Source organism: Scyliorhinus torazame, chromosome 24 (assembly GCF_047496885.1).
Source record: "Scyliorhinus torazame isolate Kashiwa2021f chromosome 24, sScyTor2.1, whole genome shotgun sequence".
In the NCBI taxonomy this organism is placed as follows: Eukaryota; Metazoa; Chordata; class Chondrichthyes; order Carcharhiniformes; family Scyliorhinidae; genus Scyliorhinus; species Scyliorhinus torazame.
The window spans coordinates 53,345,903-53,490,081 of NC_092730.1; the positions used below are offsets into that span (position 1 = coordinate 53,345,903).

General features: G+C 45.5%; 2 protein-coding genes, 1 long non-coding RNA gene and 12 other non-coding genes across 15 annotated transcripts; 10 read left to right on the forward strand and 5 right to left on the reverse strand.

Moving 5' to 3' along the window:
• The first annotated feature begins 24,741 nt into the window (after positions 1-24,741).
• LOC140400159 (histone H2B-like) lies at positions 24,742-25,469 on the forward strand. The gene has a single exon (XM_072489625.1). It carries the CDS (start codon positions 25,009-25,011, stop codon positions 25,393-25,395), a length of 387 nt encoding a protein of 128 aa, XP_072345726.1. The 5' UTR covers positions 24,742-25,008; the 3' UTR covers positions 25,396-25,469.
• A 1,704-nt stretch (positions 25,470-27,173) lies between these two features.
• LOC140400067 (histone H2B-like) lies at positions 27,174-41,791 on the forward strand. The gene is made up of 3 exons (XM_072489547.1): positions 27,174-27,297; positions 31,303-31,379; positions 40,224-41,791. Exon 3 carries the CDS (start codon positions 40,296-40,298, stop codon positions 40,680-40,682), a length of 387 nt encoding a protein of 128 aa, XP_072345648.1. The 5' UTR covers positions 27,174-27,297; positions 31,303-31,379; positions 40,224-40,295; the 3' UTR covers positions 40,683-41,791.
• Positions 41,792-45,107: 3,316 nt separating this feature from the next.
• On the reverse strand, positions 45,108-45,179 carry trnam-cau (transfer RNA methionine (anticodon CAU)). The gene has a single exon. It is a non-coding gene; the product is annotated as a tRNA-Met (tRNA).
• Positions 45,180-50,382: 5,203 nt separating this feature from the next.
• Positions 50,383-50,454, forward strand: trnaw-cca (transfer RNA tryptophan (anticodon CCA)). The gene has a single exon. It is a non-coding gene; the product is annotated as a tRNA-Trp (tRNA).
• Positions 50,455-70,681: 20,227 nt separating this feature from the next.
• LOC140400160 (uncharacterized) lies at positions 70,682-71,091 on the forward strand. Its single transcript, XR_011938072.1, has 2 exons — positions 70,682-70,726; positions 70,904-71,091. It is a non-coding gene; the product is annotated as an uncharacterized lncRNA (long non-coding RNA).
• Positions 71,092-73,559: 2,468 nt separating this feature from the next.
• On the forward strand, positions 73,560-73,631 carry trnar-ucu (transfer RNA arginine (anticodon UCU)). Its single transcript has one exon. It is a non-coding gene; the product is annotated as a tRNA-Arg (tRNA).
• A 690-nt stretch (positions 73,632-74,321) lies between these two features.
• On the forward strand, positions 74,322-74,393 carry trnaw-cca (transfer RNA tryptophan (anticodon CCA)). The gene has a single exon. It is a non-coding gene; the product is annotated as a tRNA-Trp (tRNA).
• Positions 74,394-84,550: 10,157 nt separating this feature from the next.
• On the forward strand, positions 84,551-84,633 carry trnal-cag (transfer RNA leucine (anticodon CAG)). Its single transcript has one exon. It is a non-coding gene; the product is annotated as a tRNA-Leu (tRNA).
• A 1,090-nt stretch (positions 84,634-85,723) lies between these two features.
• trnam-cau (transfer RNA methionine (anticodon CAU)) lies at positions 85,724-85,795 on the forward strand. The gene has a single exon. It is a non-coding gene; the product is annotated as a tRNA-Met (tRNA).
• A 2,414-nt stretch (positions 85,796-88,209) lies between these two features.
• On the forward strand, positions 88,210-88,292 carry trnal-cag (transfer RNA leucine (anticodon CAG)). The gene has a single exon. It is a non-coding gene; the product is annotated as a tRNA-Leu (tRNA).
• Positions 88,293-103,112: 14,820 nt separating this feature from the next.
• trnas-gcu (transfer RNA serine (anticodon GCU)) lies at positions 103,113-103,194 on the reverse strand. The gene has a single exon. It is a non-coding gene; the product is annotated as a tRNA-Ser (tRNA).
• Positions 103,195-106,641: 3,447 nt separating this feature from the next.
• On the reverse strand, positions 106,642-106,723 carry trnas-gcu (transfer RNA serine (anticodon GCU)). The gene has a single exon. It is a non-coding gene; the product is annotated as a tRNA-Ser (tRNA).
• Positions 106,724-115,940: 9,217 nt separating this feature from the next.
• Positions 115,941-116,022, reverse strand: trnas-uga (transfer RNA serine (anticodon UGA)). The gene has a single exon. It is a non-coding gene; the product is annotated as a tRNA-Ser (tRNA).
• Positions 116,023-116,736: 714 nt separating this feature from the next.
• Positions 116,737-116,809, forward strand: trnak-cuu (transfer RNA lysine (anticodon CUU)). Its single transcript has one exon. It is a non-coding gene; the product is annotated as a tRNA-Lys (tRNA).
• A 22,872-nt stretch (positions 116,810-139,681) lies between these two features.
• Positions 139,682-139,773, reverse strand: trnar-ucu (transfer RNA arginine (anticodon UCU)). Its single transcript is given in 2 exon segments — positions 139,682-139,717; positions 139,737-139,773. It is a non-coding gene; the product is annotated as a tRNA-Arg (tRNA).
• Between the last annotated feature and the right edge of the window lie 4,406 nt (positions 139,774-144,179).

The following is a 144,179-nucleotide window of genomic DNA, read 5'->3' on the forward strand; positions in this document are numbered from 1 at the left end:
ATATCACAGATACATAGTGAGGGTAAAACACACACACCTGTCAGAGTAAAATATGTGTTATATAATGACAGATACATAGTGAGGGTAAAACACACACACACACCTGTAAGAGTAAAATATGTGTTATATATCACAGATACATAGTGAGGGTAAAACACACACACACCTGTAAGAGTAAAATATGTGTTATATAATCACAGATACATAGTGAGGGTAAAACACACACACACACCTGTAAGAGTAAAATATGTGTTATATATCACAGATACATAGTGAGGGTAAAACACACACACACACCTGTAAGAGTAAATTTTGTGTTATATATCACAGATACATAGTGAGGGTAAAACACACACACACACCTGTAAGAGTAAAATATGTGTTATATATCACAGATACATAGTGAGGGTAAAACACACACACACACCTGTAAGAGTAAAATATGTGTTATATATCACAGATACACAGTGAGGGTAAAACTCACACACACCTGTAAGAGTAAAATATGTGTTATATATCCCAGATACATAGTGAGGGTAAAACACACACACACCTGTAAGAGTAAAATATGTTTTATATATCACAGATACATAGTGAGGGTAAAACACACACACACCTGTAAGAGTAAAATATGTGTTATATATCACAGATACATAGTGAGCATTAAACACACACACACACCTGTAAGAGTAAAATATGTGTTATATATCACAGATAAATAGTGAGGGTAAAACACACACACACCTTTAAGAGTAAAATATGTGTTATATATCACAGATACATAGTGAGGGTAAAACACTATCACACCTGTAAGAGTAAAATATGTGTTATATGTCACAGATACACAGTGAGGGTAAAACACACACAGACTCCTGTAAGTGTAAAATATGTGTTATATATCACAGATACATAGTGAGGGTAAAACACACACACCTGTCAGAGTAAAATATGTGTTATATAATGACAGATACATAGTGAGGGTAAAACACACACACACACCTGTAAGAGTAAAATATGTGTTATATATCACAGATACATAGTGAGGGTAAAACACACACACACCTGTAAGAGTAAAATATGTGTTATATAATCACAGATACATAGTGAGGGTAAAACACACACACACACCTGTAAGAGTAAAATATGTGTTATATATCAAAGATACATAGTGAGGGTAAAACACACACACACACCTGTAAGAGTAAAATTTGTGTTATATATCACAGATACATAGTGAGGGTAAAACACACACACACACACCTGTAAGAGTAAAATATGTGTTATATATCACAGATACATAGTGAGGGTAAAACACACACACACACCTGTAAGAGTAAAATATGTGTTATATATCACAGATACATAGTGAGCATTAAACACACACACACACCTGTAAGAGTAAAATATGTGTTATATATCACAGATAAATAGTGAGGGTAAAACACACACACACCTTTAAGAGTAAAATATGTGTTATATATCACAGATACATAGTGAGGGTAAAACACTATCACACCTGTAAGAGTAAAATATGTGTTATATATCACAGATACATAGTGAGGGTAAAACACACACACACACCTGTAAGAGTAAATTATGTGTTATATATCACAGATACACAGTGAGGGTAAAACACACACACACCTGTAAGAGTAAAATATGTGTTATATATCACAGATACATAGTGAGGATAAAACACACAGACTCCTGTAAGAGAAAAATATGTGTTATATATCACAGATACATAGTAAGGGTAAAACTCACACACACCTGTAAGAGTAAAATATGTGTTATATATCACAGATACATAGTGAGGGTAAAACACACACACCTGTAAGAGTAAAATATGTGTTATATATCCCAGATACATAGTGAGGGTAAAACACACACACCTGGAAGAGTAAAATATGTGTTATATATCGCAGATACAGAGTGAGGGTAAAACACACTCACACCTGTAAGAGTAAAATATGTGTTATATATCACAGATACATAGTGAGGGTAAAACTCACACACACCTGTAAGAGTAAAATATGTGTTATATATCACAGATACATTGTGAGGGTAAAACTCACACACACACTCCCAAACACACTGTCTCATTCACACACACACACCAAAACACACTGTCTCACTCACACACACTCCCAAACACACTGTCTCACTCACACACACACTCCCAAACACACTGTCTCACTCACACACACACTCCCAAACACATTGTCTCACTCACACACACACTCCCAAACACACTGTCTCACTCACACACACACTCCCAAACACACTGTCTCACTCACACACACTCCCAAACACACTGTCTCACTCACACAAACACTCCCAAAAACACTGTCTCACTCACACACACACTCCCAAACACACTGTCTCACTCACACACACACTCCCAAAACACACTGTCTCACTCACACACACTCCCAAACACACTGTCTCACTCACACACACACTCCCAAACACACTGTCTCATTCACACACTCACTCCCAAACACACTGTCTCACTCACACACACTCCCAAACACACTGTCTCACTCACAATCACACAGTCTCACTCACACACACACTGCCAAACACACTGTCTCACTCACACACACACTCCCAAACACACTGTCTCACTCACAAACACACTGTATCACTCACACACACACTCCCAAACACTGTCTCACTCACACACACACTCCCAAACACACTGTCTCACTCACACACACACTCCCAAACATACTGTCTCACTCACACACACACTCCCAAACACTATCTCACTCACACACACACTCCCAAACACACTGTCTCACACACACACACATTCCCAAACACACTGTCTCACTCACACACACACTCCCAAACACACTGTCTCACTCACACACACACTCCCAAACACACTGTCTCACTCACACACACACTCCCAAACACACACAGACTCCTGTAAGTGTAAAATATGTGTTATATATCACAGATACATATTGAGGGTAAAACACACACACCTGTCAGAGTAAAATATGTGTTATATAATGACAGATACATAGTGAGGGTAAAACACACACACACACCTGTACGAGTAAAATATGTGTTATATATCACAGATACATAGTGAGGGTAAAACACACACACACCTGTAAGAGTAAAATATGTGTTATATAATCACAGATACATAGTGAGGGTAAAACACACACACACACCTGTAAGAGTAAAATATGTGTTATATATCACAGATACATAGTGAGGGTAAAACACACACACACACCTGTAAGAGTAAAATATGTGTTATATATCACAGATACACAGTGAGGGTAAAACTCACACACACCTGTAAGAGTAAAATATGTGTTATATATCCCAGATACATAGTGAGGGTAAAACACACACACACCTGTAAGAGTAAAATATGTGTTATATATCACAGATACATAGTGAGGGTAAAACACACACACACCTGTAAGAGTAAAATATGTGTTATATATCACAGATACATAGTGAGCATTAAACACACACACACACCTGTAAGAGTAAAATATGTGTTATATATCACAGATAAATAGTGAGGGTAAAACACACACACACCTTTAAGAGTAAAATATGTGTTATATATCACAGATACATAGTGAGGGTAAAACACTATCACACCTGTAAGAGTAAAATATGTGTTATATATCACAGATACATAGTGAGGGTAAAACACACACACACACCTGTAAGAGTAAATTATGTGTTATATATCACAGATACACAGTGAGGGTAAAACACACACACACCTGTAAGAGTAAAATATGTGTTATATATCACAGATACATAGTGAGGATAAAACACACAGACTCCTGTAAGAGAAAAATATGTGTTATATATCACAGATACATAGTAAGGGTAAAACTCACACACACCTGTAAGAGTAAAATATGTGTTATATATCACAGATACATAGTGAGGGTAAAACACACACACCTGTAAGAGTAAAATATGTGTTATATATCCCAGATACATAGTGAGGGTAAAACACACACACCTGTAAGAGTAAAATATGTGTTATATATCGCAGATACAGAGTGAGGGTAAAACACACACAGACACCTGTAAGAGTAAAATATGTGTTATATATCACAGATACATAGTGAGGGTAAAACACACACACACACCTGTAAGAGTAAAATATGTGTTATATATCACAGATACACAGTGAGGGTAAAACTCACACACACCTGTAAGAGTACAATATGTGTTATATATCCCAGATACATAGTGAGGGTAAAACACACACACACCTGTAAGAGTAAAATATGTGTTATATATCACAGATACATAGTGAGGGTAAAACACACACACACCTGTAAGAGTAAAATATGTGTTATATATCACAGATACATAGTGAGCATTAAACACACACACACACCTGTAAGAGTAAAATATGTGTTATATATCACAGATAAATAGTGAGGGTAAAACACACACACACCTTTAAGAGTAAAATATGTGTTATATATCACAGATACATAGTGAGGGTAAAACACTATCACACCTGTAAGAGTAAAATATGTGTTATATATCACAGATACATAGTGAGGGTAAAACACACACACACACCTGTAAGAGTAAATTATGTGTTATATATCACAGATACACAGTGAGGGTAAAACACACACACACCTGTAAGAGTAAAATATGTGTTATATATCACAGATACATAGTGAGGATAAAACACACAGACTCCTGTAAGAGTAAAATATGTGTTATATATCACAGATACATAGTAAGGGTAAAACTCACACACACCTGTAAGAGTAAAATATGTGTTATATATCACAGATACATAGTGAGGGTAAAACACACACACCTGTAAGAGTAAAATATGTGTTATATATCCCAGATACATAGTGAGGGTAAAACACACACACCTGTAAGAGTAAAATATGTGTTATATATCGCAGATACAGAGTGAGGGTAAAACACACTCACACCTGTAAGAGTAAAATATGTGTTATATATCACAGATACATAGTGAGGGTAAAACTCACACACACCTGTAAGAGTAAAATATGTGTTATATATCACAGACACATTGTGAGGGTAAAACTCACACACACACTCCCAAACACACTGTCTCATTCACACACACACACCAAAACACACTGTCTCACTCACACACACTCCCAAACACACTGTCTCACTCACACACACACTCACAAACACACTGTCTCACTCACACACACACTCCCAAACACATTGTCTCACTCACACACACACTCCCAAACACACTGTCTCACTCACACACACTCCCAAACACACTGTCTCACTCACACAAACACTCCCAAAAACACTGTCTCACTCACACACACACTCCCAAACACACTGTCTCACTCACACACACACTCCCAAAACACACTGTCTCACTCACACACACTCCCAAACACACTGTCTCACTCATACACACACTCCCAAACACACTGTCTCATTCACACACTCACTCCCAAACACACTGTCTCACTCACACACACTCCCAAACACACTGTCTCACTCACAAACATACTGTCTCACTCACACACACACTGCCAAACACACTGTCTCACTCACACACACACTCCCAAACACACTGTCTCACTCACAAACACACTGTATCACTCACACACACACTCCCAAACACTGTCTCACTCACACACACACTCCCAAACACACTGTCTCACTCACACACACACTCCCAAACATACTGTCTCACTCACACACACACACTCCCAAACACTATCTCACTCACACACACACTCCCAAACACACTGTCTCACACACACACACATTCCCAAACACACTGTCTCACTCACACACACACTCCCAAACACACTGTCTCACTCACACACACACTCCCAAACACACTGTCTCACTCACACACACACTCCCAAACACACACAGACTCCTGTAAGTGTAAAATATGTGTTATATATCACAGATACATAGTGAGGGTAAAACACACACACCTGTCAGAGTAAAATATGTGTTATATAATGACAGATACATAGTGAGGGTAAAACACACACACACACCTGTAAGAGTAAAATATGTGTTATATATCACAGATACATAGTGAGGGTAAAACACACACACACCTGTAAGAGTAAAATATGTGTTATATAATCACAGATACATAGTGAGGGTAAAACACACACACACACCTGTAAGAGTAAAATATGTGTTATATATCACAGATACATAGTGAGGGTAAAACACACACACACACCTGTAAGAGTAAATTTTGTGTTATATATCACAGATACATAGTGAGGGTAAAACACACACACACACCTGTAAGAGTAAAATATGTGTTATATATCACAGATACATAGTGAGGGTAAAACACACACACACACCTGTAAGAGTAAAATATGTGTTATATATCACAGATACATAGTGAGGGTAAAACACACACACACCTGTAAGAGTAAAATATGTGTTATATATCACAGATACATAGTGAGCATTAAACACACACACACACCTGTAAGAGTAAAATATGTGTTATATATCACAGATACATAGTGAGGGTAAAACACTATCACACCTGTAAGAGTAAAATATGTGTTATATATCACAGATACATAGTGAGGGTAAAACACACACGCACACCTGTAAGAGTAAATTATGTGTTATATATCACAGATACACAGTGAGGGTAAAACACACACACACCTGTAAGAGTAAAATATGTGTTATATATCACAGATACATAGTGAGGATAAAACACACAGACTCCTGTAAGAGTAAAATATGTGTTATATATCACAGATACATAGTAAGGGTAAAACTCACACACACCTGTAAGAGTAAAATATGTGTTATATATCACAGATACATAGTGAGGGTAAAACACACACACCTGTAAGAGTAAAATATGTGTTATATATCCCAGATACATAGTGAGGGTAAAACACATACACCTGTAAGAGTAAAATATGTGTTATATATCGCAGATACAGAGTGAGGGTAAAACACACTCACACCTGTAAGAGTAAAATATGTGTTATATATCACAGATACATAGTGAGGGTAAAACTCACACACACCTGTAAGAGTAAAATATGTGTTATATATCACAGATACATTGTGAGGGTAAAAGTCACACACACACTCCCAAACACACTGTCTGATTCACACACACACACCAAAACACACTGTCTCACTCACACACACTCCCAAACACACTGTCTCACTCTCACACACACTCCCAAACACACTGTCTCACTCACACACACACTCCCAAACACACTGTCTCACTCACACACACACTCCCAAACACACTGTCTCACTCACACACACTCCCAAACACACTGTCTCACTCACACAAACACTCCCAAAAACACTGTCTCACTCACACACACACTCCCAAACACACTGTCTCACTCACACACACACTCCCAAAACACACTGTCTCACTCACACACACTCCCAAACACACTGTCTCACTCACACACACACTCCCAAACACACTGTCTCATTCACACACTCACTCCCAAACACACTGTCTCACTCACACACACTCCCAAACACACTGTCTCACTCACAAACACACTGTCTCACTCACAAACACACTGCCAAACACACTGTCTCACTCACACACACACTCCCAAACACACTGTCTCACTCACAAGCACACTGTCTCACTCACACACACACTGCCAAACACACTGTCTCACTCACACACACACTCCCAAAACACACTGTCTCACTCACACACACTCCCAAACACACTGTCTCACTCACACACACACTCCCAAACACACTGTATCATTCACACACACACTCCCAAACACTGTCTCACTCACACACACACTCACAAACACACTGTCTCACTCACACACACACTCCCAAACATACTGTCTCACTCACACACACACACCCCCAAACACTATCTCACTCACACACACACTCCCAAACACACTGTCTCACACACAGACACATTCCCAAACACACTGTCTCACTCACACACACACTCCCAAACACACTGTCTCACTCACACACACACTCCCAAACACACTGTCTCACTCACACACACACTCCCAAACACACTGTCTCACTCACACACACACTCCCAAACACACTGTCTCACTCACACACACTCCCAAACACACTGTCTCACTCACACAAACACTCCCAAACACACTGTCTCACTCACAAACACACTCCCAAACACACTGTCTCACTCACAAACACACTGTCTCACTCACACACACACTCCCAAACACACTGTCTCACTCACAAACCCACTCCCAAACACACTGTCTCACTCACAAACACACTCCCAAGCACACTGTCTCACTCACACAAACACTCCCAAACACACTGTCTCACTCACACACACACTCCCAAACACACTGTCTCACTCACAAACACACTCCCAAACACACTGTCTCACTCACAAACACACTGTCTCACTCACACACACACTCCCAAACACACTGTCTCACTAACACACACTCTCCCAAAGACACTGTCTCACTCACAAACCCACTCCCAAACACACTGTCTCACTCACAAACACACTCCCAAACACACTGTCTCACTCCCAAACACTGTCTCACTCTCACACACACTCCCAAACACACTGTCTCACTAACTAACACACTCCCAAACACACTGTCTCACTCACACACACACTCCCAAACACACTGTCTCACTCACACACACACTCCCAAACACACTGTCTCACTCACACACGCACTCCCAAACACACTGTCTCACTCACAAACACACTGTCTCACTCACACACACACTCCCAAACACACTGTCTCACTCACACACACTCTCCCAAAGACATTATCTCACTCACAAACACACTCCCAAACACACTATCTCACTCACACACACACTCCCAAACAAACTGTCTCACTCACACACACACTCCCAAACACACTGTCTGACTCACACACACACTCCCAAACACACTGTCTCACTCACAAACACACTCCCAAACACACTGTCTCACTTACACACACTCCCAAACACAGTCTCACTCCCAAACACACTCCCAAACACACTGTCTCACTCCCAAACACTGTCTCACTCTCACACACACTCCCAAACACACTGTCTCACTCACACACTCCAAAACACACTGTCTCACTCACGCACACACTCCCAAACACACTGACTCACTCACAAACACACTCCCAAACACACTGTCTCACTCACACACACACTCCCAAACACACTGTCTCACTCACACACACACTCCCAAACACACTGTTTCACTCCCAAACACACTCCCAAACACACTGTCTCACTCCCAAACACACTCCAAAACACACTGTCTCACTCACACACACACTCCCAAACACACTGTCTCACTCGCACACACACTCCCAAACACACTGACTCACTCGCACACACACTCCCAAACACACTGTCTCACTCGCACACACACTCCCAAACACACTGTCTCACTCGCACACACACTGCCAAACACACTGTCTCACTCACACACACACTCCCAAACACACTGTCTCACTCCCAAACACACTCCCAAACACACTGTCTCACTCACACACACACTCCCAAACATACTGACTCACTCACGCACACACTCCCAAACACACTGTCTCACTCGCGCACACACTCCCAAACACACTGTCTCACTCACATACACACTCCCAAACACACTGTCTCACTCACACACACACTCCCAAACACACTGTCTCACTCACACACACATTCACAAACACACTGTCTCACTCCCAAACACTGTCTCACTCACACACACTCCCAAACACACTGTCTCACTCACAAACACACTCCCAAACACGCTGTCTCACTCACACACACACTCCCAAACACACTGTCTCACTCACACACACATTCCCAAACACACTGTCTCACTCCCAAACACTGTCTCACTCACACACACTCCCAAACACACTGTCTCACTCACACACACACTCCCAAACACACTGTCTCACTCACACACACACTCCCAAAACACACTGTCTCACTCACACACACTCCCAAACACACTGTCTCACTCACACACACACTCCCAAACACACTGTCTCATTCACACACTCACTCCCAAACACACTGTCTCACTCACAAACACACTCCCAAACACACTGTCTCACTCCCAAACACACTGTCTCACTCACACACACACTCCCAAAACACACTGTCTCACTCACACACACTCCCAAACACACTGTCTCACTCACACACACTCCCAAACACACTGTCTCACTCACAAACACACTGTCTCACTCACACACACACTCCCAAACACACTGTCTCATTCACACACTCACTCCCAAACACACTGTCTCACTCACACACACTCCCAAACACACTGTCTCACTCACACACTCACTCCCAAACACACTGTCTCACTCACAAACACACTCCCAAACACACTGTCTCACTCCCAAACACACTGTCTCACTCACACACTCACTCCCAAACACACTGTCTCACTCACAAACACACTCCCAAACACACTGTCTCACTCCCAAACACACTGTCTCACTCACACACACACTCCCAAACACACTGTCTCATTCACACACTCACTCCCAAACACACTGTCTCACTCACACACACTCCCAAACACACTGTCTCACTCACAAACACACTGTCTCACTCACACACACACTGCCAAACACACTGTCTCACTCACACACACACTCCCAAACACACTGTCTCACTCACACACACTCCCAAACACACTGTCTCACTCACACACTCACTCCCAAACACACTGTCTCACTCACAAACACACTCCCAAACACACTGCCTCACTCCCAAACACACTGTCTCACTCACACACTCACTCCCAAACACACTGTCTCACTCACAAACACACTCCCAAACACACTGTCTCACTCCCAAACACACTGTCTCACTCACACACACACTCCCAAACACACTGTCTCATTCACACACTCACTCCCAAACACACTGTCTCACTCACACACACTCCCAAACACACTGTCTCACTCACAAACACACTGTCTCACTCACACACACACTGCCAAACACACTGTCTCACTCACACACACACTCCCAAACACACTGTCTCACTCACAAACACACTGTATCACTCACACACACACTCCCAAACACTGTCTCACTCACACACACACTCCCAAACACACTGTCTCACTCACACACACACTCCCAAACATACTGTCTCACTCACACACACACACCCCCAAACACTATCTCACTCACACACACACTCCCAAACACACTGTCTCACACACACACACATTCCCAAACACACTGTCTCACTCACACACACACTCCCAAACACACTGTCTCACTCACACACACACTCCAAAACACACTGTCTCACTCACACACACACTCCCAAACACATTGTCTCACTCACACACACACTCCCAAACACACTGTCTCACTCACACACACTCCCAAACACACTGTCTCACTCACACAAACACTCCCAAACACACTGTCTCACTCACACACACACTCCCAAACACACTGTCTCACTCACAAACACACTCCCAAACACACTGTCTCACTCACAAACACACTGTCTCACTCACACACACACTCCCAAACACACTGTCTCACTCACACACACTCTCCCAAAGACACTGTCTCACTCACAAACCCACTCCCAAACACACTGTCTCACTCACACACACACTCCCAAACACACTGTCTCACTCACAAACACACTGTCTCACTCACACACACACTCCCAAACACACTGTCTCACTCACAAACACACTCCCAAACACACTGTCTCACTCACAAACACACTGTCTCACTCACACACACACTGCCAAACACACTGTCTCACTCACAAACACACTCCCAAACACACGGTATCACTCCCAAACACACTGTATCACTCACACACACACTCCCAAACACACTGTCTCACTCACACACACACTCCCAAACACACTGTCTCACTCACACACACACTCCCAAACATACTGTCTCACTCACACACACACACTCCCAAACACTATCTCACTCACACACACACTCCCAAACACAGTCTCACACACACACACATTCCCAAACACACTGTCTCACTCACACACACACTCCCAAACACACTGTCTCACTCACACAGACACTCCCAAACACACTGTCTCACTCACACACACACTCCCAAACACACTGTCTCACTCACACACACACTCCCAAACACACTGTCTCACTCACACACACACTGCCAAACACACTGTCTCACTCACAAACACACTCCCAAACACACTGTCTCACTCACACACACACTCCCAAACACACTGTCTCACTCACACACACTCCCAAACACACTGTCTCACTCACAAACACACTGTCTCACTCACACACACACTGCCAAACACACTGTCTCACTCACACACACACTCCCAAACACACTGTCTCACTCACAAACACACTGTATCACTCACACACACACTCCCAAACACTGTCTCACTCACACACACACTCCCAAACACACTGTCTCACTCACACACACACTCCCAAACATACTGTCTCACTCACACACACACACCCCCAAACACTATCTCACTCACACACACACTCCCAAACACACTGTCTCACACACACACACATTCCCAAACACACTGTCTCACTCACACACACACTCCCAAACACACTGTCTCACTCACACACACACTCCAAAACACACTGTCTCACTCACACACACACTCCCAAACACACTGTCTCACTCACACACACACTCCCAAACACACTGTCTCACTCACACACACTCCCAAACACACTGTCTCACTCACACAAACACTCCCAAACACACTGTCTCACTCACACACACACTCCCAAACACACTGTCTCACTCACAAACACACTCCCAAACACACTGTCTCACTCACAAACACACTGTCTCACTCACACACACACTCCCAAACACACTGTCTCACTCACACACACTCTCCCAAAGACACTGTCTCACTCACAAACCCACTCCCAAACACACTGTCTCACTCACACACACACTCCCAAACACACTGTCTCACTCACAAACACACTGTCTCACTCACACACACACTCCCAAACACACTGTCTCACTCACAAACACCCTCCCAAACACACTGTCTCACTCACAAACACACTGTCTCACTCACACACACACTGCCAAACACACTGTCTCACTCACAAACACACTCCCAAACACACGGTATCACTCCCAAACACACTGTATCACTCACACACACACTCCCAAACACACTGTCTCACTCACACACACACTCCCAAACACACTGTCTCACTCACACACACACTCCCAAACATACTGTCTCACTCACACACACACACTCCCAAACACTATCTCACTCACACACACACTCCCAAACACACTGTCTCACACACACACACATTCCCAAACACACTGTCTCACTCACACACACACTCCCAAACACACTGTCTCACTCACACAGACACTCCCAAACACACTGTCTCACTCACACACACACTCCCAAACACACTGTCTCACTCACACACACACTCTCAAACACACTGTCTCACTCACACACACACTGCCAAACACACTGTCTCACTCACAAACACACTCCCAAACACACTGCCTCACTCACACACACACTCCCAAACACACTGTCTCACTCACACACACTCCCAAACACACTGTCTCACTCACAAACACACTGTCTCACTCACACACACACTGCCAAACACACTGTCTCACTCACACACACACTCCCAAACACACTGTCTCACTCACAAACACACTGTATCACTCACACACACACTCCCAAACACTGTCTCACTCACACACACACTCCCAAACACACTGTCTCACTCACACACACACTCCCAAACATACTGTCTCACTCACACACACAAACCCCCAAACACTATCTCACTCACACACACACTCCCAAACACACTGTCTCACACACACACACATTCCCAAACACACTGTCTCACTCACACACACACTCCCAAACACACTGTCTCACTCACACACACACTCCAAAACACACTGTCTCACTCACACACACACTCCCAAACACACTGTCTCACTCACACACACTCCCAAACACACTGTCTCACTCACACAAACACTCCCAAACACACTGTCTCACTCACACACACACTCCCAAACACACTGTCTCACTCACAAACACACTCCCAAACACACTGTCTCACTCACAAACACACTGTCTCACTCACACACACACTCCCAAACACACTGTCTCACTCACACACACTCTCCCAAAGACACTGTCTCACTCACAAACCCACTCCCAAACACACTGTCTCACTCACACACACACTCCCAAACACACTGTCTCACTCACAAACACACTGTCTCACTCACACACACACTCCCAAACACACTGTCTCACTCACAAACACACTCCCAAACACACTGTCTCACTCACAAACACACTGTCTCACTCACACACACACTGCCAAACACACTGTCTCACTCACAAACACACTCCCAAACACACGGTATCACTCCCAAACACACTGTATCACTCACACACACACTCCCAAACACACTGTCTCACTCACACACACACTCCCAAACACACTGTCTCACTCACACACACACTCCCAAACATACTGTCTCACTCACACACACACACTCCCAAACACTATCTCACTCACACACACACTCCCAAACACACTGTCTCACACACACACACATTCCCAAACACACTGTCTCACTCACACACACACTCCCAAACACACTGTCTCACTCACACAGACACTCCCAAACACACTGTCTCACTCACACACACACTCCCAAACACACTGTCTCACTCACACACACACTCTCAAACACACTGTCTCACTCACACACACACTGCCAAACACACTGTCTCACTCACAAACACACTCCCAAACACACTGTCTCACTCACACACACACTCCCAAACACACTGTCTCACTCACACACACACTCCCAAACACACTGTCTCACTCACAAACACACCCCCAAACACACTGTCTCACTCACAAACACACTGTCTCACTCACACACACACTCCCAAACACACTGTCTCACTCACACACACTCTCCCAAAGACACTGTCTCACTCACAAACCCACTCCCAAACACATTGTCTCACTCACAAACACACTCCCAAACACACTGTCTCACTTATACACACTCCCAAACACACTGTCTCACTCCCAAACACACTGCCAAAAACACTGTCTCACTCCCAAACACTGTCTCACTCACACACACACTCCCAAACACACTGTCTCACTAACTAACACACTCCCAAACACACTGTCTCACTCACACACACACTCCCAAACACACTGTCTCACTCACACACACACTCCCAAACACACTGTTTCACTCACACACACACTCCCAAACACACTGTCTCACTCCCAAACACACTGTCTCACTCACAAACACACTGTCTCACTCACACACACACTCCCAAACACACTGTCTCACTCACACACACTCTCCCAAAGACATTATCTCACTCACAAACACACTCCCAAACACACTATCTCACTCACACACACACTCCCAAACAAACTGTCTCACTTATACACACTCCCAAACACACTGTCTCACTCCCAAACACACTGCCAAAAACACTGTCTCACTCCCAAACACTGTCTCACTCTCACACACACTCCCAAACACACTGTCTCACTAACTAACACACTCCCAAACACACTGTCTCACTCACACACACACTCCCAAACACACTGTCTCACTCACACACACACTCCCAAACACACTGTCTCACTCACACACACACTCCCAAACACACTGTCTCACTCACAAACACACTGTCTCACTCACACACACACTCCCAAACACACTGTCTCACTCACACACACTCTCCCAAAGACATTATCTCACTCACAAACACACTCCCAAACACACTATCTCACTCACACACACACTCCCAAACAAACTGTCTCACTCACACACACACTCCCAAACACACTGTCTGACTCACACACACACTCCCAAACACACTGTCTCACTCACAAACACACTCCCAAACACACTGTCTCACTTACACACACTGTCTCACTCACACACACACTCCCAAACACACTGTCTCACTCACACACTCCAAAACACACTGTCTCACTCACGCACACACTCCCAAACACACTGACTCACTCACAAACACACTCACAAACACACTGTCTCACTCACACACTCACTCCCAAACACACAGTCTCACTCACACACACACTCCCAAACACACTGTCTCACTCACACACACACTCCCAAACACACTGTTTCACTCCCAAACACACTCCCAAACACACTGTCTCACTCCCAAACACACTCCAAAACACACTGTCTCACTCACACACACACTCCCAAACACACTGACTCACGCACACACTCCCAAACACACTGTCTCACTCGCACACACACTCCCAAACACACTGACTCACTCACACACACACTCCCAAACACACTGTCTCACTCGCACACACACTCCCAAACACACTGTCTCACTCGCACACACACTGCCAAACACACTGTCTCACTCACACACACACTCCCAAACACACTGTCTCACTCCCAAACACACTCCCAAACACACTGTCTCACTCACACACACACTCCCAAACATACTGACTCACTCACGCACACACTCCCAAACACACTGTCTCACTCGCACACACACTCCCAAACACACTGTCTCACTCACATACACACTCCCAAACACACTGTCTCACTCACACACACACTCCCAAACACACTGTCTCACTCACACACACATTCCCAAACACACTGTCTCACTCCCAAACACTGTCTCACTCACACACACTCCCAAACACACTGTCTCACTCACAAACACACTCCCAAAAACACTGTCTCACTCACGCACACACTCCCAAACACAATGTCTCACTCACACACACACTCCCAAACACACTGTCTCACTCACACACACACTCCCAAAACACACTGTCTCACTCACACACACTCCCAAACACACTGTCTCACTCACACACACACTCCCAAACACACTGTCTCATTCACACACTCACTCCCAAACACACTGTCTCACTCACAAACACACTCCCAAAACACACTGTCTCACTCACACACACTCCCAAACACACTGTCTCACTCACACACACTCCCAAACACACTGTCTCACTCACAAACACACTGTCTCACTCACACACACACTCCCAAACACACTGTCTCATTCACACACTCACTCCCAAACACACTGTCTCACTCACACACACTCCCAAACACACTGTCTCACTCACACACTCACTCCCAAACACACTGTCTCACTCACAAACACACTCCCAAACACACTGTCTCACTCCCAAACACACTGTCTCACTCACACACTCACTCCCAAACACACTGTCTCACTCACAAACACACTCCCAAACACACTGTCTCACTCCCAAAAACACTGTCTCACTCACACACACACTCCCAAACACACTGTCTCATTCACACACTCACTCCCAAACACACTGTCTCACTCACACACACTCCCAAACACACTGTCTCACTCACAAACACACTATCTCACTCACACACACACTGCCAAACACACTGTCTCACTCACACACACACTCCCAAACACACTGTCTCACTCACACACACTCCCAAACACACTGTCTCACTCACACACTCACTCCCAAACACACTGTCTCACTCACAAACACACTCCCAAACACACTGTCTCACTCCCAAACACACTGTCTCACTCACACACTCACTCCCAAACACACTGTCTCACTCACAAACACACTCCCAAACACACTGTCTCACTCCCAAACACACTGTCTCACTCACACACACACTCCCAAACACACTGTCTCATTCACACACTCACTCCCAAACACACGGTATCACTCCCAAACACACTGTATCACTCACACACACACTCCCAAACACACTGTCTCACTCACACACACACTCCCAAACACACTGTCTCACTCACACACACACTCCCAAACATACTGTCTCACTCACACACACACACTCCCAAACACTATCTCACTCACACACACACTCCCAAACACACTGTCTCACACACACACACATTCCCAAACACACTGTCTCACTCACACACACACTCCCAAACACACTGTCTCACTCACACAGACACTCCCAAACACACTGTCTCACTCACACACACACTCCCAAACACACTGTCTCACTCACACACACACTCCCAAACACACTGTCTCACTCACACACACACTGCCAAACACACTGTCTCACTCACAAACACACTCCCAAACATACTGTCTCACTCACACACACACTCCCAAACACACTGTCTCACTCACAAACACACTCCCAAACACACTGTCTCACTCACAAACACACTGTCTCACTCACACACACACTCCCAAACACACTGTCTCACTAACTAACACACTCCCAAACACACTGTCTCACTCACACACACACTCCCAAACACACTGTCTCACTCACACACACACTCCCAAACACACTGTCTCACTCACACACACACTCCCAAACACACTGTCTCACTCACAAACACACTGTCTCACTCACACACACACTCCCAAACACACTGTCTCACTCACACACACTCTCCCAAAGACATTATCTCTCTCACAAACACACTCCCAAACACACTGTCTCACTCACAAACACACTCCCAAACACACTGTCTCATTTACACACACTCCCAAACACAGTCTCACTCCCAAACACACTCCCAAACACACTGTCTCACTCCCAAACACTGTCTCACTCACACACACACTCCCAAACACACTGTCTCACTCACACACTCCAAAACACACTGTCTCACTCACGCACACACTCCCAAACACACTGACTCACTCCCAAACACACTCCCAAACACACTGTCTCACTCACACACTCACTCCCAAACACACAGTCTCACTCACACACACACTCCCAAACACACTGACTCACTCCCAAACACACTCCCAAACACACTGTCTCACTCACACACTCACTCCCAAACACACAGTCTCACTCACACACACAGTCCCAAACACACTGTCTCACTCACACACACACTCCCAAACACACTGTTTCACTCCCAAACACACTCCCAAACACACTGTCTCACTCCCAAACATACTCCCAAACACACTGTCTCACTCACACACACACTCCCAAACACACTGACTCACGCACACACTCCCAAACACACTGTCTCACTCGCACACACACTCCCAAACACACTGACTCACTCACACACACACTCCCAAACACACTGTCTCACTCGCACACACACTCCCAAACACACTGTCTCACTCACACACACTCTCCCAAAGACACTGTCTCACTCCCAAACACACTCCCAAACACACAGTCTCACTCACACACACACTCCCAAACACACTGTCTCACACCCAAACACACTCCCAAACACACTGTCTCACTCACAAACACATTCCCAAACACACTGTCTCACTCACACACACACTCCCAAACACACTGTCTCACTCCCAAACACACTGTCTCACTCACACACACACTGCCAAACACACTGTCTCACTCACACACACTATCCCAAACACACTGTCTCACTCACACACACACTCCCAAACACACTGACTCACTCACGCACACACTCCCAAACACACTGTCTCACTCGCACACACTCCCAAACACACTGTCTCACTCACACACACACTCCCAAACACACTGTCTCACTCCCAAACACACTGTCTCACTCACACACACACTCCCAAACACACTGTCTCACTCACACACACACTCACAAACACACTGTCTCACTTCCAAACACACTGTCTCACTCACACACCCACACAGCAGTAAGCAGTAAAATATTCATTATATATCACAGAGAGACAGTGAAGTTAACACATACACACAGATAGAGTCATAGATAGACTATGACTCTGTCTTATAATAATCTTTATTGTCACAAGTAGGCTTACATTAACACTGCAATGAAGTTTCTGTGAAAAGCCCCAAGTCGCCACATTCTGGCGCCTGTTTGGGTACAGGGAGGGAGAATTCAGAATATCCAAATTACCTAAGAGCTCGTCTTTCGGGACAATCGACCTATGAGTGTGTGTAGTAACCTCTGTGATAGTAACCACTGTCTCTCTGCGATATATATTGAATATTCTACTGCTTATTGCTCAGTAACTGGTGTGTGAGAGAGAGAGAGAGAGTGCGTGTGTATGAGAGATCGTGTGAGAGAGAGAGTGTAAGTTTGTGTTAACCCTCACTGTCTCTGTGCTATATAACTCGTATTTCACTCTCTCTCACACATTCTCTCTCACACACACTCATACACTCTCTCTTCACACACACACACACACACACACCAGTAACTGAGTGGTAAAATATGCTTTATATATCACAGAGGGACAATGAGAGACAGTGTGACACACACTCACTATTTCTCTGGCAAACACTAACTCTCACACACACTCATTCTCTCACACTCCTAGTCCCTCTCTCTCAGACTGCATCACACATGGACACACCAGTCACTGAGCAGTAAGCAGTTAAATATGTGTTATATATCGCAGAGGGACAGTGAGGGTAAAACACACTCTCGCCACTCTCACACTGAAGTAACTGAGCAGTAAGCAGTAAAATATATTATATATGATAGCCAGATAGTGAGGATAAACACACTCGCACACCAGTAACTGAGCAGTAAAATATGTGTGAAATATCACAGAGACAATGAAGGTAAAACACACACACTCACGCAGACTATTTCTCACACTCATACACTCTTGCAGACATAGTGACACATTCCCTCGCACACACTTCCTCACACACACTCACATATTCACAAACTTTGATATTCACACACTCTTTGACACAACAGTAACTGAGCAGTAAGCAGTAAAATATGCATCATATATCACAGAGACCGTGATGGTAAAACACACTCTCTCTCTCACAGACACACACACCCCAGTAACAGAGCAGCAAGAGTAAAATATTTGTTACATATCAAAGAGTGACAATGTAAAATACAGAGGCTCACTCGCTCACACACGCACTCTCTCACACACACCCACTCTCTCACAAACACACTCACACACACATCCACTCTCTCTCTCTCACACACCAACCCTCTCGCGCACACCCACTCACACACACATCCACCCACTCTCTCTCACACACCCACTCTCTCTCTCACACAGCCACTCTCTCTCACACACACCCACTCTCTCTCACATGCACCCAGTCTCTCTCACATGCACCCAGTCTCTCTCTCACGCACCCAGTCTCTCTCTCACGCACCCAGTCTCTCTCACACGCACCCACTCTCTCACACACACACCCACTCTCTCTCACATGCACCCAGTCTCTCTCACATGCACCCAGTCTCTCTCTCACGCACCCAGTCTCTCTCTCACGCACCCAGTCTCTCTCACACGCACCCACTCTCTCACACACACACACACACTCTCTCACACACATGCACTCTCACACACACCCACTCTCTCACAAACACACTCACACACACATCCACTCTCTCACACACACCCACTCTCTCTACACACACCCACTCTCTCTCACACACACCCACTCTCTCTCACACACCCACTTCCTCTCACACACACCCACTCTCTCACACACACCCACTCTCTCTCACACACAGGCACTCTCTCTCACACACACACATCCCCTCTCTCTCTCACACATACCCACTCTCTCACAAACACACACCCACTCTCTCTCACACACGCACACACACTCTCTCACACACCCACTCTCTCTTACACACACCCACTCTCTCACACCCACCCACTCTCTCTCACACCCACCCACTCTCTCTCACACCCACCCACTCTCCACACACACCCACTCTCTCTCACACACACCCACTCTCTCACACACACCCACTCTCTCTCACACACACCCACTCTCTCTCGCACACACACCCACTCTCTTTCGCACACACACCCACTCTCTCTCACACACACACACTCTCTCTCACACCCACCCACTCTCTCTCTCACACACCCACTCTCCACACACACCCACTCTCTCTCACACACACCCACTCTCTCACACCCACACCCACTCTCTCACACCCACCCACTCTCTCTCACACCCACCCACTCTCTCTCACACCCACCCACTCTCTCTCACACCCACCCACTCTCTCACACACACCCACTCTTTCTCGCACACACACCCACTCTCTCTCACACACACCCACTCTCTCACACACACCCACTCTCTCACACACACCCACTCTCTCTCACACACACACACACTCTCTCTCACACACACACCCACTCTCTCTCACACCCACCCACTCTCTCTCACACACACCCACTCTCCACACACACCCACTCTCTCTCACACACATCCACTCTCTCACACACACCCACTCTCTCTCACACACACACACACTCTCTCTCACACACACACCCACTCTCTCTCACACCCACCCACTCTCTCTCACACACACCCACTCTCCACACCCACCCACTCTCTCTCACATGCACCCACTCTCTCTCACACACACCCACTCTCTCACACACACCCACTCTCTCTCACACACACCCACTCTCTCACACACACCCACTCTCTCACAAACACACACCCACTCTCTCTCACACACACACCCACTCTCTCTCACACCCACCCACTCTCTCTCACACACACCCACTCTCCACACACACCCACTCTCTCTCACACACACCCACTCTCTCACACCCACCCACTCTCTCTCACACGCACCCATTCTCTCACACACACCCACTCTCTCTCACTCACACCCACTCTCTCTCACTCACACCCACTCTCTCTCACACACACCCACTCTCTCTCACACACACCCACTCTCTCTCACACACACCCACTCTCTCTCACACACACCCACTCTCTCTCACACACACCCACTCTCTCTCACACACACCCACCATTTTCACTTGCCTTTAATGTGACAGGTGAGCCTGCTTGGTCCCCACGATCTCACTTGCTTTGTTATTCAATGTTACATTTCTGATAATGACTTCAGCTGATGATTGAAGATCTCACTGCATCCGTTGAAAAAAATTACAGAGCTTTGTCCTGGAACTCGCCCTGCTTAGTCTTCAAATGTCTTTGACATTTTGAGGGTTTTAAACATTCATTTGCCAGTAATTCCCTGTATGTAACACCCAGGAAATTTGACTCCTGATTGCAGTGGCACAATTTATAAACCCACCCCTCAAATACTCATCGTTGTGCTGCTTTGTTCCTGTTTTCAGCTTCTTCATGGGTTGTTCACCAGAGGCCCTGGAGTTCACTCCAGCACTGCTGGCAGCTGCAAAATGGAGGAATCTCTCTCGGGCCCAGAACACGTGATGTCAGCGTACGGGTCGTGTGACCTGCTCGCTGGCGCCGCCTCCGGCGGGAGGACTCCAGAATTTGCTGAACAAAACAGGCCCGGGACAACGCACTGACATCAGGAGGAGCCAGTCCTACTTGCTGGGCTCCAGGACTGCGCACTGCTTGATAAGAGACACATGCGCGGAATGGCCGACAATCTCAAACGTCCATCATGGTTGGCATTTGTAAACACTAGTCGTGACCGTTGGCCATTCCTTCCGCGATCTGGATCACTACCACCCTCCTGAAACCTTCCCGAGATCCACCCACAGGTCACGACCCTGAGCTTGAAAACCCCGGGCCTATGGTATCCTTGTCTCTATTCGCCGAGGCACAGAGTTTAAGAAAAGGCAGGTGATGCAGGAACTGTATAAAACATTGGTTAGGCCTTAGCTAGAGTAATACTCACACACACTGTATCAGAGAGTGAGTAAATCCCACACTTACACACTGTATCAGAGAGTGAGTAAATCCCACACTCACACACTGTATCAGAGTGAGTAAATCCCACACTCACACACTGTATCAGAGAGAGTAAATCCCACACACACACTGTATCAGAGAGTGAGTAAATCCCACACTCACACACTGTATCAGAGAGTGAGTAAACCCCACACTCACACACTGTATCAGAGAGTGAGTAAATCCCAAACTCACACACTGTATCACAGAGTGAGTAAATCCCACACTCACACTCTGTATCAGAGAGTGAGTAAATCCCACACTCACACACTGTATCAGAGAGTGAATAAATCCCACACTCACACACTGTATCACAGAATGAGTAAATCCCACACTCACACACTGTATCAGAGAGTGAGTAAATCCCACACACACAAACTGTATCAGAGAGTGAGTAAATCCCACACTCACACACTGTATCAGAGAGTGAATAAATCCCACACTCACACACTGTATCACAGAATGAGTAAATCCCACACTCACACACTGTATCAGAGAGTGAGTAAATCCCACACACACAAACTGTATCAGAGAGTGAGTAAATCCCACACTCTCACATATTACAAGACACTCACAGTTCCTGAATGAATCCCACACTCCCGCAGAGTCTCTCTGTGCTGAAGGGTCCCTCTCACCGACAGCCAGGTGACTTTTCCCGGTGGATCTTTACACATTGACAAACTGGGACTGGAGCCATTCTTTCTGAAATGTATTCCTTGTTTGCAATATGATTGCCATGATGTGGAGATGCCGGCGTTGGACTGGGGTGAGCACAGTACGAAGTCTTACAACACCAGGTTAAAGTCCAACAGGTTTGTTTCGATGTCACTAGCTTTCGGAGCGCTGCTCCTTCCTCAGGTGACTAAATCCTCACAGACTGTATCAGAGCATAAGTGTATTCCACACACACACACTGTATCAGAGAGTGAGTACACCTGAGGAAGGAGCAGCGCTCCGAAAGCTAGTGTCATCGAAACAAACCTGATGGACTTTAACCTGGTGTTGTAAGACTTCGTACTGTAATATGATTGTAATCTGAGGTTTATGATTGGTGCAAAATCCTAATTCTGATTCGTCTGTTTTTATATCCAGTCAAATAAACGGAACATAACTGGTTGTCCTCATTCTCACAATGTCCAATCACAATCATTCCTTTCCCCATTCCTCATTAGCATAGATGTGAGGCTCTGTCTATTTAATCAGCGCTCGGAAGGGGTTTGCTTTATTTCTGGGTGATATTGACGATGGCTGACGAGAAGAAACCAACATCGAAACCAGCTTCCAAGAAGGGAGCCAAGAAAGTCATTAAGAAACCGGCAGTAAAGGGCGGCAAGAAGCGGCGAAGGTCGAGGAAGGAGAGTTACTCCATCTACATCTACAAAGTGATGAAGCAGGTTCACCCCGACACCGGCATCTCCTCCAAGGCCATGAGCATCATGAACTCGTTCGTCAACGATATTTTCGAGCGCATCGCGGGTGAGGCTTCCCGCCTGGCCCATTACAACAAGCGCAGCACCATCAGCTCCCGGGAGATCCAGACCGCCGTGCGCCTGCTGCTGCCCGGGGAACTGGCCAAGCACGCCGTGTCGGAAGGGACAAAGGCGGTGACCAAGTACACCAGCTCCAAGTAAAACTGTTCTCAAACTCATCAAACCCAACGGCTCTTTTAAGAGCCACTCACAACTTCTGGAAAGCAGCCAAACCATAATTTTTAAATTACTGGTTTATTTCTATTATGAATAGCCAAACCTGTTTTAATAGCGTTTCACTAGAACAACATCCTGTGTAATGCCGAGTTATCGTCCTGTCGATCTTTGTGTCTTGTCTATAAAGTCCAATCATTTAGTGACTGCTCGGTGACGCTTTGGCCTCTGACTCGTTCATACTCGGCGTTGTAGCTGGATTTGGAGAGAATAGAACTCCAAAACCTCCCTTTGCATTTATGTTCAGGGTTACTCTCAATAATCGATCAGTTTATTTGGAGCACCCCGGTGGTGGGAAAACTCCATTTCAATACTGACACGAGCTCCAAACTGCTCACTCCACTTTTAACACTGAGGAAGCGGGAGCAGTCTACAATGGGAACAAATGTTATAGTTTGCAGATGGCTATAAATTAGACACAGCCGACGGCTGAGAGCGTTTTAAACAGCAGCCGGATTAAACCTGTGGAGTCAGTTAACGTTTCGGATCTAAATGTCCCTTCTACAGATCCTAAACGTTTCTCTCCACAGATTCTCCCAGATATGCTGAGTTTTTCCAGCATTTTCTCATTAATTCACATTTGCAGCATCCGCATTATTTTGCTTTAATTTATTTTGGGTTTGTTCTGTTAGAGAGAAAACCTGAAATCAGAAACTGACCGATAAAGGGAAACTGGACTCGGGAAAGAGAGAGAATCCAACAATCTTATACTCAAAACACAAATGATTTATCCACATATTTTACGGTCCCTGTTCAATTTTATCTTTTCGCGCTCTTTTAAGCTTTGAAATAAATATTCGGTTGGAATCTGAACATTTGGCGCCCAAACTTTCCGCCCTCAGCACCGTGGAGTCTCCTGATTGGTGCTTCAAACAGACATCTGATTGGTCAGTTTGTGGCAGGCTCCACAGTGTTGTTCAGATAACCAATCAGCAATGTGTGCACCGCCACTCCTCCTGAAGCTATAAGAGAAGTGAATGTGGGCGGGTTTCCTCATTCTGTGTGAAAGTGTTTGTGAGATTGGGACAATGTCTGGAAGAGGAAAGACCAGCGGTAAAGCTCGGGCCAAGGCCAAGTCTCGCTCCTCCCGGGCTGGACTGCAGTTCCCGGTGGGCCGTGTTCACAGGCACCTGAGAAAGGGCAACTATGCCCAGCGTGTGGGGGCCGGAGCCCCGGTCTATCTGGCTGCTGTGCTCGAGTATCTGACCGCTGAAATCCTCGAGCTGGCCGGCAACGCGGCCCGGGACAACAAGAAGACCCGCATCATCCCCAGGCACCTGCAGCTGGCCGTCCGCAACGACGAGGAGCTCAACAAGCTGCTGGGAGGGGTGACCATCGCTCAGGGCCGTGCTGCTGCCCAAGAAAAGCAGCGCTGGCGCCGGCAAGAAGTGAAGCGACCATTCTTTAATCTAATAACACAAAGGCTCTTTTCAGAGCCACTCACTTTATCTGAAAAAGGGTGACCTGTTCTCGATCTGCTTAGTGCCGTGTTTGTGAGAATTTCCCAGAGGCTTCCGGCTGGAATGAGCTTCCCCTGTATTGTTGGTATTTACCGGGGGACGGCAGTTTTTAGCCGGCAGGCTTTCCTAAACTGACCATTTATGGGCAATGGGTCTGCGGGGTTTCAGAATTCATTCCCGCTCCCATTACAATGTTCACTATGTGCGGTTACAGGTCTGACTTCGGAGAAAGCTTTTGTGATTCAGACTCTCCAGCAGATTCATGTCGCCTTGTAATGTGAAAAGAGAGATCAACGAGAGGAAATATTGGTTTATTTTGCCTCCTTACTCGTAAACCTGCTCGGTACATTATTGCTGCTGCCATTCTCAGGTCAGTGCTCTCAATGTGAGGATTTGGGCGGCTCTGAAAAGAGCCTTTGGGTTTTGTTAAATTGTCAAATGGATTTCCTCAGCCGCCGAATCCATAGAGAGTGCGGCCCTGGCGTTTGAGAGCGTAAACCACATCCATGGCGGTGACGGTCTTGCGCTTGGCGTGTTCAGTATAGGTGACCGCGTCCCTGATCACATTCTCCAGGAAAACCTTCAGCACCCCGCGAGTCTCCTCATAGATCAAACCCGAGATGCGCTTGACGCCGCCACGGCGAGCCAGGCGGCGGATTGCTGGTTTGGTGATGCCCTGGATGTTATCACGAAGCACTTTGCGGTGCCGCTTTGCTCCGCCTTTGCCCAGTCCTTTGCCTCCTTTCCCTCTACCAGACATGATGCTTCTTGAGTCAAATCGCTGCTGAATGAGACGAGCTGCTGCACTTTCCATTTTTATACAGCCCGCCCCGACCTGACTGAGAAAGAGAGGCGGGGAGCAGACTGAGTGACAGACAGAGCAGTGAAATGTCTTTGATCATCCAGCTCCTCCTCCTGCCTGCTCCAACCCACATTTTATATTCCAAACAGAAGTGAAAAGAGCGCGCTGAACAACACGTACAACTGCAACATGATGGGCTGCACAGTGGTCAGCACTGCTGCCTCACAGCGCCAGGGACCCGGGTTCACTCTGACCCTGACATTCTGTGTCTGTGTGGGTTTCCTCCCACAGTCAAAGATACGCAGGTTCGGTGGATTTGCCATGCTAAATTAGCCCTTTGTGTCTCCGTGTGTGTGTTAGGTGGAGTTGCGAGGGAGTGGGCCTGGGTAGGTTTGCTCTTTCAGAGAGTCGCTGTGGACTCGATGGACTGAATGGCCTCCTGCACTGCCGTAATTATATGGGAAGGATCTCGGTGTTGCTGGACGTGGCGCAGGTCTGGCCCATTCCCCAGTCCTGCGCGCAGCAGTCACCCGAGCCACCATCAAGTTCATCTGGAGATCACAGGGACCCATATACAAACAGAAGGGACAGCATGTACAAATCTCTGGATAATGGAGGGAGAAACATACACAAGGCTGGCCTCCCCCTGATGTCCACCTTTGTGTGTGGCTACATCAAGCTGTGCGTGGATCCCCAGTACACAAACACCAAGTGTCACTACGTACTGAGGTTCTACCTGTCCCCGGTGTTACGAACGATGGGTCTGGCCTCATTGCCGCAGGATGCTCTGGTAGTTGGACCATATCGTAACACCTGTCCCTCATGGAAACATTTGTTCAGGAAAACACCTTTGACCACAAGGCAATCAAGCAGTGGTCTGCACGTAATGTCCTCGAGGCCCTTCGGGAAAAAGAGATGGTGGATCATGTCAGATGGTTCCCCTGAGCGGACTCTCAGAGGCATCTGGCAGATCATCTCATCACCAGAACTTTCAAACAAGCACCAAGCCCCAGCTTGGCTGGTGGTGAGCAGGGCTCTCCCGGGAGATCCTTCCTGCACTCCCGAATTCTCAACGCCGTCACACGCTGCCCTCGAAGTGGCTGGGGGAGGGTGGGGGGCGCGAAATGGTCACTCGCCTCCATGTGGAATGTGCCTTTCCAAATAAGGTCTGGAGAGTGAAAGTTCATGGATGACACCAAGGTTGGTGGGAGTGGCAGAGAGTGTTGAGGATTGTCAGAGGATACAGCAGGACATACATAGGATGGAGACTTGGGCAGAGAAATGGCAAATGGAGTTTAATCTGGACAAACGGGAGGTAATGCATTTTGGTAGGTTTAACATAGAGGGGAAATATACCGTAAATGGCAAAATTCTTAGGAATACAGAAAGTCGGAGAGATCTGGGCACGCAGGTCCACAGATCTTTGAAGGCGGCAACGGAAGTGGACAAGGTTGTCAACAAAGCAGACGGAATGCCAGCTTTCATTGGACGGGGCATTAAGTATAAAAACTGGCAAGTTATGCTACAGCTGTACAGTACCTTGGTAAGGACGCACTTGGAATATTGTGCACAATTCTGGTCGCCACCTTACCAGAAGGCTGTGCAGGCTTTGGAGAGGATGCAGAGGAGGTTTATCAGGCTGTTGCCTGGTCTGGAAAGTGAGCTTTATGGAGAGGCTGAATAGACTCGGACTGTTTTCATTAGAAAGACGGAGGTGTGATCTGATAAAGGCCGACCAAATTATGAGCGGCATGGACAGAGTGAATGGGCAGGCAATCTTTCCCAGGGTGGAGGGGCCAGTCACCAGGGGGCATAGATTTAAGGTGCACAGGGTAAAGTTTACAGAGGATGTGCGAGGCAGGTTTTTTACGCAGACAGTGGGGAGAGCATTGCCAGGGGAGGTTGTGGAAGCAGCTACATTATGGCGGTCAAAAATCATCTTGACAAACACATGGATCGGATGGGTAGAGAGGGATACGGCACAAGGAAGTGCTGAGGGTTTTGGCAAAGTTTGGTATCATGACCGGTACAGGTTTGGACGGCCGAAGGTCCTGCTCCTGTGCTGTATTGTTCTTCGTTTAAGAGATGCAGTGGGATTTGTCCAGGTTCAACCCGAGCAGCTCTGTGACACAGGATTCTGTGCTCTACGGGCTATTCCCAGGGGGGGACACTGAGACAAACATCAACTGCTGCTGGAGGATCATAAACTCGGTGAAAGACTCTCTTTGGTCTGCCCGTAACCTGTTGATCTTCCAGGGTAAAGAATTGGCCTCGACTGAGTGTTGCAGTCTGGCACATTCCAAAGTCCAGGACTCCGTGCTGAGGGACGCACTCAAGCTTGGGGTACCCGGCACCAAGGCTCAATGGAGAAAGGCCACTGTGATGTGGAAAGGCCACTGTGTAAGTTTTTGCAGCAAATGTACACCAAGAGGCTGGTAACCGGGTAAAACCCCGGGTCTGTGTGAGTAACACTAAAGAGGGGCTGGTAACTGTGTAAAATCCACCTCGTATGTGTGATTAACACTAAATGTTTAAAATTATTGAAGCTTTACAGGGTGGAACATGACTGATGTAAATATTTTGAGAAGAATTGTAATGTAAATATTGAAATGTGTGTAATGTCCTCATTATCCAACTGAAGAAATTCAAGTAAATCTGGAGCTCTGGAGAAAATGTAAATATTATTGTACGAAACGATGTTATTGTGATGACAATTTGAAATGTTTGACCATGTTTATTTCAAGGGATTTTATAAATGAAGTATATTTTTGAAAATAAATTGTGTGCTTCTATGAAAAATGAAGTCAGTCAGTGAAATGGTAGTTTGCAGAAAGTGTGAGTTTGAGGGGCTGAGTGACAGTGTAATAACAAACAAGCTGCAGGCAATGACTGCAAATTGAACCTCACATTGGGACAAACACACAGCTACAAAGGTGATTGGTTGAGCCCGAGGGCGCAGGGCCATTTGCAGCCACACACACAGTCCCCCCGTGTTGGGCTCTCGAGGATGTTTTGCTCTCTATGCGATGACAGTGAAATGGGGAATTGATTCTCAACGCGGAATTGCTGGGGGATCTGCGCATGCCCGGCGTAACCGCTTGCCTGTCGTCATTCAGATATTTAGAGCGCATGCGCAGCCCCTCTCCCGCACACTCCATTTGGTCAGTGAGTGGAATCGCTTTGTTGAAACTGAGTGAAATGTCAATGTCAGGGCCCAGGTCAGCGAGGAAACAGCGTTCTCATTGCAGCAGCACATCCATCTGGGAGTGTGAGCAAAGAGGCTCAGAGATCATTACTGACTCGGGGGGTGTTCAGGGAAAATCGGGCGCTGTTTTGCAAGAGGCGCAGCGGAGCACGATCTTGTTCCGGGACTTGGAGTGAACGGCGGGCGGGGGGGGGGGGGGGGGGAGAGCTTTTTCAGGGCCTGGCTTATTTGTCTGATTCTGGGTTAGGATTTGGAGAGTATTTTCTTTATTTTACTGATTATCAGTTGAAAGAATGCATTGATCTATCATTGGCCTCATCTGACCCTAACTTACAAGAATTTTTTTTTTCTTCTTCCTCGTTCAACAGATGAAAAGATGAGTTCCAAGATGATGATGATGATTCCTCAGCAACATGAATGTACAGGCGTCTCCTTCTAACTGACTGTAAGTAGATCCAACATTGCAGAGACACAGACACAACATCAGCTCCACCGTCACAGAGCAGAAGCAGTCAGATTCGCAGAGACCTCAAGTCCCAGATGAACATGTCCAATCCAACAGTCCTCATTATCCAATTGAAGAAATTCAAGTAAATCTGGACTTCTGGAGAAAATGTAAATATTATTTACAGATACACGAGAGGACAGGTGGCATAATTTTCCACAATTCACCCCTACTCTCTCATGGAATGTTGGATCAACTTTTGACAACAGCGTTTCATCTGTAAAGTAATCAGTATAGTATTAATTAGGCTATAGATTCAGCAATCAATGTGCAAGTATCCATTGGCACTTTTTAAAAAACTTTCTTAGTTTAAAATATATCAGAAGCAAAGCACTTGAATAAGGCATTAACAGAAAAATGATGCATTTACATTGTTCTCCAAAGGGACACTTATCAAATTGTCAGGCCATCCTTTCATCTCACAAGTTGTGAACCTTTGGTACAAGTAAAAGGTCGGATAGTACAGCTTATTGAAAAGTGCAGAAATAATCATAAACTTCTACCGAGATACCTCCCAAAACAAAATATAAAATTCCCATCCAAATATCTCACACAATCTCAGATATAATGGTACAGTGTCATTCTCATGAAACAGACATGGAAATAGATCATTTAACATATCAATGTTAGCACTAAAAGTAATAATGGAGGATGAATACTGAACAGAATGTTCACCCTTAACTCACAAAACAGATATTGACAAGTACAGAAAACACAGTAAAATCTTGCACATCAGAGAGGTGGACAGACTGAGATTACCTGTCCTCTCGTGTATCTGTAAATAATATTACAGATAGAGATTAAACCCAGAATCCCATAACAGAGACAGACAGCTACAAATGCAAGCACAGAGACAGAGTGTTAGTGAGTCAAATTAAGTTTCCCCCTAACACTTGACCTATAACAAAGACAGACAGCTACCGTGGAGAACACACTCACACATTCAGACACCAACAACTGAGCAAGAAGCAGTAAAATATGCCATATATCATAAATAGACAGTGAGGGTAAAACACACACTCGCGTTTTCTCATGCACATGCTCACTCACAAGTAACTCAGCAGGAAGCACTATATATGCAGTGAATATCACAGGGAGTCTGAGGGTGAAACACACACACACCAATAACTGAGCATTAAGCAGTAAAATATGTCATATATCGCACACAGAAACAGAGAGGTTTATACACACTCACTCACACTCTGTCTCTCATACACTCTCTCACACCCACGCACTGTCTCTCCCACACACTCACAAATCAATAACTGAGCAGTAATCAAGAATATATTAATTGTATATCACAGAGACTGTGAGGTTAATACACACTCACTCACACTCTCTCTCTCACACACACATTCTCCCTCTCTCACACACACACACCAGTCACTGAGCAGTAATCAATTAAATATGCAATATATACCACAGAGATACAGTGAGGGTAAAACATGCACTCACTCTCTCACTCACACTCTCACTCAGTCACACAGCAGTAACTTTGCAGTAAGCTGTAAAATATGTGAGTGTGTGTGCTTTACCCTCACTGTCTCTCTATGATGTATAACACATTTTACAGCTTACTGCTCAGTTACTGCTGTGTGACTGAGTGAGAGAGTATGAGTGAGAGAGTGTGAGTGAGAGAGTGAGTGCATGTTTTACCATCGCTGTATCTCTGTGGTATATATTGCATATTTAATTGATTATTGCTCAGTGACTGGAGTGTGTGTGTGTGTGTGTGAGAGGGAGAGAGTGTGTGTGTGTGCTGTGAGCAGTAAAATATTTGTTATAAATCAGAGAGAATCAGTGAGGGTCTTTTTCTTTTTAATCATTGAATTTACAGTGCAGAAGGAGGCCATTCAGCCCATCGAGTCTGTACCGGCTCTTGGAAAGAGCATCCTACTTAATCCCACACCTCCACCCTATCCCCATAACCCAGTAACCCCACCCAACACTAAGGGAAATTTTGGACACTAAGGGCAATTTATCATGGCCAATCCACCTAACCTGCACATTTTTGGATTTTGGGAGGAAACCGGAGCACCCGGAGAAAACCCACGCACATACGGGGAGGATGTGCAGACTCCGCACAGACAGTGACCCAAGCCGGAATCGAACCTGGGACCCTGGAGCTGTGAAGCAATTGTGCTATCCACAATGCTACCGTGCTGCCCTTTTTAAGAAACAGATAGATTTAGCACTCAGGACGAAGTGTATCAAAGGAGATGGGGGGGCGGGGGGGAGGGGGTAAAACACTCTCTCTCATAGAAACCCTACAGTGCAGAAGGAGGCCATTCAACCCATCGAGTCTGCATTGACCTTTTGAATGAGCAGGCTACCCGAAGACCAATCTCCCACGATCTCGTTGTAACCCTACCGAGGGACAGTTTAGCCTATTGAACCAACCTAACCTGCACATCTTTGGACTGTGGGAGGAAACTGGAGCACCCGGAGGAAACCCAAACTCCGCACAGACAGGCGCCTGAGGTCAGAATCAAACCCAGCCTCTGGTGCTGTGAGGCAGCAGTGCTAACCACTGTGCCACCCTGCTGCCCATCAGCAGCACATCCACTTTTCACCCTGTTGCTCTCACACACATTCACCATCCCTCACACATACTCACAGACTCACCCTCTCACACACACTCTCACACACCAGGAATTGAGCCATAAGCAGTAAAATATGTGTAATACATCACAGAGACGGTGAGGATAAAACTTACACTCAATCTCTCTCACACAGACACTGGCACTCACACACACCATTAACTGAGCAGTACGCTGTAAAATATGTGTCTATATCATAGAGAGACAGTGAGGATAAAAATCTCACCCACACTCCCTCCATCTCACACACACTATCTCACTCATGCTCTCCCACACACACACACATTAATTGAGCAGTAAGCTGTAAAATATTTGTTATATAATCACATAAAAACACACACTCGCACACTGTCACACACACGCTATCTCTCACACACAGATGCTCCCTCTCTCATACACACGCACAGACTCTCTTTCACACACACTCAGTCACTCTCACTCACACACATACCGGTGGTAAGCAGTTAAATATGTCTAACACATTAACACAACAATAACTGAGCAGTAAGATATGTTTTATTTCATAGAAACACTGAGCATAAAACTCACACTTTCACTCACACACTCTCACTCACCAGCAACAGTGGCACAATAATCATTAAATATCAACTCTGTCTCTCTCTCCTCTCTCTCACTCTCTCTCACACACACCCATTCACTCTCACACACCAGTAACTGAGCAGTAAGTATTAAAATATGTGATATATATATCATCGAGAGACATTAAGGATAAAACTCGCACACACTCTCTCTCACACGCCAGCAACTGAACAGTAAGAATAAACACACACACAGTCACTAATATACTCACACACTCTCGCTCACACACCCACACACCAGTAACTGAACAGTAAGCAGTAAAATATTCATTATATATTGCAGAGAGACATTGAGGTTAATATGACTCTATCTTCTAATAATCTTTATTGTCACAAGTAGGCTTCCATTAACACGGCAATGAAGTTCCTGTGAAAATCCCCTAGTTGCCACATTCTGACACCTGTTTGGGTACACGGAGGGAGAATTCAGAATGTCCAAATTACCTAACAGCACATCTTTTGGGACTATCTATCCATGAGTGCGTGTAGTAACCTCACTGTCTCTCTGTGATATATAATGAATATTCTTGTGCTTCCTGCTTAGTTACAGGTCTGTGTGTGCGAGAGATAGTGAGTGTTGAGAGTGAGAGTGTGTCTTTACCCTCACTGACTCTTTATGCTATATAACTCATATTTACTTCTCTCACACACATTCTGTCTCTCACACACTCATACGCTATCTCATTCACACACTCACACCAGTAACTGAGCGGAAAAATATGCATTATCTATCGCGGAGAGACAGTGCCGGTAAAACACACTCTCACTCTATTTCTCTTGCAAACACTAACTCTCCCACACACTCACGCTCTCTCTCTCTCACTCTTGCTGCTTCTTTCGCAGACTCTCTCTCACACACACACATACACACCAGTCACTGAGCAGTAAGCAGTTAAATATGCGTTTTATATCGCAGAGGGTCAGTGGGGGTAAAACACACATTCGCACATCAGTAACTGAGCAGTAAAATATGTGTTTTTTATCACCGAGACAATGAAGGTAAAACACACACACAGTCACACAGACTATTTCTCCCACTCAGACACTCCCAAACACACAGTGACACATTCTCTCACACACACTCTCATATTCACATACTCTCATACTCACACACTCTCATATTCACACACTCTCACAACAGTAACTGAGCAGGGAGCAGTAAAATATGCATCATATATCACAGAGACAGTGATGGTCAAACACATTCTCACCACACACCCCAGTAACTGAGCAGCAACAGCAAAATATGTGTTATATATCAAAGAGAGACAATGAGGGTTAAATACACATAGGCTCACTCGCTCGCTCACCCGCTCTCTCTCCCGCACACCCGCTCTCTCTCATGCACACCCGCTCTCTCTCACGCACACCCGCTCTCTCTCATGCACACCCGCTCTCTCTCACGCACACCCGCTCTCTCTCACGCCCACACGCTCTCTCTCACGCACACCTGCTCTCTCTCACGCACACCCACTCTCTCTCACGCACACCCGCTCTCTCTCTCGCACACCCGCTCTCTCTCACACACACCCACTCTCTCTCACGCACAACCACTCTCTCTCACGCACAACCACTCTCTCTCACGCACAACCACTCTCTCTCATGCACAACCACTCTCTCTCACGCACACCCACTCTCTCTCACGCACACCCACTCTCTCTCACGCACAACCACTCTCTCACACACCCGCTCTCTCACACACCCGCTCTCTCTCTCACGCACACCCGCTCTCTCTCACGCACACCCGCTCTCTCTCACGCACACCCGCTCTCTCTCACACACTCGCTCTCTCTCTCACACACCCGCTCTCTCTCACGCACACCCGCTCTCTCTCACACACACCCACTCTCTCTCACGCACAACCACTCTCTCTCACGCACAACCACTCTCTCTCTCACACACCCGCTCTCTCACACACCCGCTCTCTCTCTCACGCACACCCGCTCTCTCTCACGCACACCCGCTCTCTCTCACGCACACCCGCTCTCTCTCACGCACACCCGCTCTCTCTCACGCACACCCGCTCTCTCTCACGCCCACACGCTCTCTCTCACGCCCACACGCTCTCTCTCACGCACACCTGATCTCTCTCACGCACACCTGATCTCTCTCACGCATACCCGCTCTCTCTCACGCATACCCGCTCTCTCTCACGCACACCCGCTCTCTCTCTCGCACACCCGCTTTCTCTCTCGCACACCCGCTCTCTCTCACACACACCCACTCTCTCTCACGCACAACCACTCTCTCTCACGCACAACCACTCTCTCTCACGCACACCCACTCTCTCTCACGCACAACCACTCTCTCTCTCACACACCCGCTCTCTCTCACGCACACCCGCTCTCTCTCACGCACACCCGCTCTCTCTCACGCACACCCGCTCTCTCTCACGCACACCCGCTCTCTCTCACGCACACCCGCTCTCTCTCACGCACACCCGCTCTCTCTCACGCACACCCGCTCTCTCTCTCACACACCCGCTCTCTCTCTCACACACCCGCTCTCTCTCTCACACACCCGCTCTCTCTCTCACACACCCGCTCTCTCTCACGCACACCCGCTCTCCTCATGCACACCCGCTCTCTCTCTCATGCACACCCGCTCTCTCTCATGCACACCCAGTCTGAAACATATCAATGACTGAGCAGCAGACACTAATATATGCATTATATACCACAGAGACAGTGAGGAGAAAACTGATACCCACACACACACTTCTGCTCACACTCTCTCGCTCACACACACACCGGTAACAGAATATTACAATGTGTTAGACATGACTGAGAGATCTCACACACACCAGTAAGTATCATATATCACCGAGAAACAATGAGGGCAAATCACAACTTCACACTCTCATACAGACACTATCTCTCACACACACCAGTCACTGAGCAGTAAGCAGTTAAATATGCATTGTATGTCTCAGGGGGAGAGTGAGGGTAAAACACACTCTCGCCACTCTCACATACTCACACACTCCAGCAACTGATCAGTGAGCAGCAAAGTATGTTGTATATGATAGACAGACAGTGAGGATAAAACACACACTCGCACACTCTCCAACACCTGTTACTGAGCAGTAAAATATGTTATATATCACAGAGATGATGTGGAGATGCCACCGTTGGACTAGGGTGAGCACAGTAAGAAGTCTTACAACACCAGGTTAAAGTCCAAAAGGTTTGTTTCGAAGCACCACCTGTGGGACTTGAACCTGGTGTTGTTAGAACATAGAACAGTACAGCACAGAACAGGCCCTTCGGCCCTCGATGTTGTGCCGGGCTTTGTCCGAAACCAAAATCAAGCTATCCCACTGCCTGTCATTCTGGTGTGCTCCATGTGCCTATCCAATAACCGCTTGAAAGTTCCTAAATGTCCGACACCACTATCACAGCAGGCAGTCCATTCCACACTCTAACCACTCTCTGAGTAAAGAAACTACCTCGGACATCCCTCCTATATCTCCCACCCCAAACCTTATAGTTATGCCCCCTTGTAACAGCTACATCCACCCGAGGAAATAGTCTCTGAACGTCCGCTCTATCTATCCCCCTCATCATCTTTCAACCTCTATTAAGTCGCCTCTCATCCTCCTTCGCTCCTATGAGAAAAGCTCTAGATCCATCAACCTTTCCTCATAAACCTACCCTCCAATCCAGGCAGTATCCTGGTAAATCTCCTCTGCACCCTTTCCAATACTTCCACATCCTTCCTATAATGAGGTGACCAGAACTGCACACAATACTCTAAATGTGGTCTCATCAGGGTCCTGTACAGTTGCAGCATAACCCAACGGCTCTTAAACTCAAGCCCCCTGTTAATAAAAACTAACACACTATAGGTCATTTTCACGGCTCTGTCCACTTGAGTGGCAACCTTCAGAGATCTGTGGACATGAACCCCAAGACCTCTCTGTTCCTTCACATTCCTCAGAACCCTGCCGTTGACCCTGTAATCCGCATTCAAATTTGTCCGACCAAAATGAATCACCTCGCACTTAGCAGGGGTTAAACTCCATCTGCCATTTTTCGGCTGAGCTCTGCATCATATCAATGTCTCTTTGCAGCCTACAACAGCCCTCCACCTCATCCACTACTCCACCAATCTTGGTGTCATCAGCAAATTTACTGACCCACCCTTCAGCCCCCTCCTCCAAGTCATTTATTAAAATCACAAATAGCATAGCCCCTCTCTTCGGTGAATACTGAAGAAAAGTATTCATTCAACGCCTCTCCTGTCTCTTCTGATGCCACACAGAAATTTCCACTACTGTCCTTGACCGGCCCTAACCTCACCCTGGTCATTCTTTTATTTCTCACATAAGAGTAAAAAGCCTTGTGATTTTCCTTGATCCGACCCGCCAAGGACTTCTCATGCCCCCTCCTAGCTCTCCTAAGCTCTTTTTTAAGCTAGTTCCTTGCTACCTTCTAACCCTCAAGCAACCCTACTGAACCTTGTTTTCTCATCCTTACATACGCTTCCTTTTTCCTCTTGACAAGACATTCAACCTCTTTTGTGAACCATGGTCCCCTCTCACGGCCATTTGCTCCCTGCCAGACAGGGACATACCTATCAAGGACACGCAGTATATGTTCCTTGACCAAGCTCCACTTTTCATTTGTGCTTTTCCCTGACAGTTTCTGTTCCCATCTTATGCTTCCTAATTCTTGCCTAATCACATCATCATGAACCCTCCCACAATTATTTTATTTTATTTTAAAACATTTTTATTGAAGGTTTTCATAAAATATCAATAACAAAATGAAAAAGAAACCCACCAGGGTAAAGTACAAAACACAGTCCAGAAAAACAACCCTCCATATCCCCCTCCCCCCTGTACATGAATAATATTACATACATAATCAGGTATGTTCCAGAAACATATATACAGACAGATTCAAAGATGCCAGACAATCTTTACAGATCCAGAGATGGGGTAAGCCCAGGTAAAAGGGGTTTGAATTGTGTCACAATTCACTTGACACAATTCACACCTCTTTAACCTGGGGTTACCCCATCTCTCGATCTGTAAAAATTTAATGAAATGAAAAAAAATGAAATGAAAATCGCTTATTGTCGCAAGTAGGCTTCAATTAAGTTATTGTGAAAAACCCCTAGTCGCCACATTCCGGCGCCTGTTCGGGGAGGCTGGTACGGGATCATCTGCTAATGCTCACATTCCAAGCATTGTCTGGCATCTTTGAATTTGTCTATATATATGTTTCTGGAACATACCTCTACATTCACCTGAGGAAGGTGCAGCGCTCCGAAAGCTAGTGACATCGAAACAAACCTGTTGGACTTTAACCTGGTGTTGTAAATCCCTCTGTGGTGAAGGGTCCCTCTCACCGACAGCCAGGTCACTTTCCCCGGTCGATCTTTACACACTGACAAACTGGGACTGGAGACATTCTTTCTGAAATGTATTTCCTGTTTGTAGTAAGCTGGTTTCTGATTGGTGGAAAATCCTAAATCCGATTGGACTGTTGTTATATCCAATCAAATGAACAGAACATAACTGGCTGTCCTCATTCTCACAATGTCCAATCACAATCATTCCTTTCCCCATTCCTCATTAGCATAGAAGTGAGGCTCTGTCTATTTAATCAGCGCTCGGAAGGGGTTTGCTTTATTTCTGGGTGAAATTGAAGATGGCTGACGAGAAGAAACCAACATCGAAACCAGCTTCCAAGAAGGGAGCCAAGAAAGTCATTAAGAAACCTGCAGTAAAGGGCGGCAAGAAGCGGCGAAGGTCGAGGAAGGAGAGTTACTCCATCTACATCTACAAAGTGATGAAGCAGGTTCACCCCGACACCGGCATCTCCTCCAAGGCCATGAGCATCATGAATTCGTTCGTCAGCGATATTTTCGAGCGCATCGCGGGTGAGGCTTCCCGCCTGGCCCATTACAACAAGCGCCGTACCATTAGCTCCCGGGAGATCCAGACCGCCGTGCGCCTGCTGCTGCCCGGGGAACTGGCCAAGCACGCCGTGTCGGAAGGGACAAAGGCGGTGACCAAGTACACCAGCTCCAAGTAAAACTCCACAATGGACTGAAAACCACCCCAAACACAACGGCTCTTTTAAGAGCCACCCACAATCTCTGTGAAAAAGCTGCACCATCTTTTCCCGCATTGACTTGATGAGAAATCTCTTTGTGGAGGAGAGAGATTTGTCCCGTTCCAGAATGTCGTGAATGTGGCTTCATACACGCCCGTCACAGACAGTTTCACACAGAAGAGAATCAAACTGAATTGAGAGCCGATTTTAAACGCAGTCTGGCATTTGTGACGGACAATGAGGAGAAACACAATTTCAGGAGGGAATTATTTCAATTTAATGATAACTATATTCAGAGTTTAACAACTGGTGAGTTAAACTCATAAGGAAATTACTATTTTTTCTCTCGGGTGATGTGTTTCCCGCTCTCGGGACACAGTAAAGGCGGGAATGAAGAGGTTATTTTCGCGCTGATCTGTTTATTCCGCAGTTTTCCCAGGGACGGAATCATCGAGATTTGAGCACACACAGGACCTGAGTCCAATGTAACGCTTTAAGATCTGCCTCTCCCCGGCCCTCCCTATTCTCCGGACACAAAGCTGCCTGTTCCACCGGCTGGATAGAGTCGGGGATTCTCTCCACACTTCCCAGTGTAACATTCCCGGCCGCTTTCAGGAGAGGCTCAGAAATCAGCCCTTTCCCTTTGTCCCTGTGAAGCCTGTGTGAAGGAGTTGGTTGGTAATCTCTGTTTCTGCTTTTGCAGTGAGCTGAGATTTGCTCCGTTTTAAATTGCTGAACGGGGTCTTATTACCGCCGGTTACAGATAAGAGATTGACAAATTAAAACTGTTCCGAAAATAGCGCCCGGATTCTGGGATGGAAAAATCAATAAACAGATCACCAAGTGTGAGATTCAAATAGTTTCCTGAACATGGAGCCGTTCCGTTATTTGGGATTTTCCTGCACTGAAATTGGCGGGAGTTTCGAATTTGAAAATGTCAGCCAATCAAAACCTCCACATTCTTCTCCCTGGCCTGTGATTGGTTAATTGTTGACTGTACTTGAGTTTTAAAATATAATTTGTTTCCACAGACAAAAACCAGAATATTCTGAAGATGAATAAATGTGATGTTTCCTCCACACAAGTTACAGGGAAGAGTGTCGCCAGCTCCTTCCCACACACAATCCGTACATTGTCACTGACAGAGCAAAGAGACACAGACAGATCATCAGTTCCACAGTCTCAGGCAGCAGAAACAGTTCCAGAGACACATTTTCAACCCATCAATCAAACAGCAGGAGAGACAGACGCTGTGTCCATGTCACCCTAACTCAGTTCCACTGACAGGAGGCCCCATAAATCCCAGTGCAAATTCTCACCCATTCTCATCATCACTGTATCAATGGAGCAGCTTAGTGAAATAATCAATGTCAGAGACAACTGACACATGGATTCCGGTTTAGAATTACACAATTAACCGTAATAATGTACTCTGAGATTCGAGTGAAATACCAGCCACACCACTCACATCAGGGGTGGCTGTACTAATCCTCAGACTGTGTCCTCACAAATACATTAGCTGCAAACACAAATATCAGGTGCATTCTCAGATTGAGATATGCTGAAAGCGACAAAGATACAAACTCTGATTCTCGTTTAAAACTCACCTAATTTATGAAAATAAAAGATGCAATATAATTTCGCTGACTATGAACTGAGCTGTAACTTGCAAACTATTGCAAAATCCTCACTCACTCTGTTCCGGATGGAAGATACTGCAGCAATTCCAGACTGTGGTCCATTTTATATTCATGTCAAAATTCTGACTCAGAATCAGACTGAGTCTCACAGATCAAATCAATGTGTACAGCCTGAGTTAAACTTCCAGAGCAATCCAGTATCAGGTTGAAGGTTACATTATCTTTCACAATTGTGTTCTGATATTAAATGCTGGTCCAAAACTATCACGCATTGTTTGCTTCAAACCTCCCACAGCAATGGTTTCTTTCTGTGCTGGAAATTTACGTGGAATGAATGCAAATTTATAAACTGTCCCAGTGATTGAAAGGTCACATCCTGAACCGCATCCTCCCACTGAGTCACAGAGCCTGACAGGTACAGGATAATCCTCAAACACATGTTCAGACTAAGATCCATCATGACACTGAGTCCTGGAGCATGACAGATTCAGAATTATTCTCAAACGGTTGTTCAGAGTAAGATGCTGAAAGACACTGTACTCACTCATAAATAGCAATCACTAAAAGCAATCAGACTCAACAATTGTACCTCTGAGAGATTTAGAAATGGTTAAAAGACTCTCAGAGAGGAAACAATAATGACATACAATCACATGTATACACACAGTGTACAGACCCACACACATTATACACAGAGTTGCACACACACAGATACACAAACATACACACACAGGTATATACACGTGTAAACACACAGTACACAGAGTCACATGCATTATACACACACAGTTGTACACACCCGCAAACACAGGTATACAGACACAGGCACATAAACATTCACACATATTCTCAGATACACACACATATATAGAAACACGCATGTACAGACAGAGATATACACAGAGACAGATACATTACATCAGAGAAATAAAATTAATCCAGCTACAGTGAAGTAACAGAGATATAGTTCTAATACAGGATGGTGAGTGGCTGGAGTAGAGCCTCCAGGTCGCGGTGTCGCTATTTGTCGGCCGCCCTTGTAGTATATATAAATGATTTGGAGGAACATGTAACTGGTCTGATTAGTAAGTTTGCAGACGACACAAAGGCTGGTGGAATTGCGGATAGCGATGAGGACTGTCAGAGGATACAGCAGGGTTTAGATTGTTTGGAGACTTGGGTGGAGAGATGGCAGATGGAGTTTAATCCGGACAAATGTGAGGTAATGCATTTTGGAAGGTCTAATGCAGGTAGGGAATATACAGTGAATGGTAGAACACTCAAGTGTATTGAAAGTCAAAGAGATCTAGGAGTACAGGTCCACAGGTCATTGAAAGGGCCACCACAGATGGAGAAGGTAGTCAAGAAGGCATACGGCATGTTTGCCTTCATTGGCCGGGGCGTTGAGTATAAGAATTGGCAAGTCATGTTGCAGCTGTATAGAACCTTAGTTAGGCCACACTTGGAGTATAGTGTTCAATTCTGGTCGCCACACTACCAGAAGGATGTGGAGGCTTTAGAGAGGGTGCAGAAGAGATTTACCAGAATGTTGCCTGGTATGGAGGGCATTAGCTATGAGGAGCGGTTGAATAAACTCGGTTTGTTCTCACTGGAACGAAGGAGGTTGAGGGAGACCTGATAGAGGTCTACAAAATTATGAGGGGCATAGACAGAGTGGATAGTCAGAGGCTTTTCCCCAGGGTCGAGGGGTCAATTACTAGGGGGCATAGGTTTATGGTGAGAGGGGCAAGGTTTAGAGTAGATGTACGAGGCAAGTGGGTGCCTGGAACTCGCTACCAGTGGAGGTGGTGGAAGCAGGGATGATAGTGACATTTAAGGACATCTTGACAAATACATGAATAGGATGGGAATGGAGGGATCCGGACAGTGTAGAAGATTGTAGTTTAGTCGGGCAGCATGGTCGGCACGGGCTTGGAGGGCCGAAGGGCCTGTTCCTGTGCTGTACATTTCTTTGTTCTTTGTTCACTCTAGATGGTGGTGGATGTGGGTTTGGAAGGTGTTGCCAAAGGAGCCTTGGTGACTTCCTGCATTGAATCCTGTAGCTGGTATACACGCTGCCACTCTGCATCAGTGGTGGAGCGAGTGAGTGTTTATGGATGGGGTGCCGATCAAGCAGGATGCCTTGTCCTAGATGGTGTCAAACCTATTCAGTGTTGTTGAAATTGCAACTATTAAAGGAAATGGAAATTATTCCAATACATTCCTGATTTATGCTGTGTCGACAGGGTTTGGGGAGTCAGGGAGTGAGTGCCTCGCCACAGGAGTCCGAGTCTTTGGCTTGCCTTCTAGCCACAGTATTTATATGAACAGTTCAGTTTCTGCCCAATGACAATCAGTCAGATGTTGGCAGTGGGGTTTCAGTGATGGGAATTCCGGTGAATGTCAAGGGGCGATGGTTAGATTCTCACTTATTAGAGATGGTCTTTGCTTGGAACTTTTCAGCCCAAGCCTGGATATTGTCCAGGTTGCTGCCTTTGGACATGGACTGTTTCATTAACAGAGGAGTTGTGAATGGTGCTGAACATTCTGCAATCATGGAAAGCCTGTGTGTGTTTGCAGCATTTACAGCGTGTGTCCCTGTGGGAGTAAATGCCATTTCAGACATTGGTTGCACAAATTAAGTGTTTGCTGGAACCCCCTTCCAGCCGAGTAAAAACCCGTTTCCTGGAAGGAAATGTCAGATATACTTGTGGCGAGAAGCTAAATGTTTCTTTTTACTGTAACGGAAAGTATAAAAAACAACTAGCAGAGAATGGTTTCGATCCATCGACCTCTGGGTTATGGGCCCAGCACGCTTCCGCTGCGCCACTCTGCTCTAATGGTTATCATTGCGTTGAAGCGACACAATTCCTCACTTCGGCAGTGTTGTTCATCAGGACCACTTGTGCTCGACAGCGCACCCTGGCGGCACAATTCCACTGTGTAACTCACCAACAATTGAACACACACACACACGCAGCAGCTGGACACTGTCACCTTACACAAGATAACACACAAGCTTCGACTGACTGATCATATATAGAAAGTGTTCCCATTAAGTTCCAGTGTTCTCTGTCTTCAGGTGACGGCCCGGAGGACTGGAGAATAGCCAATGTTGTTCCTTTGTTTAAGAATGGGAGCAAGGATAATGCAGGGACCTACAGGCCGGTGAGCCTTACGTCAGTGGTCGGGAAATTACTAGAGAGAATTCTTCAAGACAGGATCTACTCCCATTTGGAAGCAAATGGACGTATTAGAGAGAGGCAGCACGGTTTTGTGAAGGGGAGGTCGTGTCGCACTAACTTGATAGAGTTTTTGGAAGATGATTGATGCAGGGAGGGCAGTGGATGTTGTCTATATGGACTTCAGTAAAGCATTTGACAAGGTCCCTCATGGCAGACTGGTACAAAAGGTGAAGTCACATGGGATCAGGGGTGAGCTGGCAAGATGGATACAGACCTGGCTAGGTCATAGAAGGCAGAGAGTAGCAATGGAAGGATGCTTTTCTAATTGGAGCGCTGTGACTAGTGGTGTTCCGCAGGGTTCAGTGCTGGGACGTTTGCTGTTCGTCGCATATATAAATGATTTGGAGGAAAATGTAATGGGTCTGATTAGTAAGTTTGCAGACGACAAAAAGGTTGGTGGAATTGCGGATAGCGATGAGGACTGTCAGAGGATACAGCAGGATTTAGATCGTTTTGAGACTTGGGTGGAGAGATGGCAGATGGAGTTTAATCCACAGGTCATTGAAAGGGGCAACACAGGTAGAGAAGGTAGTCAAGAAGGCATACGGCATGCTTGCCTTCATTGGCCGGGGCATTGACTATAAGAATTGGCAAGTCATGTTGCAGCTGTATAAGACCTTAGTTAGGCCACACTTGGAGTATAGTGTTCAATTCTGGTCGCCACACTATCAGAAGGATGCGGAGGCTTTAGAGAGGGTGCAGAAGAAGAAATTTGCCAGGATGTTGCCTGGTATGGAGGGCATTAGCTATGAGGAGCAGTTAAATAAATTTGGTTTGTTCTCACTGGAACGACGGAGGTTGAGGGGTGACCTGAAAGAGGTCTACAAAATTATGAGTGGCATAGACAGAGTGGATAGTCAGAGGCTTTTTCCAAGGGTAGAGGGGTCAATTACTGGGGGACATAGGTTTAAGGTGTGAGGGGCAAGGTTTACAGGAGATGTACGAGGCAGGTTTTTTACACAGAGGGTAGTGGGTGCCTGGAACTCGCTGCCAGATGAGGTGGTGGAAGCAGGGGCGATAGTGACATTTAAGGGCATCTTGACAAATACATGAATAGGATGGGAATATAGGGATACGGACCCAGGAAGACTAGAAGATTTTAGCTCAGATGGACAGCATGGTCGGCACAGGCTTGGAGGGCCGAAGGGCCTGTTCCTCTGCTGTACTTTTCTTTGTCTTTGTTCTTTGTTGTAAAATCTCCCCTCTTTCCTCTTGTGTAACTGTGTTATCTGCATCTTCACTCTGTTATTGAAAGGTCTTCCCTGATGTTAATTAAACTGCTTTCCGATATTTAAGTATATTCTCTCCCGCTGAACTGTGATTTCTACTGTGGAACCGAGATCTCTACTGTGTAACTGCTCTCTACTGTGGAATATGATCTCTGCTGTGGACTGTGCTCTGCTGGGGAACGGCGACCTCTCCTGTGGAAATGTGCTCTCTGCTGTGTTACTGTGCTCTCTGCTGTGTTACTGTGTTCTCTGCTGTGTTACTGTGTTCTCTGCTGTGGGACTGTGTTCTCTGCCGTGAACTGTGCGCTCTGCTGTGGGACTGTGTTCTCTGCCGTGAACTGTGCGCTCTGCTGAGAAACTGCGATCTCTCCAGTGGAAATGTACTCTCTGCTGTGAAACTGTGCTCTCTGCTGAGGAAACGTGGACCAGATGTGATGCAGCTGAGGATGCTGAGTGATGTAACGTGGACATGGTGAAGTTACTGGCCAGAAACTTCCGAATTCTATTTTTGTTTTTAATGGACAGCTACAATCCACGTGTTTATTCTAGGACACAACAATGAATAAAAATGCATCAGTGCTGAGCAGATTCTAACATCCCACACCTCCAGTTTGTTCTTATTGAGAACCCCGTCCTCGATGGAAGCTTTTGCTCTCCGGATCACACCACCGCCTCCTGGGAATACAGCAGCGATACCTCCAAGATCTGATCTGTAACAGAATCACAGAACAATAGTGTCCCCTTGTGACTGAGGGGAACAGGTGCTCCCTATCCGCCCTGTCTATATCTAACATAATCTTGTACACCTCGATGAGATCACCCCTCAATCATCTCTGTTCCCGCGAGAGAGAGAAAACAAGCCTATCCACCTCTCTTCATATCCTAAATGCTCCATCCCAAGCAACATCCTGCTGAATCACCTCTGCACCCCATCCAGTGCAGTCACATATTTCCTAGAATGTGGTGACCAGAATTGCACACGGTACTCCAGCTGTGACCTCCCCAACATTCTATACAACTCCACCATGACCTCTCTGCTTTTGTAATCCATGCCCCGAATGATAAAGACAAGTATCTCAAATGTCTTTTCCACCACCCTATTAACCTGCCCTTCTGCCTTCAGAGATCTCTGGACAAATACTCCAAGGTCCGTTTGTTCCTCAGGACTTCCCAGTGTCAGGCCATTCACATTAATCCAATAGTAATAATATAATATTCTTTATTGTCACAAATAGGCTTATATTAACACTACAATGAAGTTAATGCGAAAACCCCCTACCAAATGATCACATCTAAATTTTCAGCGTTAAATTCCATCAGCCACTTTTCTGCCCATTTGACCATCCCGTCTGTATCTTCCTGTAACTCAAGACACTCAACCGCACTCTGAGCTTGAAACTCAGTGAAAGGATTTCACCCTCCTCTCGGAATCTGATCACCACCTCAATCCCAACATTCAGCTTGGGTGGGCAGACAAGACAACGTCCTTCCCGCCGCCCCCCAGCACAGACTGGATAATATCCCAAACTCGTATCCTGCTATTGTCACATTGCTCCACCACCTTGGTCTCTTCACAAAACGCTAGGAATCTCAGACCAATTCTTCAGACCTTTGATTCTCTCTTCAAACAACATCTTGTCCCTGATTAAGTCCATCCTGGGAAGAGGGGCTCCGTATTCCGAGTTCCTCTGCGTACATCCGGTTGCTGTTGATGGACCAAAAGAGGTCTCAAGCCTGAAAGAAAACCTCTCTCACAGCCCTGTGAGCGTGTCTCCATTAGACGGTGCAGTCAACACCTGCAGAGTAGATAACAATGGAGAGAAGTGTGAGCAATTTCAGCGTCACAATTCTGTGGAAATAGAGCATTCAAAATATAATATTACTGAAAATACTGAACTGATCCTCTGGGAGTAGGACTCAAGTCAAAGGGGAAAATCCAGTGGATTTCTAGTGGAAAGATTTAACAACTGGATGATGGCAGCTGAAATCAGTCCTTGCGTTACAATCTCTGTAGATATTCTACTGAATTGAAACCTGCAAAAGGCATATTTTCCGACAAGAAATCCAACACATTTCCCCCTGTTGTGGAGGAAGTTCTCAATCGCACAGGTGGACAAACGGAATGAGGCTGGGCTGGGATTTGAGTCCAGATTTTTCTTCAGTGAACAGACACTTTACCGGACGAAGCTACAGAGTCTGAGGATGTTCAGCTAATCACAAGGGAATGCTGGAAATACTGTACGGATCTGTAGAATCTGTGAAAAGAGAAATAGTTACCATTTCAGATCCTGACCTTTCGTTGGAACGACCTGTTTCTCTCTCCACAGATGCTGCCGGATCAACTGAATATTTCCAGCATTTTCTGTCTTTGTTTCAGATTTGCAGCATCCACAGTATTTTGGTTTTGGGTCAAAGGACATTGAGTTGCCTTTCCTGCTCTGAGGGTTATTGCAGGTCTCTCTGGCTGTGATTGTCGCTGATTCGGCCAAACATTTACAATCTATCATTAATTGACCGCGAGAATGGGCGGTGAGGGGATTCTGGAACCGCTGCAAGTCCATATGGTGTATGGACACACACAGTGCTGTTAGGGAGGGGTTCCAGGTTTGGATGGTGCCTCGCGGATGAAAAGTCAATTTCAGGAGTGGGATTCGAGCCCTGACCTCCAGAGGAGACTGCGACCTGCGCTCGGTCATCCTGACGTATTCGAAAGGTTAGGTGCGTTTGGGCCGAAATCTGGTGCTCTTTCCGAGGGTCGCTACCGGTTCCATGGGCCGAATGGCCTCCGTCTGCACTGGAGGCATTCTATGATTACTGAAATAGGGTGAAAATGGCAGCATCCAGGACACAAGGACAAGTTAAGGTCTCAGGCCAGAGTAAGTGTCCTATGTAATGACACATAGAATGTACATTTATTGTGGACTGGTGCCATCTCCTGGCTGAACGGGAGCCGTGCGACACGGACACTTTCATTCAGGAGCATTTTAAATTGGAGTGAAACAACTTACGCAAAGTCAGTATTTGTTACGAAACAGTAAATCAAACTGATCTAAAGAACCAAAAGGATACGTTCTAATCAGTAGTGATGGTGGTATAGTGGTGAGCATAGCTGCCTTCCAAGCAGTTGACCCGGGTTCGATTCTCTGCCATCGCAATAATAAATTCGCAATTTTTGCGCCTCTTTGTGAGTTTCAAACTGAGGAAGAGAAAGTTTCTCACTCAGAATTTAGTGGCAAGTACAGCGAGGAGTGAAATAATATGGACAGTGTTCGACTATTCACTGCCCAAGCCCTCCGACAAAAGCTAAAAATCACACCAACTTCCCTTCAGCCTCATGAAGTGGACCAAACAGAGACACAACAGACACGTTACAGACGAGGATGGGATTTGAAGCCACGTGTACAGAGCACAATGGATTATTGTGCATCACCTTAACCACGTGGTACAGCTGCTTTACTTCAGGGCCCTTTCGTATCCCTCAATATAACTTCCTTGGATTTCTTTCGCACGGTTGGGTGTAAATAAAACATAAATCTATGAGGAGAAACGCTCAGTTCTTGCGCTTGGGCTTGTGGCGCAACGGTAGCGCGTCTGACTCCAGATCAGAAGGTTGCGTGTTCAAATCACGTCAGGCTCAGGATGTTTTTCTGCCGCTGGTTCCAGGAATTTCTCTCTGTGGGAATGTTCCCGAAATGACTCCGTTCAAAGCCACAATTTGTCCGAATATTTCAGATTTACCCGCTCAGTTTATATTTTTGAGCAGTTTTATCAAACATTCGGATAGCTCAGTCGGTAGAGCAATGGGACTCTACCTCCCAGGGTCGAGGGTTCGAGCCGCACGTTGGCCGCTTCCATATTATTATCTGAGGATATTGAACCAACTGTGCTAACCATTGCATGCCCAAAGAGTTGGTTCAATCTCACTGCTCGTGGGTGACGAGAACTACTGGGCAGTTAAAAACAAGGATGTCGCTCTTTTTCGGATGGAGATGAGGAAATCTCTCCCTCTCGGAGAGTTGTGCGACTTTGGAACTCTGCCTCAGAAGGCCGCGGAAGAGGGACATTGATTATGTTTAAGGCGGAGATGGGGAAATTCTTGTTCAGCAAATAAATCAAAGGTTTATCGGGGTTGCATACAACCATTGCATTCAGCCAGCTACCTGGGTGCACAAGCGTGCGGTTTTTTATTTGCTATATCAGTTCCACACCATGGTGAAACGGTGTTAAAATGTCGTTTTCATTTCTTCACGTGTTCTCCACTGATATATTCGCTGCAATAACTTCTCTGGGCTCACAGCACGGTAGCACGAGTGGCTAGCACTGTGGCTTCACAGCGCCAGGGTACCAGGTTCGATTCACTGCCTGTGCGGAGTCTGCACGTTCTGCCCGTGTCTGCGTGGGTTTCCTCCGGGTGCTCCGGATTCCTCCCACAGTGCAAAGACGTGGTTTAGGTGGATTGGCCAAATTGCCCTTAGTGCCCATACGGGACCAGTCTTTATAAATAGAAGCGTCATCCCGGCCCTGGGTCACTGCCCGTCTGGAGTTTGCTCATTCTTCCCATGTGTGCGTGGGTTTAACCCCCACAACCCAAAGATGTGCAAGGTATGTGGATTGGCACGCTAAATTGGCCCTTAATTGGAAAAAAATAATTGGGTACTCTAAATTTATACAGAACTAAATAAATAAATAGAACCGCCGAGCACAAAGGCAAGGCCGCTATGGGGATTCTTCATAAAATCCTGCAACAGAAATAGACAATGTTGGATAACTCGGCTGGTCTGGCAGCATCTGTGGAGAGAGAAACAGAGTTACAGTTTCCAGTCCAGTCTAACCCTGCTTCCCATTCTCTGTTTCCCGCTCCACAGATGCTGCCAGGTCTGCTGAGATTTACCAGCTCTGGGCGACTGACATGGACACGGTGGGCGGAATGGCCGTACCCTGTGCTGGAACCATTCTATGATTATATAATTCTCAGCTGTCCTCGTAATTGAAACATTCTATGTCTGTCTAATTCTGGTGAATCTGCATTGCCGCCGCTACATTAAAGTTCTGAATACATTTTTGGACTCCCCTCATTCCCTCCTCCAGCAGATTTTTGCCGGGTGAATATCCTGATTCCCTAAACTCCTCATTCTCTCGAAAAATGAAATGTCGCTTGGCTTTGACACTACCCAATAGACAGAGTGGTTCCGACCTCACTACCCGATCAATGCATCTCAATCGGAACAAGACTGAATTTTAATTCTCGCGCTTCCAACACAAGTCGATGCAATCCGGCCTCACAACTTGGACTGGACTGTCACATTAGTGATTGCAGATACTTTGGAAAAATGAGTCCCACTGGGAGAAAGCAGGATGGAAAATCGACAATGATGCGTTTCGAACCCACGCACGGAGAGCTCAATGGAATAGCAATGCGTCCCCTGAACCACTCGGCCACCTCATCCAGCAAGCGCGTTGGTCAAATCAAAGGTTTATCAGGTACAAACAGCCATTGTATTCAGCCAGCTGCGTGGATGCTGTTTTTACTTGAGGATCAATTCAGAATCCCACACCATGATCAAACGACCTTTAAATACCCTGTCCGTTTCTTCACGTGTTCTGCTCTGATATATTCGCTGCAATAACTTCCCTGGAGCTCAAACCTCCTCCCGATTTCAGTCAATGACACCATCCGGGTTTTTGAACCCGGGACCTCTGGCATTTTATCGCAGCTGAGAATCAATGTCAATGTCAGGAGTGGGATTGAACTCTCGTCATCAGAGGAGACTGACACTTGATGTATCCAAACGGTTCTAGGGGATTGGGCCGTGTTGGGGTGCTCTTTCCGAGGGTCGGTGCAGACTGGATGGGCCGAATGGTCTCCTTCTGCACTGGAGGCATTCTATGATTACTTAACCAGGGTGCAAACGGCAGCATCAGGACACAAGGACAAGGTGAGGTCTCAGGCCAGAGCAAGAGTCCTATGTAATGACACACAGAACATCAGAAGTAAAAACATTTATTGTGGACTGGTGCCATCTCCTGGCTGAACGGGAGCCGTGCGACACGGACACTTTCATTCAGGAGCATTTTAAATTGGAGTGAAATAACAGAAACATAGTAAGACGTTGTTTACGAAACAAAGCAAAGCATCAAAAGGACTCAACATTCGGCAGTAAGTGATGGGGGGATACTGGGGAGCATCGCTGCCTTCCAAGCAGTTGATCCGGGGTCGATTCCCGACCATCGCAATAATAATTTGGTCGGAGGCGTTTGTGTGATTTCGTGTGTTTCGAGCTGAGGAAGAGAGCTGGAGAAAGTGAGGTGGCTGGAGGCAGGAATCTCCGCTTGTTCGAAATTGTCTGGTTGGATTGTTCACATCCGTCCGATTGGCGAAACTGTGATCTCGGTTTCTGTAGTGGTTTATTATTGGATATTGTTCTCTATAGAATTTACAGCGCAGAAGGAGGCCATTCGGCCCATCGAGTCTTCACCGGCTCTTGGAAAGAGCACCCTACCCAAGCCCACCCCACCCTATCCCCATAACCCAATAACCCCACTCAACCAACACTAAGGGCAATTTATCATGGCCAATCCACCTAACCTGCACATCTTTGGACTGTGGGAGGAAACCGGAGCACCCGGAGGAAACCCACGCAGACACGGGGAGAATGTGCAGACTCCGCACAGACAGTGACCCAGCTGGGAATCGAACCTGGGACCCTGGAACTGTGAACCTGATGAATGTGATATTAAATAGTTAGTTTAAATATATTAGTTACAGTAATGTAGATGTAGGCCAGTCTAATCCTAGTGAGTTCACAGACAAAGGATTTCAGAAAGCATGGCACGAAAGGGGGAGGTGTGTCTGGTGGAGGAGGAGAAAAGGATGCTGGGTAACAAGAGATCCAGGGTTAAGGAATGAGAAGTGAGCCAATTAGGATGTATTGCCAGGTCAGGAGGGGTATAGGATGACCAATGGGAATCTGTATGTGAAACTTGATGTCATTTGAATGTATTTGTAGAGATTCCTTTGTCTCCAATAGCACTCGATTCGGAAGACCCAGGAGGCAGCTTGTGTTCTGGGTTTGTGTGATGCGATTCAGACTTGCAAGTTGGTTAAAAATGAATAATACTATGCCTACAAATCCATCTCGAGTTTTATTGAGGCCAGACTGACGGGTAAAGAACTCAATGTTTTGTCATTTGGTGCCGGAAACCCGGGATTTCTCCAGACGGTTAGCGACCAACTGCGAAATCAGAATTAGACTGATTTTCGACAAGGATAGTGAAACGGGCCCACAATGTGTGTAGCTGTAAAATGACACACATTGGTTTTCCCCTCTTCTCATGGTCTGATTTGTCTGGTCACTCGCGTTTGGTACGGAAAGATCGTCTCGATGAAATCAAAGGTCAGTCTGGGGATTAGAAAATTGAACTGATGGGACATCTGGCAAGATGGTTTAGTTCCACGAGAGTGTTTTTGAAACTATCGTTCATTAAGCTAAAATTGTATCCTTGGACTGTAGTGGCGAGAAAAGATACATTTTAAAACAAACTGGATGCTGCATGTTAGTTAAAGCAGAAGTCTCTCAAAGGGTTAACGGCAGCTTGAGATAGCTGGCAGCTTGTGGTGTAATTGGATACCTTTCTTTCGAGTCAGTGAAACTCCAGCAAAGTTGCAGCTTGTGGTGAAATTGGATACCTTTCTTTCGAGTCAGTGAAACTCCAGCAAAGTTGCAGCTTGTGGTGTAATTGGATACCTTTCTTTCGAATCAGTGAAACTCCAGCAAAGTTACGTTTTGAAGTAATTAAAAGGTAAAGGAAACCAGTGGATTTCCCCACCTCTTTGACATAAGTTAATTATTTTAGCAAGCAATTGATTGAAATTGCCAGAATCTTAAGTTTGAATTACTTGAAATAATGTTGATCTCATTTTATTTGTGAATTAATAGAAACTTAAAGAAACTCACTGACACCATTTAAAAAAGTGTAAATCTGGAGATGACAGTTGACTTTGCTCCGGTATAAATCACCGCAGCTAACTGCATCCTCATTGATTGCAGCCAACATTTTTGTGAATGTAAGCTGTAATGTTGGCTGAAGCTGCCCCCACCATAAACTTAAATTAAACTAATTAATTAATTAGTGATGGCTGGTCAGGTGATGTGCTTGAGTTGCTTGATGTGGGAGCTGGCAGGTCCCATTGCGAGCTGCAGCGACCACATCTGCAGTAAGTGTTGGCTGCTCGAAGAGCTCTGGCTCAGGGTTGATGAGCTGGAGTCTGAGCTTTAAACACTGAGGCACATCCGGGAGGGGGAGACTTACCTGACACTGTGTTTCAGAAGGCAGTCACACCTGTCAGAGTAAGTAGTTTAAATCCTGCTAGTGGCCAGGGACAGCAGGGTGTGACTGCAAGTCAGGCAGGTAAAGGTAACCAGCAGTCAGGAACTCAGGAGCCTCAGCCCTTGACTCTGTCCAACAGGTATGAGGCACTTGCTCCCTGTGTGGATGGCGAACAGGGTTGCAGGAAGGATGAGTCAGCTGACCAAGGCACCATGGTTCAGCAGGCCATTCAAGGGGAGGGAGTAAATAGGCAAGTTGTAGTTGTAGGGGATTCTATTATCAGGGGGATAGATAGTATCCTTTGTGAGCAGCATAAAGAGTCCCGCATGGTATGTTGCCTGCCCGGTGCTAGGGTGCGGGACACCTCTGACCGGCTTGAAAAGGATACTGGAGAGGGAGGGGGAGGATCCAGTTGTTGTGGTCCATGTCGGTACCAACAACATAGGCAAGTCTAGGAAAGAGGACCTGTTTAGAGATTATAAAGAGCCAGGATTCAAATTAAAAAACAGGTCCTCAAAGGTCATAATCTCCGGATTACTGCCCGAGCCACGTGCAAATTGGCATAGGGAGGCAAGAATAAGGGAAGTTAACACGTGGCTGAAAGAGTGGTGTGGGAATGAGGGGTTCCTTTTCATGGGACACTGGCATCAGTTTTGGGACAGGGGGGTCCTATACCGTTGGGATGGTCTCCACCTGAACCGAGCTGGGACCAGTGTTCTGGCGAAAAGAGTAAATAGGGTGGTCAATAGGACTTTAAACTAAAGATTGGCGGGGAAGGGAAAGTCAGGGAACCAAGCGGTGACATAATCAGTGGGAAGCGTAGCTGCTTAGGAATACAAAAAAGCACGAAAAGACAGAACTCAGGAGAGGTTACAATAGTCCGCATCCCACAAAATATGACACAGTGTATGGAAAGGCTCAGTAAACCAAGGTCCACCACACTAAGAAAACAAAAAGGGACGGTCAATAGAGAATTAAATGTGCTATATTTAAATGCGCGCAGTGTATGGAACAAGGTAGATGAGCTTGTGGCCCAGATTGTGACTGGCAGGTATGATGTGGTAGGCATCACAGAGACATGGTTGCAGGGGGTTCAGGACTGGCATTTAAACATCCAGGGATTCACAACCTATCGAAAAGACAGAGATGTGGGCAGAGGGGGCGGGGTTGCCTTGTTAATTAGGAATGCAATTAAATCAATAGCACTAAACGACATGGGGTTGGATGATGTGGAGTCTGTGTGGGTAGAGGTGAGGAACCACAAAGGCAAAAAAACCATAATGGGAGTTATGTACAGGCCTCCTAACAGTGGTCAGGACCAGGGGCACAAGATGCACCACGAAATAGAAAGTGCATGTCAGAAAGGCAAGGTCACAGTGATCATGGGGGACTTTAATATGCAGGTGGACTGGGTAAATAATACTGCCAGTGGACCCAAGGAAAGGGAATTCATTGAATGTTTACAGGAGGGCTTTTTGGAACAGCTTGTGATGGAGCACACGAGGGAACAGGCCATTCTGGACTTAGTGTTATGTAATGAGCCAGACTTGATTACAGATCTTAAAGTAAGGGAGCACTTAGGAGGCAGTGATCATAATATGGTCGAATTCAATCTCCAATTTGAAAGAAAGAAGGTAGAATCAGATGTAAAGGTGTTACAGTTAAATAAAGGTAACTACAGGGGCATTGAGGAGGAACTGATGAAAATCGACTGGGAGCAGAGCCTAGTGGGAAAGACAGTACAACAGCAATGGCAGGAGTTTCTGGGAGTAATTGAGGACACAGTACAGAGGTTCATCCCAAAGAAAAGAAAGGTTATCAGAGGGGGGATTAGGCAGCCATGGCTGACAAAGGAAGTTAGGGAATGCATCAAAGCAAAAGAGGAAGCCTTTAATGTGGCAAAGAGTAGTGGGAAGTCAGAAGATTGGGAAGACTACAAAAACAAACAGAGGATAACAAAGAGATAGATAAGGAAAGAGAAGATCAAATTTGAAGGTAGGCTAGCCAGTATAAAAGTTTCTTTCAATACATTAAAAACAAATGGGAGGCAAAAGTTGACATTGGGCCGCTCCAAAATGACGCTGGTAATTTTGTGATCGGAGACAAGGAAATGGCCGAGGAACTGAATAAGTACTTTGTGTCAGTCTTCACAGTAGAAGACATGAGTAATATCCCAACAATTCCGGAGAGTCAGGGGACAGAGTTGAATATGGTAGCCATTACAAAGGAGAAAGTGCTAGAGAAACTAAGAGGTCTAAAAATTGATAAATCTCCGGGCCCAGATGGGCTACATCCTAGAGTTCGAAAGGAGATAGCTGAAGAAATAGTGGAGGCGTTGGTGATGATGTTTCAAAAGTCACTGGAGTCAGGGAAAGTCCCAGAGGATTGGAAAATCGCTGATATAACCCCCCTGTTCAAGAAGGGAACAAGGAAAAAGATGGAAAATTATAGGCCAATTAGCCTAACCTCGGTTGTTGGCAAGATTCTAGAATCCATTGTTAAGGATGAGATTTCTAAATTCTTGGAAGTGCAGGGTCGGATTAGGACAAGTCAGCATGGATTTAGTAAGGGGAGGTCGTGCCTGACAAACCTGTTAGAGTTCTTTGAAGACATAACAAATAGGTTAGACCAAGGAGAGCCAATGGATGTTATCTATCTTGACTTCCAAAAGGCCTTAGATAAGGTGCCTCACGGGAGACTGCTGAGTAAAATAAGGGCCCATGGTATTCGAGGCAAGGTACTAACATGGATTGACGATTGGCTGTCAGGCAGAAGGCAGAGAGTTGGGATTAAAGGTTCTTTTTCGGAATGGCAACCGGTGATGAGTGGTGTCCCGCAGGGTTCAGTGTTGGGACCACAGCTGTTCTCTTTATATATTAACGATCTAGAAGACGGGACTCGGGGCATTCTGGCTAAGGTTGCCGATGATACAAAGATAGGTGGAGGGGCAGGTAGTATGGAGGAGGTGGGGAGGCTTCAGAAAGATTTAGACAGTTTAGGAGAGTGGTCCAAGAAATGGCTGATGAAATTCAACGTGGGCATGTGCGAGGTCTTGCACTTTGGAAAAAAGAATAGAGGAGTGGACTATTTTCTAAATGGTTACAAAATTCATAATGCTGAAGTGCAAAGGGGCTTGGGAGTCCTAGTCCAGGATTCTCTAAAGGTAAACTTGCAGGTTGAGTCCGTAATTAAGAAAGCAAATGCAATGTTGTCATTCATCTCAAGAGGCTTGGAATATAAAAGCAGGGATGTACTTCTGAAGCTTTATAAAGCATTAGTTAGTCCCCATTTAGAATACTGTGAGCAATTTTGGGCCCCACACCTCAGGAAGGACATACTGGCACTGGAGCGGGTCCAGCTGAGATTCACACGGATGTTCCCAGGAATGGTAGGCCTAACATACGATGAACGTCTGAGGATCCTGGGATTATATTCATTGGAGTTTAGGAGGTTGAGGGGAGATCTTATAGAAACTTACAAGATAATGAATGGCTTAGATAGGGCGGACGTAGGGAAGTTGTTTCCATTAGCAGGGGAGACTAGGACCCGGGGGCACAGCCTGAGAATAAAAGGGACTCACTTTAGAACAGAGATGAGGAGAAATTTCTTCAGCCAGAGAGTGGTGGGTCTGTGGAATTCATTGCCACAGAGGACGGTGGAGGTCGGGACGTTGAGTGTCTTTAAGACAGAAGTTGATAAATTCTTGATTTCTCGAGGAATTAAGGGCTATGGAGAGAGAGCCGGTAAATGGAGTTGAAATCAGCTATGAATGAATGGTGGAGTGGACTCGATGGGCCGAATGGCCTTACTTCCACTCCTATGTCTTATGGTCTTATGGTAAGAAAAACCTGTTAAAAGAAAAAATGTTAAGATAAAGAATTAATTAAGTTGTAAAAGTTATACAAGTTTGTGTTAAGCAAATCGTAAATTCAGTTCTGAGTTGAGATCAGAGCTAAGCTTGCAGGTTGCAGTAATTCAATTTGAATTTTCAAACATTTTAAGTTTTAAAAGAACACTGTTAAAACCTTTTAAATAATTTTGCCAAGTAGCAGAAATTGCCATTCGTCATAAATAGGCAAATAATTTTTTTTTAAAAACAAAGATAGCCAAAGTATGAAAGCTAAAGAGTTAATTAGATTATGGAGACAATATTGTCAACATGAGAGGGATAAGATCATGTTTTTAAATTGGCAAGAAAATGCTCTTAAAATGGGGATTCCAATAAGTGAAAGGGGGAATCAGAAAACTCTGGAGATCTTGAAAAAGGAGTGTGCATTCAAAAAACGCGCAAGTAAAGAGAGGGTGGACTCGAGAAAAAAAATTAGCTACGTAGTTCAATGACTGTCCTTGCATTGTCAGAAGCAGTTGAGCACCTAGAAAATCGGACCATGTCGGGTAGAGACCCGATTGCACCAGTAGCATTGTCAGCACTAAGTCAGGAACCAGCAAGGTATCATAATTTATATCCAGTCACTGCTCCCCAGATTAAAATCATGTCAGCCTCTCCAGCCCCTTTGGTTGATAGCTTGCGTCCTAATTCAGCATCTTCACCGTCTGTAAGAGAAGGGGAGCTGTGTTCAACAAGCCCAGTTAGCGTCTATGACACGATCTCGGACAATGAGAGAGAGGCCTGATCATATCCAGAAACAATCACGCATACCACCTAGATCCCTTCAGACCGATATGGTAGGACAGAAAAGTATGAGAACAAAGAAAGAGGATGGGAATGGTTCTGAGAAGCTGCAGCTCCCCGTAGCCGCAGGGAAGGACGTCGAAGTCTTTGAAGAGCCAGAGGAATCCGCTAGAGCGCCACCTAGTGAGACTCTGAGACAGTTGCCGATTAGGAAAATACCAAACCCTGATGCTGTAACGGCGGCCGCCCAGCCACGATAGTCGTTTATTTCCCATGGAGACCCAGTGTGATGATGGCTATTCTGGCTGCAATCCCAGACAGGAAGAAATCTCCTGCTGCTTTCGTGGATTCTCTGAGAACTACCATCTCCGTTTATCAAGCTGATTCGAGGGACATCTGGGCCCTAGTCCAGCAGGGTTTAACCCCAGCAGAGTACAGCAATCATCTCAATCACGTGAATTATGCTAGCCACGCCGCACATCAGCAAGCCCATGCTTTGGACGATGATAGACGGGCACAAATCCTGAATGCATTGAATGTCACATTACAAAAGCCCATAAACATTTCTGCTATCTTAGACCCCAAACCTAAAAAGACTGAAGAGCCAGAGGAATTTCTGGAACGATTTAATGAAATCTACCGTGGGCAATCAGGCAACTTGCCGTACCAAAATGGTCAGAATTCCCCTCAATATTGTGCTATGTTAATGCATTGCCTAGCACCTTCCGTGGCTGCTGCCGTGAAATGTAATAACATGAATTATTCAGAGAATGACCCTTCTCAGATGGCCAGGGCAGTCAGATGTTATTGGAAGGAGGGTGTAGGCCAGGAAGGATGCTCAGTTACAAACTAAAGATGCATGGCATTGAGGGTAAAGTGGTAGCATGGGTAGAGGATTGGTTAACTAACAGAAAGCAGAGATTGGGGATAAATGGGTGTTTCTCTGGTTGGCAACCTGTAACTAGTGGGGTCCCTCAAGGGTCAGTGTTGGGCCCGCAGTTGTTCACAATTTACAGAGACGATTTGGAGTTGGGGACCAAGTGCAATGTGTCAAAGTTTGCAGACGACACTAAGATGAGTGGTAAAGCAAAAAGGGCAGAGGATACCGGAAGTCTGCAGAAGGATTTGGATAGGTTAGGTGAATGGGCTACGGTCTGGCAGATGGAATTCAATGTTGCCAAGTGTGAGGCTATCCATTTTGGGAGGAATAACAGCAGAATGGATTATTATTTAAACGGTAAGATGTTAAAACATGCTGCTCTGCAGAGGGACCTGGGTGTGCTGGTGCACGAGTCGCAAAAAGTTGGTGTGCAGGTGCAACAGGTGACTAAGAAGGCTAATCGAGTTTTGTCTTTCATTGCTAGAGGGATGGAGTTCAAGACTAGTGAGGTTATGCTGCAATTGTATAGGGTGTTGCTGAGGCCGCATCTGGAGTATTGTGTTCAGTTTTGGTCTCCTTACCTGAGAAAGGACATATTGGCACTGGAGGGAGTGCAGAGGAGATTCAATAGGTTGATCCCAGAGTTGAAGGGATTAGATTATGATGAGAGATTGAGTAAACTGGGACTGTACTCATTGGAGTTTAGAACAATGCGGGGGGATCTAATTGAGACATATAAAATTATGAAAGGAATAGATAGGATAGATGTGGGCAGGTTGTTTCCACTGGTCGGGGAAAGCAGAACTAGGGGGCATAGCCTCAAAATAAGGGGAGGTAGATTTAGGACGGAGTGTAGGAGGAACTTCTTCACCCAAAGGGTTGTGAATCTCTGGAATTCCTTGCAAAGTGAAGCAGTTGAGGCTCCTTCTTTAAACGTTTTTAAGAAAAAGATAGATGCCTTTCTAAAGAATAAAGGGATTCGGTGATATGGTGTATGGGCCGGAGAGTGGAGCTGAGTCCACAAAGATCAGCCATGATCTCAATAAATGGCGGAGCAGGCTCGAGGGGCCAGATGGCCTACTCCTGTTCCTAGTTCTTATGTTCTTATTAAGACTGAGTATGCAATGAAAAAGGATGATCTGAGACCCCAACCAGCGGCAGATACGGTGGCTTACCAGCTGGAACCCCAAGATTGTGACCTTGGGTGGGTGGATGAACATGGGGTAGGATATCAAACCCACCCAAGTGGACCCTCAGCTCCTCTGTATGGCCCAACGTATGCACCAACAGCTTCACAACTGCTGCCCCCTCTGAGGGGCCATTGGTCTACTGGGAAAAGAGGACGGGGCAGATATAGAGGGAACAATACATGTCTTAATTGCGGCCGTGCAGAACACTGGCAACAGGAATGCCCCTTTAAAAGATGGGCAGCAGAAGGAGACTACCCGACCCAAAGGAGGGGGTACCAACCAAGGGGAGGACAGACGAGGTACACTGACTCACTGACTTCTCCCAGGCAAACCTTTTCCCAACCAAAGATTGACTAGCTAATTTAGTCATAAGGGCTCTCCAATCGGACAGGGAACCTATTATTTCTCTGCAGATAGGAGATCAACACTGCCCATTTGTAATCGACACTGGAGAAGCCATGTCTTCGGTGCAATCAGAACTTCGACTACCACTATCCGACCACAGCCAGCATTTGTCGAGGTTTCAAGGACAGGTGTGCGAGTATCCTATTTCTGAACCTGTGACAGCCACTTATGATAATAAGTCTGCGGATCATCAGTTTGTGGTGACTACTGGATTGTACTGTAACTTGTTGGCCCGAGATTTACTGTGTATCTTCCAGCTACAGCTAGAGTGCAGAGACGAAGGGGTAACGGTTCAATCATGGAGGATGAGACAACAGTGCTATATTTCTATCACTCCCCAGTGGTGGACGTTAGACATTGAACATTCACTGCACCACGTTACCCTGGTCTATGACAGAACTGGAAAAAACAGGGAGTTGGAGGACAAATACCAGCCGTTAATTGGGACCGAATGGCCAGTCAAGGTTACAGCCACAGTCACGACAAAAGAAGGTACAGCCGATTTTGTTACGATACCACCACATTTATGGCCACAGTCAGCTTCTGTGGGCCCTCATATTACACGTCAGGTCCACGACCAGTACCATGCCAATGATCTGGGGCCTATGGTAAGGAGGACAATGGATCATTCAGGTCCAACAGAGTACGCACTTCAAGTCACGCCAGACGGCACTTACATAAAATATTTTGAGGTCCCTGAAACGATTAACACTCGACTACAGCAAACCCACAGCTCTGGAAGAATAGGCGATTCCTTATCTGGGCCGGCACGGGAATATCCCACCGGGGTTTAGTTAATGACCTACTGCAGGCCCTCCTTATGCCCGCGGATATTTCCGACCCCAGTTGACGTTGGTAATGAACAAGCAGAGTGTGCAGCGTGGACAGCTGCGCAAATTCAGCAAGTGATGGTGCCTAAAATGTTAAGTCAGACTGAACATAAGAACATAAGAACTAGGAGCAGGAGCTAGCCCCTGGCCCCTCGTGCCTGCTCCACCATTCAATGAGATCATGGCTGATCTTTTGTGGACTCAGCTCCACTTTCCGGCCCGAACACCATAACCCTGAATCCCTTTATTCTTCAAAAACCTATCTAGGGCAGCACGGTAGCATTGTGGATAGCACAAGTGCTTCACAGCTCCAAGGTCCCAGGTTCGATTGCCAGCTTGGGTCACTGTCTGTGCGGAGTCTGCACATTTTCCCCGTGTGTGCATGGGTTTCCTCCGGGTGCTCTGGTTTCCTCCCGCAGCCCAAAGATGTGCAGGTTAGGTGGGTTGGCCATGATAAGCTGCCTTCAGTGTCCAAAATTCAATGTTTTGTCAAAGCAATTCCACTATGCTACCGTGCTGCCCTTACCTTGTCCTTATTACCCCTCTGTGGGGTATTCCTGGAAGTTATTATATAAACATTTCCCCTTCGCTATGTTAAAGGAATTGGAAACATTGGAAAACTCCTGGTGCTATCTTTATCAAATGATATGACTGTGTTAATAAAACATAACCCATTTCTGTCAGTGGAGATGTGATATTGGCACCAATAAAACTCACACACCACAGCAGATATTGTCTGTTTGCCTCAGAGAGAGTCAATTGAAGTGTTTCCCGATTTCGTTACTTTGAGCTTCACAGTGATGTGAAATGACAAATGTCCGGATCACACTGGAAGCAACACTTTGATACTAATTTACTGAAAAGAAAAGGCGGATGCACGGTGATAGCGACATGTTTACTTTTGGTGTGAGTGAGAATATAAATAGCAGAGGTTGGTTTATGGGTTATGGGCCCAGCACGCCTCCGCTGCGCCACTCCGCTCCTTAGGTCCGCCGTGTTCGCAATTACTGCTCTGAGGCAGCCAGATAACTATTTTTTTTAAACGAAAACCCAAGTGTTGTGAAGCTCACTTTGGCTGGACAGTAACACGGAACTTCAGCACGGCTGTAACAGACAGAGGAAGACACACAGAAAAGCAGGAAGAGATTACCAGGACACACACACACAATGACACACAGAAGAGGTGCAATGCAAACCAGCAAGATACTGAGATGGACAAACTGGTTATTTAGGAAAACGGGGTTTTCTGTTGTACAAAGATAGGCAATTAAATGTATTTCTGCTGCGTAACTGTGCTCTCTGCTATGTAACTGAGCTCTCTGCTGTGTAACTGAGCTCTCTGCTGTGTAATTGTGCTCTCTGCTGCGTAACTGAGCTCTCTGCTGAGTAACTGTGCTCTCTGCTGTGTAACTGAGCTCTCTGCTGAGTAACAGTGCTCTCTGCTGTGTAACTACGCACTCTGCTGTGTAACTGAGCTTTCTGCTGTGTAACTGCGCTCTCTGCTGTGTAACTGCGCTCTCTGCTGTGTAACAGTGCTTTCTGCTGTGTAACTGAGCTTTCTGCTGTGTAACTCCGCTCTCTGCTGCGTAACTGTGCTCTCTGCTGAGTAACTGCATTCTCTGCTGTGTAACTGAGCTCTCTGCTGAGTCACTGCGCTCTCTGCTGTGTAACTGAGCTCTCTGCTGAGTAACTGCGCTCTCTGCTGAGTAACTGCGCTCTCTGCTGTGTAACAGTGCTTTCTGCTGTGTAACTGTGCTCTCTGCTGCGTAACTGTGCCCTCTGCTGTGTAACTGTGCTTTCTGCTGTGTAACTGTGCTCTCTGCTGTGTAACTGTGCCCTCTGCTGCGTAACTGTGCTCTCTGCTGCGTAACTGTGCTCTCTGCTGAGTAACTGCATTCTCTGCTGTGTAACTGAGCTCTCTGCTGAGTAACTGTGCTGTCTGCTGTGTAACTGAGCTCTCTGCTGAGTAACTGCGCTCTCTGCTGTGTAACTGAGCTCTCTGATGTGTAACAGTGCTTTCTGCTGTGTAACTGAGCTCTCTGCTGAGTAACTGTGCTCTCTGCTGTGTAACTGAGCTCTCTGCTGTGTAACAGTGCTGTCTGCTGTGTAACTGAGCTCTCTGCTGAGTAACTGCGCTCTCTGCTGTGTAACAGTGCTTTCTGCTGTGTAACTGAGCTCTCTGCTGAGTAACTGTGCTCTCTGCTGTGTAACTGAGCTCTCTGCTGAGTAACTGCGCTCTCTGCTGTGTAACTGAGCTCACTGCTGAGTAACTGCGCTCTCGGCTGTGTAATTGTGCTCTCTGCTGTGTAACTGAGCTCTCTGCTGTGTAACTGTGCTCTCTGCTGTGTAACTGAGCTCTCTGCTGAGTAACTGCACTCTCTGCTGTGTAACTGAGCTCTCTGCTGAGTAACTGCACTCTCTGCTGCGTAACTGTGCTCTCTGCTGTGTAACTGCGCTCTCTGCTGTGTAACTGAGCTCTCTGCTGAGTAACTGCGCTCTCTGCTGTATAATTGTGCTCTCTGCTGCGTAACTGTGCTCTCTGCTGTGAAACTGAGCTCTCTGTTGAGTAACTGCTCTCTCTGCTGTATAATTGTGCTCTCTGCTGTGTAACTGTCCTCTATGTCCTGGAACATTGACTGTGCCGGTGACAGATCTTCACTGTGGTTGGGTCAAATCCTGTTGTGTAAATATGTTCCCAGTTGTGGAAATGTGATCCGTCTGAATCAGAACCTTTCTCCGCCATTACTGAGACGAAATTTCAATTCCAGATTTATCAAATCTTGTCATGAAAGATTAGTTCAGGCCTCTAGATTCCCAGTCCAGGGACAGAACCTTGTATTCCTGTTATCAAAACAGTTCGGTCAGCTCAACATTCTGAGATGGAAGCGCCCAATATGGGGCTTGAACCCAATATGAAACAATATAGGGCTTGAATCCACGACCGTGGGATTAAATGTCCGATGCTCTACCGACTGAGCTAGCTGGGCTGCTGTCAGAAATATTATTATCCCTCTTCCTGAGGAGATTATAATTTGCTAAGCAGCGAACCTTGTGTCAAACCGTTTACTAAAATTCCGATTAATTCTTCGGTCACAGTGGCTGGGAGCAGGGCTCGAACCTGCTGGGGAAGTCCAACACCTTAACCACTCGACCATCGCAGCTCGGTTCGATCGGTCATTCATTAAACATTATAAAACATACAAAACATTATAAAACGGCCAGGAATCACTCCAGGAAGTTCTTGCATTTCTGCGATGGACGGTGCCCCGGTGTTTATGTGAGGAGCGGTTGAATCTACCTTACAATTGACCATTGGATTTGGGGAGAAGCCTTGAGAGACTCGAAAATCCCAGTTCCCGAAACGCACAATTCCACTGATTCAATTGTTTACGGAAGAAAATCAGTTACTTTGGAAATATCCTAGAAGTTCATTTTTGCTTCACATGGAACAGCACCGAACTTCCCAGTCCAGATCCAAATTAAAGCAATTCAATCACAGAAACTGGCAGCACAGAAGGAGGCCTGTGCAGACCGAATGGTCACGTGATTACGTGTTCCCCATCTAAAATGATCAGGTGTTCTCCCCGGATCGCGCTCAGAGCACAAGCCTGGGGCAGCTGCTCAAACAGTAAATAAATTATTTTTTGTTACACGTCTTTGGTCGCCAGTACAAAGAACAAAGAACAAAGAAACGTACAGCACAGGAACAGGCCCTTCGGCCCTCCAAGCCCGTGCCGACCATACTGCCCGACTAAACTACAATCTTCTACACTTCCTGGGTCCGTATCCTTCTATTCCCATCCTATTCATATATTTGTCAAGATGCCCCTTAAATGTCCCTATCGTCCCTGCTTCCACTACCTCCTCCAGTAGCGAGTTCCAGGCACCCACTACCCTCTGCGTAAAAAACTTGCCTCGTACATCTACTCTAAACCTTGCCCCTCTCACCTTAAACCTATGCCCTCTAGTAATTGACCCCTCTACCCTGGGGAAAAGCCTCTGACTATCCACTCTGTCTATGCCCCTCATAATTTTGTATACCTCTATCAGGTCGCCCCTCAACCTCCTTCGTTCCAGTGAGAACAAACCGAGTTTATTCAATCGCTCCTCATAGGTTATGCCCTCCATACCAGGCAACATTCTGGTAAATCTCTTCTGCACCCTCTCTAAAGCCTCCACATCCTTCTGGTAGTGTGGCGACCAGAATTGAACACTATACTCCAAGTGTGGCCTAACTAAGGTTCTATACAGCTGCAACATGACTTGCCAATTCAAATACTCAATGCCCCGGCCAATGAAGGCAAGCATGCCGTATGCCTTCTTGACTACCTTCTCCACCTGTGTTGCCCCTTTCAATGACCTGTGGACCTGTACTCCTAGATCTCTTTGACTTTCAATACTCTTGAGGGTTCTACCATTCACTGTATATTCACTACCTGCATTAGCCCTTCCAAAATGTATTACCTCACATTTGTCCGGATTAAACTCCATCTGCCATCTCTCCGCCCAAGTCTCCAGACAATCTAAACCCTGCTGTATCCTCAGACAGTCCTCATCGCTATCCGCAATTCCACCAACCTTTGTGTCGTCTGCAAACTTACTAATCAGACCAGTTACATTTTCCTCCAAATCATTTATATATACTACAAACAGCAAAGGTCCCAGCACTGATCCCTGTGGAACACCACTGGTCACAGCCCTCCAATTAGAAAAGCATCCGTCCATTGCTACCCTCTGCCTTCTATGGTAGTCTTTGAGAGATCAGAATTTCTCCATGGTGTCAGGAGTGGGCAGTATGGCACAAGCGCTTCGCCACCTAAACTCGCTGCTGTCATAGAATCAGAGAATCCCTACTGTGCAAATGAAGACCGTTCGGCACAACGAGTATGTACTGACCCTCCGAAAGCTCACGCACCTGCCCTCTACTGGAATATTGGTCCGATGGAGCAACTCTGGCCCCCATTCCAACCCCTGAAATCCGTCCCTCCCCTCTCATGAGTGGGTGCAGGATTGGAGTGTCAGTGCAGACTCGATGGGCCGAATAGCCCCCTTCTGCATTTTACTGCTTTCGACGGAAACAGATATGATCACAGTATTTATTCACATGGGATAAACATTGGCTCGCACGCCACTAGCGGTGGCCGCATGGCCTAATGGATAAGGCGTCTGACTTCGATGAATTTAATGATGATATTAGAAGATTGCAGGTTCGAGTCCTGTCGCGGATGTTTTATAAAGAAATCCGGTGGAATTTGCTGACAGCCGAATTTTCCCTCCTCAGCTCATAGTTCCACCTTTCCATCCAAGCATTGCAGGGCTTTTTATGGAATATAATTCCTTCTAACATTGTTTTCATTCAATTCGTTCTCATCCTAGTATTTTGTATATCCCCTGATGAATCCACAGTATCTGTTTGACTTGGATAAAGTATAGAATAAAATATTATGTGTCAATCGGTTCACTACAATTCTGTGGAGGAAATTCTAATGTCGTCAGGAAGACAGACAGAGTCATAGAGTCATAGATGTTGGCAGCATGGAAAAAGCCCTTCGGCCCAGCTTGTCAATGCCGCCCATTTTCTTTCACTAAGCTAGACCCACTTGTCCGCATTTGGCCCATATCCCTCTATACCCACCCTGCCCATGTAACTGTCGAACTGATTTTTAAAAGATAAAATGATACCCGCCTCTACCACTGCCTCTGGCAGCCCGTTCCAGATGCTCCTCATTACCTTATTTATGCTCCTCCTTATTTCATAGACCTCTATGACATCATCCATAAGCCTCCTACGCTCCAGGAAAAAAAGTGCCAGCCTATCCAGCCTCTACCTTTCACTCAGACCATCAAGTCCTGGTAGCACCCTTGTAAACCACTTCTGCACTCTTTCTAGTTTAACAATATCCTTCGGAAAATAGGGTGACCAGAACTGAACACAATACTCCATGTGTGGTCTTACCAATGTCTTGTGCAACTTGAACAAGACGTCCCAACTCTTGTATTCAACATTTTGAGCTTAAAACCTCGCATTCCGAATGCCTTCTTCACCACCCTATCCACCTGCGACACCACCTTCGAGGAGCTGTGAACCTGTACTCCTAGATCTGTTTGTTCTGTAATTCTCCCCAACTCCCTTCTAGTAACTGATTAGGTCAATCCCTGATTTGAGCTACCAAAATACATCACCTCACATTTATCCAAATCAAACTCCATCTGCCATTCATCGGCCCACTGGCCCAAGATGTTTAATAATGAGCTGAATCAACTGTTTTTTGTTCAGAGGGATGAAAGATTATCTCACTGGATTGGGAATCCAGAGGCCTGAAATACTCTTTGGGACAGGGAATAAAGCTCACCATTCAAATTCACTGATTCAATTGATTTTCAGGGGCGTTGACAGGGTGGATGCTGAGAGGTTGTTTCTCCATGTGGGAGAGTCTCGGGCCAGAGGGAATGATCTCAGAGTAAGGGGCCGCCCAATTAAATCAGAAATGATGAGTAATTTGTTCTCTCAGAGTATAGTGTATCTGTGGAAACATTGTTTCTAAGCGAATACTTGTCGAGGCTGGGGAAGTTAATATGTGCAAGATTAAATCAGTAAGGGAATCAAGGGTTATGGGGATAAGGCGGGAAAGTGGGTTTGAAGATTATATCAGGTCAATCATAACCTCTTTGAATGGTGGAGCAGACAGGATGGGCCCAATGGGCCACTTCTGCTCTTCCGTCTTACAGTGTAATGAGATCACCTGATGAACTTATTTTCACGGCTGGGCGGCCGGTTCTGGAAAGACAAAATCTGCCAGCAGAGCCCCAGATGAAGCTGGCGTCTGTTTTGGAGTTTCTGAAGCCGCAAGTTTTCATGGTGCCAAACTCCTGCCCAAAGCTGGTGTCGTGATTTAAATCGATTATCAGACAGAGGATTAGGAATGTCGGTACAGAGATTGGTGCAAGAAGGTTCACTCCTCAGGCCTGTCGAACTCCGAATCTAAACTCCATCCTAGTTCCGGATACACTGAATGAATCATCAGGGCGCCCTCAATAAGTGGCACAACGCGGAGATGCAGCAAATTGAGCATCGAGGAGGATGGATTCAGACCCACAGATGCAAAGCACAATGGATTAGCAGCGCATCACCTTCACCTCTCGGCCAACTCGCCAAATGACCTGACTTCACCAAACCACCTCATGGACCTTTAACATCTGCAACAACTAACGGAAGGAGGTTGGATTTGTCCATTGGTCCAGATGTGCAGCCAGTTGTGAAATGTTGGCAATATAGTCTCTGTCAGCAAATTACATTTCCAACATATCAGCTGAAGGATTGTTCTGAACGGACTGATGGGAAATACTTCAACACCATGGGAGTGGGCACGTGAGCAATAGGTCAGAAGGTGAGAGTATTGAGCGAGAACTCACACACTGTATCAGAGAGAGACCTCTCCTGTGGAAATGTGTTCTCTGCTGTGTTACTGTGTTCTCTGCTGTGAAACTGTGCTCTCTGCTGTGTTACTGTGTTCTCTGCTGTGTTACGGTGTTCTCTGCTGTGAAACTGTGCTCTCTGCTGTGGGACTGTGTTCTCTGCTGTGGGACTGTGTTCTCTGCTGTGAAACTGTGCTCTCTGCTGTGAAACTGTGCTCTCTGCTGTGGTACTGTGTTCTCTGCTGCGAAACTGTGCTCTCTGCTGTGTTACTGTGTTCTCTGCTGTGAAACTGTGCTGTCTGCTGTGTTACTGTGTTCTCTGCCGTGAACTGTGCGCTCTGCTGAGAAACTGCGATCTCTCCAGTGGAAATGTACTCTCTGCTGTGAAACTGCTCTCTGCTGAGGAAACGTGGACCAGATGTGATGCAGCTGAGGATGCTGAGTGATGTAACGTGGACATGGTGAAGTTACTGGCCAGAAATTTCCGAATTCTATTTTTGTTTTTAATGGACAGCTACAATCCACGTGTTTATTCTAGGACACAACAATGAATAAAAATGAATCAGTGCTGAGCAGATTCTAACATCCCACACCTCCAGTTTGTTCTTATTGAGAACCCCCGTCCTCGATGGAAGCTTTTGCTCTCCGAATCAGACCACTGCCTCCTGGGAATACAGCAGCGATACCTCCAAGATCTGATCTGCAACAGAATCACAGAACAATAGTGTCCCCTTGTGACTGAGGGGAACAGGTGCTCCTTATCCGCCCTGTCTATACCTATCATAATCTTGTACACCTCGATGAGATCACCCCTCAGTCATCTCTGTTCCTGCGTGAGAGAGAAAACAAGTCTATCCAACCTCTCTTCATATCCTAAATGTTCCATCCCAAGCAACATCCTGCTGAATCACCTCTGCACCCCATCCAGTGCAGTCACATATTTCCTAGAATGTGGTGACCAGAATTGCACACGGTACCCCAACATTCTATACAACTCCACCATGACCTCTCTGCTTTTGTAATCCATGCCCCGAATGATAAAGACAAATATCTCAAATGCCTTTTCCACCACCCTATTAACGTGCCCTTCTGCCTTCAGAGATCTCTGGACAAACACTCCAAGGTCCCTTTGTTCCTCAGGACTTCCCAGTGTCAGGCCATTAACATTAATCCTATAATAATAATATAATATTCTTTATTGTCACAAATAGGATTATATTAACACTCCAATGAAGTTACTGCGAAAACCCCCTACCAAATGATCACATCTAATTTTTCAGCGTTAAATTCCATCAGCCACTTTCCTGCCCATTTGACCATCCCGTCTGTATCTTCCTGTAACTCAAGACACTCAACTGAGCTGTGAGCTTGAAACTCAGTGAAAGGATTTCACCCTCCTCTCGGAATCTGATCACCACCTCAATCCCAACATTCAGCTTGGGTGGGCAGACAAGACAACGTCCTTCCCGCAGGCCCCCCAGCACAGACTGGATAATATCCCAAACTCGTATCCTGCTATTGTCACATTGCTCCACCACCTTGTTCTCTTCACAAAACGCCAGGAATCTCAGACCAATTCTTCAGACCTTTGATTCTCTCTTCAAACAACATCTTGTCCCTGATTAAGTCCATCCTGGGAAGAGGGGCTCGGTATTCCGAGTTTCTCTGCAGGCACCCGGTTGCTGTTGATGGACCAAAAGAGGCCTCACGCCTGAAAGAAAGCCTCTCTCACAGCCCTGCGAGCATGTCTCCATTAGACGGTGTCGCCAATACCTGCAGAGTAGATAACAATGGAGAGAAGTGTGAGCAATTTCAGCGTCACAATTCTCTGGACACAGAGCATTCAAAATATAATATTATTGAAAATACTGAACTGATCCTCTGGGAGCAGGACTCAAGTCAAAGGGGAAAATCCAGTGGGTTTCTAGTGGAAAGATTTGACAACTGGATGATGGCAGCTAAAATCAGTACTTGCGTTACAATCTCTGTAGATATTCTACTGAATTGAAACCTGCAAAAGGCATATTTTCCGACTAGAAATCCAACACATTTCCCCCTGTTGTGGAGGAAGTTCTCAGTCGCACAGGTGGTCAAACGGAATAAGGCTGGGCTGGGATTTGAGTCCAGATTTTTCTTCAGTGAACAGACACTTTACCGGACGAAGCTACAGAGTCTGAGGATGTTCAGCTAATCACAAGGGAATGCTGGAAATACTGTACGGATCTGTGGTATCTGTGAAAAGAGAAATAGTTAACATTTCACAACCTGACCTTGCGTTGGAACGACCTGTTTCTCTCTCCACAGAAGCTGCCGGATCAGCTGAATATTTCCAGCATTTTCAGTCTTTGTTTCAGATTTGCAGCATCCGCAGTATTTTGCTTTTGGGTCAAAGGACATTGAGTTGCCTTTCCTGCTCTGAGGGTTATTGCAGGTCTCTCTGGCTTTGATTGTCGCTGATTCGGCAAAAAATTTACAGTCTAACATTAATTGACCGCGAGAATGGGCGGTGAGGGGATTCTGGAACCGCTGCAAGTCCATATGGTGTATGTACACACACAGTGCTGTTAGGGAGGGGTTCCAGGTTTGGATGGTGCCTCGCGGATGAAAAGTCAATTTCAGGAGTGGGATTCGGGCCCTGACCTCCAGAGGAGACTGCGACCTGCGCTCGGCCATCCTGACGTATTTGAAAGGTTAGATGCGATTGGGCCGAAATCTGGTGCTCTTTCCGAGGGTCGGTACCGGTTCCATGGGCCGAATGGCCTCCTTCTGCACTGGAGGCATTCTATGATTACTTAAACAGGGTGAAAATGGCAGCATCAGGACACAGGGACGAGTTAAGGTCTCAGGCCAGAGTAAGTGTCCTGTGTAATGACACATAGAATGTACATTTATTGTGGACTGGTGCCATCTCCTGGCTGAACCGGAGCCGTGCGACACGGACACTTTCATTCAGGAGCATTTTAAATTGGAGTGAAACAACTTACGCAAAGTAAGTACTTGATACGAAACAGTTAATCAAACTAATCTAAAGAACCAAAAGGACACGTCTCTGATCAGTGAGCGATGGTGGTATAGTGGTGAGCATGGTTGCCTTCTAAGCAGTTGACTCGGGATCGATTCCCGGCCATCGCAATAATAAATTGGGAATTTTTGCGCCTCTTCGTGAGTTTCAAACTGAGAAGGGAAAGTTTCTCACTCTGAATTTAGACGCAAATACAGCGGGGAATGAAATAAGTACTTATCGTTCTTTAACTTGGTTTCAATGTGGACAGTGTTCGACTATCCCACCCCGCCCCCCCCCCCACCCCCGCCCCCCGCGCCAGCCCTCAAACAAAAGTTAAAAATAACAGCATTTTTACTTCATCTTTGATGCACGATCAATTGCACAAAGACTAAAGTTGTGGACAGAGGCGGCTTTATTACAGTCAGATGCGAGGCCTCCTGCTGCAGCTGGCGAAATGGCCGGGCACTGGAGGTCATGCATATTTATACAGTTCTCCCTGGGCGGAGCCAGCAGGCAGGAGCTACCGGCGAACCTGTAGTGCAGGCCCTACCTTACATCTGCTATTACAGTGGATCACCACAACCCCCATGAGGGGATCAAACAGAGACACAACAGACACGTCACAGACCAGGATTGGATTTGAAGCCACGTGTACAGAGCACAATGGATTATTGTGCATCCCCTTAACCACGTGGTACAGCTGCTTTACTTCAGGGCCCTTTAATATCCCTCAATCGAACTTCTTTGCGTTTCTTTCGCACAGTTGGGTATAAATAAAACATAAATCTATGAGGAGAAACCCGCAATGGTCCGCACTTGGGCTTGTGGCGCAACGGTAGCGCGTCTGACTCCAGATCGGAAGGTTGCGTGTTCAAATCAAGTCAAGCTCAGGAGGATTTTCTGCCGCTGGTTCCAGGAATTTTTCTCTATGGGAATGTTCCCGAAATGACTCCGTTCAAAGCCACACTGCTGGTAAATGTTTGCGGATATTTCAGATTGACCCGCTCAGTTTGTATTTTTGAGCAGTTTAATCAAACATGCGGAGACTCGGATAGCTCAGTCAGTAGAGCATGTGACTCTACCTCCCAGTTGGCCGCGTCCATATTATTATCTGGGAATATTGAACCAACTGTGCTAACATTGTGCTACCGTGTGTCCAAACAGTTGGTTCAATCTCACTGCTCGTGGATGACACCAGAACAACTGGGCAGTTAAAAACAAGGACGTCGCTCTTTTTCGGACGGAGATGAGGAGATTTCTCCCTCTCAGAGAGTTGTGCGACTTTGGAACTCTGCCTCAGAAGGCCGCGGAAGCGGGACATTGATTATTTTTAAGGCGCAGATGGGGAAATTCTTGTTCAGCAAATAAATCAAAGGTTTATCGGGGTTGCATACAACCATTGCATTCAGCCAGTTACCTGGGTGCACAAGCGTGCGGTTTTTTAAAAATGTCGTTTTCATTTCTTTACTTGTTCTCCACTGATATATTCGCTGCAATAATTTATCTGGGCACAAAGCACGGTAGCACAAGTGGCTAGCACAGTGGCTTCACAGTGCCAGGGTACCAGGTTCGATTCACTGCCTGTGCGGAGTCTGCACCTTCTGCCCGTGTCTGCGTGGGTTTCCTCCGGGTGCTCCGGATTCCTCCCACAGTTCAAATACGTGCATTAGTTGGATTGGATAAATTGCCCTGAGTGCCCACACGGGACCAGTCTTTATAAATAGTAGCGTCATCACGGCCCTGGTTTGCAAATTCTTCCCATGTGTGCGTGGGTTTCACCCCCGCAACCCAAAGATGTGCAAGGTACGTGGATTGGCCACGCTAAATTGGCCCTTAATTGGAGAAAAAAAATAATTGGGTACTCTAAATTTATACAGAACGAAATAAATAAATAGAAACGCCGAGCACAAAGGCAAGGCCGCTATGGAGATTCTTCATAAAATGCTGCAACAGAAATAGACAATGTTGGATAACTCGGCTGGTCTGGCAGCATCTGTGGAGAGAGAAACAGAGTTACAGTTTCCAGTCCAGCCTGACCCTGCTTCCCATTCTCTGGTTCCCGCTCCACAGATGCTGCCAGGTCTGCTGAGATTTTCCAGCTCTGGGCGACTGTCATGGACACGGTGGGCGGAATGGCCGCACCCTGTGCTGGAACCATTCTATGAATCTATAATTCTAATCTGTTCTCGTAATTGAAACCTTCTATGTCTGTATCATTCTGGTGAAGCTCCATTGCCGCCGCTACATTAAGGTTCTGAATACATTTTTGGACTCCCCTCATTCCCTCCTCCCGCAGATTTTTGCTGGGTAAATATCCTGATTCCCTGAACTCCTCATTCTCTCGAACAATGAAATGTCGCTTGGCTTGACACTACCCAATAGACAGAGTGGATCCGACCTCACTACCCGATCAATGCATCTCAATCGGAACAAGACTGAATTTTAATTCTCGCGCTTCCAACACAACTCGATGCAATCCGGCCTCACAACTTGGACTGGATTGTCACATCAGTGATTGCAGATACTTTGGAAAAATGAGTCCCACTGGGAGAAAGCAGGATGGAAAATCGACAATGATGGGTTTCGAACCCACGCACGGAAAGCTCAATGGATTATCAACCCGTCCCCTGAACTACTCGGCCACCTCATCCCGCAAGCGCGTTTGTCAAATCAAAGGTTTATCAGGTACAAATAACCATTGTATTCAGCCAGCTGCGCGGATGCACAAGCTTGCGTCTGTTTTTACTTGAGGAGAAATTCAGAATCCCACACCATGATCAAACGACCTTTAAATACCCTGTCCATTTCTTCACCTGTTCTGCACTGATATATTCGCTGCAATAACTTCCCGGGAGCTCAAACCTCCTCCCGATTTCAGTCAATGACACCATCCGGGCTCGTCCGGATTTTTGAACCCGGGACCTCTGGCATTTTATCGCAGCTGAGAATCAATGGCAATGTCAGGAGTGGGATTGAACCCTCGTCTCCAGAGGAGACTGACACCTGACGTATCCAAACGGTTCGGAGACGATTGGGCCGTGTTGGGGTGCTCTTTCCGAGGGTCAGTGCAGACTGGATGGGCCGAATGGTCTCCTTCTGCACTGGAGGGATTCTATGATTACTTAACCAGGGTGCAAACGGCAGCATCAGGACACAAGGACAAGGTGAGGTCTCAGGCCAGAGCAAGAGTCCCATGTAATGGCACACAGAACATCAGAAATAAATACTTTTATTGTGGACTGGTGCCATCTCCTGGCTGACCGGGAGCCGTGCGACACGGACACTTTCATTCAGGAGCATTTTAAATTGGAGTGAAATAACATAAACATAGTGAGACGTTGTTTACGAAACAATTTATCAAACTAATGCAAAGCATCAAAAGGACTCAACATTCGGCAGTAAGTGATGGGGGGATACTGGGGAGCATCGCTGCCTCCCAAGCAGTTGATCCGGGTACGATTCCCGGCCATCGCAATAATAATTTGATTGGAGGCGTTTGCGTCATTCCGTGTGTTTCGAGCTGAGGAAGAGAGCTGGAGAAAGTGAGGTGGCTGGAGGCAGGAATCTCCGCTTGTTCTAAATAGTCTGGTTGGATTGTTCACATCCGTCCGAGTGGCGAAACTGTGATCTCGGTTTCTATAGTGGTTTATTATTGGATATTGTTATATATGCTTATTGCCCCTCTGTGGGGTATTCCTGGAAGTTATTATCTAAACTTTTCACGTTCTCGCTGTTATAGGGTTTGAAAACACTGAAAAACTCCCGGTTCGATCTTTACCAAATGACATGACTGTGTTAACAAAACATAATTCATTCCAGTCAGTGGAGATGTGATATTGGCACCAATAATACTCACACAACTCAGCAGATGTTGTCTGTTTTCCTCAGTGAGAGTGAATTGAAGAGCTTCCCTATTTTGTTACTTTGGGCTTCACAGTGATGTAATGCTGTCTGCTTCATTCCTGGCGCAAATGTCCGGATCACACTGGATGCAACACTTTGATACCAATCTACTGAAAAGAAAAGGCGGATGTGCCGCAGGGTGATAGCGTCATGTTTAATTTTGGGGTGACTGAGAATATCAATAGCAGAGGATGGTTTCGATCCATTGACCTCTAGGTTATGGGTCCAGCACGCTTCCGCTGCGCCACTCTGCTTTTCAGATCCGCCGTGTTCGCAATTGCTGTTCTGCGGCAGCCACGTAACTATTTTTTTCTTAAACGAGAACCACGTGTTGTGAAGCTCACCTTGGCTGGACAATAACACGGAACATCAGCACGGCTGTGACAGATAGAGAAAGGCACACAGTAAAGCAGGAAGAGACTATCAGGACACACACACAATGACACACAGAAAAGGTGCCGAGCAAACCAGCAAGATACTGAGATGGAAAAACTGGTTATTTAGCAAAAAGGGATTTTCGGTTCCACAAAGATAGGCAATTAAACGTTTTCCTGCTGTGTAACTGAGCTCTCTGCTGTGTAACTGAGCTCTCTGCTGTGTAACTGTTCTCTCTGCTGTGTAACTGAGCTCTCTGCTGTGTAACTGAGCTCTCTGCTGTGTAACTGAGCTCTCTGCTGTGTAACTGTTCTCTCTGTTGGAACTGTGACTCGGCCGGTGACAGAACTTCACTGTGGTTGTGCTAATCATTCCCTGTTGTGGAAATGTGTTCCCAGTTGTGGAAAAATGATCCGTCTGCAGCAGAACCTTCCTGCGCCATTACTGAGATGAAATTTCAATTCCAGATTAATTAAATCTTGTCACGAAAGATTAGTTCAGGCCTCTGGATTCCCAGTCCAGGAACATAACCTTGTGTTCCTGTTATCAAATCAGTTCGTTCAGCTCAACACTCTCAGATTACAATCTGGAAGCGCCCAACGTGGGCCTGGAACACACGACCCTGGGATTAAGAGTCCCAAGCATGAGGGCAGCACGGTACCATTGTGGATAGCACAATTGCTTCACAGCTCCAGGGTCCCAGGTTCGATTCCGGCTTGGGTCTCTGTCTGTGCGGAGTCTGCACATCCTCCCCGTGTGTGTGTGGGTTTCCTCCGGGTGCTCCGGTTTCCTCCCACAGTCCAAAGATGTGCAGGTTAGGTGGATTGGCCATGGTAAATTGCCCTTAGTCTCCAAAATTGCCCTTAGTGTTGGGTGGGGTTACTGGGTTATGGGAATAGGGTGGAGGTGTTGACCTTGGGTAGGGTGCTCTTTCCAAGAGCCGGTACAGACTCGATGCAATTCTATGATGCTCTACCGACTAAACTAGCCGGGCTGATGTCCAAAATACCATTAACCCTCTTCCTGAGGATATTAGAATTTGCTAAGTAGCGAACGTTGTGTCTAAAAATCGATTAATTCTTCAGTCACAGTCGTTGGGAGCAGGGCTCGAACCTGCTCGGGAAATTCCAACACCTTAACCACTCGACCATCGCAGCTCGGTTCAATTGGTCATTCATTAAACATTATAAAACCGGCCTGGAATCACTCCAGGAACTTCTTGCATTCCTGCGATGAACGGTGCCCCGGTGTTTATGTGAGGAGCGGTTGAATCTACCTTAAAATGACCATTGGATTTGGAGAGAAGCCTTGAGAGACTCGAAAATCCCAGCTCCCGAAACGCACAATTTCACTGATTCAATTGTTTGCGGAAGAAAAACAGTTACATTGGAAATATCCTCGAAGTTCATTTTTGCTTTACATGGAACAGCACCGAACGTCCCAGTCTAGATCCAAATTAAAGCATGAGTGGGGTGCAGGATTGGAGGGTCGGTGCAGAGTCGATGGGCCGAATGGCCTCCTTCTGCATTGTACTGGTTTCTCGGGAAACAGAGAGAATCACAGTATTTATTCACATGCGATAAACATCGGCTCGTATGTCCCATGCGGTGGTCGCGTGGCCTAATGGCTAAGGCGTCTGATTTCGGTGAACATAATGAAGATATCAGAAGATTGGAAGCTCGAGTCCCACCGCGATCGTTTGATATAGAAATCCGGTGGAGCTTGCTGTCAGCTGAGTTTTCCTTCCTCCGCTCAAAGTTTCACCTTTCCATCCAAACGTTGCAGGGCTCTTTTTGGAATATAATTTTTGGGAACATTGTTCATTCAATTCGCTCTCATCCTAGTATTTTCTTTATCCCCTGATGAATCCACAGTACCTGTTTGACTTGGATAAAACATAGAATAAAATATTATGTATCAATCGGTTCAATACAATTCTGTGGAGGAAATTCTAATATCACCAGGAAGACAGACAGAGTCAAAGAGTCGTGGATGTTGGCAGCATGGAAACAGCCATTCGTCCCAGCTTGTCAATGCCGCCCAGTTTCTATCACTAAGCTCGTCCCACTTGCCCGCATTTGGCCCATATCCACCTCCACCCACCCTGCGCATGTAACTGTCTAACTGATTATTAAAAGACAAAATGATAACTGCCTCTACCACTGCCTCTGGCAGCCCGTTCCAGATGCTCCTCATTACCTTATTTATGCTCATCATTATTTCATAGACCTCTATGACATCACCCATAAGCCTCCTACGCTCCAGGAAAAAAAAGTCCCAGCCTATCCAGCCTCGAATTTTCACTCACACCATCAAGTCCTGGTAGCATCCTTGTAAATCACTTATGCACCCTTTCTAGTTTAACAATATCCTTCCGAAAATAGGGTGACCAGAATTGAACACAGTATTTCCCGTGTGGTCTTACCAGCATGTCTTGTGCAACTTGAACAAGACATCACAACTCTTGGATTCAATATTTTGACCTTAAAACCGAGCATGCTGAATACCTTCTTCACCACCCTGTCCACCTGCGACATCACCTTCAAGGATGTGTGAACCTGTTCTCCTCGATCTGTTTGTTCTGTAATTCTCCCCAACTCCCTACCATTAACTGAGTAGGTCAATCACTGATTTGAGCTACCAAAATGCCTCACCTCACATTTATCCAAATTAAACTCCATCTGCCATTCATCGGCCCACTGGCCCAAGATGTTTAATAATGAGCCGAATCAACTGTTGTTCAGAGGGATGAAAGATTATGTCACTGGATTGGGAATCCAGAGGCCTGAACTAATCTTTGGGACAGGGTATAATTCTCACCATTCAAATTCACTGATTTAATAGATTTTCAGGGGGGTTGACAGGGTGGATGCTGAGAGGTTGTTTCTCCATGTGGGAGAGTCTGGGACCTGAGGGATTAATCTCAGGGTAAGGGACCGCCCAGTTAAGCCAGAAATATCGGTATAGAGATTGGTGCAAGAAGATTCACTCCTCAGGCCTGTTGAACTCCGAATCTAAACTCCATCCTAGTTCCGGACACACTGAATGAATCATCAGGGCACCATCAATAAGTGGCCCAACGCGGAGACGCAGGAAATGGATCATCGACGAGGATGGATTCAGACCCGCAGATGCAAAGCACAATGGATTAGCAGGGCATCGCCATCACCCCTCGGCCAACTCGCCATATGACCTGACTTCACCAAACCCCCTCATGGATGTTTAATATCCACAATAACTAACGGAAGAAGGTCGTCTTGTGCATTGGTCCAGATGTGCAGCCAGATGTGAAGTGATGGGAATGTTGTTTCTGTCAGCAAATTACATTTCCATCATATCAGTTGAAGGATTGTTCTGAATGAACTGATGGGAAACATTCAACACCATGTTAAACCATTCGGGCAGCACGGTAGCATTGTGGATAGCACAATTGCTTCACAGATCCATGGTCCCAGGTTCGATTTCGGCTTGGGTCATTGTCTGTGCGGAGTCTGCACGTCCTCCCCGTGTCTGCGTGGGTTTCCTCCGGGTGCTCCGGTTTCCTCCCACAGTCCAAAGATGTGCGGGTTAGGTGAATTGGCCAATGATAAATTGCCCTTAATGTCCAAATTGCCCTTGGTGTTGGGTGGAGGTGTTGAGTTTGGGTAGGGTGCTCTTTCCAAGAGCTGGTGCAGACTCAGGGGCCGAATGGCCTCCTTCTGCACTGTAGATTCAATGATAATCTATGATTAATCTAGGACAAAGGTTCTGCACAACATCGTGGGCCGAAGGGCCTGTTCTGTGCTGTATTTTCTATGTTCTATGTTCTAAACATGTTTCTACACATTGTAAATAAAACACCGCGGAAAGACTGAAAGATACAAACATTTGATCGCATCATGATGAAGATCAGTCAGACGCCTTAAACATCCCGTCAATGTCGGAGTTCTGACGATTCTAATTTGTTATCCAGAGAATCCCTGCAGGACATTCGGCCTCTTGAGTCTGCACCGAACGTCCGAAAGAAACCGGAAGCACCCGGAGGAAACCCACGCAGACACCGGGTGAACGCGCAGACTCCGCACACGCAGCTCCCTGGAGCTGTGAAACAACTGTGCTAACCACTGTGCTACCGTGCTGCCTACAGTGCAGGTAGGTTTCGAAACTGTGCGGGGGAACCCCATTTGACTGCAAGTACCAAGCCACAGCCACTCCGCTAACTGAACTACGTTTAACAAGACATTCATTGACAATTTATGCGATATAAACCCAACCTGGAATCACTCCAGGAAGTTATTGCTTTCATGCGATGGCGGGTCTCCCAGTCTGTCTGTGAGAAGGGATAGAATATCCGTGGAAAAAGACCATTGGATTTGGAGTCTGTCATAATATCCACTCATGTATATAATGAGATGCAGACAGTCAGTGATGGACACACAGGATGACCAGTAAGCACAACACAGTGCAGCCAATCACCAAACAGGACACTACCACTATAAAGCCAGAGGGCACTAGGTTTCCCGCTCTCTCTGGACCCAGCCACTGAGACAGTCAGAGTCCACGAGCTAGCAAGTGCAAACACCATGCGGTAGCTCGTAAGTCTGATCAGGCTACTACAAGGTCTCCAGTCAGTTCAGTATAGTGTCGACCCACAGCTGAATCGTTGAATAAAACAGTGTTGGATTTTCTCCAGTGTTCGACGTCTGTTTTTAGCTTCCCTGCATCGAGTGCAGTCCACATTGAGCCTACCTGCCTAACACATCATGGTACCAGAGTGATACTGATCTTGACGGACCTACCTCGAGTGAATCAGCATTGACCAGGAAGCAGCCATCCGGTGAAATGGAAAACACCAGCCTCCTCCGCAGCTCCGCATCTCCGGCAACCTTGGCGCCAATTGGAAAATCTTCAAGCAAAAGTTCCTCCTGTACATCGAGGCCTCCGACCTCGAAGCAGCATCGGATGCCAGGAAGATCACATTACTTGTCTCCACCGCGGGGGACCATGTCATCCACATCTACAACTCCCTTACGTTCGCTGCCGGCGAAGACAAAACAAAATTCAAAACAGTCCTGCTGAAGTTTGACAGCCACTGCGACACTGAGGTGAATGAGAGCTTTGAATGGTACTTTTTCCAGCAGAGGCTTCAGGGTAAGAATGAACCTTTTCAGTCCTTCGTGACCCATCTCCGCATCCTAGCGCAGTCATGTAACTATGACTCGACGGTTGATTCCATGATCCGGGATCAGATCGTTTTCGGGGTCCACTCCGACTCCCTTCAGCAGCAGCTCCTGAAATTCAAACAGTTGACCCTCTCAGTTGCTATCGAGACATGCGTTATCCATGAGCATGCTAAGAATCGTTACTCCCACATCAGGGCGGCAGAAACTGCAAAACTGGCCTCCCACGAGAGGAACGGGTGCAGGCCATTGTTCAAATGCAGGGCCTGAGCATCGAGGAGAGTGGTCGCTTTGTGCGCTTTTCCCAGGTCCCTGCGCATGTGCGCCATGACCGAGTGGACGACGAGGCCGAAAACACGACTGCACAGGTGCGTACGTCGACCGACTGTACTGCGAAAGCGCGATGGCGCACGGAATGCCCTGTCGTCGGCGTCATGATATCTCCGAATTGTGGCTCCACCCACTTAAAGCAGAAATGTCCGGCAAAAGGACGCCGGTGTCTGCAGTGTGGCAAGCTTGGCCACTATGCAGCCCTTTGCAGATCTGCTCCACCGCTCAGCAGCCAGCGATCCCAGTTGCGGCGCAGAAGTGTCCGCTCAATACAACAAGGCATGCCAGATTCCGATCCCGACAGCCCAACAGGCCCTGATGCTGAGTGCGTCAGGTCCCCATACCGGGTGGGCATCATAACTACACATGCGCTGCCTTCCACCACAACGGCGAAAGGCCTTTCGATCCTCGGTGTGGATCGACGAGTGCTGTGCTGTCCGCACAATTAATGAAATGAAAACGAAATGAAATGAAATGAGGCAAGGCTTGCATCCGATTTCAACTTCACACCGGCACATCAGCGAACCTCATCTCAAAATCCGGCCTCGACACCATCCGCAGCATTCTTCCACCGGCCTGCCAGTTCCTTGACTACAATGGCAATGCCATAGCTGCCAGTGGTTCCTGTCAACTAGGGGTATCCAACAAGGCGATCAAGGCGTGGTTTGAAATCGTCGGGCCTGACAGAGCATCCCTGCTCGGTGCTCGAGCCGGCAAGCTCCTGAACCTGGTTCAGCGAGTCCACACCACGTCATCATCACCGGCGGCGGCCTCGCCTGATGGAAACTTGCAAGCCTATTTCTATTCTCACTCACACCAAACGGAAACAAGTCGCTATTTGTGAGCAGCACACCTGCCTTCTTCTTTATTCGTAGCAAAGTTTTGCTTTCTGTCTGATCCGCTCCTTGTTTTTCAGCTAACCACAGTACAGTCTGTGAACTTGTCTGTGAGAGCAGCACGGGAAGCAACTGTGGAGAGAGATGGCAGTCGCCAGAATGCAACTCTCCAAATGGATACATCACGTCGTTCAGATCTTAGACTTTCAAAACTTTCGTGTGAGGAACAGGTCGAGCGGGAATTCGGTACTTGTTGGTTAGAGCAAACTGCTCAATGCAGCAATGAGAAGCTCCTTAACCACCAGCGGTTTGGACAAGGATGGCACTCAGACACAGGACTCTGGGGTTCAAAAGTAGGAAAAGCATATCTTGTTTGAAATTAAATAAAGATGAAGACAGACTTTAAGTCGATTTGTGCACGGATATTAGCTTTGGTGTCAACGCATCAGGATGGCCGAGTCGTCAAAGGCGCTGCGTTCAGGTCGCAGTCTCTTCTGGAGGCGTGAGTTCGAATCCCACTCCTGATATTGCCTTTTACTCCACGAGGTTAAATTTCTCCAGCAAGATTTTCAACCTCAGGAAGATCCAATACCTCCCTTTGAGTGGAAAAGCGCTGGTCTCAGGACCTGAGATTCCTGCTTAAATATGCACAGCAAGACACCACCGGCAGAAGCCCAGCTCATGACTCGACAATCTGCTTCCGTGACTCTGGTTGAGGAATTAATATTGATCCCAAGAGAAGGGTAAAATTCGTCTTCTCTTGTAAATAGTCTGGCAGGTTGGATTGTTCACATCCGTCCAAGAGGGGAAGTTGGGAACTCGGTTTCTATTGTGATTCATTGCTCGATAAAGCTTTATTTCCTTATTGTCCCCCTGTGAGTTATTACTGGATATCGTTCTATATCTATATTGCCCCTCTGTGGGGTACTGCTGGATAACGTTTCCCGAGCAGCTTTGACTAAGGGTCACCTGGACACGAAACGTCAGCTCATTTCTCTCCCTCCAGATGCTGTCAGATCTGCTGAGACCTTAAAGCATTTTCTCTGTGGTTCCCTATGTGTGAGCTTTACAATGTTGTAATGTGTCATGCTGTCTCTTTCATTCTTGGGACAAATGTCGGGATGAGACTGCAAGGAAGTTTCTGATAGCTATTTTCTGCAAAGCAAATAGGAACGTGTGTTATGTTTACTTTTGGCGTGAGGGAGAATGTAAATAGCAGAGAATACCCTCGATTCCTCGACCTCGGGCTAATGGCCCAGCACGCTTCCGCTGCGCACTCTGCTCCTTAAACCAGGAGCTACAACATTACTGCCCTGCGGTAACCACACAATTATTCACTTCTTCATTTTTTTCTTTCAACCAGAACAGACGTTTGAGCACACTGATACTGGTCAGCATAGTTTAGATACTTTACTTTCGTGCTGAATGGTTGTTCTGTGATGGTGATGTGATTTCTTCTCTGACGTTGTTCTGATGGGAAAGTGTGGAGTGTCTGGAATCATCTTTATAAAATGAAGTTCGGGGCGGCAGTTTCATCTCTCTGGGAACATTGATCACGCTGTTACAGACTTCCTCAAACTTTGCCTCAAGTCCGACCACAAAAAATATTGAGCTACGAGCAGAGTGGCGCAGCGGAAGCGTGCTGGGCCCATAACCCAGAGGTCGATGGATCGAAACCATCCTCTGCTATCCATGTTCTCAATCACACCAAACGAAAACGAGTTGCTATTTGTCAGCATCACATCTGCCTTTCTCTTTATTAGGATCAAAGTTTTGCTTTCAGTCTGATCCGCTCTTTGACACCTGTTATTCAGGTTATTCAGGTTATTCACCGTACAGTCGAAGTGACTCAGTTGACTTCTCCCAGAACACTCTTCTGCCGCCTCTGCTGGATGAACGTTCACCTGATTGGACAGTGGAGGGGTTCTTCGGCTACTTGTCTGTGAAAGCATCACCGGAAGCAGCTGTGGAAAGAGATTGCAGTCGCCAGAATGCAACTCTCCAATTGGATACTTCACGTCGCTCAGTTCGTAGACTTTCAATACCTTCGTCTGATGAACATGGAGAGCGGGAAATCGGACCTTGTTGATTAGAGCAAACTGATCAATGCAGCAATGAAAAGCTCATTAACCACCAGCGGTTTGGCCAAAAATGGCACTCAGATACAGGACTCTTGCTGGGGTTCTAAAGGAGGAAAAGCATATCTTGTTTGAAATGAAATAAAGATGAAGAGAGACTCTAAGTCGATTTGTGCACGGATCTTAGCTTCGCCGTCAACGCATCAGGATGGCCGAGTGGTCTGAGGCGCTGCGTTCAGGTTGCAGACTCTTCTGGAGGCATGTATTCGAATCCCACTCCTGATATTGCCTTTTCCTCCATGAGGTTAAATTTCTCCAGGAAGATTTTCAACTTCAGGAAGATCCAATACCCCCCTTTCAATGGAAAAGCGTTGGTCTCAGGACATGGGATTCCCGCTTAAATACGCACAGGAAGACCCCACCGGCAAAAGCCCAGCTCATGACTCGACAATCTGCTTCGGTGAGTCTGGTTGAGGAATTAATATTGATCCCAAGAGAAGGGTAAAATTCGTCTTCTCTTGTAAATAGTCTGGCAGGTTGGATTGTTCACATCCGTCCAAGAGGGGAAGTTGGGACTCGGTTTCTATTGTGATTCATTGCTCGATAAAGCTTTATTTCCTTACTGCCCCCTGTGAGTTATTACTGGATATCGTTCTATATCTATATTGCCCCTCTGTGGAGTACTACTGGATAATGCTTCCCGAGCAGTTTTGACTAAGGGTCATCTGGACACGAAACGTCAGCTCATTTCTCTCCCTCCAGATGCTGTCAGGTCTGCTGAGACTTTAAAGCATTTTCTCTATGGTTCCCTGTGTGTGAGCTTTACAATGTTGTAATGTGTCATGCTGCCTCTTTCATTCTTGGGACTAATGTCGGGATGAGACTGCAAGAAGGTTTCTGATAGCTATTTGCTGCAAAGCAAACAGGAACGTGTGTTATGTTTACTTTTGGTTTGAGGGAGAATGTAATTAGCAGAGAATACCCTCGATTCCTCGACCCCGGGCTAATAGCCCAGCACGCTTCCGCTGCGGCACTCTGCTCCTTAAACCAGGAGCTACAACATTACTGCCCTGCGGTAGCCACACAACTATTCACTTCCTCATTTTTTTCATTCAACAAGAACACACGTTTGAGCACACTGATTCTGGTCAGCATAGTTCAGATACTTTACTTTCCTGCGGAATGGTTGTTCTGTGAAGGTGATGTGATTTCTTCTGTGACGTTGTTCTGATGGGAAAGTGGGGAGTGACTGGAATAATCTTCATAGAATGAAGTTCGGGGCGGCAGTTTCACCTCTCTGGGAACATTGATCACGCTGTTAGAGATTTCTTCAAACTTTGCCTCGAGTCCGACCACGGAAAGAATGAGCCACGATTCTTGTGGAGAAGCGAGAGTGTTCTGTGACCATAACCCAGAGATCGATGGATCGAAACTATCCTCTGCTATTCATATTCTCAATCACACCAAACGGAAACAAGTTGCTATTTGTCAGCAGCACATCTGCCTTTTTCTTTATTAGTATCAAAGTTTTGCTTTCAGTCTGATCCGCTCTTTCACACCTGTTCTTCAGCGACCCACAGTGCAGTCGAGGTGACTAAGTTGATTTCTTCCAGAACACTCTTCTGCCGCCTCTACTGGATGAACGTTCACCTGATTGGACACTGGAGGGGTTCTTCGGCTACTTGTCTGTGAAAGCAGCACCGGAAGCAGCTGTGGAGAGAGATTGCAGTTGCCAGAATGCAACTCTCCAATTGGATAATTCACGTCCTCAGATCTTAGACTTTCAATACCTTCGTCTGAGGAACAGGTAGAGCGGGAATTCAGACCTTGTTGATTAGAGCAAACTGATCAATGCAGCAATGAGAAGCTCCTTAACCACCAGCGGTTTGGACAAGGATGGCACTCAGATACAGGACTCTGGCTGGGGTTCAAAAGTAGGGAAAGCATGTCTTGTTTGAAATGTAATAAAGATGAAGACAGACTTTAAGTCGATTTGTGCACGGATCTTAGTTTCTGCGTCAACGCATCAGGATGGCCGAGCGGTCTAAGGCGCTGCGTTCAGGTCGCAGTCTCTTCTGGAGGCGTGGGTTCGAATCCCACTCCTGATATTGTCTTTTCCTCCACGAGGTTAAATTTCTCCAGCAAGATTTTCAACCTCAGGAAAATCCAATACCTCCCTTTCAATGGAAAAGCGTTGGTCTCAGTCCATGAGATTCCCGCTTAAATACGCACAGCAAGACCCCACCGGCAAAAGCCCAGCTCATGACTCGACAATCTGCTTCGGTGAGTCTGGTTGAGGAATTCATATTGATCCAAAGAGAAGGGTAAAATTCGTCTTCTCTTGTAAAGTGTCTGGCAGGTTGAATTGTTCACATCCGTCCAAAAGGGGACGTTGGGAACTCGGCTTCTATTGTGATTCATTGCTCGATAAAGCTTCATTTCCTTATTGGCCCCCTGTGAGTTATTACTGGATATCGCTATATATCTATATTGCCCCTCAGTGGGGTACTACTGGATAATGCTTCCCGTGCATTTTTGACTAAGGGTCACCTGGACACGAAACGTCAGCACATTTCTCTCCCTCCAGATGCTGTCAGATCGGCTGAGACTTTAAAGCATTTTCTCTGTGGTTCCCTAAGTGTGAGCATTACAGTGTTGCAATGTGTCATGCTGTCTCTTTCATTCTTGGGACTAATGTCGGGATGAGACTGCAAGAAAGTTTCTGATAGCTATTTGCTGCAAAGCAAACAGGAACGTGCGTTATGTTTACTTTTGGTGTGAGGGAGAATGTAAATAGCAGAGAATACCCTCGATTCCGCGACCTCGGGCTAATAGCCCTGCACGCTTCCGCTGCGCACTCTGCTCCTTAAACCAGGAGCTACAACATTACTGCCCTGCGGTAACCACACAATTATTCATTTCCTCATTTTTTTCTTTCAACCAGAACAGACGTTTGAGCACACTGATACTGGTCAGCACAGTTCAGATACTTTACTTTCCTGCGGGATGGTTGTTCTGTGAAGGTGATGTGATTTCTTCTGTGACGTTGTTCTGATGGGAAAGTGGGGAGTGACTGGAATCACCTTTATAAAATGAAGTTCGGGGCAGCAGTTTCATCTCTCTGGGAACATTGATCACGCTGTTACAGACTTCCTCAAACTTTGCCTCAAGTCCGACCACAAAAATACCTTCGTCTGAGGAACAGGTAGAGCGGGATATCGGACCTTGCTGATTCGAGCAAACTGAGCAATGCAGCAATGAGATGCTCCTTAACCACCAGCGGTTTGGACAAGGATGGCACTCAGATGCAGGACTCTGGCTGGGGTTGAAAAGTAGGAAAAGCATATCTTGTTTGAAATGAAATAACGATTAAGACAGACTTTAAGTAGATTTGTGCACGGATCTTAGTTTTGGCGTCAATGCATCAGGATGACCGAGCGGTCTAATGTGCTGCGTTCAGGTCGCAGTCTCTTCTGGTAGGCGTGGGTTCGAATCCCACTCCTGATATTGCCTTATACTCCACAAGGTTAAATTTCTCCAGCAAGATTTTCAACCTCAGTAAGTCCAATACCTCCCATTCAATGGAAAAGTGTTGGTCTCAGGACATGCGATTCCTGCTTAAGTACGCTCAGCAATACCCTTCAGGCAGAAGCCCATGTAACGACTCGATAATCTGCTTAATGACTCTGGTTGAGGAATTCAAATGGATCACAGGACTCCGGCTAAAATTAATCTTCTTTTGTTGTACATCGTCTGGCTGGTTGGGTTGTTCACATCCGTCCGAGACGGGAAGTTGGGAACAAGGTTTCTATTGTGATTTATTTCTAGTTAATGCTTTCTTAACGTTTTGCCCCAGTTGTGAGGTATTACTGGATATCGTTATATCTCTATATTGCCCCTCTGTGTGGTACTACTGGATGACGTTCGCAGTCCAGCTTTGACAAAGGGTCTCCTGGACTCGAAACATTAGCTCTTTTCTCTCCCTACAGATGCTGGGAGACTTGCTGAGATTTTAAAGCATTTTCTCTGTGGTTCCCTATTTGTGACATTTACAATGTTGTAATTTGTCATGCTGTCTCCTTCATTCCTGGGACTAATGTCGGGATGAGACTAAAATCGAGATTCTGACTACAATAGAAATTTGCTGCAAAGCAAACAGGATCGTGCGTTATGTTTACCTTTGGCGTGAGGAAGAATGTATATTTTGCTTTCGTGCTGCATGGTTGTTCTGTGAAGGTAATGTGATTTCTTCTGTGACGTTGTTCTGATGGGAAAGTGGCGAGTGACTGGCATCACTTTTACAGAAAGAAGTTCGGGGCGGAAGTTTCACCTCCCTGGGAACGTTGATCAAGCTGTTACCGAATACTTCAAACTTTGCCTTAAGTCCGACCGCGAATAGCTCAACCACGAGCGGACTGGCGCAGCGGGAGCGTGGTGGGCCCATAGCCCAGCAGTCGATGGACCAAAACCATCGTCTGCTATTTGTATTCTCACTCACACCAAAAGCAAACAAGTCGCTATCACCCAGCAGCACATCTGCCTTTTTCTTTATTAGTATCAACATTTTCCTTTCAGTATGATCTGCTCCTTGACACCTGTTCTTCAGCTACCCACAGTATAGTCGAGGTGACTAAGTTGACTTCTCCCAGAATTCCCTTCTGCCGCCTCTACTGGATTAACTTTCACCTGTTTGGACACTGGAGGGGTTCTTCGGCTGTGAAAGCAGCACCGGAAGCAGCTGTGGAGAGAGATTCCAGTCGCCAGGATGCATCTCTCCGATTGGATACTTCACGTCGCTCAGATCTTCGTCTCTCAATACCTTCGTGTGAGGAACAGTTTATAATGAAAAAATATATCATTTGAACCATGAATGTGAACCTGGAAAAGACTGAGATTTGAAATGAAATGGAAAGGTCCCACAAAGGGTTAACAGTCGCAGCTTGTTTAAAACACAGATAGCTTCGCAGGCGTTAAAGAAAACAGATATGGACAAATCAACCTGGTTTTAAAGTTAAAAGACATTCAATCAATTTAAAATCTTAAGTTATATAAACGGGAACAGTATTTCACACTTCCTGAGAGGTGCATTATTTTACTGAACAATTAAAAAAGGAACAACCAGGATCTTAGGTTTAAATTGGGGGAGAAGGTTAAGCGGGAAACCTTGCTGACGCCACTTAAATATGAGACAACTGTTTTCCAGCTAAGAAACACATGAGGTGCACGTTAATCCCATAATTTACACATTTTTGACGTTAAAAATCTTTTAGCAAATAATCAGGTCATAGGGTATAGGTCCAAGCCAGATAAGGTTAGAAATATAGGGGGCGACCTGCCGTTGACACCAGCTGACCAGTGGAAGTGCAGAGGCGAACTGCTTCGTTGGACACGAGTTCATATCCAGTATTGAGACTGAGAAAAAACATCACGAAAGACAGATATCAGGAAAGTTGCTGTCGAAGCAACAAATAAATGTATTACCTGCCAAACAAAAGTATTACATGTCAAGCAGAATAAGCTAGTTCAACGACAGGGAGCTTGCATTAGCTACAGTCGGCAAGCAACAGTTACATTTCAATAAATGCCATGTAGAAACTAAGGCTGCGCAAAGGGTTATATAATACCTAATAATTCAGCAGCCAGCTCTCATAGCTGCCCTCGGTCATGGGTAGGACTGAACACGGAAGCCGAGCAGAACAGCGAATCCATCAGGAAAAAACCAAAAGTTACAGGAGAAAATTGTCAAGGCAGACTTGAAGGTCTAACAACTGACCAGGAAGATGCAAAGAAAAGATCTTATTACTTTTCTGTAAAAACAGTGATTACATCTTTTAATTTGAAATTAAAACTAACTTAAATTGATAACCTGAAAGAGTGTTTATTAGAAAGTTTTCTTCATCTACTTAGAAAAGCCGGACCCGTGAGTGAAGCACCTGAGTGGAAAGTAAACAGAATCTTCTCTGAAGACATGGGTTATGCCGTGGGATAACATGAAACACTGGTTTGACCCGAATAGCGCCCACCTAAGTCTGCATAGGAGTCAGGGAGTGAGAATCCCTGTTCATCATTTAGAATATCTTGACCCTTTTCTGGTACAGGGGGAATTCTAAGAATAGTGGTGAGGTTTTAACTTCATGGCGCGCAAATTGGAGGCCTAGAATATTAGAAGTTTCTGGGTAAAGCGAGGCTAGAATATTAGAAGTTTCTAGTTAAGCAGGTGGAGTTTTGAATATTAGAAGTTTCTAACCTAAAAGGGAATGGAATATTAGACGTTTCTAGTTCCCAAATAATTGTTAGAATATTAAAAGTTTCTAACCGACACAAAGGCTAGAATATTAGAAGTTTCTAGTCTATGTGTGAGGCGAACTTTACCTGCCGAGTTTAATGCGGAAAGTCATGTGTGATTGACTTTTGGAAGGATATTCTGTGCATGGGGGGGGCGGGGGGGGGGGGGGGGGCGGACGACGACACATAAAACTCAGTTGGGTGCGAGCGTCAGAAGACTAGAAGATACTGACCCTGAGTAAAAGTCTGCAAGACATCTTAGTAAAGGTACTGGGATTCTTGCATCCATTACTGGTAGAAGGACAAACATAAATCTTCCTTGGAGTCAAGCAGATTGTGAGGGAAAGCCGAGAGAAATAGGGACGCCGAGAAAACTTTAGAGACCAAGATCAATCGACCTTTAACTAAAACAAGAAGATAGTGCCTCAGTACCCCTGGCTAGGTCCCAGATAGGGTGCATATCCTGAATGTCGGAGTGCACCTGAAAGGGACAACCAGGAACAGAAATTTAGAAGTTGAGAAAATGGCAATTAGGGTAATCCTCTTACTCTGAAACACGGTCAAGAGAGATGAAGCAACGGGGCGAGAGTACGGGGCGAGAGTGGAAGAGATTAAAATACGCAAAAAAAAACTCCTGGATAAGAGAGGCTTATCAGAACGGAGGGTTCTCAATTTTTGTTAGAGTACCTAAAACCCGATTGAATAGACATCCAAGGTCTCGGTGGATAAATGAGTGTGTGTGTGTGTTTAATAAGGATTTGTGAATTTCCCTTTGGTGTTTCAAGTTTTTTAAATGTTGTATTTTGCAAAACCGAGTTTCACATCAATTAGAAGTTATAAACGGCAGGTAGAAATGTGACCAATATTATGAGGTAGTAAATCAGTATGTTCAGAACTAAATTGGTCACAGCATAAACACAAAAGAAGTTTTACTCGGGAGCAGACAGAGCTCTGTGCAGGAAAGTACTTTGAAACTAACCCGTTGAAATTGACACGGCACAGCTCCAGCAGGTTCCTGGTGCCCGAAGACTCAAAAGATAGTCAGGAGCAGGAAAAATGATATTTAGAATGTTAAATACATGGTAGAAGGAGCTTTAGGGAATAAAGATATTAGACCAGAAGTTAGATTAGGAGAAGTACTTTCAGTATCAGGAAATGAGAATCTGATGGCAGGGAAATATTTAATAAAATTCGATGCAGGAAAAATTGCGATATTATATACCAATCGATAGCACAGAGGCAGTTTGGGTGAAGCTACCAACTAAAACCAGGTAAAAGGTAAAGAAAAGATCGTTCAGAATTTGGGTGAACATATAGTTGAATTAGAGAAGCATGGCGTCTGGAGCAAAAAGAATTGTATCAGAACTAAAACATCTGACCCAGCTAAATAATAACCAAGGGATTATGATAATCCATAGGCAACATTTCGGCAGTAACGAAGAAACGTAATCAGCAAGGATTGTATGTGGGATGGTATGATAATGACAAAATGGCATGACTGCAGAGAAAACCTAGCTAACGACGATGTAATTCTGAAAGGATGTGCAGGATTGTGGAGAAGTGACAAACTAATTGTCCCAATTAGTGAGGGATTATATAGTTCAAAAGATGTTGGGATGACCCGGGGACATAAAATTAGCATAACAGTGTTCAGAGACTGTATCACCGCAATGGTGCCATGCCAGTAGGCAGACCATACCCCCCCAAACCGGTTGGACAAGGAAAAAAGGAATGTTGTACGAAATTAATGATTGACCCGGGCTATGGATTTGGAAAAAATATGAACCAAAACTTTCCCGATACAGTGAAGGGAGTTCTGTGGATAAATTGAAAACCCCAGACAATGGACAGGCTTTAGAGGAAAGGAATGTTTGGTTATGAGTGTCAGGGAATTACTGCACTCACTAGTATTATGTGATGAAGTAGAGTGGGATGACAGTGAACCTGTTAGCAGCATTGATAGGACAGATGATGAAGTTAAAATGTCATGTTCAGAACTTACCTTTCATAAAACTCCTGTCATAATCAGAAATAAAGAAATTGAAATGAAGGCAGTAGCAATATCCGAAATGTATCAGGGTAAGTTTCAACCAGATTGGACCACTGAGCGAGCAAAAGAGGAGGAGTTTGAGATGCTTCGAATCTCTCTCAGGGATGCAATGATAGAAGGAGAAGGCTTAACCGGCCTTAATTGTATGATGTACATATATGAGCAAAAACCCAGCCAGCAAAAAAAACAAAAAGAAACTTATGGTAGCAAAGGACATCCGAAAGTCCTGGAGAGGGCACTTCTGGAGTATCCGAACAAGAATAGAAGATACAAATGAACAAATAGGGCCCTCTCCAACCTTGGCCTGTTCGTTTGATTTTTCAGATGGATAGAATGATACAGACACATTTGTTTGGAAGGAGAAATAGGACTACAATCAAGAGGAAAATAAGGATCAGGTTCAAAGAAGGAATGGAAGAAGCTAGGATTAGGAGTAAGCTAGATTGCTTAAAATGGGGGGCAACAATGTTAATGGGGATGACCGTGATTAGTTTCGGAATATTAGTATTCTAATTGCATGAGGGAAATCAGGTGAAGTAATGGGACATGGAAAAATAGATACCAGCTTCAATCAGATAAAACACAGAATAAAAATAAGAATAAGCAAATGTTTAAATATAACAGAAGAAATCATTAATTTCCAAGACATCCAGGAGATAGGGCTCAACAGCAGTATTTTAGAATCAAGCAACAGTGTCAGTAACAAAATGTTCAGTAGAATGTTGGGAGCACTTCCAAGCAGCCTGGAATACGTACTAAAATTATCAGATCTGTGAAAGATTTTTAGACAGTATTCGGGAAAACTAATGATACTAACGGGGACCCCGAGAAAGGGCAAGTTAAGATAAGTAATGCGTTGCAAAACAAAACCACAAGTAGGAATAATTTGGGAAACGATTTCATAGACGTGGGCTTAAAAATTAAAGAAACATTTAAAACAGCAATTAAAATTATAGCAAGTCCATTTAAATGGTTTTGGACTATGTTAACCTTTGTTCAAAACAATTGGTACTTGTTTCTATCAATTGCGGGAGGGGTAATTGCCGCAGCAGTGCTGTGGAAATTGGGAAATTTTAAATTATGTCAAAACCTATGTTGCAAATGTTGAAATAAAATTGCTCAACGGAAAGAGAGAAAAATGATACAATTGGTTACATATTTGAGGAACGTAAATGCCAAAGCCAGGAAGAAATCTTTTCGAGTTAGGAATAAACCGAAGTATCAAATGATTACTGAGCAGTGAAACCTTCGGTCACACATCTCTGACTGGACATGTGGCCTGGAGACCAGCTGATGGATGATCTGAGTTCTCCACGGGACGTGTACTACATGATGGATTTTTTAAGGGTCGCGACAGACAGCAGCGACTGACGAGGAACCCCCACAGTTTACGAGACAATAGTATTAAGACATTTTTGTTTGTTTGAGCTTGATGTTGCGGTGGGAAATTTACAACCAATGTATTAAACGAAGTTCCCTTGAGGCATTATGATAGTTATTAAAAAGAAATGTCGTGCATATTATTAAGAATTGTTATGTATGTATGAAAAATAATTTGGCATGGCTTGAGATAACAGATGCCAAATGACAAGGAACAAATGCTGGACTTTGGTAGTTGATTTTAGTTAGAGGGAGACTAACAGCACTAAGCTGCAACAGGCGGCAGATAGCTGGGCAATAGAAGAATTGGAACTAGGATAGTATTGGATGCTGTCAAAAGCATGAATTATTCTAAAGAACAAGTGACATCTACAGATACAATTGACATGCTTAGAACTAAACGCAACAGCACAGAATCTGACAGAGTTAATTTGAACTTGAGACAGGAGCACAACTTGACACACAGAACATCGGAATTCAATTGCATAAATATATTTATTGCGGACTCGGCAATTCTTCTGGCTGAGCGGGAGCCGTGCGACAAGGACACTTTCATTCAGAAGCATATTAAATTTGAGTAAAATAACAGAAGCTTAGTACGACTTTTTTTACAAACAGTTTATCAAACAAATGCCAGGTACCAAAAGTACTGAGGCAGGGAGCGGCGGTGGTACAGTGGTGAGCATAGCTGCCTTCTAAGCAGTTCAACCGAGATTGAATGCCGGCCATCGCAGTAAAAATGTAATCGTAAGCTTTTGCGCGACATTGTGGGTTTCAAAGTGAAGAAGAGAAACAGTTTGTAACTGTGACGTTTTACGCTGATATCTACTTGAGGTGTATAAACTGCAAAACGGTCAGGATCAAGTATATGTGGCGATAATGCTTCCTCTTTTGCGGCATTCTCAAACCAGAGTTCTTAAGCTTAGAATAAGAGATAGCAAATTTAAAAAACATTTGAGGAAAAACTACATGTCCGATCGCAGTAATAGTTGTAACGGATGTGTTTGCGCGACATTGTGAGTTTCAAACTGAGGAAGACTGGCCAACAGTTTTTCATTCAGAATTGATGCGCAATTCTGTAATTGAGGTGTATAAGATGTCAAACGGTATGGATAAAGTAAACGTGGAGTTGGTGCTTCCTCTTGTGGGGCATTTTAAATTGCGAGGTCATAATCTTACAATAAGAGATCTCAAATTTAAAAAAGATTTGAGGAAAAATATGCTTTTCCCAAAACATAGAACAATACAGCACAGAACAGGACCTTCGGCCCACGATGTTGTACCGAACCTTTGTCCTAAATTAATCATAGAATTTACAGCGTAGAAGGAGGCCATTCGGCCCATTGAGTCTGCACCGGCTCTTGGAAAGAGCACCCTACCCAAAGTCACACCTCCACCCAACATTAAGGGTAATTTTGGACACTAAGTGCAATTTACCATGGCCAATCCACCTAACCTGCACATCTTTGGACTGTGGGAGGAAACCGGAACACCCGGAGGAAACCCACGCACACACCGGGAGGATGTGTCGACTCCACACAAACAGTAAACGAAGCCGGAATCGAACCTGGAACCCTGGAGCTGTGAAGCAATTGCGCTCTCCACAATGCTACCGTGCTGCCCTTAAGAACAAATAAATCTACACTATATCATTTTACCGTAATCCATGTACCTATCCAATAGCTACTTGAAGGTCCCTAATGTTTCCGACTCAACTACTTCCACAGGCACTGCATTCCATGCCCCCACTACTCTCTGGGTAAAGAACCTACCTCTGACATCCCCCCCCCCCCCATATCTTCCACCATTCACCTGAAATTTATGTCCCCTTGTAATGGTTTGTTCCACCCGGGAAAACTATCTCTGACGGTCTACTCTATCTATTCCCCTGATCATCTTATAAACCTCTATCAAGTTGCCCCTCATCCTTCTCCGTTCTCATGAGAAAAGGCCTAGCACCCTCAAACTTTCCTCGTAAGACCGACTCTCTATTCCAGGCAACATCCTGGTAAATCTCCTTTGCACCTTTTCCAAAGCTTCCACATCCTTCCTAAAATGAGGCGACCAGAACTGTACACAGCACTCCCAATGTGGCCTTACCAAAGTTCTGTACAGCTGCATCATCACCTCACGGCTTTAAATTCAATCCCTCTGGTAATGAACGCTAGCACACAATAGACCTTCTTCACAGCTCTATCCACTTGAGTGGCAACTTTCAAAGATGTATGAACATAGACCCCAAGATCTCTCTGCTCCTCCACATTGCCAAGAACTCTACCGTTAACCCTGTATTCCGCATTCATATTTGTCCTTCCAAAATGGACAACCTCACACTTTTCAGGATTAAGCTCCATCTGCCACTTCTCAGCCCAGCTCTGCATCCTATCTATGTCTCGTTGCAGCCGACAACAGCCCTCCTCACTATCCACAACTCCACAAACCTTCGTATCGTCGGCAAGTTTACTGACCCACCCTTCAACTCCCTCATCCAAGTCATTAATGAAAATCGCCAGCAGCAGAGGACCCAGAACTGATCCCTGCGGTACGCCACTGGTAACTGGGGTCCAGGCTGAATATGTGCCATCGACCACCACTCTCTGACTTCTATCGCTTAGCCAGTTTGTTATCCAACTGGCCAAATTTCCCACTATCCCATGCCTCCTTACTTTCTGCATACGCCTACCATGGGGAACCTTATCAAATGCCTTCCTCAAATCCACGTACACTACATCCACTGCTTTACCTTCATGGACATGATTGGTCACCTCCTCAAAGAATTCAATAAGACTTTTAAGGCAAGACCTACAAATCCGTGATGACTATCGCTAATCAAGCAGTGTCTTTCCAGGTGCTCAGAAATCCTATCCTTCAGTACCCTTTCCATGACTTTGCCTAACACCAAAGTAAGACTAACTGGCCTGTAATTCAAAGGGCTTTCCCTAGTACCTTTTTTGAACAGGGGCACGACATTCGCCACTCTCCAATCCCCTGGTACCATCCCTGTTGACAGTGAGGACGAAAAGATCATTGCCAACGGCTCTGCAATTTCATCTCTTGCTTCCCATAGAATCCTTGGATATATTCCGTCAGGCCCGGGGGACTTGTCTATCCTCAAGTTTTTCAAAATGCCCAACACATCTTCCTTCCTAACAAGTATTTCCTCGAGCTTCCCAGTCTGTTTCACACTGTCCTCTCCAACAATATGGCCCCTCTCATTTGTAAAGACAGAAGAAAAGTACTCGTTCAAGACCTCTCCTATCTCTTCAGACTCAATACACAATCTCCCGCTCCTGTCCTTGATCGGACCTACCCTCGCTCTAGTCATTCTCATATTTCTCACATATGTGTAAAAGGCCTTGGGGTTTTCCTTGATCCTACCCACCAAAGATTGTTCATGCCCTCTCTTAGCTCTCCTAATCCCTTTCTTCGGTTCCCTCCTGGCTATCTTGTATCCCTCCAACGCCCTGTCTGTACCATGTTTCCTCAGCCTTACATAAGTCTCCTTTTTCCTCTTAACAAGACATTCAATCTCTCTTGTCAACCATGGTTCCCTCACTCGACCATCTCTTCCCTGTCTGACATGGACATACATATCAAGGACACGTAATACCTGTTCCTTGAACAAGTTCCACATTTCACTTGTGTCCTTCCCTACCAGCCTATGTTCCCAACTTATGCACTTCAATTCTTGTCTGACAACATCGTATTTACCCTTCCCCCAATTGTAAACCTTGCCCTGTTGCACGCACCTATCCCTCTCCATTACTAAAGTGAAAGTCACAGAATTGTGGCCACTATCTCCAAAATTCTCCCCCACTAACAAATCTATCACTTGCCCTGGTTCATTACCAAGTACTAAATCCAATATTGCCACTCCTCTGATCGGACGATCTACATACTGTGTTAGAAAAGCTTCCTGGACACGCTGCACAAACACCACCCCATCCAAACTATTTTGATCTAAAGAGTTTCCACTCAATGTTTGGGAAGTTAAAGTCACCCATGACTTCTACCCTGTGACTTCTGCACCTTTCCAAAATCTGTTTCCCAATCTGTTCCTCCACATATCTGCGACTATTGGAGGGGCCTATAGAAAACTCCTAACAAGGTGACTGCTCCTTTCCTATTTCTGACTTCAACCCATACTACCTCAGTAGGCTGATACTCCTCGGACTGCCTTTCTGCAGCTGTTATACTATCTCTAATTGACAATGCCCCCCCCCCACCTCTTTTACCACCCTCCCCTAATCTTATTGAAACATCTATAACCAGGGACCTCCAACAACCATTTCTGTCCCTGTTCTATCCAAGTCTCCGTGATGGCCACCACATCGTAGTCCCAAGTTCCGATCCATGCCATATGTTCACCCGCCTTATTCCTGATGCTTCTTGCGTTGAAGTATACACACTTCAAGCCATCTCCATGCCTGCAAGTAATCTCCTTTGTCAGTGTTCCCTTCCCCACTGTCTCATTACACGCTTTGGCGTCCTGAATATCGGCTACTTTATTTGCTGGACTACAAATCCAGTTCCCATTCCCCTGCCAAATTAGTTTAAACCCTCCCGAAGAGTACTAGAAAACCTCCCTCCCAGGATATTGGTACCCCTCTGGTTCAGATGCAACCCGTCCTGCTTGTACAGGTCCCACCTTCCCCAGAATGCACTCCAATTATCCATGTACCTGAAGCCCTCCCTCCTACAGCATTCCTGCAGCCACATGTTCAGCTGCACTCTCTCCCTATTCCTAGCCTCGCTATCACGTGGCACCGGCAACAAACCCGAGATGGCAACTCTGTCTGTCCTGGTTTTTAACTTCCAGCCTATCTCCCTAAACTCATTTATTACCTCCACACCCCTTTTCCTACCTACGTCGTTGGTACCAATGTTTACCACGACTTCTGGCTGCTCCCCCTCCCCCTTAAGGATCCTGAAGACACGATCCGAGACATCCTTGCCCCTGTCACCCAGGAGGCAACATACCTTCCGGGAGTCTCGCTCGCGACCTCAGAATCTCCTATCTATTCCCCTAACCATTGAATCTCCTACAACTATTGCTTTTCTATTCTCCCCCCTTCCCTTCTGAGCCCCAGAGCTAGACTCAGTGCCAGAGACCTGGCCGCTAGGGCCTTCCCCCGGTAGGTCATCCCCCCCAACAGCGTCGAAAACGGGATACGTATTTTGAAGGGGAACGGCCACGAGGGATCCCTGCACTGTCTGCCTCCTCCCCCCCCCCCCCTCCCCGCACCTGACTCTAACCCAGCTATTCTTGTCTTGTACCTTGGGTGTGGTTACCTCCCTGTAACTCTGCTTTATCGCCCCCTCTGCCTCCCGGATGATCCGAAGTTCATCCAGCTTCATTTCCAGTTCCCTAACACGGTCTTTGAGGAGCTGGAGTTGGGTGCACTTCCCGCTGGTCTAGTCAGCGCGGACATCGGTGGTATCCCTCACCACCCACATCCTACAGGAGGAGCATGCAACTGGCCTAGCCTCCATCCCCTCTTACCTTGCAGAATATAGCTGCCCTGTGGACCAACTGGATCTCCGCCCTCCGACACTGCTCCCAGTCAGCTGCACTCTCTGTAAACTCCTGGCTCTCTTCTCACTCTTTGCGGAAATGGAGGAAACAAAATGCAAGCAGCACCTTACTCCCTCCTCACTTTACTCTGTCAGTCACCAAACTCTCACTATAGCACTCAAATGCAGGAAATTCAGCACTCTCTCAGTCACCAAGCTCTCACTATAGCACTCAAATGCACCAAATTCAGCACTCAGTGCAAACACAGCCTGCACTGTAGGGGACCACTTTTATACTGTGAATCTAGCCTCTAAAGACTTGTGATTCGGGCAGCACGGTAGCATAGTGGTTAGCATAATTGCTCCACAGCTCCAGGGTCCCAGGTTTGATTCCCGGCTTGGCTCACTGTCTGTGCGGAGTCTGCACGTTCTCCCCGTGTGTGCGTGGGATTCCTCCGGGTGCTCCGGTTTCCTCCCACAGTCCAAAGATGTGCAGGTTAGACGGGTTGTCCATGTTAAATTGCCCTTAGTGTCCAAAAATTGGCCTTAGGGTTGGTTGAATGGGGTTACTGGGTTATGGGGATTGGGTGGTGTGGGCCTCGGTAGGGTGCTCTTTCCAAGAGCCGGTGCAGAGTCGATGGGCCGAATGGCCTCCTTCTGCACTGTAAATTCTATGATCTATGATTCTGTGGAATTCGCTACCCCAGATTGCGATGGATGCAGGGACAGTGAATACATTTAAGGAGGAGTTCGAGAGATTTTTGTTGGTAATGAGTGGAAGGGTTATGGAGAACGGGTGGAGTTGAGGCCAGTATGGGATCAGCCAAGATCTCATGGAACGTGTTATGCTCAGGAGGCTAAATTGTCTTCTCGAGCTCCTAGGTCATGTGTTATAGTGAGGACGTATTCTTGCTGAGATCAATCGCCCTCTTCATCTGTAACATTGCAGGTAACAGATGAGGAACACATCATCCGTGATAGAATGGCGGGGCAGACTCCGATGGGTCTAATGGCTTAATTCTGCTCCTATATTTTATGAACTTATATTTTGTGCGACTTCGTGAGTTTCAAATTGAGGGGAAGGAACATTTTCCAACTCAGAATCTATGCGCAATTAGGGCAGGGAGTGAAAAGTAACTTTCTCAGCTTTTTATTATTTGGCTTCACCATGGACAGTGTTCGACTATTCACCGCCCGCCAAGCCCTTAAACAAAAGCTAAAACTCACAGCCTTTTTTCTATATCCTCATGAAGTGGACGAAACAGAGATACAACAGACACGTTAGAGACAAGAATGGGATTTGAAACCACGTGTGCAGAGTACAATGGATTATTGTGCCTGACCTTAACCACGTGATACAACCCCTTTACTTCATGGAACTTTAATATCTGATCTTGTCACAGACAAGTAGCCGAAGCACCCCACCAATGTACAATCAGGAGGACGTTCATCCACGAGAGGTGGCAGAAGTTAATAATGGGAGAAGTGAACCCGGTAACCTCGATTGCACAGTGGGGAGCCGAAGAAGAAGTGCTGGCAATGTGGGGTTAAGCCCCAAACACGTCTGCCTCCGTTCGTCCCTCCTGTAACCCAACTCGATGCAAGTGGCCTGACAACTTGGAATAGTTTGTCACATCAGTGATTGCAGATCCATCGTGGAAAAATGAATCCCACTTCCGTGAAACAATGGGCGGAAAATCGACGGGGATGGGATTCGAACCCACGTGTGCAGAGCACAATGGATTAGCAGTCCATCGCCTTAACCACTCGGCCACCTCGTCGCACAAATCTTTGCGTCAATACGTCTTAATTCGTTTTGCATCCATGAACTGATGGAAATTATTTGCCTCTTTCTATTCAACCAGGTATTCGATGGGGAAAATTCAGCGATGGTGGTATAGTGGTGAGCATCGGTGCTTTTGAAACCGTTGACTCTGGTTCGATTCCCGGCCATCGCAGTAATAGTTGAATCGGATGTTTTTGCGCGACATCCTGAGTTTCAAACTGAGGAAGACTGGTCAACTGTTTCTCTTTCAGAATTTATGCGGATTATCTAAGTGAGGTGTTTAAGATGCGAAAAGGTGTAGATATTGTAGACGTGGAGTTGATGTTACCTGTTGTGGGGCAGTCTAAAACTAGAGGTCATCATCTTAGAATATGAGGAGGCAAATTTAAAAAAGAAAAACTACTTCTCCCAAAGGGTTGTAATTCTGTGGAATTCACTTCCTCAGAGTGTGGTGGATGCAGGGACAGTGAGAAAGTTAAGGAGGACTTAGAGAGACTTTTATTGGTAATGAGTTGAAGGGTTCTGGAGAACGGGCAGGACGGTGGTGTTGAGGCCATTATGTTTGATCAGGCAAGATCACATGGAAGGTTTTACGCCCAAGAGGCTAAATTGCATATCCCAGCTCCAATGTTATGTGTTCTCGGGAGGAGGTGTTCTGGCTGATATCTCAATCGATCTCTTGTTCCGTAACATTTCAGGTAGCAGATGATGAACATTTCAGTCATGATCGAATGGCGGGCAGACTCGATGGGTCGAATGGCGTAATACTGCTCATCTATCTGATGAATCTATCGTTTGCGCGGCTTCATGACTTTCAAACTGAGGGAAAGAAATAGTTTCCAACTCAGAATGTGTGCGCAATTATGGGAGGGAGTGAATTAAGTAACTTTCTCGTCATTCTCTAAAGTGGTTTCAATATGGAAAGTGTTCGATTATTCACAACTCCAAGCCCCAAACACTAAAAATCACAGCATTTTTCCATCACCCTCATGAAGTGGATCAAACAGAGACACAACAGATACGTTACAGACGAGGATTGTATTCGAACTCAAGTGCGCAGAGCACAAAGGTTTCTTGTGCATCCCCTTAACCACGTGGTACAACTCCTTTACTTCATGGAACTTTAATATCTGACCTTCTCACAGACAAGTGACCGAAGCAACCCTCCAGTGCACAAACAGGAGGATGTTCATCCAGGAGAGGTGGCAGAAGGTAATTATGGGAGAAGTCAACCCGGTATCCTCGACTGTACTGTGGGTAGCCGAAGAAGAACTGGTGTCAAAGAGCGGTTAAGCCCCAAACCCGTCTGCCTCCGTTCCACCGTCCTCTAACCCAACTCGATGCAATCTGGCCTGACAACTTGGAATAGATTGTCACATCAGTGATTGCATATCCATCTTGGAAAAAGGAGGCCTACTTCCGAGAAAAGTGGATTTAAAATCAACGAGCATGGAATTCGAACACACATGTGTAGAGCACAATGGATTAGCAGCACAGCGCCATAACCACTCGGCCACTTCGTCCCACAAGTGCACCTGTCAATATGTCTTAATTCGTTTTGCATCCATGAACTGATTGAATGTATCAGCCGCCTTCTATTCCACCTGGTGTTCAAAATTGGAAATGCAGCGATGGTGGGAGAGTGGTGAGCAAAGTTTTCTTCCAAGCAGTTGTCCCGGTTCGATTCCCGGCCATTGAATCGGATGTTTTTGCGCGACATCGTGAGTTTCAAACTGAGGAAGACTGGCCAACAGTTTCTCACTCAGAATGTGTGCGTCATTATCTAATTGAGGTGTATCAGGTGCCAAAAGGTATGGAAAAAGTTGACGTGGAGCTGTTGCTTCCTCTTGTGGGGCATTCTAAAAGGAGAGGTCATGCTCTTAGAATAATAGATTTAGTCACGAGCTCAATGGCGCAAGGGAAGCGTACTGGTCCCGTAACCCAAAGGTCGATGGATCGAAACCATCTTCGGCTATTCATATTCTCATTCATACCAAACGGGAACAAGTTGCTATTTGTTAGCAGCACATCCGCCTTTTAGAGCAGCACAGTAGCATTGTGGATAGCACAATTGCTTCGCAGCTCCAAGGTCCCAGGTTCGATTCCGGTTGGGGTCACTGTCTGTGCAGAGTTTGCACATCCTCCCCGTGTGTGCGTGGATTTCCTCTGGGTGCTCCGGTTTCCTCCCACAGTCCAAAGATGTGCAGGTTAGGTGGATTGGCTGTGATAAATTGCCCTTCGTGTCCAGAATTGCCCTTAGTGTAGGGTTGGGTTATGGGGGTAGGGTGGAGGTGTGGACCTTGGGTAGGGTGCTCTTTCCAAGAGCCGGTGCAGACTCGATGTGCCGAATGGCCTCCTTCGGCACTGTAAATTTTTTAAAATTTGAGGAAGAACTACTTATCCCAAAGGGTTTATGACTCTGTGGAATTCTGTACCCCAGATTGCGTTGGATGCAGGGAGAGTGAGTAAGTTTAAGGAGAAGGGAGAGAGATTCTTATTGGTAAGGAGTTGAAGGGATACGGAGAACGGGAAGACGGTGGAGTTGAGGCCAGGATGGGATCAGCCAAGATCTCATGGAATGTGTTAGGCTCAGGAGGCTAAATTGCCTTCTCCCGCTCCTAGGGTCATGTGTTATAGTGAGGACGTATTCTAGCTGAGATCAATCGCCCTCTTCATCTGTAACATTGTAGGTAACAGACGAGGAACACATCATCCGTGATAGAATGGCGGGGCAGACTCGATGGGTCTAATGGCTTAATTCTGCTCCTATATTTTATGAACTTATCTTTTGTGCGATTTCGTGAGTTTCAAACTGAGGGGAAGGAACAGTTTCCAACTCAGAATTTATGCGCAATTAGGGCAGGGAGTGAAAAGTAACTTTCTCAGCTTTTTATTATTTGGCTTCACCATGGACAGTGTTCGACTATTCACCGCCCGCCAAGCCCTGAAACAAAAGCTAAAAATCACAGCCTTTTTTCTATATCCTCATGAAGTGGACAAAACAGAGACACAACAGACACGTTACAGACAAGAATGGGATTTGAATCCACGTGTGCAGAGTACAATGGATTATTGTGCCTCACCTTAACCACGTGATACAACCCCTTTAGTTCATGGAACTTTAATATCTGATCTTGTCACAGACAAGTAGCCGAAGCACCCCACCAATGTACAATCAGGAGGACGTTCATCCACGAGAGGTGGCAGAAGTTAATAATGGGAGAAGTGAACCCGGTAACCTCGATTGCACAGTGGGTCGCCGAAGAAGAAGTGGTGGCAATGTGGGGTTAAGCACGTCTGCCTCCGTTCGTGCCTCCATTCGTCCCTCCTCTAACCCAACTCGATGCAAGTGGCCTGACAACTTGGAATAGTTTGTCACATCAGTGATTGCAGATCCATCGTGAAAATGAATCCCACTTCCGAGAAACATTGGGCGAAAAATCGACGAGGATGGGATTCGAACCCACGTGTGCAGAGCACAATGGATTAGCAGTCCATCGCCTTAACCACTCGGCCACCTCGTCGCACAAATATTCGCGTCAATACGTCTTAATTCGTTTTGCATCCATGAACTGATGGAAATTATTTGCCTCTTTCTATTCAACCAGGTGTTCGACGGGGGAAATGCAGCGTTGGTGGTATAGTGGTGAGCATCGCTGCTCTTGAAACCGTTGACTCCGGTTCGATTCCCGGCCATCGCAGTAGTAGTTGAATCGGATGTTTTTGCGCGACATCCTGAGTTTCAAACTGAGGAAGACTGGTCAACTGTTTCTCATTCAGAATTTATACGGATTATCTAAGTGAGGTGTTTAAGATGCGAAAAGGTGTAGATACTGTAGACGTGGAGTTGATGTTACCTGTTGTGGGGCAGTTTAAAACGAGAGGTCATCATCTTAGAATATGAGGAGGCAAATTTAAAAAAGAAAAACTACTTCTCCCAAAGGGTTGTAATTCTGTGGAATTCACTTCCTGAGAGTGTGGTGGATGCAGGGACAGTGAGAAAGTTAAGGAGGACTTAGAGAGACTTTTATTGGTAATGAGTTGAAGGGTTCTGGAGAACGGGCAGGACGGCGGTGTTGAGGCCATTATGTTTGATCAGGCAAGATCACATGGAAGGTTTTACGCCCAAGAGGCTAAATTGCATATCCCAGCTCCAATGTTATGTGTTCTCGGGAGGAGGTGTTCTGGCTGATATCTCAATCGATCTCTTGTTCCGTAACATTTCAGGTAGCAGATGATGAACATTTCAGTCATGATCGAATGGCGGGCAGACTCGATGGGTCGAATGGCGTAATACTGCTCATCTATCTGATGAATCTATCGTTTGCGCCGCTTCATGACTTTCAAACTGAGGGAAAGAAATAGTTTCCCACTCAGAATGTGTGCGCAATTATGGGGGGGGGGGTGAATTAAGTAACTTTCTCGTCATTTTCTAAAGTGGTTTCAATATGGAAAGTGTTCGATTATTCACAACCCCAAGCCCCAAACACTAAAAATCACAGCATTTTTCCGTCACCCTCATGAAGTGGATCAAACAGAGACACAACAGATACGTTACAGACGAGGATTGGATTCGAACTCAAGTGCGCAGAGCACAAAGGTTTCTTGTGCATCCCCTTAACCACGTGGTACAACTCCTTACTTCATGGAACTTTAATATCTGACCTTCTCACAGACAAGTGACCGAAGCAACCCTCCAGTGCACAAACAGGAGGATGTTCATCCAGGAGAGGTGGCAGAAGGTAATTATGGGAGAAGTCAACCCGGTATCCTCGACTGTACTGTGGGTAGCCGAAGAAGAACTGGTGTCAAAGAGTGGTTAAACCCCAAACACGTCTGTCTCCGTTCCACCGTCCTCTAACCCAACTCGATGCAATCTGGCCTGACAACTTGGAATAGATTGTCACATCAGTGATTGCATATCCATCTTGGAAAAAGGAGGCCTACTTCCGAGAAAAGTGGATTTAAAATCAATGAGCATGGAATTCGAACACACATGCGTAGAGCACAATGGATTAGCAGCACAGCGCCTTAACCACTCGGCCACTTCGTCCCACAAGTCCACACGTCAATATGTCTTAATTCGTTTTGCATCCATGAACTGATTGAATGTACCAGCCTCCTTCTATTCCACTTGGTGTTCAAAATTGGAAATGCAGCGATGATGGGAGAGTGGTGAGCAAAGTTTTCTTCCAATCAGTTGTCCCAGTTCGATTCCCGGTCATCGATCTAATAGTTGAATCGGATGTTATTGTGCGACATCGTGAGTTTCAAACTGAGGAAGACTGGTCCACAGCTTCTCACTCAGAAAGTATGCGTCATTATCTAATTGAGGTGTATCAGATGCCAAAAGGTATGGAAAAAGTTGGCGTGGAGCTGTTGCTTCCTCTTGTGGGGCATTCTAAAAGGAGAGGTCATGCTCTTAGAATAATAGATTTAGTCACGAGTTGAATGTCGCAAGGGATGCGTGCTGGACCCGGAACCCAAAGGTCGATGGGTCGCAACCATCTTCGGCTATTCATATTCTCATTCACACCAAACGGGAACAAGTTGCTATTTGTTAGCAACACATCTGCCTTTTAGGGCAGCACAGTAGCATTGTGGATAGCGCAATTGCTTCGCAGCTCCAGAGTCCCAGGTTCGATTCCGGTTTGGGTCACTGTCAGTGCAGAGTTTTGCACATCCTCCCCGTGTGTGCGTGGATTTCCTCCGGGTGCTCCGGTTTCCTCCCACAGTCCAAAGATGTGCAGGTTAGGTGGATTGGCCATGATAAAATTGCCCTTAGTGTCCAAAATTGCCCTTCGTGTCCAGAATTGCCCTTTGTGTTGGGTGGGGTACTGGGTTATGGGGATAGTGTGGACCTTGGATAGGGTGCTCTTTCCAAAAGCTGGTACAGAGTCGATGGGCCGAATTGGCTCCTTCTGCACTGTAACTTTTTTTTAAATTGAGGAAAAACTACTTATCCCAAAGGGTTTATAATTCCGTGGAATTCGGTACCCCAGATTGCGTTGGATGCAGGGAGAGTGAGTAAGTTTAAGGAGGAGATAGAGAGATTCTTATTGGTAAGGAGTTGAAGGGATACGGAGAACGGGAAGACGGTGGAGTTATCGCCAGGATGGGATCAGCCAACATCACATGGAAGGTGTTAGGCTCAGGAGGCTAAATTGCCTACTCCTGCTTCGAGGTCATGCGTTCTAGGGAGAAGGTGTTCCTGCTGATAACGCAATCGACCTCTTTGTCTGTAACATCGTAGTTCGCAGATGGGGAAGATATCAGCCATGATAGAATGGCGGGCAGACTCGATGGGTTTAATGGCTGAATTATGTTTCTTTATTTTATGAACTTATCTTTTGCGCGACTTTGTGAGTTTCAAAATGCGAGGAAGAAACAGTTTCTAACTCAGAATTTATACGCAATTAGGTCAGGGAGTGAAATAAGTAACTTTCTCACCTTTTTATAATGTGGTTTCAACATGGACAGTGTTCGCCGAATTCACCACCCGCCAAGCCCGTGGCCAAAGCAAAAAATCACAGCATTTGTACTTCATGCTCATGATGTGGACCAAACAGAGACACAACAGACACATTACAGACGAGGATGGGATTTGAATCCACGTGTGCAGAGTACAATGGATTATTGTGCGTCTCCTTAACCACATGATACAACTCATTTACTTCAATGGAATTTTAATACGCGATCTTATTCCAGGCAAGTAGCCAAAGAACCCCTCCAGTCTACAAACAGGAGGAAGTTCATCCTGGAGAGGTGGCTGAAGAGAATTATGGGAGACGTCATCCCGGTAACCTCAACTGTACTGTGGGTAGCCGAAGAACTTGTGTCGCGGTGCGGTTCCACTGACAACGTATCCACCGGCACATATAGTGACGAAGACTGACAGGTTCAGAATGTCTCTTACACTCTCACACATTACCTGAGAGTAACAGGAATCCCCCGTCTACAAACGGGACCAGAGAATGGCAGAGAGAATGCACCTCACTCCCACATACAACATGTTGACGGATTCAACACAACCAAAATATAAGAAAAGATCATCACCACATATTATCTTCTTCGAAATCCCGACGTCCCAACTTCAATATAATAAAAACAATTTTTATCAGTTGTGTCTCACTCTAATCTGTGAACCTGTCTCTACCACAGTGTGTTGACATCTATTGGCCACGACACAGAACCGCAACAGAGCGCGGGAGATTCACATGAACTGTCGGTGATAGAATGTGATCTGGTGGACGGAGAGGTGTTAGAAGTATGTAAAATTTAAACAATCTATATTCATGCATTTCCCAATGGAATTGGTGTAATTTGGAAGTGTTTATCTTGAGGATCAATTGAGCAGAGACTTTAAAGCATTTTATCTGTGGTTCCCTCTGTGTGAGCTATGCAATGTTGTACTGTGTCATGCTGTCTCCTTCATTCCTGGGACGAGACTGCAAGAAGGATTCTGAAAGGTATTTGCTGCAAAGCAAACAGGAACGTGCGTCATGTTTACTTTTGCTGTGAGGTAGAATGTAAATAGCAGAGAATAGCCTCGATTCCTCGTCCTCGGGCTAATGGCCCAGCAAACTTCCGCTGCGGCACTCTGCTCCTTAAACCAGGAGCTACAACATTACTGCCTGGCTGTAGCCACACAACTATTCACTTCCGCATTTGTTCTTTCAACAAGAACACACGTTTGAGCACACTGATTCTGGTCAGCATACTTCTGATAATTTACTTTCGCGCTGAACGGTTGTTCTGTGAAGGGGATGTGATTTATTCTGTGACGTTGTTCTGATGAGAAAGTGGGGAATGAGTGGGATCACCTTCATAGAAGGAAGTTCGGGACGGCAGTTTCACCTCTCTGGGAACATTGATCACGCTCTTACTGATTTCTTCAAGCTTTGCTTCAAGTCCGACCCCAGAGAAGATCAACTCCGAGCAAAGTGGCGCAGCGGACGTGTGCTGGACCCCTAACCCAGAGGTCTATGGATCTAAACCATCCTCTGCTATTTATATTCTCACTCACACGAAACGGAAACAGGTTGCTATTTGTCAGCAGCACATCTGCCTTTTTCTTTATTAGTATCAAAGTTTTGCTTTCAGTCTGATCCGCTCTTTGGCACCGGTTCTTCAGCTACCCACAGTACAGTCGAGGAGACTAAGTTGACTTCTCCCAGAACATTCTTCTGGATCCTCTAGTGGATGAACGGTCACCTGTTTGGACACTGGAGGGGTTCTTCGGCTACTTGTCCGTGAAAGCAGCACCGGAAGCAGCTGTGGAGAGATATTGCAGTCGCCAGAATGCAACTCTCCAATTGTATACTTCACGTCGCTCAGATCTTAGACTCTCAATATCTTCGTGTGAGGAACAGGTAGAGCGGGAATTCGGTTCTTGTTGATTGGAGCAAACTGATCAATGCAGCAATGAGAAGCTCCTTAATCCCCAGCGGGTTGGATAAGGATGGCACTCAGATGCAGGACTCTGGCTCGGGATCAAAAGTAGGGAAAGCATCTATTGTTTGAAATGAAGTGACGATGAAGATAGAATTTATGTCGATTTGTGCATGGATTTCAGTTTGGACGACAGCCGAGTGGTCTAAGCTGCTGCGTTCAGATCGAAGTCTTTCCTAGAGGCGTGGGTTCGACTCCCACTCCTGATATTGCCTTTTTCTCCATGAGGTTAAATTTCTCCAGCAAGATTTTCAACATCAGGAAGATCCAATACCTCCCTTTGAGTGGAAAAGCGTTGGTCTCAGGGCATGAGATTCCTGTTTAAATATGCACAGCAAGACCCCACCGGCAAAAGCGCAGTTAATGGCTCGATAATCTGCTTCAGTGACTCTGGTTGATGAATTAATATTGAGCACAGGACTCCGGGTACAATTCGTCTTATCTTCTTGTAAATAGTCTGGCTGGTTAGAATGTTCACATCCGTCCGAGAGGGGAAGTTGGAAACTCGGTTTCTATTGTGATTTACTGCTGGTTAAAACTTTATTTCCTTATTGGCCCCCTGTGAGGTATTACTGGATATCGTTATTTCTCTATATTGCCCCTCTGTTGGGTACTATTGGATAACGTTTCCAGTCCAGCTTTGACAAATGGTTACCTGGACTTTAAAGCCTTTTCTCTGTGGCTCCCTATGTGTGAGCTTTACAATGTTGTAATGTGTCATGCTATCTCCTTCATTCTTGGGACTAATGTCGGGATGAGACTGCAAGAATGTTTCTGATAGGTATTTGCTGCAAAGCAAACAGGAACGTGCGTTATGTTTTCTTTTTGTGACAGGGAGAATGTAAATAGCAGAGAATAGCCACGATTCCCTGACGTCGGGCTAATGCCCCAACACGCCTCCGCTGCGGCACTCTTCTCCTTAAACCAGGAGCTACGATTTTACTGCCCTGCGGTAGCCAGACAGCTATTCACTTCCTCATTTTTTCTTTCAACTAGAACACACGTTTGAGCACAGTAATTCTGGTCAGCAAATTTCAGATAATTTACTTGCGTTCTGAATGTTGTTCTGTGAAGGTGATGTGATTTCTTGTGTGACGTTGTTCTGATGCTAAAGTGGGGAGTGACTGGAATCATCTTCATAGAATGAAGTTCGGGGCGGCAGTTTCACCTCTCTGGGAACGTTGATCACGCTGTTATTGATTTCTTCAAACTTTGACTCAAGTCCGACCCCGGACAGGGTCAAGCACGAGCAGCGTGGAGCAGCGGCCCATAACCCAGAGGTCGATGGATCGAAACCATCTTCTGCTATTCATATTCTCACTCACACCAAACGGAAACAAGTCGCTAATTGTCAGCAGCACATCTACCTTTTTCTTTATTAGTATCAACGTTTTACTTACAGTCTGATCCGCTCTTTGACACCTGTTCTTCAGTTACCCACAGTATAGTCGAGGTGACAAAGTTGACTTCTCCCAGAATACTCTTCTGGCGCCTCTCCTGGATGAACGTTCTCCTGTTTGGACACAGGAGGGATTCTTCGGCTACTTGTCTGTGAAAGCAGCACCGGGAGCAGCTGTGGAGAGATTGCAGTCGCCAGGATGCAACTCTCCAATTGGATACTTCACGTCGCTCAGATCTTAGGCTCTCAATATCTTCGAGTGAGGAACAGGTAGAGCGGGAATTCGTCCCTGGTTGATTGGAGAAAACTGATCAATGCAGCAATGATGAGCTCCTTAACCCTCAGCGGCCTGGACAAGGATGACACTCAGATACAGGACTCTGGCTGGTGTTCAAAAGTAGGATAAGCATATCTTGTTTGAAATGGAATGATGATGAAGATAGAATTTGAGTCGATTTGTGCACGGATCTTAGTTTCGGCGACAACGCATCAGGGTGACCGAGCGGTCAAAGGTTCAGGTCGCAGTCTCTTTTGGAAGCGTGGGTGCGAATCCCACTCCTGACATTGACCTTTCCCCCACGAGGTTAAATTTCTCCAGCGAGATTTTCAACCTCACGAATGTCCAATACCTTCCTTTCAATGGAAAAGCGTTGGTCTCAGGACATGAGATTCCTGCTTAAATACGCACAGCAAGACCACACAGGCAAAAGCGCAGTTAATGACTCGATAAGCTGCTTCAGTGACTTTGGTTGAGGAATTAATATTGATCCCTGGACTCCGGGTAAAATTCGTCTTCTCTTGTAAATAGTCCGGCAGGTTCGATTGTTCACATCCGTCCGAGAGGGGAAGATGGGAACTTGGTTTCTATTGTGATTTGTTGCTCGATAAAGCTTTATTTCCTTATATGCCCCCTGTGAGTTATTACTGGATATCGTTATATACCTATATTGCCCCTTTGTGGGGTACTACTGGATATCATATCCGGTCCAGCTTTGACAAAGTGTCATCTGGACTCGAAACGTTAACTCTTTTCTCTCCCTACAGATCTGGTCAGACCTGCTGAGACTTTAAAGCATTTTCTCTGTGGTTCCCTATGTGTGAGCATTACAATGTTGTAATGTGTCATGCTGTCTCTTTCATTCTTGGGTTTAATGTCGGGATGAGACTGCAAGAAAGTTTCTGATAGCTATTTGCTGCAAAGCAAACAGGAACGTGCGTTATTTTTACTTTTCGTGTCAGGGAGGATGTAAATAGCAGAGAATACCCTCGATTCCTCGACCTCGGGCTAATGACCCAACACGCTTCCGCTGCGGCACTCTGCTCCTTAAACCAGGAGCTACAACATTACTGCCCTGCGGTAGCCACACAACTATTCACTTCCTCATTTTTTCTTTCAACAAGAACACATGTTTGAGCACACTGATTCTGGTCAGCTTAGTTCAGATAATTTACTTTCGTGCTGAATGGCTGTTCTGTGAAGGTGATGTGATTTCTTCTGTGACGTTGTTCTGATGGGAAAGTGGGGAGTGACTGGAATCACCTTTATAAAATGAAGTTCGGGGCGGCAGTTTCACCTCTCCGGGTACATTGATCACTCTGTTACTGATTTCTTCAAACTTTGCCTGTATTTATAGAACGAATGCACAAACAATGAAGCGGGAGAATGTATTAAATCAGAGATTGGATATTCTTGTAACCAATATGGCTGTAATGGGAATCCTTCATTTTCCGATAGATCGGGATGAGCTGGGTCGCTCAGTCAAAAATCAGATATCTGGGGATTTAAATGTGATTACTACAATGATAATATTTAACCATGTTAATATTATTTTGCTCCAATTGAAACGTGTCACGAATACATCGTTACCTTGTTGCACAACTTGCTTTCAGCCAGGAGATGGCAGCAGTGCGCAATAGTTTGGGTCTCCTGATTGTGTCCACAGATCTCGACAGGAATGGAGCTGCTGCTTCCCGGGGAGCTGCCAAGCAAGAGGCACAGATATTGACCAACTGCACCCGCTCCAAATAGATTCCCCAAATTACTGAACAAAACAAAAACCAGCACAAATCATATTTTAAGAAACTATGACAGTGACTCTGAAAACAACACACCAACACCTCTGAAAGAATCGATTTGCAGTAATTAATTAAAGATGAACCGTTTCAATATGAGCCGTAATTCCTTACCAGTTCTCAGACAGGCACCGACTGGTTAGAAGTTTGCTTCACTTTTCAAGGTCCGGCTCAATAAAATCAATCACAGGCCCATGATCTGCTTTCCTCCTGGTCTCAGACACATCCACTTTCTACAAGGGCGCACTAACTGGTTTTCAGAGTAAGAGTCAGACTGCAGTCACCTCGTTCTCTCTCGATCCCTGTATCTCAGAACCACCTCACAACCAGGAATGGAACTTCTCACAGAGCCAAGAATGGAATAGTTTGTCGATTCTTCCACTGATTCAGGACCATCCATCACCAGGACGTATTCGTTCAAAAGAGTTGGGGTGAGATGGGGCTGAGTTTCACTGTGTATCCAATCAGTCCCCGGAGAAGCACAAAAACAGTGAGTGAGGGAGAGGGAAGGAAATAAAGAAACAGATAGAGAGATAAAATATGTTCCATTTCTGCCACGATCTTTTTACCCAGAAATACATTCAGCTGAATGAAATCGAACCACGTTTCCATTCGCTGCCGTTGCTGCTTCTCCTTCCAAACGTTGCAGGAAACGTTATTATTTATTGATTGTTGTTTTGAGTGCGAGCTTCTTTATATGTCGTTCAGTTTCCAAAACAAATGCTGACTGAATCAGATATAGGTTCAAACCGTTCATTTACAAACATTCCGATTCAGTTGCTTGCGCGGGGAGTTCAGCAAACACTTCGAATCACAGTCGCTGCGAGCAAGGCTCGAACCAGCGCGGGGAAACCCCACTGGATTTCAAATCCAACGCCTTAACCAGTCTGCCATCGCAGCTGTGTCCAGTGTGTCATTCACTAGTAATTTGGTCGATAGAATAAATTCTAAAACCAGCCTGGAATCACTCCAGGAAGTTATTGCATTCAAACGATCAACGGGGCCCCGGTGTTTATGTGAGGAGGGGTTGAATCTTCGTGGAAAATGACCATTGGATTTGGAGAGACGCCTTGAGAGACTCGAAAACCTCAGCTCCCTAAACGCACAATTCCACCGATTAAATAGATTGTGGAACAACATCAGTTACATTGGAAATATATTAGAAATTCAAATGGAACAGGACCACACTTTACTGTCTGGAAGAAAATTTAAATGATGAAATCTAGAAATTACAGCACAGAAGGAGACCTGTGCAGGCCGAACGGTCATCTGATGACCTGATGACGCAACTAAAACGGTCACGTGTCGGGATTCCGGCAGTTCCCCGGATCGCGGTCAGAGCACAAGCCAGGAGGAGCTGCTCAATTATTAAGTCAGTTATTTTTTATTACATGTCATTGGTCGCCAGTCATTGAGAGACCAGCATTTCTACATGGTGTCAGGCGTGGGCAGTATGGCAGAAGGACTTCACCGCATCAACATGCTTGTATCACAGAATCGTAGAATATCCAGCTCAGAAGTAGGCCATTCGGCCCAACAAGTCAGCACTGACCCTCCGAATGAGCACCGCAGCAACTCTCTTCAAGAAGCGGTTTAATAAATAGCGCATCAGCAGCCCGGCTCGCTCAGTCGGTAGAGCATGGGACACTTAATCCCAGGATCGTGGGTTCGAGCCCCACGTTGGGCGCTTTCTTGTTATTATCTGAACATGTTGATGCTGAATGAACTGTCTTCATAACAGGAACACAAGGTTATGTCCCTTGACTGGGAATCCAGAGATCGAAACGAACCTTGTGACAAAATTTAATAAATATGGAATTAAAATTGCTTCTCAGTAACGGCGCAGAAAGGTTCTGCTTCCGACGGATCTTACTTCCACAACTGGGAACACATTGCACAACAGATAATGATTTGACACAACTACAGTGAAGATCTGTCACCGGCAGTGTCACGGTTCCATGGCAGAGAGCACGGTTACACAGCAGAGAGCTCAGTTACACAGCAAGATATAATTTTACAAACAGGGCCTCTCTGTGTGCAGCAGAAAACACATTTTCCTAAAAAAACAGTTTCTCCATCTCGGTACCTTTTCTGTGTGTCATTGTATGTGTGTCCTGATAGTCTCTTCCTGATTTTTTGTGTATCTTTCTCTGTCTGTTACAGCAGTGCTGCTGTTCTGTATTAATCTCACTTTTCCCAAACAGTAATTGTGATTGATAGATACAGAAACATTTCCAAACTGACATTCAGTACCAATGTCTGATAGAGACTGAAACCCACCCTCACATACAGTACCAGACATTGACTCATCATGAAGGAATCCTGCTCTCACAAACTGTTGAGACTGAGGTGCAGAGTGTTCCCTCCACTCGCGAACACTACCTGTGATTTACAGAGACAGAACACATCTCAGTCAGGTGAGTAGCGGAGTGTGATGGGTACGACGTGTATTCCACAATCACCTTCTCTGCGCCAGATAATCAGATGCAGACGACATGCGGCGTCTGTGTTGGTTTAACAAGGGTTTTACCCAAGAACAGGAACAGATTTACACAATATCAGGGTATAAGACGTAGGAGCAGAAGTAGGCCATTCAGCCCATCGAATATGCTCCGCATTTCAATGAGATCATGCTTGATCTGATATATGACGTGTTATGGCCTTATACAGTGGCACATTATCACAGTGGTTACCTCACAGCGCCCGCGATCTGGGTTCAATTCCAGCCTTTGGTCACTGACTGTGTGGAGTTTGCACTTTCTCTCCGTGTCTGTGTGGGTTCCCTCCGGGTGCTCCGATTTCCTCGCACAGTCCAAATATGTGCGGGTTAGGTGAACTGTCCATGCTAAATTGCCCCTTAGTGTTCAGAAAGTTGGGTGTTGTTACAGGGATGTGATGGGGACACAGAGGCTCTTTCAGAATATCGTTGCAGAGTCCATTGGCAGAATGGCCTCCTTTTACATTTTCATGATCTCATGATAATGCTCATGTCCACTTTCCCGGCATTTTATCTCTAGATTTCATGATGAACCTTTAAAACCAGCAATCCAACCAAGCCCCAGGTAGCGGTAACTCCTCAATGGTCGTTAATTTCCCGGCTGTCAGTCATTTGGCCAGTCTTGAGTGAAGTCAAATCCTGGAAATGTCATACATTGATCCAGTTCTAAAGTAAATTAAGTCACTCTAGTCCCTGATGACCATAGGCCCTTTGAGGGTAAGATCTGACTGGTGGTGATTTAACCTGAGGATCACCATACCTCAGGCGAGGAGCAATAATAATAATACTAATAATCTCCTATTGTCACAAGTAAGCTTCAATCGAGGTTCTGTGAAAAGCCCCGAGTCGCCACATCCCGGCGCCGGTTCGGGGAGGCTGGAACGGGAATTGTGAGATGGCGGGGTTTTCATGTTTCAGGTCTAGTATAACCGTGTGATCTGAATCTAATTAATTTGGTTTTCCTTCTGCTAATCTTGTCTCACAGTGAGGCAAACCTCACTGATTGGATAGACGAGTGATCGTCTTCTCATGGACGGACCCGCTGATTATGCAGGCATATCCTGTGTGGTAGGATTTAGCTCCAACTCAATCTATAAGTTTGTGGATGATACCACTGCGGTAGGTCGTATCGCAAACAATGACGAATCAGATACAGGACGTAGATAAATCACAATGTTGCATAGTGCACTGTCATGTGATTGTACCTTTAAGACCTAGCTGTTTAAGCAATGTACATTTAAGAAAACAGTGAGGTCAGAGAGTGGGTGGAGCTCGGCTTTAGGTCAGCCATTTTGCAGATTTTTACTTTCTTTTTAAAAAGCAGCTTGTGTGTGTCTGTGTGTTTCCAGAGAGCTGCAAGTTTGAAAAGAGATTGGGAGTGTCTTCGTTTGCAGGGAGCTGGATCTCTGACATAAAAGACCATCTCTGGATCATTTGGGTGATTTAAACTGATAATTATAAAACCTTTAACCTGATGTGATTCTGTTTAAAGGTGTTAAGTCTCTTGGAAGTTTGAAGGAACATTTTAAGGAATTATTTACTGTTGCAATATTTTCTGAGTTAACTTTGAAGTAAGGGGTGTTAAGAGATCCTATGTTTATTTAAGATGTGAAGTTGAGTTCATGGAATAAACAGTGTTTTGTGTTTAAAAGCCCACGTGTCCATAATTGGAGAATAACAATACAGCTAGGGAAAAAGCCGTGTGCTAGGAAAAGCAACAAATCCATTAAAGGGAGAGGTTGGTTGAACTCCATGATACATTTTGGGGTTCTGAAAACGCCTCACCCATAAAAATTGGGGGCTCATCCGGGATAAAAGTCTATCTATTGGATTGGCTTTTGTGAACTTAAAGACAGTGAAGGATTGTTGCTTTTCCGGTGTGGTATTTTAGTTTACGTGGGGAGAGTGTTGTGAACAATGTCTCTTTCAGAGGCTCAGAAGTTTTTGGGGGTAGAGAATGTCACACGTAGTACTTTACGGGCAGAAACGAAAAGCAGACTGTTAGATTTGGCAAGAACATTGCAGTTAACCTTACCTGACAAAATGCGAAAAGATGAAGTAATTATGGCGGTGGTTAAGCATTTAAAGTTGCATGCGATAGAGTTTGACTCATTGGAAATGGCAAAAATTCAGTTGCAAATTAAACAAATGGAACATGAGAAAGAATTAAAGCGGCTTGAATACGAGAGGGAGAGAGAGGAAAAAGAAAGAGAAAGAGAGAGAGAGAGGAAAAAGAAAAGGAGAGAGCAGAAAGGAGAAAAGAAAGAATAGTCCTAGCAGAAAAAAAGAAAGGGAAACACAGATTAGGGAAAAAGATAAAGAGAGCGAGTTTGAACTTCAGAAAATGGCCATGAAACATGACAATCAGTTAACATTGGCAGACGTAAAGGGTTACGTACAGTTGGATGACAGTGATGAGGATAGTGAGAAAGCGCGTCATAGTCGAAGGCTTGATGGGAATCTATTTAAATATGTCCAAGCATTGCCACGGTTTGACGAGAAGGAAGTGGAAGCCTTTTTCATTTCATTTCAGAAGGTAGCTAAACAAATGAAATGGCACAGGACTTGTGGGTGTTACAGATTCAAACAAAGCTGGTAGGTAGAGCTAGTGAAGTGTTTGCATCACGACCGGAGGTGGAATCTGGAACGTATGAGCAGGTGAAGAAATCCATCTGAAGTGTATATGAGCTAATGCCTGAAGCTTACAGGCTAAGGTTTAGACATTTAAGGAAAGAATTTGGTCAAACATACATGGAGTTTGAAAGGCTGAAACAGAGTAATTTTGATAGGTGGATAAGGGCTTTGAAAATAGACCAAATGTATTAAGTTCTCAGAAAATTATACTTTTGGAGGAGTTTAAAAATTCATTTCCTGATGTAGTGAGAACTCATAGAATCATAGAATCATAGAAGTTTACAGCATGGAAACAGGCCCTTCGGCCCAACCAGTCCATGCCGCCCAGTTTTTACCATTAAGCTAGCCCCAGTTGCCCGCACTTGGCCCATAACCCTCTATACCCATCTTACCCATGTAACTATCCAAATGCTTTTCAAAAGACACAATTGTACCCGCCTCTACTACTACCTCTGGCAGCCCATTCCAGACATTCACTACCCTCTGAGTGAAGAAATTGCCCCTCTGGGCCCTTCTGAATCTCTCCCCTCTCACCTTAAACCTATGCCCTCTAGTTTTAGACTCCCCTACCTTTGGGAAAAGATGTTGACTATCTACCTTATCTATGCCCCTCATTATTTTATATACCTCTATAAGATCACCCATAAGCCTCCTACGCTCCAGGGAAAAAAGTCCCAGTCTATCCAGCCTCTCCTTATAACTCAAACCATCAAGTCCCGGCAACATCCTAGTAAATCTTTTCTGCACTCTTTCTAGTTTAATAATATCCTTTCTATAATAGGGTGACCAGAACTGCACACAGTATTCCAAGTGTGGCCGTACCAATGTCTTGTACAACTTCAACAAGGCGTCCCAACTCCTGTATTCAATGTTCTGACCAATGAAACCAAGCATGCCGAATGCCTTCTTCACCACCCTGTCCACCTGCGACTCCACCTTCAAGGAGCTATGAATCTGTACTCCTAGATCTCTTTGTTCTATAACTCTCCCCAACGCCATACCATTAACTGAGTAGGTCCTGGCCTGATTCGATCTGCCAAAAGGCCATTCGTCGGCCCACTGGCCTAATTGATCAAGATCCCGTTGCAATCCTAGATAACCTTCTTCACTATCCACTGTGCCACCAATCTTGGTGTCATCTGCAAACTTACTAACCATGCCTCCTAAATTCTCATCCAAATCATTAATATAAATCACAAATAACAGTGGACCCAGCACCGATCCCTGAGGCACACCACTGGTCACAGGCCTCCAGTTTGAAAAACAACCTTCTACAACCACTCTCTGCCTTCTGTCGTCCAGCCAATTTTGAATCCAATTGGCAACCTCACCCTGGATCCCGTGAGCTTTAACCTTCTGCAACAACCTACCATGCGGTACCTTGTCAAAGGCTTTGCTAAAGTCCATGTAGACAACGTCTACTGCACTGCCCTCATCTACCTTCTTGGTCACCCCCTCAAAAAACTCAATCAAATTTGTGAGACATGATTTTCCACGCACAAAGCCATGCTGACTGCCCCGAATCAGTCCTTGCCTCTCTAAATGCTTGTAGATCCTGTCTCTCAGAATACCTTCTAGCAACTTACCTACTACAGACGTTAGGCTCACCGGTCTGTAGTTCCCAGGCTTTTCCCTGCTGCCCTTCTTAAACAAAGGCACAACATTCGCCACTCTCCAATCTTCAGGCACCTCACCTGTGGCTGCCGATGATTCAAATATCTCTGTTAGGGGACCCGCAATTTCCTCCCTAGCCTCCCACAACATCCTGGGATACATTTCATCAGGTCCCGGGGATTTATCTACCTTGATGCGCTTTAAGACTTCCAGCACCTCCTCCTCTGTAATATGCACACTTCTCAAGACATCACTATTTATTTCCCTTAGTTTCCTAACATCCATGCCTTTCTCCACCGTGAATACCGATGAGAAATATTCATTCAGGATCTCACCCAACTCTTGTGGCTCTGCACATAGATGTCCTTGTTGATCCGGAAGAGGCCCTACTCTGTCCCTAGTTACTCTTTTCCCCTTTATGTATCTGTAGAATCTCTTTGGATTCTCCCTTGCATTATTTGCCAAAGCAATTTCATGTCCCCTTTTTGATCTCCTGATTTCCCTCTTAACTTTATTTCGACAATCTCTATACTCTTCAAGGGATCCACTTGATCCCAGTTGCTTATGTACGTCATATGCCTCCTTCTTCTTTTTGACCAGAGTCTCAATATCTCGAGTCATCCAGGGTTCCCTACTTCTACCAGCCTTGCCCTTCACTCTAAAGGGAATGTGTGTACCCTGCACCCTGGTTAACACATTTTTAAAAGCCTCCCATTTACCAGCCGTCCCTTTGCCTGCCAACAGTCTCCCCCAATCTACCTCTGCAAGTTCCTGTCTGATACCATCAAAATTGGCCTTGCCCCAATTAAGAATTTTAACTCTTGGGCCAGACCTATCATTCTCCATAGCTATCTTAAAACTAATGGAGTTATGGTCACTTGTCCCAAAGTGATCCCTCACTAGCACTTCTGTCACTTGCCCTTCCTTATTTCCCAAGACGAGGTCAAGTTTTGCCCCCTCTCTAGTCGGTCCATCCACATACTGAATGAGAAATTCCTCCTGAATACACTCAACGAATTTCCCTCCATCCAAGCCCCTAATGCTATGGCTGTCCCAGTCAATGTTGGGAAACTTAAAGTCCCCTACTACTACCACCCTATTATTCTTGCAGCTATCTGTAATCGCCTTACATACTTGCTCCTCAATTTCCCGCTGACTATTTAGGGGCCTGTAGTACAGTCCTACCAAGGTGATCTCTCCATTCTTATTTTTCAGTTCCACCCATATAGACTCAGTGGGCGAACCCTCGGACATATCCCCTCTAAAAACTGCCGTGATGTTCTCCCTAATCAAAAACGCCACTCCCCCTCCTCTCTTACCTCCTGTTCTATCCTTTCTATAGCATCTGTACCCCGGAACATTGAGCTGCCAGTCCTGCCCCTCCCTTAGCCATGTTTCAGTCATAGCTATAATATCCCAGTCCCTTGTGCCCATCCATGCCCTGAGTTCATTCGCTTTGCCCGTCAGGCCCCTTGCATTGAAATAAATGCAGTTTAATGTAGACTTTCCTTGCTCTCTGCCCTGCTTTCTCTGGTCATGCTTTACACACTCTCCCTTCCTGCCTTTTGTTTCTGTCCCCACTGACTTCCTACATCGGTTCCCATCCCCCTGCCACATTAGTTTAAACCCTCCCCAACTGCACTAGCAAACACCCCCCCGAGAACATTGGTTCCGGTCCCACCCAGATGCAGACCGTCCGATTTGTACAGGTCCCACCTCCCCCAGAACCGGTCCCAATGTCCCAGGAATTTGAAACCCTCCCTCTTGCACCATCTCTCAAGCCACGTATTCATCCTAGCTATCCTGTCATTCCTACTCTGACTATCACGTGGCACTGGTAACAATCCTGAGATTACTACCTTTGAGGTCCTACTATTTAGTTTAACTCCTAACTCCCTAAATTCAGCTTGTAGGACCTCATCCCGTTTTTTTACCTATATCGTTGGTGCCTATATGCACCACGACAGCTGGCTGTTCACCCTCCCCCTCCAGAATGCCCTGCAGCCGCTCCGAGACATTCTTGACCCTTGCACCAGGGAGGCAACATACCAACCTGGATTGTCGTTTGCGTCCGCAGAAACGCCTGTCTATTCCCCTTACAATTGAATCCCCTATCACTATAGCTCTGCCACTCTTTTTCCCGTCCTTCTGTGCAGCAGAGCCAGCCACGGTGCCATGAACCTGGCTGCTGCCACCTTCCCCTGGTGAGCCATCTCCCCCAACAGTTTCCAAAACGGTAAATCTGTTTTGGAGGGAGATGACCGTAGGGGATCCCTGCACTGCCTTCCTACTCTTCCTCTGTCTGTTGGTCACCCATTCCCTATCTGCCTCAGTAATTTTAATCTGCGGTGTGACCAACTCACTGAATGTGCTATCCACAACTTCCTCAGCATCGCGGATGCTCCAAAGTGAGTCCATCCGCAGCTCCAGAGCCGTCAAGCGGTCTAACAGGAGCTGCAGTTGGACACACTTCTTGCAGATGAAGGAGTCAGGGACACCAGAAGGGTCCCTGACTTGCCACATCTCACAAGAGGAGCATGACACGGGTCTGAGCTCTCCTGCCATGACTTAAACCTGAAGTTAAATTTGAACTACACTACACAGCTAAGAGAAAGTCAAAGAGAGAGAAATCACTTACCAGTCACAAGCCAATCACTTACCTGCTGGCTGTGATGTAATTGCTCGCGAGACTCCCTCACAGGTCTGCTTCTCTGCACCTCCTTAAGATGAGCACCAAATTCCCTTAACTAGTTAATTAATTTACTTAATTAATTGGATTTTTTTTTTTTTGAAACTCAACCCCAAACACCAAACTCCAAAAAAACACAGCCCTCACTCACCTCTTACCCGAACTCAGCCTTACCCAAACTCAGATACACTCTGTTTTCCTCCAGCACTCTGTTTCTATAGGCACTTCAGCCACACGCTTTGTATCCTTCCTGATCTACAGTCGGCCAATAGGCCTGCTCCCGAAACTGATTTCCCGAAACTAACAGCTGACCTGCAAGGTAAGGAAGTTGTTAAGCAGTACTTACCAAATTCTCACTCGGTCTGTATCTCTCTCACTCAGGCTGTGTCTCCTTGACCTGCGCAATGCTTACTAATGTGCGCTTTCTGTCTGTCTTTTATACAGACTTTAGGATGACTCACACTAAAACTTCAAAGAGAGGAATGTGTACCTTTGTGCCCCTCAACAGGCCTCAGGTGACTGCCAGATAACTGCCTCTCAGCAATTAGGGTGGGGGCAGCTTCAGCCAATCAGACACTAATCTACACTGCACTTTTAACTGAAAAACAGCAAAATTAGATGAACCACTTACCTTTCCTGGTTACCTCACTGCACCAAATTACCAAATTCTCACTCGGTCTGTATCTCTCTCACTCAGGCTGTGTCTCCTTGACCTGCGCAATGCTTACTAATGTGCGCTTTCTGTCTGACTTTTATACAGACTTTAGGATGACTCACACTAAAACTGTATCTCATGTGGAAGAACAGGGGGTTAAAACTGCGAGATTAGTAGCAGAAATGGCAGATGATTATGAATTAGTTCATAATTCAAAGATTGTTTTCCGACATCAGTTTCAGCCGATGAGGGATAGAAACTGGGGACATGAGAAATACTCAAGTGGTAAAGGTAAAGGTGATATGATGGGAGACAATAAAGGGAGTGTACCTCTGATTGAAAAAGAAATCCAGGAGGGTGGAAAAGAAATGAAAAGTTTCAAATGTTTTCACTGTAACAAACTAGGCCATGTAAAGTCACAGTGTTGGTGGTTGAAGACAAGCACTGAGAAGGGTGATGTGGTAAAACAGGATAAGACGGTGGGGTTTGTAAGAGTGGTAAAGAAAATCCCAAGGGACGCGAAGGAGGTGCAAACAATTGTACAGCCTGTTCAAGAAGCAATTGTTAAGAAGGTGCCAGATGTATTTAAATAATTTACTTGTGTGGGTAAAATTTACTTATGTGTATTAGGAGGCGCAGGTGAAGAAGTCACAATGTTTTGAGATACAGTGGCTAGTCAATCTTTAATGGTAAGAGATGAGGAATTATGTAGTTTGGGAAGAATGTTGCCAGAAAAGGTGGTGATATGTGGAATTCAGGATGAAAGGAGTCGCGTTCCCTTGTATAAGGTGAGGTTGGAAAGTCCAGTGAAGAATGGTGAAGAGGTAGTAGGAGTAATAGATAAACTATCTTGTCCAGGAATACAGTTTATCTTGGGTAATGATATAGCTGCATCGCAGGTGGGAGTGATGCCTACTGTGGTTGATAAGACAGTGGAAAATCAGTCAACTGAAGTGTTGAAGGACGAATATCCTGGGATTTGTCCGGATTTTGTAGTAACAAGGTCGCAAAGTTACAGGTTAAGGCAAGAGGAGAAATCAAAGAGTAAAGATGAAGTTGAAGTGCAATTATCAGCAACAATGTTTGATCAGATGGTTGAAAAAGAACAGGAACAGGTGGAGGATGAGGCGGATATTTTTAGTTCAGGAAAATTGGCGGAGTTATAACAGAAAGATGTAGAAATAAAACGGATATATCAGAAAGCAGATACAGAAGAGGAATCTGAGAGTATACCAGTGTGTTATTACCGTAAAAATGATGTCCTGATGAGAAAATGGAGACCTGTACATATGCAGGCAGATGAAACGTGGGCAGAAGATCATCAAGTAGTATTGCCGATAGGGTATAGAAAGGAGGTGTTGCAAGTTGCACATGAGGTACCAGTGGGAGGTCATTTGGGAATAGGGAAAACACCAGCTAAAATACAGAATTTTTTTATTGGCCTGGACTACATTAAGATGTAGTTAAATTTTGTAAATCATGTCGCACATGTCAAGTGATAGGGAACTCTCAAGCAGTGACAAAACCAGCGCCCTTAATACCCATTCCAGCATTTAAGGAACCTTTTACAAGGATCCTAATCCATTGTGTAGGACCTCTTCCTAAACAAAAAGTGGGAATCAATATCTTTTGACTGTAATGGATGTGTCTACTAGGTTTCCAGAGGCCATTCCAGTACGTAATATTACAGCTAAAAGGATTGTGGAGGAGTTACTTCAATTCTTTACTAGATATAGACTACCACCAGAAATTCAATCCGATCAAAGAACTAATTTTACTTCAAAGTTATTCAAAGAAGTTATGGATAGCTTAGGAATAAAGCAATTTAAATCAACTGCGTCCCATCCAGAATCGCAGAGAGCGTCAGAAAGGTTGCAACAGACATTAACGCCAATGTTGAGGCCGTACTGTCAAGGTTATCCAGAGGATTGGGATAAATGAATCCCATTCGTATTGTTTGCAATTAGGGTTGCACCTAATGAGTCTACCAAATTTAGTCCTTTTGAACTAGTTTTTGGTCATGAGGTAAGAGGACCGCTTAAATTGATTAAGGAAAAATTGGTGGGTGCGAAATCGGAAGTTACACTATTGGATTACGTGTCAAATTTTAGGAAACGATTAAATAGAGCAGGTGAATTGGCTAGACAACATTTGAAAGTTGCACAAAATGGAATGAAACGGGTAGCGGACAAGAAATCCAAAGTTCGTAGTTTTGCCAGTGGGGATAAAGTTGTTACCAGTGGCAGGGGAGCCTTTAAAAGCTAGGTTTGGTAGGCCGTATCAGATTGAAAGGAAATTAAATGAGGTGAATTAAGTGGTAAAAGCACCAGATAGAAGGAAGACTCACCGAGTGTGTCATGTGAATATGCTTAAAAGGTACTTTGAAAGGGAAGGAGAGAAAAATGAGATTTTAATGATTCTAACTCAAAGTGACGAACCAAATCCAGATGACTGTGAACTTGACATACCTCAAATTAAATTGGAAAATGAGGATGTTCTTAAAAATTGGTATGAATTGTTAAGTTATCTTCCAGAGGAAAAACGAACTGACCAGAAAGAGTTATTGAAATCACATGGGCAAGTTTGTAGAGATAAATTGGGTAGTATTAAAATGGCTATACATGATGTAGATGTAGGAAATGCTGTTCCTATCAAACAACATCCATATAGACTTCATCCGTTAAAATTGGCACAGGTTAGCAAAGAGATTGAGAGTATGCTTAAAAATGGCATAATTGAAGTGGGTCGCAGCCAATGGAGCTCACCCATAGTGATGGTACCTAAACCAGACGGTACCCAACGGTTGTATGTGGACTATAGAAAGGTGAATGCAGTTACAAGAACTGACTCTTACCCTATCCCACGTTTGAATGATTGCATTGAGAAAGTGGAACAATCTGCTTTTATTTCCAACTTCCAGATATGGAAAGAACATTTAAAACATCGTATGGAGTTCTTCGATCGACTTCAGGTGGCGGGTTTGGTGATGAACCTAGCCGAAAGTGAATTTGGAGAAGCCCGAATCACTTTCCTTGAGGAGTTTCTGATACCCTCAAGAGGAAGGGAAATAATGTGATTTCTTAGCATGAGTGGATTTAATCGAACGTTAGTGCAAACGTTTTGTGGCGTGATTACTCCACTGATGGAATTGCAGAAGAAACGTTAAAATATTCAATGGACTGCGGACTTTCAACAGGCATTTGACTGCCTGAAAGCTGTGATCACCAATGTTCCTGTATTGGAGAATTGCAAGGGACTCTGTGGTCAGATTGAACTAAAGTATCTGATTCTAAAGAGAAATGCCGAGGAGTAGAGGAATGGATGGATCGTGCAGAGACTTTTTTCAAAGAGACTGTCAATCGAGAAGGATTTCGGTCGGAGGAAGAAGAACAAAGAAAAATGGACTATATTATTATACCTGTTTGCATGTGTTGTTATTTTTTTTAAACGAAAGTGTATTTTACTGTGTATATTTCTTAGTGAATGGTGCAAAAGTGAAAAATGAAACCATCTTGAAGTTGAAGGTTTTTTTTTGCTTGGGTGGAGGTATCATGGAAGAGATCCTTTAAGACATGGATGTTTGAGCGATGTCCCTTTAAGAAAACAGTAATGCCAGAGAGTGGGTGGAGCTGGGCTTTAGGTCAGCCATTTTTCAAATTTTTAGTTTCAGTTTAAAAAGCAGCTTGTTTGTGTCTGTGTGTTTCCAGAGAGCTGCAAGTTTGAAAAGAGGTTGGGAGTGCCTGTGTTAGCAGGGAGCTGGATCTCTGATATAAAAGACAATCACTGGATCATTTGGGTGATTTAAACTGATAATTGTAAAGCCTTTAACCGGATGTGATTCTGTTTCAAGATGTTAAGTCTCTTGGAAGTTTGAAGGAACAGTTTAAGGAATTATTTACTGTTGCAATATTTTCTGAGTTATCTTTGAAGTAAGAGGTGATAAGAGATCCAATGTTTATTTAAGATCTTCAGTTGAGTTCATGGAATAAACAGTGTTTTGTGTTTAAAAACCCACGTGCCCATAATTGTAATCCCACATCTAGGGAAAATGCCATGTGCTAGGAAAAGCAACAAATCCATTAAAGGGAGAGATTGGTTGAACTCTCTGATACATGTTGGGGTTCGGAAAACGCCTCGCTCATAACAGTACCTAAAACAGCCTGTTTATAAATATCGGAAAGACCAAGGAACTGATCATCGACGCCATGAAGCGTTGCACAACACACACACCCCTCTACATCAATGGGTGCGAAGTGGAGATGGTCGATAGATTTACATCTCTGGGGGTCACCATCATCAACAGTCTGTCCTGGTCCACTCACGTTGATGCAACAGTCTAGAAGCCCAACATCGTTTCTACCTCCGAAGGAAGGACAAGAAATTCGTCATGTCTGCATCGACTCTCACAAACGTCTACAGATGTACCACAGAGAGCATCCTATCGGGCTGCATCACAGCTTGGGATCGCAACTGCTCGGCCCAAGGTCGCAAGAAACTGCAGTGTGGTGACATCAGCCCAACGTATCACACAAGCTTGCCACCCGCACAGTGATTCTGTCTACAACTCCCGCTGCCGCAGGACAGCAGACAACATTATCAGAGACCCTCCCACCCAGGCTTTACCTTTTTACAGACGATTTCATCAGGCAGAAGGTACAGAAGTCTGAAGACCCGCACATCCAGACATAGGAACAGCTTCTTCCCCACAGCTACAAGACTCCTCAACGACTCCCCCTCGGACTGATCTGTTCCCTGTAAGAACACTGTTCACGACGCCCTATGCTGCTCTTGCTCATGGATTTACTTTGTTTGTCCACTTGTTCCGCACGTAACCAATCACTGTTTGTCGATGTACCATTTGGCAATGCACTGTGTCGATTATTCTTTCTTTGCCCACTATGTAGGTAATGTGGATGTTCCTTGGTAGCAGAAAAATACTTTTCACTGTACTTCAGTACATGTGACAGTCAGCCAAATCAAAGTGGTTCCTCTCTCACGACCCGATCAATTCATCTCAATCAGAACAAGACTGAATTTTGAATTCTCGCTTTTCCAACACAGCTCGATGCAATCTGGCCTCACAACTTGGAATAGATTTGCACGTCAGTGATTGCAGATCCATCATCGAAACATGAGTCCCACTTCCGAGAAAACAGCATATGAAAAATCGACGAGGATGGGATTCGAACGCCGTTCCAGAGCGCAATGGACTAACAGTACATCGCCTTCACCACTCGGCCACCTCAACCCACAGATGCAGGCTTCAAAAAGTCTTAATTCGTTTTGCATTCATGAACTGATGGAAAATATCCGCCTCTTTGTCTTCAGCCCCGTGTTCAATGTTGGGAATGCAGTTTTTTTCAGTAAAATGAATTCCCATCACATTCAGGGACTTTTATGAATGGACTGATGTGAAACACTTCAATATTATTTCCAAGATATTTCCACACAGTGTGAAAGCCCCCCGCTGAAAGACTGGAATGAACCAGCATTTGACAGCAAAAACAAACGCTCCCGGCTTCACCGAGGAATCCGTCGATCATCGGAACACACATTTCACGATGGACATTTTCTGATCATTCAGTTGCAGGTTTCTACACCTGCCTGGCTTCATTCCCCAGGAAATAGGGATTATATTCTTTCAGCGAGTCGTGAAAGTATACTTGGAGCAGATTAATGATAAATTATTGTGGTACGATGAGACTATTCCTGGTTGAAAGGTAAACTGTCCAGAAAGTGCCTTCATATGAAATGAAAAATGAAAATCGCTTATTGTCACGAGTAGGCTTCAATGAAGTTACTGTGAAAAGCCCTTAGTCGCCGCATTCCGGCGCCTGTTCGGGGAGGCTGGTACGGGAATTGAACCGTGCTGCTGGCCTGCCTTAAAAGCCAGCGATTTAGCCCAGTGAGCTCGGATTCATCCATGACAAGACTGAAGAACGATCACTCGTCTATCCAATCGGTGAGGTCTGCCTCAGCGTGAGACAATATTAACAGAGTGAGAACCAGGTTATTTAGATTCAGATTACACGGTTACAATAGAACTGAATCAGGAAAACCCCGCCTTCACAGCCTTGCCACTCGCCTGAGGTATCGTGATCCTGAGGTTAAATCACCATCAGTCAGATCTCACCGTCAACGGGGAAAGCAGCCTATGGTTTTCAGGGACGAAAGCAACTTAATTTATTTTGGAACTGGATCAATGTATGATGTTTCCAGGATGTGACTTCCCTCAGACTGATCAAATGATTGGCAGCCGGAAAATTAACGCCCATTGAGGAGTTACTGGTACCTGAGGCTTGGTTGGAGTATTGGTTTTAAAGGTTAATCATGAAATCTAGAGATGAAAAGCCGGGAAAGTGGGCACGAGGATTATCATGCAATCATTAAAATGTAAAAGGTGTCCATTCGGCCCATCGACTCTGCACCGAACTCTGAAAGAGACCCTATGCCCCAACCACATCCCTGTAACGCACTACCCAACTTTATAAACACAAAGGGGCAATTTAGCATGGGCATTCCACCTAACCCGCACACATTTGGACGTGCGAGGAAATCGCAGCACCCGGAGGAAACCCATACAGACACAGAGAAAAAGTGCAAACTCCATACAGTCAGTGACCAAAGGCTGGAATTGAACCCGGATCGCGGGCGCTGTGAGGTAGGCATTGTGACAACGTGCCACCATACCAGATCATAGCACGTCGTATCATATCAGATGAATCATGATCTCATTGAAATACAGAGCACATTCGATAGGCTGAATGGTCTACTTCTGCTCCTCCGTCTTATACCCTGATATTGTGTAAATGTGGTCCGGTTCTTGTGTAAAACTCTTGTTAAAACAACACAGACACCGTATGTCGACTGCGTCTGATTATCTGGCGCAGAGAAGGCGATTGTGGAATCCATGTCGTACCCATCAAACTCTGCTACTCACCAGACTGAGATTTGTTCTGTATCTGTAAATCACAGGTAGTGTTCGCGAGTGGAGGGAACACTGCACATCAGTCTCTGGAACAGGTTGTGAGAGCAGGATTCCTTCATTATGTGTCAATGTCTGGTACTGTATGTGAGGGTGGGTTTCAGTCTCTATCAGACATTGGTACTGAATGTCAGTGTGAAAATCTTTCTGTATCTGTCAATCACAATTACCGTTTGGGAAAAGTGAGATTAATCCGTAACATCATCACGGTTGTGACAGACAGAGAAAGACACACAGAAATGCAGGTAGAGACTATCAGGACACACACACAATGCCACACAGAAAAGGTGCCGAGATGGTGAAACTGTTTTTTTCGGAAAATGTGTTTTCTGCTGCACACAGAGAGGCCCTGTTTGTAAATGTATACCCTGCTGTGTAACTGTGCTCTCTGCTGTGTAACTGAGCTCTCTGCTGTGTAACCGTGCTCTCTGCTGTGTAACCGTGCTCTCTGCTGTGTAACTGACCTCTCTGCTGTGTAACTGTGCTCTCTGCTGTGTAACTGTGCTCTCTGCTGTTTAACTGAGCTCTCTGCTGTGTAACTGAGCTCTCTGCTGTGTAACTGTGCTCTCTGCTGTGTAACTGAGCTCTCTTCTGTGTAACTGTGCTCTCTGCTGTGTAACCGTGCTGTCTGCTGTGTAACTGTGCTCTCTGCTGTGTAACTGAGCTTTCTGCTGTCTGCTGTGTAACTGTGCTCTCTGCTGTGTAACTGTGCTCTCTGCTGTCTGCTGTGTAACTGAGCTCTCTGCTGTGTAACTGTTCTCTCTGTTGGAACCGTGACTCTGCCGGGGACAGATCTTCACTGTGGTTGTGTCAAATCATTCCCTGTTGTGTAAATGTGTTCCAGGTTGTGGAAATATGATCCGTCTGAAGCAGAACCTTTCTCCGCCGTTACTGAGACGAAATTTCAATTCCAGATTTATCAAATCTTGTCACGAAAGGTGAGTTCAGGCCTCTGGATTCCCAGTCCAGCGACATAATCTTGTGTTCCTGTTATCAAAACAGTTCGTTCCTCTTAACATTCTCAATACTGTGAAGGTTCATCTAATGGTTTTTTCCCCACGCAGATTCAATCCCTACTCAAAGAAAGACTGGGACACCGTTCATCGCATGACTGCAATCCCGCGTGTCTGATTTTACAATGCTTTCTATAGAACGAATTGGTTATGCAGCTGTCAGCTGCGATGGCCGATTGGTTAAGGCGTTGGACTCGAAATCCATTTCCCCGCGAAGGTTCGAACCCCACTCGCAGCGAAATAACGGCCATGTTGGAGCCATTTGTTCAAAAAATGCAGTTTTGTGTCATCATTCAATGTATTCTGATGAAATGTCATTACATTCGAATCTTCTTGTGCCCTGAAGCTGTTTTTCTTATTCTGCTTTCGCTCTGAATTTTCTTATTTGTCAGGACAAGATCACCACCTCAGTAACGTTCATATTAACTTCATCAGGAACCAGAATTGTGAAAATGTCTGATCACAAAGCAATGTGAAATTTATTTTTGTCACATCTTTTGCCAGAATTCATCATATGTCAGAATTTTTAATGTCTCTCATTGTGAAACTGACCAGCCGAACTGAAAGTTCTAAATAAAGCAGCGCAACAAATTGAAGGCAACAGCCGGGAAGGCAGCAATGCTCCCCATATACCGTCACTGCTGACTCACCATGGCCCAACTATTGTTTATCTTCACTTTGCATTTGCTTGAGAGACTGTTTTTAATCATTCTTACAAGGTTTATGCTATTTCACTCCAATTTAAAAATGTTCCTGAAAGTGTCAGGAACCATCCAGGAGATGGCACCAGTCCACAATACATTTATTTATGCAATTTATTTCTGATGTTCTGTGTGTAATAACAATCGCTTATTGTCACAAGTAGGCTTCAATGAACTTACTGTGAAAAGCCACATTCCGGCGCCTGTTCAGGGAGGCCGTACGGTACCATTACATAGGACTCTTACTCCGGCCTGAGACCTCAACTTGTCCTTGTGTCCCGATGCTGCCGTTTGTAACCTGCTTTGTAACCATCACTTTTATGAATTAGTCATCATTTTGTAAGTAACTTAGGTGCTAATTTCACCAGGTACCAGGTGTATCCATAACACAGTTTGTAAACTGAAATGTACTTGTCTCATTTTTCTGGCCCGGATAACCCAGCTGTTTACTATTGTTTCTAACTGAGAACTCATGTGTTCAAAAAACATTTGTACTGAAAAAGAATGAAGCTGGATTTTAAGAAAGAAGCGCACGAATGAAGGTTATTTTGTTTATTGAATTTGAGGAGTGTCCAAATTTAAAATGCTCATGAATGAAAGTGTCTTTGCCGAACGCCTCCCGTTCAGCCAGGAGATGGCACCAGTGCACAATAAATGTATTTATGCAGTTTATTTCCAATGTTAGGAATCATTACATAGGGCTCTTACTCTGGCCTGAGAGCTTACCTTGTCTCTGTGTCCTGAGGCTGCTATTTTCGCCCTGTTTCAGCAATCATAGAATACTTCTTGTGCAGAAGGAGGACATTCGGCCCATCGAGTCTGCACTGATCATCCGAAGGAGCACCCAACCTACGGCCCATACCCACGTAAACGTTTGGACTCTAAGGGCTAATTTAACATGGCCAATCCACCTAAACTGGACATCTTTGGACAGTGGAGGAAACTCACGCAGACACGGGAAGAACGTGCAAGACTGTAACCCAAGGCTGGAATTGACCCCGGGTCCCTGAGTGTTAACCACGGTGACACCCAAAAGCCGACTCTGGTGGGATTTGAATCTACCGCCTCATGGCCACGAATTGCATGTTTTTGTATTAGTCGTCATAATGTAAGCCATGATGTGGTGATGCCGGTGTTGGACTTGGGTGGGCTCAGTAAGAAGTCTTACAGCACCAGGTTTAAGTCCGACAGGTTTCTTTCGATTCACCTGAGGAAGGAGCTGCGCTCCAAAAGCTAGTGATTCGAAAGAAACCTGTTGGACTTTAACCTAGTGTTGTAAGACTTCTTATCACAATGCAAATACATCAGTTGCTGATCTCATCAGCCTCCAGGAGTGTCCGTAAACTGAATGTTGCTTGTGTCATTTTACTGACGCGATTAACCCAACTTTTCACTCTTGTCTCTATTTACGATTTGTTACTGTTTACTAATATTACTTACATTTATTATTACTGTTATTATTATTTACATTGTGTATTTATGCATGTCTTATGTTTTACATGTATGAACCGATCTGTCTGAACTGTATGTAGAACAATACTTTTCACTGTACCTCGGTCCACGTATTATGGGCCAGGGTTTAGAGAACCCCAAAGTATATCACGGAGTTCACCTGACCCACAACTTTAAATACATTTTGGTTATGGGGAGCACAAGGGCCCATTTTACAGGTGTGATGCAACAGAGATCTAAAGTATGTTTAAAACAAAAGTATTTTTATTACATGAATCCAGTTAACATTTTATAAACACACAGTAAACAGTATATCAACTACAAATCCTGACCACTCCCCAAAAGATACAGGACTCTATAGACAACCCTTGATAACTTTCCAAACACCATCTGGCCTTTGCTTGCGAAATCCGACCAACTGTCCTGGCTTGAAACAATTCACACCTCTTTAACCTGGGGTTACCCCTCTCTCTGGCTCTGTAAAGATTTAATTACCTGCAAATTCTCGCATTTAAAGTCTTGCATCTTTGACTTTGTCTATATAAATGTTTCTGGAACCTACCTCTCCATTCAGCTGGGGAAGGAGCAGCGCTCCGAGAGCTAGTGATTTGAAACAAACCTGTTGGACTTTAATTTGGTGTTGTAAGACTTCTTACTGTATGTGAGAAGGGATAGAATCTCCGTGGAAAAAGACCATTGGATTTGGAGTCCAACCCTTGAACTATTCGAAAATCTCAGCTCCCTAAACGCACTGTTCGACTGATTAAATTGTTGGTGTAACAATATCAGTTACAGATATTCCAGAAATTCATGTTTTTTTAAAAAACATTGCGGTCAGTTGGGCGCAGTTGGTGAAGAAGTGCAGTATTGACTGCGGTGCATTATCTAACCAATCAGAAAAGGTACCAGCTTACACCTGACTAAAGTTAACCAGCTCCGATGCCTTTCAATTCCAGATTTATTAAATCAGTGAATTTAACTGTCACCAGAGGCCGTGTTGGGATTTATTCTCTGTCCCAAAGATTAGTTCGGACCGCTGGTTTCCCAATCCAGTGTCATAACCTTTCACCCCAGTTAACAAAAACCGTCCATTCAGCTCATTACGAAACATCTTCCTGAGTAGATTAGAATTCCCGCCACAGAATCTTATTGAACCGATTGACACAAAACATTTTGTTCTGGATGGAGCTTCGATTGTTTATCCAGATCAAACAGAAATTGTGGATTCCTTAGGATCTAAGCAGGGTACCAAGATGAGAGACAATTGAATGAACAAAATAGCAAGAAAATAGATTCTGAGACAAGTCGGGAAATGTTTAGACGGAAACGCGGAACTTTGAGCTGAGGAAGGAAAACCAGCAATGTGATTTCTGTTTGAAACGGCCGCGGCAGGACTCGAACCTGCAGTTTTCTGCTATTGTTACTAGATTCACCTTATCCGTTAGGCCACGCAGCCACCTGCTGCGCTGAGATAACTGATGTTAACATCATGTGAGAAAATACTGTGACTAGACGTGTTTCATTTCTGTGTTTTGATGATCCGCTGATTCCCAGATTCCATAAAATACAAGGGAAAGCTCCAGCTGCCGGACATGGTCATTTTCGAAGTCGAAAACTCCTTTCACCCTGTGAGCCGTGAAGATTCATGGAGCAACATCCACAAACTCGGCTGCTTCCGGACATGTGTCACATCCTCTGCCTGCTCCACAATCACATACAGTCAGTGATCCTCACCAAGTGAACGAACACAAACTCCCCTCAATAAAAACTGCAGAGAAACAAATGGTGCGTCATTGCACCAATTCACTTTTCCATTTTCCTCACTTCAATATTGTACCTGTCACCCAGCAACTTCCCCACAGGCCTGGAGAAAATCAAAGGAAGGACAGGAAATTGTTCACACTCCAACCATCTTCATTGGAAAGACAAACTCGATCTTCAGTCATTGAGCTCTAGGCTGTAGGTAATGTTTGTGTGGGTGCTGACTCAGAAACTTAGCCCAGGTCACTGCAGTTATGGATTTTATATCATTTGCGCTGGGAGTTTCTGATAGTGCATCGTGTGTCAGGATGGCCGAGCGGGTCTAAGGCCATTTCGTAGTTCAGGTCGCAGTCTCCTCTGGAGGCGAGGATTGAAATCCCACCCCTGACATTGACTGTTCCTCCGCGAGGGTCATCCAACCCCGCGGGATCTCTCACCTGGAAACACAAGGGAAGCAGATACAGAGAAACAGCGACCACCTGCAAGTTCCACTCCGAGACACACACCATCCTGGGAAATATATCACCCTTTCTATGGCTGGCTCACAATCCCGGAACTCCCTCCCTAACAGCACTGTGTGTGTACATACACCACATGGACTTGCAGTGGCTCAAGAATCACGTCACCGCCAAATTCTCAAGGGTAATACATTTTGGACAATAGTTGTTGACGGATTCAGCGACACCCACATCCCGTCAAATAACTTTTAAAATATTTTGGAAACCGAGTCCCCTGAACTCAGCTCAGAAAGTTCACAAATCACAAAGCAAATTACTTCAAATGTTGATCATCATAAATAATAAACACAGGAAATGCTGGAAATGCTCAAAATTAAACAGCATCTGTGGGGAGAAAACTAGAAGCAGCGTTCCAGCTCTGTGATTGGATCATTTCCTTCTCTCTCAATGTGAAATCCTGGACTCAGCTGATAAACAGCAAAATGCCAATCACCAGTCACCAGTATCAGAAACAATGAACCTTTAGGATAGCGAGGCCGAGCGGTCTGAGGAGATGGGTTTAGGTGTCAGTCTCTCCGAGGATGCGGGTGGAAATCCAACCGCTGCCAACATTTGTAGGAAAAGCGGCTAAGGTGGGAAATGGAAATAAAAGTGAACAATGTTGCAAAACTCTTGCTCTTATCCCAAAAGATCTTTCCGTTACTGACATTGTTGTGTCCTGTGTAAGTCGAGCTGAACTGATTTGGTGCCGCTTGTTCTCACCTTGCAGCCCGTCAGTCTCCGTATTCCAGGGACCATTTATGACATCATCAAAAACGCCCTCCCCTGCTCTCCCCATTCACCAGACTGAAGGGACAATCCCCTCCGCGACCGCTGCTCCACCGCCAATATCCGCTCACTTTCTATCTGCACCTTTCTTTGCAAGTGCAGGAGATGCAACTCCTGCCTTTTTACCCCCTCCCTCCTCATTATCCAAGGGCCCAAAACACTCATCCCAAGTGAACCAGTGAGGCACTTGTGCTTTTCAGTTTAATCTCCTGTATCATAGATTATCATCGAATTTACAGTGCAGAAGGAGGCCATTCGCCCCCATCGGTATTTGCTGCCACAATTTGGTCTCATCTACTTCAACAGGTCAGATAACAGACTGTGACCGCTTTGATAAATCTCTGTTCAATCCACAATCATGACTTTGAGTTTCCTGCCACTTGTCATTTCAATTCTCCACCTCCCCACTCTGACCTTTCCGTCGTTGGTCATCCGTGTTCCAATGGAGATTAACGGGAACTCGAGTAAAACCACCTCAACATTTAAGTAGCCACCCACAGAACTCCGTCCTCAACATCGAGCTCAGTAATTTTAGATTATGTTTTGTTTGGTGTGTTTCTTGCCCGTCCCTTTTTCTTTTGCTTCTAATTGCATTCATTCATTTTGCACTTGGACGGCGGAGAGACAGCTGGAGATTTTTCTAGAATGAATTGTCGAGGTCAAGGCTCAGACAGCTGAAGACGTGGCCGCCATTGATGGAACAATGAAAAGTGCAAATGAGCAAGAGGACAGGGATGGGTTCAGAAAGAGAAAGGGAAATGTCTGGAACTGGACCCGGAACTCCAGTCTGGTAAGTGAGAAATCTACCCCTGAACCGCGAATGTTCACACAGCCGCTCATTCCAAGTGTCCAGTCGGAAACCTGTCTGAAGGAACATGCAGTCTGACAGAGCGCCTGTGATAATCCTCCACTGTCTGATCTAAAGCTGCAACATGAGCTGTTCATCACAGCTGTGATAAACGTGTTGGTGTCAGCATTCAGTGGTGTCGATTCACATCATCCTTGTTTGGAGCTGCCTGTGAGGAACAAACTGCCCGCTGATATATCTGCCCGGTTTGCAATCTGTCTGAGGAGGGAACAGACTGACTCTGGTCAGCAGCTTGCAAAGATTTTATTTTTGTCCAGAATGGGATTTCTTCTGTGACGTTGTTCTGATGGGAAAGGGGAGAGTGACTGGAGTCGCCTTTCAGAAGGAAGTTCGGGGTGGCAGTTTCACTCACCTGGGGACATTGATAAACTTGTTGCTGATTTATTCAAACCTTGCCTAAAAACCGACTCTGGTGGGATTCGAACCCACAACCTTTGAATGTCTCACCACGACAGCGACTAGAAGTCCAACGCGCTATCCGTTGCGCCACAGAGCCACACCTGCAACGCTTTCCCATCCCCATATGAGGATTTCTGTAGTTGTCCAACAGGCAGTTCAAAAGTTCAGTAATTCGCACAGTGACGACATTTCAAAACTACTTCATTGTCTGGGAATGTTTTGGGCCGTCCTGTGGTTGTGAAAAGCGCTACAGAAATTCTAGTAAAACTCCGAAAGGACACAGCCAGGTTGGTGCAAAGGGAGGACATGTAGCAGACAAGGAATGAGGCGATTTATTTTTGTAGGAAGAACAGAAGTAGACAATATAAAATAAAGTGTCTATTTACAAGAAAGAGTGCAGGAACAGGGGGACATGTGTCCAAATCATTGAAGGTGACAGGGCAGGCTGTAAGAGTCGTTTATAAATCAAACAGTGTCATGACTTTATTAATAGCGGCACAGAGTACAAGATGACAGAGGGGTCATCTCTCCCTTTTCAGCTCCTGACTGCAGAGGCTTTTCTTGTGAAACCGTTTATTGGAAAACCTCTTTCCCTGGAGGGAGGCGGGAGTATGGAATTCCCTGCCTGAAAGGTTGGTGGAGCAGAGCCCCTCATACTATCTAAGAAGTGTTTAGATGGGCATTTGCGATCCCAGGGTACACGAGGCGATGATCCAAGTGCTGGGAAATGGGATGAGAATGGTTCGGTGGTTGTTTCTGACCGGCACAGATGCGATGGGCTGAAGGGCCATTTCTCTGCTGTCTGATTCGATGACTTTATGAATGAAATGCAACATGTGTTTGCAGCTGTCTCTGTTTATATCCTGTTGTATTCACAGGAACAAACAAACTGGGCTGGCCGTTGAGCACCTCGAGACTGTTCTGCCCTACATTTAGATTGAGTAAGGGCTCCGTGTATTTTAACTCCAGCTCCCTGACTGGATTTCAGAAACCCTCCACAAACGGCAGTCTTAATGAATAATACAGATCCTAGAGATGGATAATCAGCGATAATCACAGCCAGAGAGACCTGCAATAACCCTCAGAGCAGGAAAGACAACTCATTGCCTTTGGCCCAACAGCAAAATACTGCGGATGCCGCAAATCTGAAACAAAGACAGAAAATGCTGCAAATAGTCAGCTGACCCGGCAGCTTCTGTGGAGAGAGGAACAGGTCGTTCTAATGAAGGGTGAGGATCTGAAATATTAACTATTTCTCTTGTCAGTGATACCACAGATTCGTAAAATATTTCAAGCATTCCGGTTTGTTCAGCTAAACATCCTCACACTCTGTAGCTTAGATCAATCCCAGCAGGGTGTCACTGCGTTTGACCTGATCTGTGTGATTGAACACTTCCTCCATAAAGTCACAGAGTCATAGATGTTTACAGCATGGAAACAGGTCCTTCGGCCCAGCTTGTCCATGATGCCCCGTTTCTATCACCAAGTTAGTCCCACTTGCCCACATTTGATCCATGTCCCTCTATATTCACCCTGCCCAGGTAAATTTGATTTGATCAAATTAGCATTTGATAAGGTTCCCCATGGTAGGCTTATGCAGAAAGTAAGGAGGCATGGGATAGTGGGAAATTTGGCCAGTTGGATAACGAACTGGCTAACTGATAGAAGTCAGAGAGTGCTGGTGGATGGCAAATATTCAGCCTGGATCCCAGTTACCAGTGGCGTACCGCTGGGTCCTCTGCTGTTTGTGATTTTCATTAATGACTTGGATGAGGGAGTTGAAGGGTGGGTCAGTAAATTTGCAGACGATACGAAGATTGGTGGAGTTGTGGATAGTGAGGAGGGCTGTTGTCGGCTGCAAAGAGACATAGATAGGATGCAGAGCTGGGCTGAGAAGTGGCAGATGGAGTTTAACCCTGAAAAGTGTGAGGTTGTCCATTTTGGAAGGACAAATATGAATGCGGAATACAGGGTTAACGGTAGAGTTCTTGGCAATGTGGAGGAGAAGAGAGATCTTGGGCTCTATGTTTATACATCTTTGAAAGTTGCCACTCAAGTGGATAGAGCTGTGAAGAAGGCCTATGGTGTGCTCGCGTTCATTAACAGAGGGATTGAATTTAAGAGCCGTGAGGTGATGATGCAGCTGTACAAAACTTTGGTAAGGCCACAGTTGGAGTACTGTGTACAGTTCTGGTCGCCTCATTTTAGGAAGGATGTGGAAGCTTTGGAAAAGGTGCAAAGAAGATTTACCAGGATGTTGCCTGGAATGGAGAGTAGGTCTTACGAGGAAAGGTTGAGGGTGCTAGGCCTTTTCTCATTAGAACGGAGAAGGATGAGGGGCGACTTGATAGAGGTTTATAAGATGATCAGGGGAACACATAGAGTAGACAGTCAGAGACATTTTCCCCGGGTGGAACAAACCATTACAAGGGGACATAAATTTAAGGTGAAAGGTGGAAGATATAGGAGGGATATCAGAGGTAGGTTCTTTACCCAGAGAGTAGTGGGGGCATGGAATCACTGCCTGTGGAAGTAGTTGAGTCGGAAACATTAGGGACCTTCAAGCAGCTATTGGATAGGTACATGGATTACGGTAAAATGATATAGTGTAGATTTATTTGTTCTTAAGGGCAGCACGGTAGCATTGTGGATAGCACAATTGCTTCACAGCTCCAGGGTCCCAGGTTCGATTCCAGCTTGGGTCACTGTCTGTGCGGAGTCTGCACGTCCTCCCCGTGTCTGCGTGGATTTCCTCCGGGTGCTCCGGTTTCCTCCCACAGTCCAAAGATGTGCAGGTTAGGTGAATTGGCCAATGATAGATTGCCCTTAATGTTCAAAATTGCCCTTGGTGTTGGTTGGAGGTGTCGAGTTTGGGTAGGGTGCTCTTTCCAGGAGCCGGTGCAGACTCAAAGGGCCGAATGGCCTCCTTCTGCACTGTAAATTCAATGATAATCTATGATTAATCTAGGACAAAGGTTCGGCACAACATCGTGGGCCGAAGGGCCTGTTCTGTGCTGTATGTTCTATGTAAATATCTCACTGTATTTTAAAGGAAAACATTGTACCGATTCTACACTGCCTCTGGCAGCCCATTTCGGATGCTCACCACCCTCCGCGTGAAAGCAAATCCTCTCTGGTCTCTTTTGCATCTCTTCCCCTCTCACCTCAAACCTATGCCCTTTAGGCTCCTCTACCTTTGGGAACATATGTTGACAATCTGCCTGATCTATGCTCCTCATTATTTTATAGACCTCTATCAGTTCACCTCGAAGCCTCCGACGCTCCAGGGAAAAAATCCAAGCCTGTCCAGTCTCTCCTTATAACCCAGAGGACCAAGTCCTGGTAGCATCCTCGTAAATCTCTTCGGCACTCTTTCTAGTTTACCAATATACTTCCCATAATAGGGTGACTAGAACTGAACATAATATTTCATGTGTGCTCTTACCAATGTATTGTACAACTTCAATAAGACGTCCCGACTCCTTTATTCAATATCCTGATCAATAAAACCGAGCCTGCTGAATGGCTTCTTCACCACCCTGTCCACCTGCGACTCTACTTACAAGGAGCTCCGAACTTGTACCCCTAGATCTCTTTGTTCTGTAATTCTCCCCAAAGAATACAACAGCGCAAAATCTGTCTTTGTTCCAGAATTGCAGGTTTAACTTGTCCTTCACTTTCCAGTGGATAATTTACAGACATTTTAACACAAGGACTGAATTCAATCCAATGGTTAATGCTTTCGACTAGAAATCAACTGGATTTTCCCCTTTGACTTCAGTCCTGCTCCCAGAGAATCTGTTCAGTCGTTAAAATAATGTTTTCTTTTGAATCCTTTATTTCCACCGAATGTTGACGCTGAAATTCCTCACAGTTCTCTCCATTGTTATCTACTCTGCGGGTATTGACTGCACCGTCTATTTGAGACATGCTCACAGGGCTGTGAGAGAGGCTTTCTTTCAGGTTTTAGGCCTCTTTTGGTCATTAAACAAAAACCGGATATCTGCAGAGGAACTCGGAATACCAAACCTCTCTTCCCAGGATGAACTTAGTCAGGGGACAAAATGTTGTTTGAATACAGAATAAAAGGTTTGAGGATTTGGGGTGAGATTCCTGGAGATTTGGGAAGAGAGCGATGTTGTGGAGCATTGTGACAATAGCAGGATACGAGTTTGGGAGATTACCCAGTCTGTGTGGGGGGCTGGGGGAAGGAAATTGTCTTGCCTTCCCACCCAAGTTGAATGTTGGGGTTGAGGTGGTGATCAGATTCCGTGCGGAGGGTAAAATCCTTTCACTGAATTTCACGTTTACAGCTCAGGTCCTCGAGGAATCGCTGCTGTATTCCCAGGAGGTGGTGGTCTCATTCTTAAAGCAAAAAACTTCAATCCAGGACCGGTTTGTCAAAAAGAACAAGCTGGAGGATTGGGATGATAGAAACTGTTCAGCACTGATTCACTTTATTCATTGTTGTGTCCTGGAATAAACAAGTGGATTGTAGCTGTC

What these genes read in the sequence shown, in the direction of transcription:
- LOC140400067 (XM_072489547.1), top strand. Translation starts at nt 40,296, where the DNA reads ATGGCTGACGAGAAGAAACCAACATCGAAACCAGCTTCCAAGAAGGGA.
- LOC140400159 (XM_072489625.1), top strand. Translation starts at nt 25,009, where the DNA reads ATGGCTGACGAGAAGAAACCAACATCGAAACCAGCTTCCAAGAAGGGA.